Consider the following 142,047-nt stretch of genomic DNA (forward strand, 5'->3'; position numbering starts at 1 on the left):
AATAATATATGAAAAATGCATATCTTTGATAGAAAAATCCATAAACAATGTTGTACAAATGGGAAATCAACATACAACAAAAAATACTATCTAGTTACATTTTGCTTTCTCCTCATCTTAATAACCTTTGAAAAAGTTTAGAAGCTCATAACTAGATTGAAATAAAAATTACAAAATAACATACTTGACATGCTCTTCAAAAGATGAAAATGGTAGAAAAAATAGTGAAGAGAGAAAAATATGTGTAGAAGATGTTGAATAGATGAAGAAGAAGAGCTCCTCAAATGGTCTTACAAGACTCTATTTATAGGCAAAATATGAAGATTAAATTAATCAAATTAAAATAAGTAAATTGATTAATTTAATTGTGTTGAGAAGTGGTAGGATAAATAGAGTAAGTGTATTGGAAAGATGAAATGTTAGGTTGGGTAAAAAATTAGTGAAAAGCTAGGGTAAAAAAATAAATTAAGAATGTTTATTTAGGTAAAAAAAAATAAGAAAGAGTGAATTGATATTTGAGTGAAAGAAAAAAATATTGGGAAGAAAAATGTGACTCTTTGGCCTTTTTGGTGGCTGTTTGGTGCTGAAGGAGTGTTGGGCCGTACTGGGCCGAATTGGGCCATGGCTGAGGTCTTCAGTGACTGGCGTGAGCAGGAGAAGCTGCTGGATGCTTGGGTGTTGAAGGAGCTTTGGACTTGGTTTGCTGAAGAATGCTTCGGTTGGCAGTGGTTTCGGTGGTGCCAGCTGGATGGAGTTGGCATGATACATGCAATTGAAGAGGGAACTTCGGCTTGCACTGGGAAGGAGATGGAAACGTGTTGGGCCTGGGCAGGTGCGGCCCAAACCATGGCTGATGGGCTGAAGTGATGGCATTTCAAAAATGCCAGTTTTTATTTCTTTTTTTCTCAAAAACGCCACTTTTCTTCATTCTTTTCTTCACTTTTTAAAACCCAAAATTGCACTAAGTTCCTTACAAAATAAATATAAATTAAGTCATGATAAAATATTTTCAATTATAAAATAAATCAATTTAATTCTTTGAAAATATTAATTATAACTTAATTTATATTTTACAATTAAGCTCAATAATACAACATTTTTTATCACTAACTTAACAATAATAATTCAAATAATTAACTACAATATTTTACAACAAAATACTTACAAAAACACACAAAATTATATAAAATCATGATAGGACTACTAAATTCAAAATTACTTAAAAACTTAATAAATCAATTAAAAACTCAAGAATTAAGCAACAATTAGCACATAAAAAATGGTAAAATAACTCTATTTTGTAGAGTTATCATATAACAACACAGATTTTAAGCTGAATGATTTTATGTTTGTTCTGAATTGTTAGATTGGTGAATTATTTGCGATTTCAGTTGAGAAAACTTTGACAAAAATCAGGTTTAGAGTTCTATTTGAACTATTTTACAAAACATCGGGCTCAAAAAGTAAATTATCAAAACACATGGTCTAAACAGGTAATGAGACAAAACACTAGGTACAAAAATGTATAAACCCCATAAAACAATCCTCCAAAGTACAAGGAAACCACTTTGAGTGATTACAATATGTATTTCTACAATAATGGCCTTGATGGGATCAAAACATTGGATCATTTTAAGCTTTATTGAAGTAAGGGACTTTTTCATAAATATGACTTTTTAGTCCTTAATATGCAAAAATATGGTAATTAAATTTTACTTAGTTTGTATGGACAAATTTAATTAAAAAAAATCAGATTATGGGAAAAAAAATATGGCATAATAATTATTTTTTACAAAAATATGGCATACTAATGATTTTTTTACAAAAATATGGGAAAAAAATCTCATAGAAGTGAATACAAATTTTAAAAAACCATAAAATAATACTTGTAAAAAAAAAACCATATTTTTGAAAACTTTATTAAAAAACCCATATAAAATATAATTTTCACTTGAAGTAATTACTTACTTAATCATCCAAAATATTAGGCTCACTAGTCTGAGGATTGCTTTAAAAAAAAACTGATTGATTATCTCGAGGGTTTTATTTAGCTTGGTAATTTATTATATTGTACTAAACAAAATTTGGATGTTATTTGTATTTTGTAGTTGGTTGCACATGTTATATTATAAACAAAAATGGAGTAAGTCGGTCTATGAAAAAACCATACATCTTGCATGAAGAGATGTGTTTCTTCTTCTTTCTTTAGTTTTTATTATAGTTTTGGATTAACATCACTACTAGTTCTGATTTTCTTAGTCACAGTAAAATTTGTTACTAAAAAAAAATCTATCTTATTTATGTCATTACTAAAAAGTATATGGCTAAAAATATTAGTAATAAAAATAACACTTTATTATCACTATATGTATTTTTAGTCGTAACTAATCTTTTTACTAAAAGTAATAGATTGTGACTAAAACTATATTAATGACAACTTGTAATTAAATATGACTTAGTCGCACATAATTTTTTACTAGGACTAAATAATTTTACAGCATTTGTTAACATTTTTTTAATAATAAGTTACACGAAAATGAAATTATTAATTTGTATTAATAAAAAAATTGAGACACTACTAATAACTAATAATGATTTGGGAATGACTTTTACTTGAATTATAACCACCATAATAATTCATTAATAATTTTAGGTATTCCATCAAAAAAAAAAAATCTTCAAAAGTGGTCTCAATTATTGTTTGATGGAAATCACCACAATCCCCAGTTAGTCACAAGGCTAGCTCTTTTCCACGTAGCGGCAATCGTTTCCATATATATTATAGGTGTTATATAATAGTAAACATTAATGCATATATATATACACACTATATATTAGTTTTATTTATAGAATTTATTAATAATTTTTAATTAATTTATATCATTTCTTATATAAATTTTAAATAAATAAATAATATTATATATATAAAAAATAATATAAATATATTAAAAAAAATATTTTTTAAAATATATATAATATGTATTATATATTATTATTATTATAATATTTTACAACATTTAAATTTATATTAATATAAGCATTAAATATTCAATCTTGTATTATATATTATTATAATAGTAAGCATTAATGAACACATATATATACCCTTATATTCTAGAAATAATACCAAAACATAAAATAAAGAAAACTTTATTATAAGTTAATTAATTACCACATTATCACCTTACTATTAATAAAAAAAAATATACAACAAACATCCTTATGTTCTAAAGTCAAAGAAACAACATTCACTCTCACATTTTTATTTTATTTGATCAAAAAATGCTAAGTAATTTTTTTTGTTAGTACTCATTAAGCCAATAGTGTTCCCTTAAAGAAAACACTCTTAATTCATCCAACAATTAAAAAAAATCAACTTTTGTTTTTTGGTTTTACATTTTAAATAGTTTTATTAAATATGAAGTAGTGATGTAATTTTTTGCACAAAATAATTAAAGAATCAATCAATGCAAGGTATAAATATAGGTATACAGAGAATCGTCGGTGCCCAACACCACAAGAGGTGACATACTATTATTAGTGCAATCTAATATTGAGTTTCACTTATTTGAATTTAATAAAGTATCGCTAACTAAACATAAAGTGTCACGTGTTGAACACGCTAAGGTGTCAAATAGCAACACTCATGTATATATATATATATATATAGGTATATACAAGGGCGGACTGAATGTGGAACGAGTGGGGTTAACTGACCCCAGTGAATTTTTAAAAATTACATGTACATATGTTAATATTTTAAGTATTTTAATAATTAAATGTATTGACCCAACTAAAATATTTACATTTTTTTTTTTAAGAAAATATATTTACATTTTGGTGCATCACACTGAAAAAGCAAAAAAATTCCGTGCACCACACTCCAACTATCTGCTACATTAATACTTTTCTTTTCATTATTTTTTTGTTTTTAATTTTTTTTTAACCAAGTAAAAATATATTCTAAGTGCGCGACTGAGTATATATATATATCAACCACTTGCTTTAATATGATCTTTTTCTCATATCAATAGTCCCCATTTTCCAAGATGGTAACAACCAGTGCAGATAACAATAATGAAGCCACAACTCAAACGACATCAAACCCCAAATACGACAGACAAATCGAGCTCAAAGCTTTCGACGAAACAAAAGCTGGTGTCAAAGGCCTTGTTGATTCTGGAATCACTGAGATTCCCAGGATTTTCCACCGCCCAAATGATCATCATTACGAAGACAGTAGCCAAGTGAGTAGTACAACTGCTAGTGTTCCTGTGATAGACCTTCAAGGGGTTGTTAATGGAGACAAAGCCAAACGAGAGGAGATCATTAAGAGAGTTGGAGAAGCTTCAGAGTCATGGGGGTTCTTTCAAATCATCAACCATGGAATCCCAGATAGGGTTTTGGAGGAGATCAAAGATGGGGTTCGTGGATTTTACGAGCAAGATGTTGAGGTTAAGAAGGAGTATTATACAAGAGATATATCGAAGCCATTTGTGTATAACAGCAACTTTGATCTGTATGTTAGTCCTTGTGTGAATTGGAGAGATTCGTTTATGAGTTCTGTGGCTCCTGATCCTCCAAGTCCTCAAGATTTGCCCCCAGTCTGCAGGTGTGTAGTTATTTTAATTAATTTTACACAAATGGGTGAAAATGATTTTTTTTAAGTGATTTTGTAGTCCGATCTATTTTAATACTTTTTTATAAAATATTATTTGTCTAAAATTTTTCTAATTGTGTAAATTTTTTGATTAATTATCTAAAATTTTCGATTAGTTGTTTAAATCTTTCGACTACTTATCTAAATTTTTTATTATTTATTTAAATTATAAAATATTATTTTACAAAGAATTATTAAAAATAAATTAGAGTAAAAAAAACTTTAAAAAATATGTCATTTTGCTGAAAATCCTTAATTTTATTGTTTTATTATATATATATATGTTTAAATTAATTTCCCTAAAAAGAATACTTGTTTGAATTAATATATACATGCATCAATAAAAGAAAAACTTCGGACTATATTCTTGATAAGGATATCCATGTTTTTTTAATGTCAAAATATGTAAAGAAAACCTAGCTAGAAATATATATATATATATATATTTTGGATCTAAATATTGTTGGAATTTCAATTGTATTATAATAGTGAATTTGATAATTTTTATTTTGAGTAATGTTATAAGAGCATGCAAATTACATATAAAATATACACATTAATAAATAAGGTGTCATTAAAATTAATTAGTTAATATTTACTGTGGGGTAGTCTTATTATTTTGAATTGTGTAGTTACAAAATAACATATTTTTATATGTATATTTTGTATATATTGATTTGTGAATGTTTGTCTCTATCATTATGTTTTTTTTTTAAATATGATTAATCCAACAACTTAACTAATCAATACATCTATTATAAGAGAAATTTGAGATAATTTCCTCTTATTGAATTGAATCCATTATTTTTCATTTAAATTATTTGTCAAACAAATTGATATTTATATACTTTATACATCCAATTTATTTTTTCTTATTATTGACAAAGTGATCATTTAATACTTAATAAGAAAAATCAAATTTTAGAGTAGATATTACTTTATACCCACTAAATGATGCCATAATAGCATATAAGAATTCTAGTTACCAAAGCAAAAATGTGAGTGGAACAATTTATGATGGCATGTAGGAACTAATTAATGAACTTCTTTAGGCATATATGTGGCATTAGCATAGCCACACATTTGGTGGAGGTCATGTCATTATTATTATTATTATTATTATTATTGGAGGATTCTATGGTAAGGGTTTCAAAAACAGCTTACCGGTGGAGTTTTTTTTGTATTTTTGACCCGTGAACAGTTTTCGCTACGATTTTTTTTGTGATCGTAAATATTGTAGTTATTTAGAGATTTTGTAAATTTTCAGAAAATTCCAAATAATTTACAGTGCCGAAAACTAAGTTCAAACATGTTGTTTTCTACACGCATAAAAAAATTAGTCACGTATGCAATATGTTTTTAAACTAGTTTTCAACACTATAAATTATTTAGAATTTTCTGAAAATTTACAGGATGTTTTAAATAACTACAATATATACGATCATAAAAAAATCACGCTAAAAATTATTTATGGGTCAAGAACACAAAAGAGTCTCATCGATAAGACTCTTTTTTAAAGCCCTACAGTAGACATTATTATTATTATTATTATTATTATTATTATTATTATTATTATTATTATTATCTTTGCATATATCATGTCATTCTAACTATTAATTTGCAAAAGAAATATTATAAAATTAAGAAAAAAATAATATTTAAGCTTCTTTTTTTTTAAATATATATTTAGCTCCCTTATTATTACTAATTCTAGGTCAAGTACATCATTTAGGGTTATTGTACCTGCTTGGAGTCTCCATTATATCCCACCATGGCATGATAACTCTTTTCAAATAAATATATATATATATATATATATGCACACTCTAATAAATATACATACATTAACTAGATCTAGATGAAAGAGAAGAAAACTCATTTTAATTTTGTTAAAGAATTAAAGTGTATTAAGTATATGCACACTCTTATTATATAATTAATAATAATGTGGTAATGAATTGATAAATGTTTCTAAACTTTATTGTGGTATACGTAGAGACATTCTTTTTGAGTACTCAAAGCAAATGATGAAACTTGGGATTGTGCTATTGGAGTTGTTATCAGAGGCTCTAGGGCTTGATCCAAATCACTTGAGCAGCATAGGTTGTGCAGAAGGTCTATACATTTTAGGCCATTACTACCCTCCATGCCCACAACCTGAGCTAACTATGGGCACAACTAAACACTCTGACAATGACTTCATCACACTGCTTCTCCAAGACCACATTGGAGGTCTCCAAATTCTAAACCACAACAAGTGGATTGATGTACCACCTCTTCCTGGGGCTCTAGTCATCAACATTGGTGATATTTTGCAGGTAATAAATTTTTATATAAGTTTATTGGGAACGACTACAACGCATCCTTTTTTTTGCAACACCAGTGCATCATTTTCTATTTTCGGTACCTGGATAGATATAATCCCAAATTTTTTTATATGACAGTGTATATTATTTAGAATATCCTGCAAATTTTTAAGAAATTCTGAATAGTTTACGAAGCCGAAAACAGAGTTCAAACTGTCAAATTTTACACGCGTACACAAAAAAACAGGCACGAGTGCAACAGACAGTTTAGACTCTGTTTCGGTACCTTAATTTATTTAGAATTTCTTGAAAATTTGTAGGATGTTCTAGATAGCTATAATGTACACCATCATATAAAAAAATTTGAGATTATAACTATTCAGGTGCCGAAATAGAAAAAGGATGCACCGGTGTTGCAAAAAAAAAGGATGCGTTGTAGTCGCTCCCTAAGTTTATTAATTTATGGTGGGATATTATATATTCTATGTGATATAATAAAGCATTGTGTTGTAACAAACCCAAGAAAGATTAAATCAAAAATCAACATTCAAGAACACACAGAACTACGTGGTTCACTAACAATGTGTTAGCTACGTCCACATGCAGAAGAGTTGATGTTTTATTTCTGAACGGGGTAGTAAACAGATTCAAGGCATATTCTAACACATTGCTATGGTGTCCAACACCACTACTTTATATTAATTTAGTCAGTAGTAACCACTTTTTAGTCGCAATATATATTTGAGTGACTAAATGTTACTTTTAGTTTGAACAAAAAATTAAATGTGACTAAAAAGTCATATATACTTAATCATAAGTTGTCACTAATGTAGTTTTAATTGTAACTTATTATTTTAGTGATAAAATTTTTTGTGACTAAAAATACATTTAGTGACAACAAATTGTGATTTCTATGACTAATATTTTTAGTCACGCATAGACTTTTTAGTAATGACATAGGGTAAGATGGTTTTTTCTTTAATTAGTCAAAAATTTTATTTGTAGTTACAAATTATATTGTAACTAAAACTAATTTTTTTTAGTGACTATAGAGTTCAACATATTATATTTTAAAGTAAAATATGTAGGATCGATACTAAATTACACCAAGAACTAAATTTGTTCGAAGAGAAAGTGATAAAATGGTATAAAGACTTGTTTGATGTTACACTTAATCTATATTTTCATGCAATAAATAATGTCGATTAATAATTTTGTGGATTTTCAGCTTATATCAAACGACAGATTCAAAAGTGTTGAGCATAGAGTACTGGCAAGTAAGAAAGGTCCAAGAATATCCGTGGCAAGTTTTTTTAGTACTCGTATTTTGCAAACTTCAAAGATCTTTGGACCCATCAAAGAATTGTTATCAGAAAACAATCCTCCAAAATACAGGGAAACCACTTTAACGGAATACAATATGTTTTTCTTCAATAAAGGTCTTGATGGGACCAAAGCATTGGATCATTTTAAGCTTTGAATTGAAGTAGAGGATTATAGTAGTTTGATGAGGATTGCTTTCAAAATTAAATAAATTTCATATCTATTTAGTTATTTATTAAATTGTACTGAACAAAATTCGGATGTTATTTTGTATTTTATACATAATTTGGTGGATTATGTATTGCATAAAGAGATATCTTCCCTGTGTATATATAAAGGAGAATTTTCCTATAGAGGCTTCACTTTAAGCCCTATCGATGGAGCTCTCAGTGGTCTCGACCTTTGAACAGTTTTCGATGCGATTTATTTTTATGACCGTGTATATTATAGCTATTTAGAGCATCAACGGAATTTTCAGAAAATTCCGAATAGTTTATAGTACCTAAAACTTGGTTCAAGCATGTTGTTGCACGCGTGACTAATTTTTTTCATGCGCGTGGAAAGCAATATGTTTGAACCTAGTTTTCGATACTGTAAACTATTCGGAATTTTTTGAAAATTTGTAGTATGTTCTAAATAGCTACAATATACACGATCATAAAAAAAATCGCGCCAAAAACTGTTCACAGGTTGAGAAACACTGAGAGCCCTACCAATAAAGGTTAAAGTGAAACCCTATAAAAAAATTGTCGAATATATATATATGTTGCTTCTTCTTTCTTTAGTTTTAGTTAATTTGGATTGAGATCACTCGTCCTAATTTTCTCTATATCAATATGAAAACACCACATCAGTTATTATAACACAAGGATGTTATGAAAGCTAAACTCTTTTTATAAAGAGTGTTTTACAAAAGTTTTATCTAGTATAGTAATAAATTCAAGGATGCTATTTCTGTAAATAATAATAATAATAATAATAAATATAATCAGAGTACAATTAATGTTATATTCCTCAAATCATGTACCTATTAAATTGTTATATATAGGTAACACGAGTTATTTATTTATTTATTTTAACAAAATAGCAAGAGTTACAATTTTACATATATTTTATCAAAATAAAATATTTTATGACATTAAAATATTATTATATAGGGATATTAACAGTGATAATACTTAAATTTTTTCAAAAGTTGCACTATAATACAAATTTTTTTTTACAATAATAATACATAAATCTATATTTTTGTGCATCCGTTAGTACTCATCATTAACTGTCCGTTAAGTATCCAAAATCTAATTAGCAGCGATAATATCAAAATCTTTTCAAAAGTTACACTTTAATACCCATTTTTTTTTTTGCGATAATACTTAAATCAACAATTTTTGTGCAATCATTACTATTCACTGTTTTCTATAGTCATTCTCAGCTAATTAAGTAACTTATACATAAAAATAGGACTATTATTCTATAAGGGTTTCACTTTAAACCCTACCGGTAGGGCTCTCAATGTTTCTCGACCCGTGAACAGTTTTCGGCGCGATTTTTTTTAATGACCGTATATATTGTAGCTATTTAGAGCATTCTGCCAATTTTCAGAAAATTCCGAATAGTTTACTGTACCGAAAACTAGGTTCAAACATGTTGCTTTCCACGCGCATAAAAAAAATTAGTCACGCGTGCAACAACATATTTGAACTTAATTTTCGGTACTGTAAACTATTCGGAATTTTCTGAAAATTTGCAGAATGCTCTAAATAGCTACAATATACACGGTCATAAAAAAAATCGTACTGAAAACTGTTCACGGGTTGAAAATACTAAGAGTCCCACCGATAGGGCTTAAAGTGAAGCCCCTGTAGAATAATTCTCCTATAAAAATATATATATATATTATTTTTCTATATGCAAAAAAGTCTCAAACTATAAAAATTATTATTTTTTATATTAATTATTAGAAAATTTTTAAATTATGTATTGGATCTTAAACGGACCATGTGATCTAATACTTATTGAGTACTCAAAGTAATGTGTTTTGTTGTTTATTGCTTTATTAGGCTCTAAGTTTGAATCCTAATTACTTAAACGACATAGATTAATTGTACAGAGAGACTAGCTATTGTGTGCTATTATTATCCACCATGTGGACAACTAGACAAATATAATATATATCTAAATTTCTTTAAAATAATAATAATAAAAAAATAACATTTTCCTTACATTCACTCATTATTAGTAAGCCATGGGCCCGCATACGAGTATTGGGGGCCCAATAATTTTTTTGACATTTTTATAATAATTATATATAAAGTGGTATTTTTGCACATTTTTTAACGTTTTCGTATAAAAAAATGATATTTTTCAAAATATTAAGCCTTATTATACATATTTATATGAGGATTTTTCATAAATATGACTTTTATGCCGCTGCAAAAATATAGAGATTATATTTTTTTTAATTAGTATGAGAAATACAATTGCTAACTAACTAAATACGAGAAACTTGATTAAGAGTAAAACTATGACATAAACTAACTTTTATATAAAAATATGGGAAACTAAACTCATAAAAGTGAAAATTCTTAGAAAAGCCATAGAATAACTTTTTTTTTTCTGAAAAAAAAAAATCATTGTTGTCATTTATGATAGTGTACATTGTTGTCATTTAAGACATATCCTGCAAATTTTCAAAAAATTCCGAATAGTTTACAGTGCTGAAAACAAGGTTCAAACAGTTGAATTTTACACGCGTGCAACAACCTTGTTTTCGGCACCGTAAACTATTCAGAATTTTTTGAAAATTTGCAGAATGTCTTAAATGACAACAATGTACACTGTCATAAAAAAATTAGAAAACAAAATTATTTAAGTGTCGAACTGTGCCCTTTACTGCAATCTCCACTCTTAGACCACATTCCAATAATGCTAACCCACACCCCAAAACAAACATCCCATAAAAGTGTCTTTAATAAATCTTTAGTGTTTGTAGCAGAATAATTGTTACACTAACAATGTTGCTCATTTTTATTTTAACCTTGTTAGCTCTTGAAAAATAGTGGATTTGATTAGGCAAAGGCAACTACTGAATTTTGGACACATTTTGCGTATTTAATTTATTTATTTTATTCTTATTGGTTTTGGCTGAGTTTGTTTGCTTGTTAATTACTATTGAGTATTGTTCACTACAAGGTGTAATTTTCCCTACTTTATCAATGAGCTAGATTCTTCAAGCAATATTGATTAATTAGTACATATATTTGAATTCAATAATCCCAATAACTAATCAATCAGTTTCATTAATTCTCGGCGCAAATTAACAATTAATTTAATAGATTCAAAATTAAATATATAAAAAAAGTCAATTAATGATAAATTTATTTAAGTTTTAATCCCAAGTCCAACTAGATTCTGTAAACTATCATTACTTTAAAGTAAAAGTTGCAAAAGCCATCACTATAATTATAATCAAATTGAAGCAGTGATGGTTACAAGAATCGATACCAAAGTGGTTGATCCAAATTTTTTGTCATTTTCTTCCTAACAACTAAGGTTGACCAAAGTGGTCTATATCTAGTATATAATCTGCCAATATAAGAGAACTTGATCAAAATCAAACGAGGCTGCTCCTGCACCAAGCTCATTTCATGGCAAAATATGATAGAGCAGCTGAGCTTAAAGCTTTCGACGAAACTAAAGCTGGTGTCAAAGGACTTGTCGATGCTGGCATCGCTGAGATTCCACGTATTTTTCATCATCCTTGGTCTGATGATCATTACACCAAGAACAGTAGTTCAGTTTCAGGAGAAACTACTGTACCGATCAGTATTCCAGTTATAGACCTTGAAGGTCTTGACAAAGACGATGTTCGACGAAAGAAGATCGTTGAGAAGATAGGAAAAGCTTCAGAGAGTAGTGGCTTCTTCCAAATTATCAACCATGGAATCCCTGAAAGTGTTTTGGAGGAGATGAAAGAAGGTGTTCGACGATTTTTCGACCAAGAAACTGAGGTGAAGAAAGAGCTTTATACTCGAGACTACTCGAATCCAGTGTACTATAACAGCAACTTTGATCTGTATACTGGTATTTCAACCAATTGGAGAGATTCCTTTCTTTGTCATATGGCTCCTAACCCTCCAAAACCAGAAGACTTGCCCATAGTATGCAGGTATTTTAAGAGCACATCTTTCACTTGTTTTTATGTGTCTTTGTTAGAGATAAGCAAATACCATAAACCAAATTTCTTTTTCATAATTTTCGTTAGTGCATTGTTATATTAGGCATCATAAGGTGTACAATAGCATATGACATGGTGTTTTATAAGTGGTTAGCGGTTTTCTATATCACTTATTATTAGAGTATGGTGTCTCACATAGAATAAGAACAACTCCACTAATCACTAATTGATTTTTAGATGAAGTCTCATCATTCTTGTCATGGTATCATGAGCTAATTCCCTAACAAACATTTGATTTACACCAATGCAAAGAGTGAGTCAAACATAGTGCAATAAGACACTTAAGATCCAAATAATGAGCTAAGTCACACGAGATCCACATAAAGACACTTGAGATAAAAATAAAAGCGAACTAACAAAGGGCCACCATCTTACCATCTTGAGGGGATATAGGAAAATATTAAGTGTAAAAATATTGAATCATTAATAAGAATATGAGTAACTTCACTAATCACTAACTGATTTTTAGATGGAGTCTCATAATTCTTGTCACACCATCATGTGGTGTTGGACACCAATGATGTCCTTTAACGATTCTCTTTTCATTAGCCTTATGTTGTGCATTATGCTATCACTACACTTGCAGAGACATACTTTTGGATTACTCAAAACAAGTAGTGAAAGTGGGTACATTATTGATGGAATTATTCTCTGAGGCTCTAGGGTTGAATCCAAATCACTTGTACGACATAGATTGCGCGGAAGGATTAACAGTTTTAGGTCATTACTATCCACCATGTCCGCAACCAGAACTAACTATGGGAGTAACCGAGCATGCTGATGTCGACTTCTTCACTGTGCTTCTTCAAGATGAAGTTGGTGGTCTTCAAATTCTAAACGACAATCAATGGATTGACATTTCACCTCAATCGGGGGCTCTAGTGGTCAATGTTGGAGATCTTATGCAGGCAAGTGTAATAATTGTCTTATTCTAACCACTCTCACAAAGTGTTTGTCTAATGATTTACATCATATTTTTCTATGTCTTCAGCTTATAACAAATGACAGATTCAAAAGTGCTGTGCACAGAGTTGTGTCAAGCCATGAAGGTCCTAGAGTATCTATAGCAAGCTTCTTCTGCACTGGTATGATTCCAACCTCAAAATTGTATGGACCCATCAAAGAGTTACTATCAGAAAACAATCCTCCAATTTACCAGGAAGTCACAACGAGTGATTGTTGTGGTCAGTTACAATTGAAAGGCCTTGGTGGAAAGAATTCGGTCTTGGATTATTTTAAGCTTGACAAAACAGAGAAATGAAATGGTCAAATTCATTATTATATATATGATATGATGTTGAGATCGATCTAGACTAACTAAGTTTAATTAATCTGTTTACTTAATAGTTAATCTTCATAGATTTGGTTAACATGTTTGGTTATCTCTTTATGATAAATCTGTAATTGTTCTTTTAATTTTCCAACTTGTGTTCGTACTTTGTAAGCATGCTTAACCGTTAATGGAATTTTTATTTTTCCTTAAAAAAAAACAAACAAAAATTGAAGACAAAGATGCAAATAATTGTTGCTTGAACCACGTTATATTTTCATATATAATATGTAGTAATTATGAGTGTATATCTCTTCTATATAAAAAATGTGTATATATGGAAAATTCTTGATTTTAATGGTTTTTTTATTTTTTTTTCCGTTAAGAATATTCTTATATTTAATGGTAGATTGTAAACATAATTTAAACTTAAATAAAGTTAAATAAATAAATAATTAAACAAATTAAAATATGATATTTTTTAGATATTTTACAATAATAATTATTTAAAAATAATAAAAACCAATTTTTATTTTTATTTTGGTGTTAAAGTGGTAATTTTGAGTAATTAAAACCGTTAATTTATATATCGGATCGGAAAAAAAAAACTATTAATCTATACATAGTTGATATATATATAAATTAGTCCAGCCAATTTGGACAAGTTGAAGTATATAGCAAATATAATATTGATATCTCTCTCAAATTTTGATCCAAATTTTTTGTCATTTTGTTTCTAACGATGAAGTTGACTAAAGTGACGGTTTGTAAATAGGATTAGTTCCACATTGTTTGTGAGATGTTTTATCTCTCATTCTTAGATTATATAAGCATTCATGGTTTTGTTGTTTAATATAGAAAAAAATGATTGTTTAAGGTATATAATTAAATTAATTATATTTAGTTAAGCATTTTATATTTTTAGTGTGGTAGAGTTCAGGTAATAATTGAGTATAAAAATTAAATATATTGAGAGAAAGAGGAATACAAGTGTTGCAAATGATTAATTAAAAAAAAAAAATATTTTAATACATGAGGTTCATCTCAAAATCAATTGGTGATGATGAGTACAGTAACTCGTGCTCTTATAAATTATTGAATATACACACACTTTCCATGTGTGTGGGTGGGTATGCTCTTATAGCTTTGATCAAAGTTCACTTTGAGTTTGAGATCAAGAAAGAAAAACCATGGCAAATTATAATTAATTTAGAAGTTTGAGCTCAAGAAAAGTTCACTTTGAAATTTAGACAATAATTATTGACCACTGTACCAGTTATAGATTATAGACCTTATTAATGGTCTTTTCAAAGATGATGTTCAGCTAAAGAAGATCGTTGAAAAAATAGGCAAAGCTTGAGAGACTTGGGGCTTCTTCCAAATTATCAACCATGGAATCCCAGAAAGTGTTTTGGAGGAAATGAAAGAAGGTGTTCGACGATTTTTCTTACTATAACAGCAACTTTGATCTTTATAGTGCTGTTTCAACCAATTGGAGAGATACTTTTATATGTCAGATGTTTCCTAACCCATACTATGCAGATATTATTATAAGAACATCTTTCACTTTTTTTTTTCTTTCTTTTTCTGTGTCTTTGCTAGAGAAATATATATAGTCAATCCATATATATATAAACCAGATTTGTAATGCGGAAAAGAAAAAGAGATTTTGTATTGATCGAATAGTCTGATTACAGAGGCTGAGCTATGTATATATAGCTGAAACAGTTACTGAAACAGTTGCAACAAACTCACGCAACTAACGAAAAATAAAAGAAGACAGAAACTATACAACTGAAATACATATATATCTAATACCCCCCTTCAAGATGGACGGTGGATATCATGAACGGTCATCTTGCTGATATGAGAATTGAGAGAGGTTGAAGAGAGAGCTTTAGTAAAAGCATCTGCCAGTTGGAGGGAACTACGAACAGGAATGAGGCGTATGGAACCAGCCTTTATTTTGTCTCGAATGAAGTGGCAGTCAAGCTCAATATGCTTGGTTCGCTCATGGAATGTGGGGTTGTTAGCGATGTGGACAGCAGAGAGGTTATCACAGTAAATAAAAGCGGGTGTGGAGGAATGAATGTGGAGGTCAGCTAGGATGTATTGCAGCCAGGTGAGTTCACTGGCAGTGGCGGCAAGGGCACGATATTCTGCTTCAGCAGAACTTTTGGAAATTGTTGGTTGCTTCTTAGTTCGCCAAGATATCAAACAATCGCCTATAAACACACAAAAACCTGTAGTAGAGCGCCTAGTGAGAGGGCAAGCAGCCCAGTCTGAGTCGGAGAAAGCGCGGAGGTGGAGAGAAGAAGTAGAAGAATAGAGTAAGCCTTGGCCAGGACTGCCTTTCAGAAACCGTAACAAGTGGTGGACTGCTTGTAGATGAGTAGTGCGGGGAGCAGACATGAACTGGCTTAAGGTGTGAACCGAGTAGGTGATATCAGGTCTTGACAGTGTCAAATAAAGCAAACGTCCAATAAGGCGTCTATATTGAGAGGGGTCTGCCAAAGGTTCACCTTGGATGTTGTCAAGTTTCAGCTTTGGATCCATAGGCGTTTTGGCAGGTTTGCTGCCCAGGTATCCTGTATCTTCAAGAAGATTGATTGTGTACTGTCTTTGGGAAATGAAGAGACCACGTTCAGAGCGGGCAATTTCAAAACCAAGGAAGTACTTGAGTGTACCAAGAGCTTTTAGTTTGAAACGAGCATGAAGTGAGTGCTGAAGTTGATGGAGCAGCTTGAGATTTGGGCCGGCGATGATGATGTCGTCAACATAGACAAGGAGAGCAATGAACTGGTCGTCTTGTCCCTTTGTAAAGAGAGTATAATCTACCTGTGACTGTTTAAAACCAGCGGAGAGAAGAGCATCTGAGAGTGTCGTGTACCACTGCCGAGATGATTGTTTGAGGCCATAGATTGACTTGTGTAATTTGCAAACTAGGGGAGGATCTGCACAAGAAGAAAGAGAAACAGTAAGGCCTTTGGGAAGAGACATATATACCTCTTCATTTAAATCGCCGTTAAGGAAGGCGTTGTTAATATCAATTTGTAGAGTATGCCACTGTTTAATCGTAGAGATGGCAAGGAGCAACTTTAGCGTAACCATCTTGGCAACAGGCGAGAAAGTGTCAAAATAGTCGAGGCCTTCTTGTTGAGAGTATCCTTGAGCGACTAGTCTAGCTTTATAACGTTCAATGGAGCCGTCATTATGAAATTTAAGCTTGTACACCCATCTACAACCAATTGCTTGTTTATTGGGCGGAAGAGGCATAATGGTCCATGTGTTATTGCGTTGAAGAGCCTGCAATTCATCATTCATTGCCTGAATCCAAGAGTCATGTTGAATGGCCTGTTTATATGTCTGAGGTTCAATTTGAGATGAAACTGCACAAATAAAAGATTTATGAGTTGGAGAAAACTTAGAAAAAGACATATAATTATGGATGGGATAGAGAGTAGAAGATTTAGTATGTATAGAGGAGTGACACTCAAAGTCACGGAGGTAGGCAGGTGGTCGAGAGGGCCTGCTGGAACGTCTAGGGAAAGGCTGAGATGAAGGTGATGAGGCAGTAGCAGCATCAAGAACAGAATCATTTACAGGAGGAGTAAAATTGTTAGAGGTGGTAGCTGTGGAAGACTGTGGTGAAGGCATATCCTGCGAAAAAATGTCAGTAGTAATAGGAGTAGTTTTATCATGATAAGAATCAATAATAGGAGTATTAGTAACTTCAAGAGAAGGCAAAACTATGTTAGAAAAAGGATCAGTAAAGGAATGTGAAGTATTGAGTTTGTGAAATGGGAAAATATGTTCATGAAAAATCACATTTCTAGAAATAAAGAAAGTTTTGGTATTTAAATCATAAAGCCTATATCCTTTTATGCCATGGGTGTATCCCATAAAAACACAAGTTCTAGCCCGTGAATCGAATTTTGTGCGATGAGCAGTCAGTGTAGATGCAAAAGCCAAACAACCAAAAGATCTAAAAGTAGTATAATCAGGAGGTGTGTTATAGAGGATCTCATAAGGGGTTTTATTTTGAAGATTAGGTGTTGGAATGCGATTAATTATATAAGCTGCTGTAGAAACACATTCAGACCAAAATTTGATGGGAACATTAGCTTGAAAATAGAGTGACCGAGCAACATTCAATAAATGTTGATGCTTACGTTCAGCTACTGCATTTTGCTCAGGTGTTTCGACACAAGTGAATTGATGCAAAATGCCCTTTTTAGCAAAAATATCTGTGAAGGCTAGCTCAGGTGCATTATCAGATCGAAATTTCTTAAGAACACACTTAAATTGAGTTTCAATGAATGAAAGAAATTGTGGTACAATCTGTAAAGCATCAGATTTACGTTTTAAAAAATAGAGCCAAGTAAATCTAGAGCAGTCATCCACAAGAGTTAAGAAATATTTATAACTAGAATGAGAGGGTATGTGGTGAGGTCCCCATATATCACAGTGCACAAGATCAAAAGGATGAGTAGAAAAATGATTATTATTAGAAAATGGCAATTTCTTAAGTTTTGCCTTTGGACAGACATAACAGGGAACATTTTTATGTAAGTCAGAAACATTACAGTGCAAAACAGATCTAAGTAAATGCAATCGTTTATTAGAAAGATGGCCTAGCCTAGAATGCCAAGTTTCTGCAGAAATGGAAAGAACATGACAAGGAGAACATGAATTGGATTTAGAAAAATATTCGTCCAGAATGTATAGTCCATTGCTGGCTTTACCCGTGCCAATCATCCTCCTGGTTGGCATCTCCTGTATATAGAAACAATTAGAATTGAAGCTAAGGGAAAGAAAACCTTGATTGGTCAAGCAACTAACGGATATAATATTATATTTAAAAGAAGGAACATAAAGCACGTCAGTGAGAACTAAATCTTGATTAATGGCAATTGAACCACTGTGATGAACAAATAAAGAATCACTATTAGGCAGTATGAGTTTAGTAGGAATTATAGGATTTAGAAATTGAAAACTATGGACATTAGAACATATATGTCTTGTAGCCCCTGTGTCAACAATCCAAGAATCAAGCACAGGTCTGAAAGAATTGGTAGATAACACAAGTTCTTGATTACCTGAGGAATATTTTGGTTCTGTAGAAGTCATACCAGGAGCTTGAGTAGCAAGAAGGTTGAGTAATTGTTGATATTGGGTGGCTGTGAGTTGAGGCAGGAGGGTCGCAGTGCTGAATTGATTTGCGGCTACATCTTTGGAATTGGACTGTGTTTGCTCGGGTCTTGTAGCATCGATGTCATCCTTAGAGTCATTGAATTGATTTGCCGATGATTCTTTGGAAGATTTCTGCTTATAACCAGGAGGATATCCATGCAACTTGTAACATTTGTCAATGGTGTGACCAAGATTATTACAATGGGTACAAAAGGGCCTATTTCTTCTCGGAGGATATGGTTTGGATGCTGTTGAGTCAGATCTTTGAGTGAATGATCTATTGCTTTGAAGGGAAAAGGCCATTGAAGAAGTTGGGTCAGCAGTGATATCACTTCTTTGATTTTCCTCCTGAGTAATCAAATGAAAAACTCTGCTTAGATCAGGTAAGGGATCCATGAGCAAGATGTTCCCCCTGACTTGGGAATAAGAATCTTTGAGTCCCATTAAAAAGGACATTATGTATTCCATATGATGATGCTCCTGGAACTTCTTAATTCCTCCACAGGTACAGTTGTTGCAGGTACAATTGGGTCTGTAATTGGAGAGCTCTTCCCAAATCGCACGAAGCTTCGTATAGTAGATGCTCACGGATTGGGTGTCTTGTTTAAGGTTCATCAATTCTTTTCGAAGGTTGAAGATGTGCGGTCCATTGCGTCTCTGAAATCGAACCTGGAGATCCTTCCAAATCTCTGCGGCAGAATCATCGTACAAAATACTGGCTGAAATGTCTTTTGAAACTGAGTTGAGGATCCAAGAGATTACGATGTTGTTGTTGCGACACCAAGAATTGTACAAAGAAGTCTCGGTTGGGGAAGGCTTTGAAATCGAACCATCAAGAAAACCTATTTTGTTCTTGACAGAAATGGATAATTTCATTGCCCTACTCCAAGAAGAGTAATTATCCTGACCTGTAAGAACCTATGAAACAAGGATGTTTCCAGGGTTGTCGGAGTGATGAAGGTAGTACGGATCTGATGGATCTTCAAGGTGGGTTCTTGTGTTAGAGGAGATTGGAGGAAGCGGAGAGTCATCAATGGCGGATGTATCACGGTCATCTGGTGGAGATGTGGATTGACCGGTGTTAGACATATTCGAAGACGTGTTGCCGGAGAAGAGTGTACGAACAACAGAGAAAACGGCAGAGAAGATCGGCGGAGAAGGAGAAGGATCGTCGGAGAAGAAGAGGGATCGAAAGGAAGGCTTATCCTTCCGGCTCTGATACCATAATGCGGAAAAGAAAAAGAGATTTTGTATTGATCGAATAGTCTGATTACAGAGGCTGAGCTATGTATATATAGCTGAAACAGTTACTGAAACAGTTGCAACAAACTCACGCAACTAACGAAAAATAAAAGAAGACAGAAACTATACAACTGAAATACATATATATCTAATAATTTGCAAAGTTATTGGTCTTATATTTCATACCATCATGTGTCACATAAATGGGAATTTGTACACAAATACTTTTGGAGTACTCAAAACAAGTAATGAAAGTGGGAATTTTGTTGTTGGAGTTATTCTCTGAGGCTCTGGGGCTGAATCCAAATCACTTGTACGACATGGATTGCGCAGAAGGACTGTCCCTTCTTTGCCATTACCATCCACCATGCTCGCAGCCAGAACTAACTATGGGAGTAACCGAGTACGCTGATGTTAGTTTCCTCACTCTGCTTCTTCAAGATCACATTGGTGGTCTCCAAATTTTAAACAACAATCAATGGACTGATGTATCGCCTCAACCAGGGGCTCTAGTAGTCAACATTGGAGATCTTCTGCAGGCGAGTGTTTCTGTTATTGTAGCCATTAAGGTGATGTTTGGTTGGAGGTAATGGAATGGAAATGAATCAATTTTTATTTCAATAGAATGACTATTGTATTATTTGAAAATGAAAGAAAAGACAATTCCAATGCAATGAAAGATATGACTATTCCTCTATTTTCATTCCCTTCAACTAAACAACACCTAAATTTTCACTAACTGTTGGGCCCAAAATGTTCGGCCCGAAAACACTTGCCTCATTTATCAAATATTCAAAACGGAGCGTTTTGACCAAGAGAGGTTCCGAAGGCAGAAGCTGTGGGTCAGAGGCAATCCGCGCCTCTGACCCCTGAGCAAGACATTTTAAAAGTCGGTATTTTTGGAGGGAAATTCAGTTATTCTCTTTCCCCCTTTCCAGGGTTCGCTTGAACCAACTAACTGCTTTGTATTTTTCATCCTATAAATAATGAGATTTTGAGAGGAGAAAGGATCGAACTTTGAACTGACTTAAGCATCGGAGTGTCTTTCTTGCAGCTGATCCCGATGAGTCAAAGACAGATTTCACCACCGGAGTAGAAGCAAGTTTTTATTCATCGTTGGGTTTTTACTTCCAGATATAGAAAGACAAATTGTTGCCCCAACACTAACTACTCTTACAAAGCCTTCTTTGTCTAATGATTTACATCATATATATGTTTTGCCTCAGCTTATATCAAATGATAGATTCAAAAGTGTTGTGCATAGAGTTGAGTCAAGCATTGCTGGTCCTAGAGTTTCTATAGCAAGTTTCTTCAGCACTGGTATGATTCCAACCTCGAAACTATATGGACCCATCAAAGAGTTACTATCAGAAAACAATCTTCCAATTTACAGGGAAACAACAGTTAGTGAATGTTGTGGTTGTTTAAGTGAGAAAGGCCTTGGTGGAAAGATTTCGACCTTGGATCATTTCAAGCTTGACAAAACAGAAGAGTGAATTCAGTGTTATGATATTGTGATCGATCGAGACTAAATAAGTTTAGAGTATATTATATACTGTAAACAAAAATGTTACATTTTTAATATATACCATAATATATATTATATGTCAGATGTCTCCTAACCCTCCAAAACTAGAGGACTTGCCCATACTATGCAGGTATTATTATAAGAACATCTTTAACTTTTTTTTTTCTTTCTTTTTCTGTCTTTGCTAGAGATAATCAATCCATATATAAACCAGATTTGCAAACCAGGTAAATATGTACTTGTAAGTCTAAATTTTAGTATATTTTATATCACAATTCTGATCTTGATTTAATGAGGCTGCTTTAATATTTGAATTATATATTTTAGTATAACATGTACTGTCTAATATTGCTTATTTTTAATTTTCATAGAAACAAATTTTAAGTGGAATCAGATAATTTTGAATAAGAATTAATTATATTATAATATGTGTAGTTTTTGTTATAACTTTATGTATCTCTAATATTAATCTGATTTAAAAATATTTTCTTACTCTATTTGTCTGTCACTAATTTAGTTATTGGCAATTGTCTTTTACTGTCGTTTTATCGATTAATTTCTTGTAGTATATAAAATTATATATAAATATGTAGGGCAATTTTTCTATAGGGGCTTCACTTTAAGGCCTACTGGTGGGGTTCTCAGTGTTCTCGATCCGTAAACAGTTTTTGACGCGATTTTTTTTATGAACGTGTATATTGTAGCTATTTAGAGCATCCTGCAAATTTCAAAAAATTATGAATAGTTTACAATACCGAACACTAGATTCAAACATGTTGCTTTCCACGTGCATAAAAAAAATTAGTCGCGCGTGCAACAACATATTTGAACTTAGTTTTCGGTACTGTAAACTATTCGAAATTTTTTGAAAATTTGCAAGATGATCTAAATAGCTACAATATACACGGTCATAAAAAAATCGTGTCGAAAACTGTTCACGGGTCGAGAACACTGAGAGCTCCACCAGTAGGGCTTAAAGTGAAGCCCTTATAGCATAATTTCCCTAAATATATATATATATATATATACTAGATATAAGCAACGTGCAATATGCACGTTTGTTTAGTTTTATTTATAGAATTTATTAATTATTTTTATTAAATTTATATTAATGTTATATAAAATTTAAATAAATATCTTATTTTAATTAAATAATTTATTTATTTTTGTTTAAGTTTATATTTGTTCTAGTTTTTGAATTTGGGAGTGACAATAAGAGATTATATATTATATGTTTGATGTAAAATTAAATATTATATATTAATTTTAAATTTAAATTTAAGTTTCTTGCTAGTTTTTAAAAAAAAAAATTATTGATAATTGACAATGTATCGTATTATATGTTTAATATGACATTATTCTAAAAAGTGAGTTTAAGTTTAATTACATTTTATTTAAGTTATAAAACATATGATTTTATTATTTTTAAATAATTATTATTGTAAAATATCTCAAAAATATCATATTTTAATTTATTTTATTGTTTATTATTTTTAAATAATTATTATTGTAAAATATCTAAAAAATATATTATTTTAATTTGTTTAATTATTTATTATTTTTAAATAATTATCATTGTAAAATATCTAAAAAAATATCTTTTTTTAATTTTTTTAATTATTTATTATATTTTATTTAAGTTTAAGTGCTTACAAACAACCGTTAAATATAATAATATTCCGTTAAAGTTAACATTAAAAAATAAAAAACTATTAAAACAAAAAATTTTGTTTAGTTTTATTTATAGAGTTTATTAATTATTTTTATTAAATTTATATTAATGTGATCAATTTCAAATAAATATCCTATTTTAATTAAATAATTTATTGATTTATTTTTGTTTAAGTTTATGTTTTGTTCTAGTTTTTTAATTTGAGAGTGACAATAAGAGATTATATATTTAATGCAATATTAAATATTATATGTGGATTTTAAATTTAAGTTTATTGCTAGTTTTTTAAAAATATCTTATTTTAATTTGTTTAATTATTTATTATTTTTAAATAATTATTATTGTAAATATCTTGAAAATATCCTATTTTAATTTTTTTAATTATTTATTTTATTTTATTTAAACTTAAGTATTTACAAACTACTGTTAAATATAAGAATATTCGGTTAAATATAATAATATTCCGTTAAAGTTAACATTACAAAAATAAAAAACCATTAAAACCAAGAATTTCCGTTATCTACACACCTATTATATAGAAGAAATATGAAGTCAATGCTAAATTGATTAGTTTTCCCAGCTAGCTAGCCTGGTTATGTAAACTATAATTTTAAATCAAGTTAAAAAATAAAATATAGGTATCTCTATCATACTAAAGTAGTGGTTGAGGGATGCAATAATTGATACAATAATATGATGTGAAAGTGATAATTTTGACTAAGAAAAATCATTAATATTATATAAAGTTGATATTTTAGACCAGACAATTTGGACAAGTTAAAGTATATAGCAATATAAAATGCAGATATTGATAGCTTTCTCTCAGATTTTGATCCAAACTTTATCATTTTCTTCCCAGCAAAGTTGACCAAAAGTGCCTGTGTAGTATAACATCTACTTATCATAAGATATCTTTGATCAAAGTTCACTTGAGTTTGAGATCAAGAAAGAAAAACCATGGCAGAATATGATAGAGCAGCTGAGCTTAAAGCTTTTGACGAAACTAAAGCTGGTGTTAAAGGACTTGTTGATGCTGGCATCACTGAGATTCCTCGTATTTTTCATCATCCAAAGTCTGATGATTACACCAAGAACAGTAGTTCAGTTTCAGGAGAAACTCAACTGAGTATTCCAGTTATAGACCTTAAAGGTCTTGACAAAGGCGATATTCAGCGAAAGGAGATTGTTGAAAAGATAGGCCAAGCTTCAGAGAGTAGCGGCTTCTTCCAAATTATCAACCATGGAATCTCGGAAAGTGTTTTGGAGGAGATGAAAGAAGGTGTTCGACGATTTTTCGAGCAAGAAACTGAGGTGAAGAAAGAGCTTTACACTAGAGATCCCATGAGGCCACTGTCCTATAACAGCAACTTTGATTTGTATAGTGGTGTTTCAACCAATTGGAGGGATACTTTTATGTGTTATTTGGCTCCTAACCCTCCAAAACCAGAGGACTTGCCTATAGTATGCAGGTATTTTAGTAGCAACTTTCACTTTTTTCATCATTGTTTTCTTTTGCATAGTTAAATTGAATGAGAATTTGCAGAGAAATACTTTTAGAGTACTCAAAGCAAGTAATGAAGGTGGGAATTTTGTTGTTGGAGTTGTTCTCTGAGGCTCTGGGGCTGAATCCAAATCACTTGTTCGACATAGATTGCGCAGAAGGATTGGCCGTTTTGTGTCATTACTATCCACCATGTCCGCAGCCAGAGCTAACTATGGGAGCAAGCAACCACTGTGACAATGACTTCCTGACTGTGCTTCTTCAAGATCAAATTGGTGGTCTCCAAGTGCTAAACGACGATCAATGGATTGGCGTTTCGCCTCAGCCAGGAGCTCTAGTGATCAATGTTGGAGATCTTCTGCAGGCAAGTGTTTGTGTTATTGTAACCACTGAATTTCTATTAAACAAGGCTTTGAATACATTTTCTGATGATTTAACTCGTATATATATATTATATTTTTTTCAGCTTATATCAAATGATAGATTCAAAAGTGTTGAGCACAGAGTTGTGTCAAGCCATGAAGGTCCTAGAGTATCTATAGCAAGCTTCTTCTGCACTGGTATGATTCCAACCTCAAAACTGTATGGACCCATCAAAGAGTTACTATCAGAAAACAATCCTCCAATTTACAAGGAAACCACAGTGAGAGATTATTGTGCTTATTTCAAAGCCAAAGGCCTTGGTGGAAAGATCTTGGATCATTTCAAGCTTGATAAAACAGAGTAATGAGGAAGGGTGAAACTGAGTGTTATGATAGTATATCTGATGATATACCATGACATCTTATCCTATTGTGGTTTTCTGTTTTTGAATAAAACATGTTACCAATTATGTAATCTTTATAATCATTGAAACCGTTCAAGTTGCATTGCATAACTGACAAAAGTACTAGGAAGTATTTCAATCACTACTCTATCCAAAATGGTTTCTAGATTCTGTCTCTCTTTCTTTTTTTGTGTGTTAGTTAAAAACGTATCTATTTAAGGCATATATAATCACTTTGTCCTATAAAAACTTCATACTCATTGTTAATGGAGGCTATGGAGCTTAACTATGACAGAACAAAAGAGCTCAAGGCTTTTGATGACACTAAAGCTGGTGTTAAAAGGCTTGTTGATTCTGGGGTCACCAAAATCGGAATCAACATACTGATCGAAGGCCAAGAAATTGTGGACAAAGTTGTGTGAATCATGGGATTCCTCAAAGTATTTTGGATGAAATGAAGTGTGGTGTAAGGAGGTTTCATGAGCAAGAACAATCAACTAACTGCTAACACAGTTGTTGGATTTTCCAGCTTAAATCCAATGGCGAATCGCGAAGGTACCCGAGTTTGTGTTGCATTTTCAGGACAGATGACATATGAACCAATCAAGGAGTTGTTAACTGAAGACAATCCTCCAAAGTACAGAGAAACCATAGCCAAAAAGTTCAATAGTCACCACACTTTGCCTTGTCACATTATGCAGATTTTTATCTTTTACTCATAGTTTTCTTGTTATTTTTATCTTATAAACTTTCCACCAAAAGCTAAATATTAAGCTTTTAACAACAATGTTTAATTTTGAATAGATAACTACAGATGTGGATATGTTTTAATGGTCTTGAAAACATTGCTTTGTCTAAAATCCTTAACTTCAAAGAAATAAATATTATTTCTTCACTTATTATTTATGTTATTTAGTATTTATTTTGCTTGCATTCATTTTTTTTTTCTAAAAAAAAGAAGATTTTGTTTCATTGTTTCTATGTAAAAATGAGGGGAAAAAACAAGCTACAAAGTACAAAATAAAGAACCCTTCAATATTTTACCAAAACTTTAACAATTTTAAAATTAATAATAATAATTGGATTGAATTTATACTTTCATTTAAAAAAATAAATTAATAGTCATATAGTACATGTCAAATAAAATAATGGCTAAGACTTGATTAGTGACCTTAATAAATAAGATAAGTTAAAATAAGAAGAGAACAACATAAAAGCCAAATGTCTTTAATAGAGTTTGAAAGGCTTTCTAGCAGAACTTGATCAATGCTAAACTTGATTAGATTAAAAACTTGGTCATGTGACAGAGAGGTTAATTATTCCACAAAGGTGACCTTAATTTAAATACTAAAATGACATTTTGTTGACCATTGACTTATCAAAGTCCCACTTTTTATTCCAGGCAAGGCAACTTTGAAAAGTCACAATGAATGACCATTTTATAGTACAAAATCTGTATGTAAGAGAAGTGGATGATATCAAAGCCTCTTGAATTGAGAACAAAATGGCAGTGACAAGCTCAGATGCAGCCTCTTTCAAGGGTGATTATGATAGAGCAAGTGAAGTTAAAGCTTTTGATGAGTCCAAAATTGGAGTGAAAGGGCTTGTTGATGGTGGGATTACTCAGATTCCTCGTTTCTTCCACAAGTCAGTATGTGATGACAGTCCTGTTCTAAGAGATGCCCAGTTCAGTAGAATTCCAGTTATAGACCTTGGGAGTCTCAGTGGAGACTCATTAAGGCGAAGAGAGATTGTTGATAGAGTGAGAGAAGCTTCTGAAAATGGAGGGTTCTTTCACATTGTCAACCATGGCATTCCAGAAAGTGTCATGGAGGAAATGAAAGATGGTGTTAGAAGATTTTTTGAACAAGACAACGAGGTGAAGAAAGAGTGGTATAGCAGAGATTTCAGTAAGCCAATGGTCTATAACACCAACAATAGTCTGTATACCTCTCCATCTGCTGATTGGAGGGATACGTTTACTTATCGAATGGCTCCTGACCCTGCTAAACCAGAAGACTTACCCCTTGTATGCAGGTATATATATATTTCACTTTAACCCCTATCGGTGTGAATCTCTTCTTGACCTGTGATCGGTTTTCAGAGCGATTTTTTTGTATGACCATGTATATTGTAGCTATTTAGAATATCTTGCAAATTTTAAGAAAATTACGAATAGTTTACAGTACCGAAAACTGGTTCAAATATGTTGTTTTCCACGTAGATAAAAAAAAATTAGTCACGTGTGCAATAATATGTTTGAACTTAGTTTTTGGTACTCTAAACTATTCGGAATTTTCTAAAAATTTGCAGGATGCTCTAAATAGTTACAATATACACGATCATATAAAAAAATCGTGACGAAAACTGTCCACGGGTCGAGAACACTGAAAGCCCCACCAGTAGCGCTTAAAGTGAAGCGAATTCTCCTATATATATGTGTATATATGGCCTTGTGAATCTCGTTTTATTTTTATGAATTTGTAACAAAACTAGTTTTGTTTTTTCTTGGTATTAATAGATATTTGTATGAGTTGATTCGAAAAAAGTTTCACTTCTCTAGTTGTACTGTGTTAAGAATAAAATTAAGTTTGGTTTAGCTAAGAATAACCTTCTTATTGATTGAATAACATTGCTTTTGGTTTCTTTTTGGTTTGTAGAGACATACTTGTGGAGTACTCGAAGCAAGTAATGAAAGTAGGGATTTTTCTATTCGAGTTGATCTCTGAGGCTCTCGGGCTGAATCCAAATCACTTGAACAACATAGATTGCGCAGAAGGTCAACTATTCTTTTGCCATTACTATCCACCATGCCCGCAGCCAGAACTAACTATGGGAGCAACCAAGCATGCTGATATGGACTTCCTTACTGTGCTGCTTCAAGATGACATTGGTGGTCTACAAGTTCTCATTGACAATAAATGGATTGATGTTCCCCATCAACCTGGAGCTCTAGTGGTAAATATTGGAGATCTTCTTCAGGTAACTACCCTTAATTATCTGTTATAGCATAGTAGTTTTGTTGTAAATCCTTAATCAAATACAATTGATCAAATAGCTCAAGATCAATCTGATAGAACTTTAGACAGAGAAAATTAAAGAACAGAGGTGAGAAGAAGAAGAGAATTTTAATGAAATAGCCACTTTCTTTATTGCTGAATATCAATCCACATTACAATCTTGAAAGCCTTCTATATCAGTTTGTCTACAATATTATAGAGGTAATACAATGTACATTGACATTAAAAATAACATGTACAATGTAATGTCTATTTATAGACAACTATACTTAACTAACATTTACTAGGAAGAGTAAAACAGTTGCTGTTAGTAACTGAAATGAACAGGTCAGCATAGCTGACTGAACCAATTCCTACAAGTTTGCATATCAATGAATCAGATATCTATTTAGCACTCTCACAAAAGAGTTTTTAATACAAAAGTTTCTTTCTTTACCAATGTGTTCTCAAATCAGTTTTTTGATTTGTTTTTCATTTTGTTCAGCTTATAACAAATGACAGATTCAAAAGTGTTGAGCATCGAGTTTTGGCGAGCCATTTGGGTCCCAGAATATCTATTGCAAGCTTTTTTTGCACAGGTGTAATTCCAACCTCAAAACTGTATGGACCCATTAAGGAGTTGTTATCAGAAAATAACCCCCCAAAGTACAGAGAAACTACTGTGAAGGACTATATTGCTTATTTTGGTACAAAAGGCCTTGATGGGACTAGGCTCTTGGATCACTTCAAGCTCACCAAAACAGAATGATGAAGGTTGAGACTTAGTGTTACAAATGGCTTCTAGACTAAATAAAATCGAATAATCAATGATATGATTATGTACTGAATTGTGCTGTCTTATTGTTGATGAAATTATTGTGTACTTTGATGATGATATGCCCTGTCATAACCGCTATTACTTTTATAAATAAACATATATATTATTCTCTTTTTGAGCTGGGATGGTCTGTGATACATAGAACCCTTAAAGTTTGGCACTCTAACTCATTTTCCAAATTAGTTTTGGAGTTGGTCATTTGAGGGACTAAATGAATTGAAATGTCATGAAAATGATGTCAGGAGTAGTAGTTATGATACACAATTAAATGGTCCTTTGCTTTGATGTTTCTCTATTCAAAACCTTGGTCCACCAAACCAAATTGTATTATAGAAAATGCATGTCTGAATTAGAAGTAGTATATATCTATTTATTTGTTTTTATATTTGAATGCAACCAATCAGAAAATTCTCCATGTGGCTGCCTTTCTCCATAAAAAAAATGAAGAAAAGGCTAGCTTGGTAGCAATTGTGGCCAAGATTGTATCTGCCCATTACAGATAAACACCAATAACTCAAGGTCCAGAAATAAGTAAAGATAATAGTTGAGGCTACTATCTAAATTGGCAATAATTGTATGCATAATATATATATCCTTCATTTGTAACTTTTATCACTATTAAAAACAGATCAAAGTTGTAGAATTAGATTCCACTAGTCTTTTAAATGCGTGAATGGAAAGATCTAAATCACCATTACATTAGACCATCCTAACTAACATTCACTTGTATATGGTTGTAACAAGTAATAACAGCAATTTTTTCTGCCTACAAACTTTCCCACACTAAAATCCATCTTGCATTGTGCTGAAAACGGTGTTAGCTAGAGTGTTTGCAGCACTGAACAACAAGAAAAGTCCATTTATTATCCTCCAAAACATGGCCAAATGATTAGTTGCAGCTAATATTGTTGAAGTGGAGAAGCTTCATCAAAGCAGCATATCCAAGCTTAAAGCCTAAAGCATTGAAGTGGGCTATCGATGCCATGTGTGGCAAGGTAAGAAACATACTCGAGCACTGTAGTTTCTCTATAGATTGGAGGATTATCTTCAGATGAGGATTATCAATGCCATAAAATCTTGAAGAGGGATGAAAAAGCATGCCACTGATACTCTTGGCCCTTTATGTTTCGCCACCACTCTGTGGTTTTACACTTTTGAACTTATCATTTGTTATAAGCTGCAAAGTTTCAATCCAAATGAGGAATACAAGAATTAAGAAAAGCATGTCAAACAACTCCAACAAGTTCAAAGTAATAAAACTCACTAACAGAAGATCTCCAATATTGACAACTAAGGCTCCAGGAACTGATGGAACCTCAAGCCAATTATTCTCATGCAAGACTTGGAGACCTCCAATGTGGTCTTGTAGAAGTACAGTAAGGAAATCATTATAAGAATAGTTGCCTATTCCCATGGTTAGTTCTGGCTCAGGAGATGGAGGATAGTAACGACTTGCAAATAGCAGTCCCTCATCACTCATCACATTCCATCTTCTTAAGGTGGCTTGAATCAAGCCCCAAAGCCTCGGACAACAATTCAAACAGAAGACAGCCTAGTTTCATTACTTCTTTTGTGTACACTATCATCTCATTCCTAAAAGAATATCAATGCAATGAATCATACAAATGGAACTTGAATTAATGAATAAGATCTATATAACTAAAAATATATAGATAGATATATCTGTGTGTGTACCAGCATCAGCATGCCTCAGGCAAATTGTCTGGCTTTGGAGGATTAGGAGCCATATAGCTGAAAAAGGAGTCCCTCCAGTTAGCAGCTGAAGTATGAAACAGATAAAAATTGCTATTATAAACAAACTTTTTGGTGACATCCCTAGTGTAAAACTCTTTCTTCTTTTCATTATCTTGCTCATAAAAATGAAGAGCCCCACTTCCACTTTTCATCTCCTCAAGAACACTCAGGGATTCCATGCCTCCTCTGAGTTATTGAATCAGCAGTTAGGCTTCCCAGGTCTACAATGTTCTTATTCTAGAACAATGCTTTATGCTATATCAATCAATTAAAACCATTTCAGGTCTGATCAAATTAAGGCAGTAGAAATCTTTAGCAGTTTCTGCATAATCTTAGCAGCATTAGATAGTCTTGGCTTGATGTGCACATATGAAAGTTAAACTCTGTTGGCCTCAAGAGCTGTATTGAGACAACAATTATGGTAAGTTTATTAAATATCTTTATACTCTAAATTTGAACTCTTGCCACCACAAACAAATTTTTCAGATTCTAAAATTAAAATTGGCTTAATTGTATTCGAATGATGTGAGCAGTTGCTGTTGCTGCCCTGTTTTCTTGAAACTTATTTTAAATGATTTATTTTTCTCCAATTCTTCTTGACAGTGTGTTTCTTTTTTTGTTTGACAAAGCTATTCAAGATACACTATTATCACCATTCACAGTCCACCAACCTTCTCTTCTCTATTCAGGAGGAGTTGTTATGGGATTTTCATGGTTGCTAAATATAACTAAATAGTAAAGCATTTCCTAGAGAAGGTAAGCTCAGGATCAAGTTCTTTCTCAGTTGTTGACTATTTGTTTTGTGTTATGATAGGTGAAATTGCACTCTTAGTTTTCATGTGTGTATTTTATAAAAGTTTCTTTCGAAATTTTAGAATCATATCCATAGATCCTTATGTTACATAAATTCTTTCATGCAGTTTTGAGAGTCTATTTTGGCTTGGGTAGTATTATATATCCTCTTGTTTATTAGGGAATGCAAGAGGTGAGGATTATTTTTACTGCTTTAATTATTCTCCGAATGTGCATGTTATGAAAAATCCTCAGCAGTTTTAATTAAACAATTTCAGGTCCAATCAAATTAAGGCAGTGGAATTCCTTAGCAGTTTCTGCAAAATCTCTTAGGAACAGTAAATAGTCTTGGCTTGATGTGCTTTGACCTCGAGAGTTTTATCTGAGACTACAATTATGGTAAGTTGTTTAGAGTATATTCATGCTCTAAGATTTTTTAAGCTTGTTATTTAATTTTGTTTCCTTTGCTTTCTGGTTGATGCAGGACAGACAAACCAATCTATAACTATGTATAATTCTGAGTATTGCTCACCATGTCTTCTCCTTGCATTTTTAAAAAAAAAAAATATATCCTAAACTTTTTTTTACATGAGACATGTTAATTAGACTTGCTGTGACATGCAAGGTTTTTGTGGTGAAATAGATAATGGAAGACATCAAAATTCTTGGGAGTGGATGTTGCAGCAATCGCCTTTAGATGATGGTAAGGATTTTGGCTCTCAATTTCTGATTTTAAGCAAGCTTTGTACGTGTTTTGCCTATGGTCTTTCTGTGTGTCGGCAAGGACATGTGTTTCACTATTATGACAATCAATTTAATTGTGATTTAGGTTTTGGCTTATGAATGTTATGAATTATTCTTTTCTCCATTTATTCTGATCAAAATGAATGCATGGGATTTCTTTTGCTTAACCACTACTACATACCTTTTATGCCCTCAATTTAATTGTTTTTTTAAGATATAATGGTTCTTTTTGTGAATATTTGTGTTCTTGGCTTGCTCTCTTTTCTTAAGATGATATATATATATATATATATATATATTTATGAAAATGATATATATTCATGCTCTTCTGGTATAAGGATGACTTCTTAAGTATGTAATCTATTAATTTGGAGTTTAAAAGAAGTAAATTTGTATGTCTGAACATCTTGAGAAAAGATTGGAAAACTAATATCAATCACTGATTTTCGTTCTTTTTCTTGTTATATATATATATATATATTTATGAAATGAACCTACCTTCTCCAGGTGGGATTTTCTTCTTCTTTTTTTTTATTTTTTTTTCATCTCCTCAAGAACACTCTCAGGGATTCCATGGTTGGCAATTTTGAAGAAGCCCCAAGTCTCAGATGCCTCCTTTACTCTATCAACAATTTCCTTCCTCTGAGTTATTGAATCAATAGTAAGGCTTCCCAGGTCTATAACTGGAATACTCAACTGGGATTCTCCAGAATCTGACTTCCTCACTGTTCTATGTAACTAAAAATACATAGATATATCTGTGTGCGTACCGGCATGCCTCAGGCAAATCTTCTGACTTTGGAGCAACCAAACATGCTGATGATGTTGACTTCCTCACTGTTTTACTTCAAGATGAGATGACATTGGTGGTCTCCAAGTTCTCAATGACAGACAATAAAAGAGTAATTATTCTATGGATTGGATTGGATGGTCTTACATATATATGTCTATAAACACAACAACTTTCTTTAATCGAGAGTGATTTTCTCCTCTCTTTCACTCGTGTCTCTGGTTTTCTCCTCTCTCAAAATGACGAGAACAATTTTATCCCTTAAGCAATTACTTTGTATATATATCCCTCTCGGCTTTCAGCCTCATTCACCCTCCCGTTTTTTGGTTCTCATTAAATTTACCTTGTTTACAATCCTCTTGAATAACATCAACACACCAGAGCTCTGTCTTGTCTCTCCCTACTCAAATTCTCCTTTCAATGTCTAAAACCTCAACCCTTCGCACCGTCACCAAGATGTTGAAAAAAGCTTAGAAAACTGTCGTTCGAAGACTCTCTGCCCCAGCCCGAACCTCCCTCTCCCTACCCCTATTGTAAAAAAACTCCAGAGTCTTTCCAAATAATGCTCCAAATCTGTCCGCAATGACGGCACAATTGCCAGTTGGAAAATGCTCCATCTGTTCCGAACAAGTTGAGCTCGGACAGATGATGGTGAAGTTTATCAGCTGTGAGCATGTTTGTCATGCTGGATGTTTTGCCGAATGGGCAAAACTATGTCCCGGTTGCAGAGGGAGCTCGTGCGAGGAGGGGATAAGAGCTATATAAGTATATATATATAAGTCAGTTCTAAGCATGTATTTTCCTTTTGTGTAGGCATATGTATATATATATAAATGGGTTCTATTTTCCTTTTGTGTAGGTATATGTGTATATATATATAACACAACAGGAAACCGATATATATATATATACACATATACCTACACAAAAGAAAAATAGAACCCATTTATATATATATATACATATATCTACACAAAAGGAAAATACATGCTTAGAACAGACTTATATATATATACCTATATACTTATATAGCTCTTATCCCCTCCTCGCACGAGCTCCCTCTGCAACCGGGAAATAGTTTTGCACATTCGGCAAAACATCCAGCATGACAAACATGCTCACAGCTGATAAACTTCACCATCTGTCCGAGCTCAACTTGTTCGGAACAGATTGAGCATTTTATGACTGGCAATTGTGCCGTCATTGCGGACAGATTTGGAGCATTATTCGGAAAGACTCTCTGGAGTATTTTTACAATAAGGGGAGGGAGGGGTAGGGAGAGGGAGGTTCGGGCTGGGGCAGAGAGTCTTCGAACGACAATTTTCCAAGCTTTTTTCAACATCTCGGTGACGGTGCGAAGGGTTGAGATTTTAGACATTGAAAGGAGGATGGAGAAAAAGAATAGAGAGAGACAAGACAGAGCTCTGGTGTGTTGATGTTATTTAAGAGGACTGTAAACAAGGTAAACCCAATGGGAACCAAAAAACGAGAGGGTGAATGAGGCTGAAAGCCGAGAGGGGTATATATACAAATTAATTACTTAAAGGGCAAGATTCCCCTCGTCATTTTGAGAGAGAGAGAGGAGAAAACCAGAGAGACACGAGTGAGAGAGAGACGAGTGAGAGAGAGGAGAAAAGAAAACGCTGAAGAAATATTTTTATTTAGATTAATGTATGTACACAAAAGAAAAATAGAACCAATTTATATATATATACATATACTTACACAAAAGGAAAATACTTACTCAGAACCGATTTATATATATTTATATATACTTATATACTTATATAGCTCTTATCCCCTCCTCCTCACAAGAGTTCTCTCTGTAACCGGGACATAGTTTTGCTTATTCGACAATACATCCAGCATGACAAACATGCTCACAGCTGATAAACTTCACCATCATCTGTCCGAGCTCAACTTCATCGCAACAGAGGGTGCATTTTCCCACTGACAATTGTGCCGTCATTGCCGACAAATTTGGAGCATTCTACGAAAAAACTCTCTTCTCATAGTCCCCGGAGTTTTTTTACAAAATGATAATAGGGAGGGGGAGGGGTAGGATCGGGCTGGGGTGTAGGCTCAGGGAGTCGTCAAACGGCAGCCTTCCAAGCCTTTTTCAGCAGTTTGGTGACGGTGCGAATGGTTGAGCTTTTGGACATTGAAAAGATTATGGTTTTGAGCAGAAAAAGAGTAGGGAGGAATGATGCTGAAAGCCAAGAGCGGGAAAAAAGAGTAGAATCATCTAGGTACATATACAAATTAATTAGCTTAAGGGGCAAGATTTCCCTAGTCATTTTGAGAGAGGAGAAAACGCAGAAAGAGAGAAGAGAGTAGAATGAGACAAATTGATTAAATCCCAAGCAAAACTTCTCCAATCTCCTTAACCAAATATAAGAACAAATAGATAGATATGTTTTAATACACATGTATATTTATACACATACCTATATACCTATATATTTATATATTTTTAGATTTTGCGTTTTATCTTATTACTTGTTTGAACCTTGCATTTTTTAACAAATTATTTTTTGAACCCTATATTTTGTAAAATAGAATATTAAATTCAACTTTGACGAAAAACAAATTGAATATAACAATATAATTTTTAAGCATAATGATTTTATTTTTATTTTGAATTGTTAATTTAGTAAATTATTTGTGATTTTAGTTGAGAAAATATTAATCAAAATCGGGTTTAGAATTCTATTTTAACTATTTTATAAAATACATGATTCAAAAATTAATTTGTCAAAATACAATCTCCAAACAAGTAATGAGACCAAATATAGAGTCTAAAAATATATATACTCTTAAAAAAATCTACAAATAAAATAACACAATACCCCAATTCATAACTAATTTTTCAAAGACAAATAATACTAAAGTAAATGAATGAAATATCTTAGTTAAATAAACCAATGGATTGACTTTGATCTAATAAAGGTAGTAAGATCAAATACTAGTAATTGTATCACTCATACTTCCACCATATAAATCAAGGGTCACACTTTTACTCACTAACAGAACTACTGAAATTGGAAGCAAAGCTTGTGATATGTTTAAATATACAAATATATTTGTATATGTTTAAATTAAGTCTTTCAGGGGAACACACAAATCATTAGAAATATTTTTATTTAAAAAAAATGGTGTATAAGAGTTTTTTTTAATTTATTCATCTCTTATCTCTTATTTCTTTGAGAAATTTGTGAAAAATATGATAAATTTAAAATTAATCCTTGGAAATTTTTAGTTGTGCATTCAAATCATAGAAGATAAAATCTTTCCCTGGTGCATAATCATGTATAGAACAACAATAGATTACCTATCGATACCAATACCAAGAACTCCCACCCTTGCCTCATCATCCTCCCAAAGAATATCTCTTACCTCCTGCACTAGTCCAGGGAGATGATAAAGACCTGTTTCGGCATTGTTAAACAGATTTGTCTAAATCAGCCCCCCAGAAAATATTGAACATTTGTGAATTTCAAATTAGTTGTTAGATGTTATAGGAAAAAAAATACTACTATCGGGAAATCGTGAGTCAACAAATGCACCATAATCCTCCACAGAACCCACCTTTGCTTCAGAAACATCTCCCACATCAACTTGATCAGAATACTTTGACCAAACAGCTTCCTTTTGATATTTTCTGTTCTCCTCATTGCTTGAATTACCTACAAATATCGAAACCAATAAGAATATATCTCGGTTATTTGATGCTTATTAATGTACTCTTAATGGATGTGTGATGTACTCCATTCTTTAAAATACCTCATCAAAATATATATTTTTTATTTTACTTCTAAATTCATAGTAAGAAAACTTACAGGTCAAACAAATTGGTAAGCTACCAAGCTCAGCTGGAATATGCCCTGAAAGATGGTTATCATTCAATTCCCTGAAAAAAAAAAGAAAACAAAACATGAATCTTTACATTTGCAAGAGTGATCAGGTATATTCAACAAGACAGAATTAGGTGCTATAGAAAACAGAATCAATTGGCTTTCATTTTCTTTTCTCTTCTTTGCTTGAAATGAATTCAAACGTAACAACATCGAATATTATATAATAATAGCCTAGAAAAAACATGGAAGGGAGAAGAGTCTGCATGCAAGTAATGAAGCTTTGTCATGTTCCCAAGCTCTGGAGGATTTGATCCAGTCAACTTATTGCTATGCAAATACCTGTGATGTTTTAATATAATTAAGTCATAATCAATACAAGTGTATATACATAAGTTAATTCATTTCTTTGTTTGTCTACTGTCTAGGACTCAAACAAGTAAATAAATTATAACCAAATAACATGAAGGACAAAGCATAACTAAAATGGCATATTGCACAAGTGTCAAAGCATGACTTATAATTTCTCAGTGTATGTCAAATTTCCCAGAATAGGAGGGATTGGTCCACTTAACGTTGCTGCTCAAATCTCTGGTTGGACCATAAGATAAAAAACCACACAAACATGAGACAATAGAAGAAATATCGAGTGCCAAAGGCAGTAGTGATGGTAATAATTCCACAGCAAGTGCCTGCATCGAGCCGATCACAGAAGGTACATGCCCGGAGAGTTTATTACCTTGCAATGATCTAGCAAGTAAAATTCCAAAAAGACGAGAATAATGTTAAATCAAATAGATAGAAACATTATAAATAACAAGCAATAAAACAGATACTACGAGCACATACAATGTGGCTACTTGCAGAAACCCAATATTGAACGGAATCTCCCCGGTCAGCTGGTTATAAGACAAAGTCCCTGCCAGGCAAAGAATAAAAAATACACAATAAACCACAGTTTCTAAACATTTATAGAAATTTGATCTGTCAAGTCAGGTGAAATACATACAAGACTTGGAAGGCAGTGCAGTTCCCTATATTCTGAGGAATACTACCAGTTAAACTGTTGTTCCTCACATCACTGCAATAAGGAGAAGATGGAATATTAGCCATACAAAATATACCTCGTAAGCTAGAGTCTTTATAGGTGTCACAGGATTTGAGAATTGGATAAGACTTACAAATACCACAACACAGTTAACTGGCAAACATCGGGGGAAAGAGTACCCACCAAGTTGTTCCCTCGTAAACCACTAAGACAGCCGCGAAAACATCATTTAATTACAGAATAAAAATGAAATCACACGGCCACTAAAGAAACTTTAACAACTGATACACTCACAGATATTGCAGAACTTCATTCCAGTATATAAGCCTTGGTATTTCCCCACTGAGATTATTTTGTGCCAAGTCTCTTGAACCATGGAATAAGAAACTTACTGTAAGGACCGTCGGACACTATCTATTTCCCCATTAGTATGATATTGTCCGCTTTAGGCCTAAGCCCTCACGGATTTGTTTTTGGGCACCTTCCCAAAAGGCCTCATTTTTATGTTTAAGCAAAACCAGCCACACTTTTCTAGAGAAATCATCTACTATAGACATGAAATAAGTGTTACCCCCATGTGTAGCAGTTTTTTCTGGACCCCATAAATCAGAATGAATATACTCTAGTATAGCTTTAGTTTTGTGTGTACCTATTTTGAATTTGAGCCTATGATGTTTCCCAAGTACACAATACTCACAGAAATTCACTTTACTAACTTTGTCCTTTCCCAATAGTTGCTGGTCACTCACAATCTGTAGTCCTCTTTCACTAATGTGGCCTAGTCTTCTGTGCCAAAGTATTGCCTTTGAGTCTTCTGGTGGTTCTGTAACTGTATTGTGACTTTTTCCAACTGGTTCACCTATTAAATAGTATAGGCCTTCTTTCTTGACTCCCTTCATAATCACCGTAGATCCTTTGCACAGTTTGATTTGCCCTTCCTTGATTTTGCTTTCCACCTTCCTATCATCAAGCACACTTAGTGAAATAAGATTTCTGAACAGATTTGGAACATACCTCACTCCACTTAGGGTTCTAATAACTCCATCAAACATTCTGAAGTTCACTGAACCCGAGCCTTCTATATTGCAGTATTGGTTGTTTCCTAGGATCACTTTCCCTTTTGTTGAATCCTTGAAATCAGTCAACAAATGTTTATTATTAGTCATATGGAAAGTACAATCATCTTTAAAAGATGATGAGGCTACATAGACTTCCCCACTCTCATATCCATCACTCAAATTAGCATTTTGAAATTCATGTTTATTGTTTGATGAAAATGATAAAGAGTTGTTAGAGTCTCCCTGTCCCTCATGTTTGTTTCTATTATTCTTTTTCAAGAAATAGCAATCTCTCTTGAAATGCCCAGGTTTTCCACAGTTGTAGCAGCCTTTAGGATCACTTGGGCCCTTTGAGTGTGATCTGCTTTTGTCACGGTTGTGGTTATCCTTGTGATGTCCACGGCTGTGACTTCTACCCCTGTTTTGCCAAGGTTTCCTTTGAGATGGTCTTCCACGACTTAAGTTCAGTTCTCCACTTAAGCTCCCAGATTTTTCAGACTTCATTTCTAGGTCCTTTGACTTCAAGGCAGAAATAACTTCTTCAAGAGTTATCTCTGTCCTCCCATATTTTATTGCTGTCTTCACTTCTCTATATGATTCGGGCAATGAGTTGAGGATGATAATAGCTTAATTTTCATCACTCAAAGCCTCATTCTCTCCTGAGTTTGCAAGCTCAATGTGCATTCTCAAGAACTCATCAAGATTCTGGTCAAGAGTCTTGGAATGGTTCATCTTGTACCCAAAGATCCTTTCCTTCAAGAAAATCTTGTTTGTAAGAGATTTTTGTTGGAATTGCTCCTCCAACTTCTTCCAAATCTTGGCTGGTGTTTCTTCTTTGTCAACCAGTCTAATGATTGCATCTGATAAGTTGAAGATGATAATACCAGTGGCTGTTTCCAGCAGCTCTTCCTGTTGGATTTTAGAAGTATTCTCAGGCCATTCGATTGGGTCTTCTAATACCCTCAATAGCTTCTGTTGAGCCAACAGCGATCTAATTTTTCTTCTCCAAATCCTGTAATCACCAGAACCATCGAATTTGTCAATGTCAACCTTAATATACTCGTGTTATTTAAAACTGAATCAAGAAAAATATTAGGGAGTTCAGTAGGTTCAGTCAGTGGTATATCCACAAATTCTTCTTGAACTTCTTCAGGATCTTGAATGGGTTCTGCTATGCTATCTCCTTCCAGATTTGATTTTGGTGTTCTTCTCCCTGATGTGAATTTTTGTTGCTCCTTCTAGCCAGAACCTGGCTCTGATACCACTGTAGGAATTTTACTGTAATAACCCTACACCAAACAAATATTCAATCAGTAGTTTCAAGGTCAAAAGAGACTTTTAACACCTCTGCCTTTTTGACCAAGAGTCAAAGGCAAAACGACACAGTTTCTTATGTATCAGATATAAACCAAAACAAATCAATCTGAAATTAAAGAACCCCCTTTTCTATTGTAACCCGAACCCTAGCAGACCAATATCCCTAAGATCCCCAAACTGAAACTCAGTCCCAAAAACCAGAGATGAAACCCACGAAAAGTAATCAACCCAGAGAAATATTCAGTAAGCTTAGTTCAATCAAAACCCAACAAACAGAAATGAGAAATAGAGAAGAAAACACCCAGAATTTTTCGAGGTTCGCCCATAAACTGGGTTACATCCTCGTTGAGCTGCTCCTCAGATGGAAAGCTCGGATCTTCACTATGAAGTTGGTGTTACAAGGTTTTGGCAATGGATTCCAAGTCACAGAAGAATCGACAAGGTAATCCCTTCTCATTGAGCCCTTTGAGTATTATTATTATTCTCTATATCTCATTTCTGTTTGTTGGGTTTTGATTGAACTAAGCTTACTGAATATTTCTCTGGGTTGATTAATTTTCGTAGGTTTCATCTCTGGTTTTTGGGACTGAGTTTCAGTTTGGGGATCTTAGGGATATTGGTCTGCTAGGGTTCGGGTTACAATAGAAAATGGGTTCTTTAATTTCTGATTGATTTGTTTTGGTTTATATCTGATACATAAGAAACTGTGTCGTTTTGCCTTTGACACTTGGTCAAAAAGGCAGAGGTGTTAAAGGTCTCTTTTGACTTTGAAACTACCGATTGAATATTTGTTTGGTGTAGGGTTATTACAGTAAAATTCCTACACTTACAAAACTTTCAAGTTGGGAATCTGAGACAAGGTTGAAGGAATAGGTCCAATTAACTTAACCGGTTGTTTTTCAAAACACTGAACAGTCATACAAAACATTATCCACATCCCTAAACGATTTCTTAATCTCCAGAAGTGTTGCTCCATTATTAAAAAAGAACCGTAAATTTGAGTATCACAACCAGACAAGACAAGCCTAGCTACTGATGATGAGCCTGCTTCTGGTTTGTTATTTGAAACAAGTGAAGAAGACAGGTTTTCAAAGGTGGGTGAGTTCAAAACAGAGCAAAAGTTAAAGAAAACAAATTTGAGAGCTACATTTCACAATGTGCTTAGTTTCAAAACACATAAAGACACCATCTTTCTTGGGTTCAATCTTCTTCTCATGCATTTTCCCGAGAAACAATCAGAGCAAAATCCTCAGGAAACATACGAAAACAACAACAACTCACCGTCATCAGAATCCACTGTACTACCTAGGGCCACACAAGCGAGAAAAGCCAAAAGAACAAACCCAACACGAAATGCCATAACTTTCCACCAATCAAAGCTCATTCAAAGCCAACTTCTCCAAAACCTCATTAAACGACCCTTTCACCACTTCGAAACAGAGAAGAAAACCAGCTCAAAGAAGAAAAGTTCAGAACCCAGTTCGAAACACATCCAGCTCGCACAAACCCAGAACAGAAAACAGAAGAGAAAACGTTCTTCTTCTTCCTTCTACTACACTGCCCGACCTTACAACTGTAAACCGGTGACGAAGAACTCCTCTACTCTGTCTCACACCCTCATGATGTTTGATCACATACCACCAATAAAGATATCACCTTTTTTTTGTTCAATCACATCGTCCTTCTTCTGGCACATATAGACCTCTAAATACAACAGTAACAACTAGAGAGAGAGAAACGTAAAAAGAGTGAGAAAGAGTGAGAATTATTTTCATGAATAAAGTTAAAAAACAATCTGCCACAGCTCTGCAAGAAGACCTGCAACATTGCAGCTCTTTCTACTCTCTATCTCTCCTTCACTTCTCTCTCTCTCTCATATGTGTACGTGGGTTGGGGAGTTGGGGTTGGAAGAGCGTTCAGAGATTGTTACTGTGTGTGAAAGCCATGCCATTGCCATTTGCGAATAATGAATAATGAAAAATGGGTCGCTTTCTATTTGGTTTTTCCCGAGAAAGAGTTAGTATATGTCTAAATTATTATTACTATAATAAATAAGGTGAAAATGAAATAACAATAATTATAATAATTAATTCTTTAGTCTTTTTTTTAATTAACATAATAATTTAGTAATTTAATGCCCCACAAATATACATTGAGTACAATATCTTCTTCCTTATGTTTTTTTTTTTTTTAAATTTGTGTGGCAGTGTACTGTTTTTATCTGTAAATAATTTTGTTATGAGTGCGTATATTATAGTTATTTAGAATATATTATTTAAAATTTTTAAATAATTTACAATGCTAAAGACTAGGTAATATTTTCAAAGCGTATAAAAAAAATTAATGGAGTGTACAATAATATATTTTTAAATTATTTTTTGACAGTATAAATTATTTAGAATTTTCTAAAAACTTACAGTATATTCTAAATAATTAAAATACACACAATCATAAAAAAATTATACAAAAAATTATTCACGTGTTGAGGATACAAAAGAGCTTCACTGATAGGCTCTTTTTAAAGCATTTTTCATATATATTTAGTAAATATTTGGAATAAATAAAAAAGTTTTTTTCTTTTAAAAAAAAGTTTACGTAAAAAACATTTAAAAACGTTAAAAAAGTAATTTTGGAAAATCTCTTAATATTTTTTTATAATTTACTCTTAGTTATAGTTTGTCCATTTAGAAAATAAAATACAGAATTTATTTTATTTTAATTTTACAAAATAATACTATTGTCAAAACACTTGATTGACATATATATATATTTAAAATTCTCATGGAGTCAAATCTAATAAAAAAATTGGTGTATTAAATTGATATATGATTGTAATTTATCTTGTTATTTTCATTATTTTTAAACTTTTTTTCTTCAAATTGTAGTGTTTTTATGGAAGACCATTTTGAGTTTCTACTAATTTTGTTTAGCTCAATATATTATAATGACAGGAAAACATTTACACAAATGATTAAATCATTTTGGTTTTAATTTATTAAAATATATAGTTTGTTGTATTTTAGAGCAATTATTATACAAATGGTATAATTTATTAATATGTTTTTATCACTACTTATAAACCACCAAACTTTTAAACTCTGAGGAATTAAATTAAATAGAAAAACACTAAATGATAAATACATTATATTATTAAAATCAAGAATAAAGTTTATGACATTAATTAATTGATTTTTATTTATAATTGGTTGACAAAGCATATTTAATAAACAAGAAAATGTCTTGGAGTTAAGGCCAAATAATCTAATATTAAGGTACTTTAAGTTGAATTGTTTATTTATTGGGTCTTGTACAAATTAGGAATGTCAAATTTTAATATATTCTTTATTTTTATTTTATTCTTAATTTAAATACAATATTATCAGTGGTTAATGATACTTATTCTAGTACCAATAACACATGCATAATTCTTTTGGAATATTTTATTATTTTGCCATAAAGTAAGAGTTTTATTAGAAGCCTTGGGATAAATAATTATATATATATTTTTAAGAAAAATCCTCTAAAATTTGAGGAAAAGTTAAAAATAAAATGTTTAAATAAATTTTGAATAATTTATATTGCTGAAGATAGAATTTAAACAATTAGTTGGGTGGATGTTTGTTTTTTTATATGGGTGTAATTAATTATTTTGAATAATATTTTTAGAACTATAAATTATTTAATTTTTTATGAAAAAAATAATGAAATATCTAATATAATTATAATATAACATCATTATATATGTAAAAAATGAATTATAATTCTCCTTAAATAATAATAATAATAATAATATAAGAGACTCATTTGTTTATTAATAAAATTGGTCACTTGATTAAGATAAAAAAATATATAATAGAGAATAAAAGTTTAAATTATAACAAAATATATTATTAACATTTAATTCACATTGAAAATAGAAAAAAATAAATGTTTTCTCAAAAAATAATAATAATATTAGATTAAAAAATATTTTTTAACAAAATAAATAATTTTCCCATTTTTTCTTAATTAACCATTCATCGCATTTGTATAGATGATAAATCACATCAAAACTTATTCTTTTTTTTCTTTTCTAAGGCCATCTCCAATCCCACTCCATTACGGCAATATATGCCGTGGAGAGTAAAAATCTCTCTCCAACCCAACTCCAAATGTACATGCATTTACCAGTTGATGAACAGTGACACGGCATATATGCCGTGCACTGTTCACACGGTATATATATATATATATATTTTTTTATTAAAATAAACATATTTATATCATATATATATATTTATATATATAAACATGTGAGTATTATTTGGGTTTATATTTTATGTTGGGTTTTTTAAATTATAAATACACATATAATTTAATTTTTTAAATAAAATTTCAAATATTTCATAATTAATTTTTTATATAATTTATTTTAATTTGTGTGAAAATTCTTACTCTACACTATAAGAAAATAAAATTAACATTGAAATTGATTAAATATACAAAAGATAATTAAAATATTTCAAACTTACATTCTAATATTAAAATCAAATACACCAAACATAAAATGGAAAACAATATAAATATATATATATAGAACACAAGACAAACTAAGACATACTTCTAATAATTTTAAAAATTATTCCCAGTTCCGCCAAGATAGTCATAATATTGACTATAATCTTGTGAAGGATTTTGAGATCGTTGATGTTCATCTTCAGCTCCTTCTCTGTGTTCTTCTTCATATTGAGATCTTTGGAACTGAGATGCTCGATATTGAGATCCCTGATATTGAGATCCTTCTCCTTGTTCTCCATGTTCGGATGTTTGTGCTCTTGATCTATAAATTTTTCTCCTTTCGCTTTGAATAAATTGGCGAAACTCTGGATCGGATATAGAATTCATATCCATAAATAAAATTTTATTCTCTTCTCTCATTCTAGCCACATCAACCTTTTGTCTCAGAAGTTCATTTCTTTCAAAGTTACCCTTTTCTATAACGTTAACAAGTTTTTGACTTTGTTCCATTAATTTCTTAAATTGTTCATCACTTTTTTGTTTTCCTTTTGCTTTTTTCACACCGATAGGTCTTTTAGATAAATTAATAGGAACTTCCTCCTCATTCATATTAAGATCAAATGAACTCATACCGGTGGGTGCTGATGTCGGTGATTCGAAGCCAGAAGAACAAGATTGGGGGGAATTGAAACTACGACGTTGTTGTTGGAATCTAGCTGGTGAATTGGTGTTGTCATTTGTAAATTTCTCACAATCTTTAAGAATAGACCACACATGAGCAAATTTGAACCCTCTTATGTACTTTGGATCTTGTGCTAATAGCATCTTCGCTTGATTTAACTATTGAATAATAAATAAATATTGTCAATAAAATTAAAAATAAGTTACTAACTAAAAATAAACTATAACAATATATACTCACAATATCTTCTTGAGAAGCACCACTTGGATTTTTATTTTCAATTTGGTTGACGCATCCCCTCAATTTTGAAATTGCCGCAAGAATGGTCGTCATTCGAGTTTGCAAAGATCTTCTCGGTCGAGGTTGACTACTAAACTGCCCAGAGTGATATGCTAATTCAACTCTTGCCCACATCTGATCTCTGGATTGGTTAATTCCTATGATTGGATTTTGAGAAATGTCAAGATACACATGACACAAGTGCACATCTTCTTCAATTGAGTATGAAGAAGTTCGAATTGAAGTCATTTTGAAAGAGAAAGAAGTTGGTTTAGAACTATGTTGAAGAGGTGTGGTCATCTTATGTGAAAAATATGTCATTATATAGGGATGTTGAAGGTAGATTTCTTAAGACAAAATAATTTGAAATCTGAAGACAAAATACGATGTGACAATACAATGCTACGGGTATCTTTTCTGAAGACAAAATATGATGTGACAATACAATGCTACGGGTATCTTTTCTTAAGACAAAATAATTTGAAATCTGAAGACAAAATATGATGTGACAATACAATGCTACGGGTATCTTTTCTTAAGACAAAATAATTTGAAATCTGAAGACAAAATATGATGTGACAATACAATGCTACGGGTATCTTTTCTTAAGACAAAATAATTTGAAATCTGAAGACAAAATACGATGTGACAATACAATGCTACGGATATCTTTTCTGAAGACAAAATATGATGTGACAATACAATGCTACGGGTATCTTTTCTGAAGACAAAATATGATGTGACAATACAATGCTACGGGTATCTTTTCTTAAGACAAAATAATTTGAAATCTGAAGACAAAATACGATGTGACAATACAATGCTACGGGTATCTTTTCTGAAGACAAAATATGATGTGACAATACAATGCTACGGGTATCTTTTCTTAAGACAAAATAATTTGAAATCTGAAGACAAAATATGATGTGACAATACAATGCTACGGGTATCTTTTCTTAAGACAAAATAATTTGAAATCTGAAGACAAAATACGATGTGACAATACAATGTTATGAGTATCTTTTCTTAAGACAAAATAATTTGAAATCTGAAGATAGTGAATATCTACACTATAAAACATTGGCTTAATGTAGACCAACTACACATACGACTAAAGATGAATTCTCATTATGGTAGTTCATCTTATTTGGCATCGTCTTCTTCTTCTTCAGATGATGATGATTATTATGATGATCTAGAAAAACAAGTGGTATGTCAAATTACTGCTAACAACAATTTTTGCATCGCTCAACATCAAAATAACGAAGGGTCACACAGGGGCTCAATTCCTGGTCATATAGTAGTCAACCGTGACCGAGAAAATGCTGATCGCAATCTCTTCAACGACTATTTTGCAGAGAACCCTCGATTTTCTGCCTCGATGTTTCGCCGAAGATTCCGAATGGGTCGTGCTTTATTCCTTCATATTTATGATGTTGTACAAAGGCATGACAATTACTTCGTCCAACGAAGAGATGGACTCGGTAAGCTTGGGTTATCGGGTCTACAAAAAGTAACAGCCGTATTTCGAATGTTGGCATATGGTGTACCGGCAGATGCTACCGACGAGTACATCAAAATAGGAGAATCTACTGCTTTGGAAAGTTTGAAACGATTTTGTCGTGCTGTTGTCGAGGTCTTTGGAGCCCGCTATCTCCGATCACCTAACGCTGATGATGTTGCAAGGCTACTACACATTGGTGAAAGTCGAGGTTTTCCAGGAATGTTGGGTAGTTTAGATTGTATGCATTGGAAATGGAAAAATTGTCCTACGGCTTGGGGAGGACAATACGCTGGTCGTAGTGGATCTCCGACTATTATTCTTGAAGCTGTAGCTGACTATGATCTTTGGATATGGCATGCATATTTTGGTCTACCTGGATCTAACAATGATATTAACGTGTTGGAGGCGTCCCATCTTTTTGCTGATCTTGCTGCGGGTGTTTCTCCACCCGCTAATTATGTCATTAAAGGGAAAGAGTATAATATGGGTTATTATTTAGCTGACGGTATATATCCAAAATGGTCTACTATCGTTCAAACCATTCGTGAGCCACGTGACCCGAAGAAACAATTTTTTGCTCGAAAACAAGAAGCATGTAGAAAAGATGTAGAACGTGCGTTTGGAGTATTACAATCAAGATTTGCCATTGTGGCAGGACCATCGCGTCTATGGAATAAGAGGATATTACATGATATAATGACTTCATGTATTATTATGCATAATATGATAATAGAAGATGAACGTGACTTTAATGCACCCATTGAAGAACGGTTCGAAGTGCCAGATCCAGAAGTTGAGATGGTGGGTAATGACGATGCTCGATTTCAAGAATTTCTAGCTCGACATAGAAAAATCAAAGATAAGGATGCTCACATTGCACTTCGAAATGCATTAATTGAACACTTGTGGGACGAATATAGTATCGGAAAATTAGTTTAATTTAATTAATATTTCAAGAGTGTGTTATGTTTTAGGGTTAATTGAATATATTTTATTTTAGTAGTGTAATATTTAAATAGGAAAATGTAATGTGTTATTATAATTTTCAAGTTTTAATATTTATGAAATAAGTTTCATGTAATTAATAATGACATTTTTACTTAATTGATTAATTAAATAAATAAATGATAAAATAATAAAATAATAAAAAGAATATTATATTTTTATTAAAAAATAATATAATAATAAATAATATATTTTTTGGTGTAATTTTTGGTGTTGTGATTGGAATAGAAAAAAAATATGGTGTTAAGATTCTTTAGTTTTGGTGTTGGTGCAACACCATAATAGGGTAATGGGTTGGAGATGGCCTAATGACACTTTTAAAGAGGTCAAAGAACAAAAAAGTCAGACCAATCAAAAAAAATAATAAAAAATTGAATAGGTAGTCTTATCAAAATCAATTATAGTATAAGTTGCAGAGTAAAAAGTAAAAAGTAAATAAATAAATAAAGTGAAAGAGGACATTTTTAGAAAATAGATTTGGGTCCACACAACTCCCTTTCGTACCCTGTCTCATTTATTAACTATCATAAAATCGAGGTATGTTTATTCGGTGATTTGATGGCCATATTGAAATACGCAATGTCAGAATGTTTGCATTAATATCCACGTAATATTATTAAAAAAATTATTTATATATTTTTGGACGGTCTTTTATCTCGTTACTTTGGATATTGTGTTTCAAATTATTTTCTAAATGTTATGTTTTATAAAATAATTAAAATAGAATATTAAATTTAATTTTGATGAAATAAATAAATAAATATAACAATACAACATTAAAACATAATGATTTTATTTTTATTTTAAATTATTAATTTAGTAAATTATTTATGATTTTAGTTAAGAAAATATTAATCAAAATCGAATTTAGGGTTCTATTTTATATAATTTTATAAAATGTATAGTTCAAAAAATAATTTATCAAAATACAGTCTCCAAACAAGTAATGAGACCAAATATAATCTAAAAATTTATAAACTCTTAAAAAAAATCTACAAATAAAATAACACAATGCCCCAATTCATAACTAATTTTCCGAAGACAAATAATACATTTTGTAAGTGAATAATATAAAATGAAAAATCTTAGTTAAATAAACCAATGGATTGACTTTAATCTACTAATAGTAGTAAGATCAAATACTAGTAATTGTTTCACTCATACTAGTAATAGTAGAAATTGGAAGCGATGCTTGTGTTATGTTTAAATATACAAATCTATTTGTATATTATATCTATTTGTATATGTTTAAATTAAGTCTTTCATGGGAACACACAAATCATTAGAAATATTTTTATTTAAAAAAAATGGTGCATAAGAGTTTTTTTTAATTTATTCATCTCTTATCTCTTATTTCTTTAAGAAATTTGTGAAAAATATGATAAATTTTAAATTAATCCTTAGAAATTTTAAGTTGTGCATTTAAACCATAGAAAATAAAATCTTTCACTGGTGCATAATTATGTACAGAACAACAATAGATTACCTATCGATACAGCCCCCCAGAAATGTTGAACAATCAGAAAGTTTGTGAATTTCAAATTAGTTGTTAGAGCACTCCCATCCGATGCTATACTTCAACTTTTAAAATACCTCCCAAAAACACATATTTTTCTATTTTATCTATAAGTTTTATATTTTACTATACATCAGATTCTCTATTTTTTTCTCTATATCATTTAAATATTATATTTTCAAACATTTTTTATTCATTTCAAATATTTTTTATAACTATCAATAATATCCTAATATATTTTAATATTATAATATTCGGTTAAAGGATGAATAGTATATATTAAATATAGCTTGGTACTGTAGCTTTATGTAAAAATATTTGTAAAATACATCATCCAATGTATACCCATTTTTGTTAGTTTTAGCTATTTTTTATATATTTTGGTAATATAACTCACCCAATGTGAGTGCTCTTAGATGTTATAAGAAAAAGAATTCTACCATCAACTTGATCAGAAAAGTATGACCAAATAGCTTCCTTTTGATATTTTCTGTTCTCCTCGTATGCTTGAATTGCCTGCAAATATCAAAACCAATGGGTGTTGTACTCTATTTTTTAAAATACATCATCAAAAAAATTTTATTTTACTTCTAAATTTTACATTATGCTATGCATCATCTTCTCTATATATTTTTCTATAAATATTATATTTTTAAATATATTTTATTATTTGAAAAAATAAATAATTAATATATACTAAATAAATAAAAAAAGCTTATAAAAAAATAATAATATTAAAATATTATATAAAAGATATATAAATATTATATAAATGTAAATATATATTATTTAAAATTTGTGTATAACTATTATAAATATATGTATAAAAAAACTGATATAAAATATTTTTATGAATTTTAGTTAAATATTATAAAAAGTGTATTCCAAAATATATCACCAAAACATATATTTTTATAATTTACCTCAAACTTTTACACTATACCATATATCTTTATTTTTTTTTTACATCATTTATATATTATATTTTTTAAATATTTTTTTCATTTAAAGAAATAAAATAATACATATATATATATACAAAAATTTATAAAAAATAATAACATATTTATATCTTCAAACATATAAAAAAAATACTATTATTTAAATAAAAATATATAATTTTAGTCATCCATTAGAAGATTATGTATTATAAAGAATAATTTATTTGAGCTCCTCATCCACTCTTACTAGTTTATTAATTGAATAAAATACCATGGAAATAAATCCAATATCACTATTACAAGTGAACCGGTTAAACTTCTAGCCACCTCTTGGGGACTTTTGCGCGGTTCTTGTACATGTGATAGCATGACGGATGAAACAAGTTCTACATAACCAAGCATCGAAAAAACTAATCAGTACACGAATGTGATACAATTCAAAGTATTTTGGATAAAAAGTTTACTGATATTCATAATGGTGATGGATTATTTATTCTAATAAAATTGCCAATAACATTTTTAGTGACAATGGTATGGCAGAAACTAAAGAACCCAGCAGAAGCTCTAAATTTTAACAAGGTTTGTAAGGATAAATAAGGAAAAAAAAATACCATAAACATAAGATATAAATGGACCATTTGGGATACCTTTTGCTTATATATTATTTATTATTATATTATTTTTTAATAAAATAGAATATTCTTTTATTTTATTTTATTATTTAACTAATCAATTAAGTAAAAATATCATTTTTAATTACATGAAACTTATTTCATAAATATTAAAACTTGACAATTATAATAACACATTACATTTTCCTATTTAAATATTACACTACTACAATAAAATATATTTAATTAACCCTAAAACATAACACACTCTTAAAATATTAATTAAATAAAACTAATTTTCCAATACTATGTGTATTTATAAACCCACATAAAATATTTGAAATTTTATTTAAAAAATTAAATTATATGTGTATTTATAATTAAAAAATCCAACATAAAATATAAACCCACATAATAATCATATGTTTATATATATATAAATATATATGTATATAAGATATATTTATCTTAATAAAAAAAAAATTTTAAAATGCTGTGTGAACAGTGCACGGGATATATGCCGTGGCACTGTTCATCAATGGGTAAATGGAAGAATTTTTGGAGTGGTTGGAGATGAATTTGTGCTCTTCACAGCATATATTGCCGTAATCCCGTCTGATTGCATATGGCCTAATAAAAGAGTGTTTTTAATTGGTCAAAAACTGAGTTCTAATAATACTGACCAGGCTCAAAGCACCAAACGCAGTTAGATAATTCATTATCATTATTATTACTTTAATTTCTTTTCAAATGTTTGTCTTCTAGTAATGTTTGTATTCCAAAACCAATTTTGGTTTAGTCTCATCAGATGTGATCGTAAGTCAGTTTTTATTTACTAATAAAGTACACTTTAAAGCTTTTTACACACAACTGCACTCACACAAGAATTGACTTTTAAGTTAAACACATCCATGTGTTTTGTTGTTTGTATCCAAGAACAATAATAATAATAATAATAAATTTTATTAAAATATACTGGTTTGCCATGAGACCCACTTATTAAAATATACTTGTTGCCACGGTTCCCTATATATAACCATTACTTGTGCTAGTAGGGGCCAATGTCAGAGTGTTTGCATTAATTAGAAACGGGTGAGAACGAATCATTCATTTATAATAAAAATAATTGCAGAAGTTAATTAGTATCCACGTAATATTATTAAAAAAATCCACAGAGATAAAATATAAGAGAGAGAAGAGCCCCAACGTGAAAGTGTGTAAGAATAGAGTAGTCATCAATTGCATTATATTAGGGCAGCTTCAGTTGGTCTTGTACTGCAAAATAATAAATATTGTGCTAAAAATGCATAAAATTAAATCCAACCCAACCCAGCTTTATTTATCTTATTATTATATTATCAAGTTAGAATACCTCACCAAATACCGAATATAGTGGGATATTATAGCAATGGTAAAAACAAAAGGCAAGATGGCCTTGGGGCTTCTCCAACGTGTCCCTAAAATTGCATATATGCAGTTGTAGGCACTCCAATGAAGCAGCATACATATATCAAATTTAATGTCTTGGCTACAGTACACAGCATATATGCCGTGTACTGTAGCACACGGCATACTTTTTTTTTTTTTTTTCTTTCTTTCATTAGTTTATTATGTAGAAATTAAATTGTATATACTACAAATTATATTTTTTAATTATAATTTAAATAAAACATTATTAAATATTTGTATTTTTTTAATATTACACAATAGAAACATTACAAATTTAAAAATACATTAAAAAAATTAAAATTGAACACATTAAATATCACATTATCATTATAATTAATAGTACACATTCTCAACATTCACAATCACATTACAATTTTTTTTAATATTAATCATAGTAATGCATACGAAACATACTCAAAATTATACAATAAAACATTATAAACTTAAATCATAATCAATATTACACAATAAAAACGTTACAAACTTAAACATACATTGGAAAATTAAAATTAAACACGCCAAAATCAAACGGAAAGCAATAACATAGAAATGAACCTTATGAGATACAAAGACAACAATTCAATAATGTGGAAAATTATTCCCTGTTCCGCCAAGATAGTCAAAATATTGACTATAATCTTGTGAGTTATTTTTAGATCTTTCACCTTGATCTTGAGATCGTTGCCCTTCATCTTGAGCACTTTGTCCTTGATATTGAGATGCTCGATATTGTGATCTCTGATATTGAGATCCTTCTCCTTGTTCTCCAACTTCGGATGTTCGTGCTCTTTCTCTGTAAATTCTTCTTCTTTCGCTTTGAATGTACTGGCGAAACTCTGGATCGGATATAGAATCCAAATCCGTGAATAAAATTTTATCTTCAATTTTTCTTTTATAACGTTCATTTCTATCTGTGTTACTCTTTTCAATAACTTGAACGAGTTTTTTACTTTGTTCCATTAGTTTGTTAAATTGATCATCACCTAATTGTTTTGCCTTTGCTTTTTTCACACCAATAGGTCTTTCAGTTGAATTAGTAATGATTTCCTCATTATTTATATTAAGATCAAATGAACTCATACCGGTGGATGCTGACGTCGGAGAATCAAAATTGTGAGATGATGATTTTGACGAAGTAAAATTAGGACCATCTTGTTGGAATCTACTTGGTCCATTGATGTTGTCATCACTTGTAAATTTCTGAATGTGTTTGAGGATGGGCCACACATGATCAAATTTGAAGCCTCTGCTATATTTTTTTTCTTGGGCTAATAACATCTTCGTTTAATTTAACTATTAAAACATAAATAAAATAATAGTGTCAATAAAATTTAAAAACAATTTAGTAACAATAAGTAAATTATAACAAACACTTACAATATCTTCTTGTGAAGCACCACTTGGATTTTTATTTTGGATTTGGTTGATGAATCCCCTTAATTTTGCAACTGCACCAATAATGGTAGTCATTCGAGTTTGCAAAGATCTTCTTGGTCGAGGTTGATTACTAAATTTCTCATTCTTGTGGTACTCTGATTCAACTCTTGCCCAAAAACTATTACCTGATTGGTTTCTTCCTATGATTGGATCTTGAAAAATGTCAATATATACATGACACAAGTGCATATCTTCTTCAAGTGAGTATGAAGCAGTGCGACTGGAAGACATTTTGGAAGAAAATGTAGTTGTTTTGAAAATATGTTGAAGAGATGTGATCAGTTTGAATGAGTAGTGTGGAAGAGGTAATCCGTTTGAATGAGTAGTGTGGGATTATATAGGGATGAAAAAGCTACATAAGATTTGATTTCTTATCTTCTTATTTTGGATTCAGAAGATAAGATGTGATTTGACAACACAATGCAGCGGTTGAGATTGTGGTCAAATTATTCCAGCGGCCAAGATTAACCCGTGAGATTTCTTATCTTCTGATTTTGGACTCAGAAGATAAGATGTGATTTGACAACACAATGCAGCGGTTGAGATTGTGGTCAAATTATTTCAGCGGCCAAGATTAATCCGTGAGTTTTCTTATCTTCTGATTTTGGACTCAGAAGATAAGATGTGATTTGACAACACAATGCAGCGGTTGAGATTGTGGTCAAATTATTTCAGCGGCCAAGATTAATCCGTGAGATTTCTTATCTTCTGATTTTGGACTCAGAAGATAAGGAGATTTACACTATAAAACATGAATATCACACATGATATAGGGTACATCGAAAAATATATATACAGTTTAACTTTGATAAAATATGAATTCTTATCCTGGTAGTTCATCTTATTTATCATCATCTTCTTCAGATGATGACTATTATGATGATATAGAAATGCAAGTAGTAGGTCAAATTACTGCTAACAATAATTTTTGCGTTGCTCAACACCAAAAAAACAAAGGCTCACGTCGAGGCTCGATTCCTGGTCATATAGTTATCAACCGTGACCGGGAAAGTGCTGATCGCAATCTCTTCAACGACTATTTTGCAGAGAATCCTCGATTTACCGATTTGATGTTTCGGCGAAGATTTCGAATGGGTCGTCCTTTATTCCTTCATATTTTGGATGCTATACAAAGACATGACAATTACTTCATCCAGTGAAGGGATGGAATGGGTAAACTCGGGTTATCAGGTTTGCAAAAAGTAACAGCTGTATTTCGAATGTTGGCGTATGGTGTACCAGCAGATGCTACCGATGAATACATCAAAATAGGAGAATCTACAACTATAGAAAGCTTGAAGCGATTTTGTCGTGCTGTTATCGAGGTGTTTGGAGCCCGCTATCTCCGATCACCTAACGCTAATGATGTTGCAAGACTACTCCAGATTGGTGAACGTCGAGGTTTTCCAGGAATGTTGGGAAGTTTAGATTGTATGCATTGGAAATGGAAAAATTGCCCAATTGCTTGGGGAGGACAATATGCCGGTCGTAGTGGGTCCCCAACTATTATTTTTGAAGCTGTAGCTGACTATGATCTCTGGATATGGCATGCATATTTTGGTTTACCGGGATCTAATAATGACATTAATGTGCTGGAGGCATCCCATCTTTTTGCTAATCTTGCTGAAGGTATTGCTCCACCTGCTAATTATGTTATTAAAGGAAAAGAGTATAATATGGGTTATTATGTAGCTGATGGTATATATCCAAAATGGTCTACTCTTGTTCAAAGTATTCATGATCCACGTCATCCAAAAAAGAAATTATTTGCAATGAAACAAGAAGCATGTAGAAAAGATGTGGAACGTGCATTTGGAGTACTGCAGTCTAGATTTGCAATTATTGCTGGACCGGCACGTCTTTGGAATAAAAAAGTATTACATGATATAATGACTTCATGTATTATTATGCATAATATGATAATTGAAGATGAACGTGATATTAATGCATCAATTGAAGAGCGAGTCGAAGTGCCAAGTCCAGAAGTTCAGATAGAAGAAGATGATAATGCTCGGTTTCAAGAATTTCTTACTGGACATAGAAAAATCAAGGATAAGAAAGCTCACATTGAGCTTCGAAATGCATTAATTGAGCACTTGTGGGACGAATATGGTAACTCACAAAATTAAAATATATATTTTCAAGTGGGTCTTTTAGGTTTAATTTAATCTAATGTATTGTAATATTTTTTTTTTCTATGAATGTAATATTTTTTCTCTAGTGATGCAATCTTTATGTTACAACATGCAATATGATTTTTTAATTTATCGAGTTTTAATTATTTATATAGTATTATTGTCATGTGATTAATGAGTAGTTTTATTTAAAATATTAATTAGATATAATAATTGTGATGCTTTTGATAAATTAATATAATAATAAAAATAATATTCAATTTATTTAAAAAAATAATATAATAATAAAGAATATTTTTTTTTTTGTAGTTTTTAGTGTTGTGATTGGAGTGAAAATAGTTTTTGACACCAAATTTGATGTTGGTGTGACACCAAATAAGGTGTCAAGGTTGGAGATGCTCTTAGTCGCCCAATTTTGACTGCAAAAACCTAACCTAATCATATCATTTGGCTTGGCACCCTTTACAATGTGTCTTCAACTCCCACACCAAAGCAAACAATATTTAATTAATGAGTAATAATATGTGCATATAAAATATGTACCTAAATATTATACCAATGACATATTACCTAAATTGGCATATTAGCATGTGAGTACCTAAATTGGCATATTATTATGTGAGTGTATATTTTAAGTGCCCGGATCATTCCTTATTTGATATATTCAACTCTATTTTTAGTTTAAAGACTTAATGTACTAATCCTATCAAAGCTAGCTTCTAGACTCACTTTTTTTCAAACCAAATCAGTAGTAAATGACAAACAGCTTCTTCAACAAAACTCCCTCTCTCATGCAGAAATCTGACACTGTAATATATCTTTAATGTGTGACCTAATCTATCAATAATTTTGTAAAAATAATTTTTTTTAAAAAAAGTGAAAAAGATTATTGTGGTAAAAAATATTGTATTATTAAACTTAAATGTTAAATATAAATTAAGTTATAATTAATAATTTTAAAAAATTAACTTGATTTATTTTATAGTGAAAATATTTTATTATGATTTATTTTATATTTATTTTGTTAGGAAATTTGTTGTATGTTTGTGTTTAAAAAAAAAATAAAAAACAAGAAAAGAAAAGAAAATATGGTAATACTGTAAACACCACCTCTTCAGCAACCAAGGCCCACCACGGGCCTACCCCCCACATTCAACACTTTCCCAAGCTAGCGTCTGCTGCATTCTGTGCCTCCAATCTAGCCAGGCCCGAAGCTCCCCAGGCCCACGAAGCTCCTCTCAACTAGCCTCCTAAGCCCACGCCCAAATGCCTCCTGAAGCCCTTCAGCCAACGCGCCAAGGCCCAACGACCCAAGCCTCCAACACAGCCCCTTCTTAAGCTCATAAATTGCACATTATCCCCTTGTCCCCTTTGTCCAAAAATATCAATTTTTTACCTAAACTTTTCTATATATTTTACCATAAAATTATCATTACACCCTATAGTTTACCATTATTTGCCATATTATTATTAATTTAATTAATTTAATCAATTTAAATTGATTATTTTAATACTCTCATTTTGACTATAAATAGGGAATTTTCAAGACCATTTGAGCGTGATTATTTTAGGAGAGGTTACACTACACAAATTCTACACTTTCAAGACCACTCTATTCTCTTCATCTTTTTATTGTTTTTGGTCATTGTTTATATGAGTTTTTAGAGGAAAAATTTGGGGGTTCCTCCTCCGAATTTTCCAATTTATGTTTGTAATTTTTAGTTTGTATTTGCTATTCTAGTTATGAGTTTCTAATCATTTTAAGATTATTAAGGTGATGATGAAACAATATGTAACTAAATAGTATTTATTTTGTATTTTGATTTCCCATTTGTGCAACAAAGTTTATGGATTTTTCTTTTTCAAATATCTTCTTTCATCTTAAATATCATGTATTTTTTATTGTTAGTACATATATTTACACTTTGTTCTTCATTAGTGCAAAATCATAATATTCTTTGATTAAGGTGTGCCATTAAATTGTGCACATCAAATGCTTAGAACAAAAATATTATATTTTGCCTTATAAATAATATTAATTGATTTATTTGTTATTTCATTAGATTGATTTACATTAAATATTTTGAAATTATAATTTTAAAAGTGAAGATAAATCCTACCATTCCATGATAACTTGTGCTTAAATAGAATATATAATTTGAATAAGTGATGGTTTGATTAATTTCTACTATTACTAGAACTTGAGAATCAATGTACTTTTAAATATTATTGAACTTATATTTTGTGGATTCTATTATCTTAATAATCTTTCTTTTACTATCTTGATTTCTACTATTAATTTATTTTTATTTATTGTTGTTTACCGAGTTTTTCGGCAACTAGAATCATGAAAGATAAGAGGGCTTAAGAAGAAAGAATTTAGGAGTTGCAAGCAAGGTTTTTACGTGGTTGGGGCATTAATGAGCCTTAGTCTACGAGTCAGTTGTATTAGAGCTTAGAGAGCTTTTGACAATGGTGTTTTCTACAAGTTTGAGCAGAGTAATTGCTTACAAGAGAAAATTTCGATCCCCTTTCCCCAGTGCACCATTGTTCATATTTATAGGCAAATGAGTGCACTGGGCTTGGGCCGAACTAATGGGCCCAATAAGGATATAAATAGTATTTGCTCTCTAATGGAGGCTTAATACAAAGGATTATAATATATAAGGTACATTAACCAAGGCCCATTGAGCCAGCCCAAGCGTAACCACACTTTAAAACACTCCCAACAGAATGCTCCTCCAATCTGGGTGTCATGGGCCTCGAGGGAGATTCGGGGGACAGGATCTGTTAGAGCAGTGGCAGCACTATTTCCTAGGAACAGTGTACGTTCCATGCGTAACTTCTTGTTCATAGTTGAGGAGACCAACTTCCGTGTTTCTCGGGGACCTGTCAGTGTCAGGGAAGATCAAACTCTCCCTATCTGGATGTCTGGTCTAGGTTTATTTACTAATGTCCCGATTCATTCTCGACAAGGTTTATTCCCAGACTAGTGAGCTTACCACCTTTATTTGGCATCCCAGAGGATATGGGTAGGTCAGGACAGGGATGTTTGGTCCGGGTTCATTTACTAATGTCTCGGTTCATTGACGATTGGACTATCAAGACTTTCTTCTTCCCTGTTCATTGGGCTCAAGATGGGCCTGGATCTCTTTGAGGGAGCCCATGTACCCATTGTGTCATGCCACGTGTCCCGGGGAAAAACAGGGATAACAATTGTCTTAAAAAAATTTATAATTGTCTCTTATTTGATTTTATTGTCACAAATTTTCATCAATCTTTATTAATGGTTTTCTTTTTTATTTTAAACAACTCCTTTGAGTTCGATCTCGTGCTTACATGATCACTATATTTCATATACGATTCGTGCGCTTGCGATATAAATATTTAAAACATACCCGTTTTGGGTCCATCAATAATTATATATTTTGATAAATCATTAAAAATATAAATTATGTTAGTAAGTATTTAAATAAAGTACAAAAGAATAAAGTGGAAATTTTGTTTTAATATATGACATAATAAGAACAAATTTTATTCATTAAATTATATAAAAAAAAATAGAAAAGAGTACCAAGCACATATTCTGTAAGTTTTATTATTAAAATGATAAAATAAGCTCAATAACATGTGAATATGATAACATCAAAAATTAAATGATAAATATCATTTTTTTCAATCTACAAGCTAAATAAAAGCAAAATACACTAAAGACAAAACAAAAGAAGATAAAATGAAGGAAGAATGGAATGAATACTTTAAGTACATCTATATTTGTTCACATCTCTACGAAAGATTATCCAATGAAATTAATCTATTTGACACGTATATAGTATTAAGTAGTAGAAAAAATAGGCTGAATGTTTTACTTTTCATCTTTATTATGTAATATATATATATATATATATAAAGTAGTATTATATATAGAAAGAATGAGAAAGCATATGCTCACAGCTCAGAGTAGACAACAAAGTTATGCCAATGCCAAAAGGCTGGTCATCGAGTTCGAGATGGGAGACAAAGTCTTCTTAAAAGCCTCGCCAACAAAAGGTGTTAAGAGGTTTGGTGAAAAAGGGAAGTTAAGTCCCAGATATGTAGGTCCTTTTGAGATTCTCGTGAGGATGGGACCAGTTGCTTACCGCTTCGCCCTACCTCCCGCGTTGGCTAGTACCCACAATGTGTTTCATATCTCTATGCTCAGAAAGTATGTGTCCAATTAGTCCCATGTGCTTAGTTACGAACCACTAGAGCTACAACCGGACTTAAGTTATGAAGTTAAACCAGTTAAGATACTGGAACGGGGAATCAAAGAGTTGAGAACTAAAATAATACCCCTAGTTAAAGTCCTGTGGAGCAATAGCGCAGTTGAAGAAGCTACTTAGGAGCGGGAGGATGACATGCGCGAGAAGTATCCCGAGATATTTGTTGATATATGTTTATGTTGTAAGTATGATATGTTTTTAGTTGTTGGATTGTTTAGATAACAATCGCATAATTTGTTTATATAACAAATAAATAACTTGTTTAGATAACAAGTCCCAGTAGTAGATTCTTTGGGCATATGATTGTTTGGATAACGAGCCCCATGAATTTATGTGACATGTTTAGATAACTAGCCCCGTAAATTTATGGGCATATGATTGCTTAGCTAGCAAGTCCCAAGAAGTATGATGGCCATTGTAATAGATGTTTTATTTTATATAGTCATATGATTATAGTTTACAGTTTATAGTTTATGTGTATGTATATGTTTCTTGCTTGTAGTAGATTTTCCTTGTTGGGCATCAGACTCATTCCTTTATGTTTTATATGTGCAGGAAAATAGTTATGGCGGCGGGAAGGTTCTTGGCGGCTTGGGAATGTGTATTGAGGAAGAATGGATTCGGTGGATTGTGTAAACAATTCGAGGATGAAGTTGTTTTCTAGTCTTTTAAAAATATCCTTTACATGTATTTTCCGCACTTAATTTTGTAACCAATTTATTCAAGTTATGTTTTGTTTTATTTTCAAAACATATCCTACATGAATTTTTATGTATTTAACCTTTACTTTATAATTTTTAAATAAAGTTATGGTTATTTCATATGTACGTTTTCTTAAGATTAGTATAGTAGTTATTAATGGTCCAAAGTCTATAATAGTTGGGTCGTTACAAAAAACTGCACCCTGTGTATATGTGACATGCATGGTTATTCTTGATGCATGTTGGATGTCTAAATGTGATGCATGTGATGCACGAGAAACATGTGATTAGGGCATGCCATGAATATTGAATATGAGATTGTTCAGAGCTTGAGCCTCTGTGTTTATGCATGATCTTGATTGTGCTAATAATTGTTAAGTAAGCATGTTGAATGCCCTGTATTTGGATATTAGACATATGATATATGTTGGTAGCATTGCTTACTTGTGCATGGCCCTGATCATTCAGATTTGGCATTGGTCATGTGTTACCGACCTGGGAGCCAGTAACGGCATAAGCGTTATGAACACAGAGTCGATAAAAGATTAGATCTAATTGACATCTGCATTAGATGACTCAACAAGAGCATTAATGCCGGACCGACCTCAAGTTCGATGAAAACTAAAAGCGCTTGTGTGACTTACCCATCAGTCACTCATCTGTTTAAGCCACTCATCTGTTTAAGCTAGTGAGACTTACCCATCAACCTTTCATCTATTAAGCTAGTGACTACCCATCAGTCACTCATCTGATTAGAGCCATTGCAGGAAAGCCCAGGTAACGGTTTCGTTACACGGCTATGGGCACCGAGCCCCATAGTGACTTGCTTGTCAGTCACTCAGTATGGTTAACAGAACCTCAAAGTGATATTCACTCATCTGTTCAGAGCTATAAGCTATGTATGATTATTTTGATCATCATTTGCATGGCTTTGGGTATTGAGCCCCGTAGTGACTTGCTTGACAGCCACTCGGTATGGTTTACCAGAACCTCAAGTGTTAAATCACTCATATGATTAGAATTGACTTGATAGTCATCCAATCAGGAGGACATGATTTCTTATCCTTGATCCCCCAGCATTATCTGAGTTCATTTGCATGCTTGAATAGAACTATGTCTGCTAGGCATGCCAAATATGATTTGATATCATGATATGACTGTCCATGAGCATATTGAGTTTTATTGCTGGGCTTCGGCTTACGGGTGCTATGTGGTGCAGGTAAAGGCAAAAGAAAGCTGAACCATCCTTGAGTTGGAGAGCTTAGGTGACGATGTGTACATATGCGGCTGCTCGACCGCTACGGCCGAGGGTTGAAAGAGGAACTAGGGTTAAACCCTGTTTTGCCGCTTAGATCGGTCGGTTGTAAATATTTTCTTGTAATAAACTCTTAAATTATATTTTTGGGATCCCAATGTATACAGTAAACGTTCTAATGAAGCGTTATATCTTAACCAAAATTTTTAATCCCTAAACTGCTAATCATACTTAGTTACACGATTTTGGCCAAATGACTCGATTAGCGAGTTTAGCACTATTTGCAAGGCACACCGTAACGGTCTCTAGAGTTTAAGGCGTTATATAAACCTTCTTAGCTTCATTATTCTTACTGAAGACAGATATATTTTCTTCTGAGTTTCTTCCGAGTGAGGGAGAGAGAGAGATAGAAATAGAGATAGAGATCGAGAAAGAGAGAGAGGAGGGTTATATAGGATATTGATTTTTGAGAGGCAAGAATATCATTCCTTCCAAAAGTTCACACGAGAAAAGGAGAGAGAGAGCGTGTGGCGGGAGAATGAGAGAGAGTGGGAGGGAGTGAGGGAGTGAGCAGAAGAACGATGAAGGGGGAAGAGGAAGAAAACTTATTATTATTATTATTATAAACACCACTACAAATATAGGGTTTGTCTGTGTTTTTTTTTTCAATCTAAAATAAAAAGTGCAGAGAAAATGATTGAAGGACTCTTAGGAACTATTTTCTTTGAATAGATATCAAAAAAATATCAAAGTTAAAAACAAACACTCAAAACGGACAATCGAGCACAAAGTTATGCTTGTTAAAAGTTTTGAAAAATTACAATACTTTTCTCTGCAGTTTTTTCAATAAAACCGCGGAGAAAAGTAGTGCAACTTTTTTCTGCGTTTTTTTTAAGAAAACGACAGAGAAAAAGTTTCAACTTCCCACATTTCTTACTTTATATTGCACTTTTTTTTAAATAACACAGTAACATAGTTCCTCAGAGTCCATCAATCATTTTCTTTGTGCTTTTTATTTTAGATTAAAAAAAAAAACGTAGAGAAACCTATATTTGTAGTTGTGTTTATAATAATAATAATAATAATAATAATAAGTTTTCTTCCCCTTCTCCCTTCACCATTCTTCTGCTCACCCCCTCAGTCCGCCACACTCTCTCTCTTACTCTCCCGCCACACTCTCTCTCTCTCCTTTTCTCATGTGAACTTTTGGAGGGAATGATATTCTTGCCCCTCAAGAATCAATATCCTATATAACCCTCCTCTCTCTCTCTCGGTCTCTATCTCTATTTCTATCTCTCTCTCCCTCACTTGGAAGAAACTCGGAAGAAAATATGTATTTGTCTTCAGTAAGAATAATAAAGCTAAGAAGGTTTATGAGAGATGTCTAGAACCACATTCCTCTGCCAACACCTCCTAATCCTCAGCTGGAGCCAGAGCCGGTGCCGGAGCTGCCTCAGCCGCCTCACCCTCTCCGTCTATTTCATTATCTTCATCAATTAGGTGCATTCCCAAAGCTGCTTTTGCCTTTCAATATCTCAGCCGCTCGAGCACCAAATTGTATTCTTTGCCAGGATCAAATTGAAGTGGGGCAGAGGATGATCAATTTTATTCAATGTGAGCATGTTTTTCATGATCACTGTTTTGCGGAATGGGCAAAAAAATGCCCCAATTGCCGACACTAAGCTTGAGGAACACCAACATAGCAACAGATATATATAGGTATATATATATATATTGTAATGAAATGGAGTGTTTGTCACTCCCTACTCATATAAACATAGGTATAGATAGGTATATATATATATATAGTGTTTGAATTACAGTAGTGTATAATGAAATGGAGTGTTTGTCACTCCTTACTTATATATATATATGTAGGTATATATATAACTACTCTAATGAAATTGAATAGATCAATGTAATGAAATTGAATAGTCTTATTGTTAATGAAATTATTGTGTACTTTGCATTTTATTTTAATTGTTATATTACAATCTTGTTTATACAATTTGATTGTATCTTCCCATTACAGATAGGCACCAATAACTCAAGGTCCAGAAATAAGTAAAGATAATAGTTGAGGCTGCTATCTAAATTGGCTATAATTGTATGCATAAATATATATATCCTTCGTTTGTGCCTTTTATCACTATTAAAAACAGATCAAAGTTGTAGAATTAGATTCCACTAGTCTTTTAAATGCGTGAATGGAAAGATCTAAATCACCATTACATTAGACCATCCTAACTAACATTCACTTGTATATGGTTGTAACAAGTAATAACAGCAATTTGTTCAGTCTACAAACTTTCCCACACTAAAATCCATCTTGCATAGTGCTGAAAATGGTGTTAGCTAGAGTGTTTGCAGCACTTAACAACAAGAAAAGACCATTTATTATCCTCCAAAACATGGCCAAACTCTTACTTCTTTTCATTATCTTGCTCATAAAAATGAAGAGCCCCACTTTTCATCTCCTCAAGAACACTCTCAGGGATTCCATGCCTCCTTTACTCTATCAACAATCTCCTTCCTCTGAGTTATTGAATCAGCAGTAAGGCTTCCCAGGTCTATAACTGGAATACTCAACTGGGATTCTCCAGAATCTGACTTGCTCTTACCCAAATCATTTGATGGATCATAGAAGCAACGAGGGACCCCAGCATCAATGAGCCCTTTAACACCAGCTTTTGTGTCCTCAAAAGCTTGTACTTCACTTAATCTGTCATAGTTGGGATTGCATGCTGATAATGGATATGGAGGAGATTCATCTATGCTTGTGATCACCATTTTTGTTTCTTTACTGATTAGATAAAGCTTGTTTTATTATTTAGATCTTATAATAGAAATTTAGGCTAAGAAACAAATAAAAAGTGCCTATTATACATAAAAACAGAGGACTTTTCAGCCTTCACATGGCAAATTTGATTACCACTTTAACACTTAAATCAATTATTGTATCCCTTAAATACTATAATATGACAGAGATAACTATTTTATTAAGCATTACACATTGTTTTCACTATATTACACTCATATAGCTTAAACTTCCAACAATACTTGTAAAAGGACGTTCGGATCTACATGCATATTATTATATCATCAATTGTTATGTTTTGTAAAATTTGATAACCATTATTATTATTATTATTATTAACCATGCTGTCATTTTCTGCACTACCAAGATGGCCTTTTCTGTTTTCCAAAGGATATTTGTATATAAATATAGGTGAATTTTTCTATAGCGGCTTTACTTTAAGCTCTACCGGTAGGACTCTCAGTATTTTTGACCCGTGAACAGTTTTCAGTGCGATTTTTTTTTATGACTGTGTATATTGTAGCTATTTAGAGCATCTGCAAATTTTTAGAAAATTCCGAATAGTTTATAGTACTGAAAACTAAGTTCAAACATGTTGCACGCGTGACTAATTTTTTTTATGTGGGTGGAAAACAACATGTTTGAACCTAGTTTTCGGTACTGTAAACTGTTCAGAATTTTCTGAAAATTTACAAGATGCTCTAAATAGCTACAATATACACGATCATAAAAAAAAATCGCGCCGAAAACTGTTCACGGGTCGAGAAATACTCAGAGCCCCACCGAATAAAGCCCCCCATAGAAGAATTGTCTTATAAATATCTATGGGGTAATATTTTCCACAACAATATATTAATTTAAATAATAAAGAGAAATCCCACTTCAAAAGCTGAAAAAAAAAGATGAAAGTGAGTGTAGACATCTAATATGGAGAGACACATGTGATTTGAGTTCTTATAATATGATACAATAAAACCTGCTCCATATAAAATTTAACCTTATCAACTTTTAACAAGTTAAAATATACCAACTTTAAATTCCAACATTGCCACGTTTTCCAAATTTATTTGATCAACTTTTTTCAGTATAAATTCTTGTTTATATGATATCAAGCCTCAATTGAGAACAAAAAAGAAAATGGTGGCAACAAGCTCTGAATATTATGATAGAGTAAGTGAGGTTAAAGCTTTTGATGAGTCCAAAGTTGGAGTGAAAGGCCTTGTTGATGCTGGGATAACACAGATTCCTCGTTTCTTTCACAAGTCAATATGTGATGATCACAACTCTGTTCTAGAAGATGCCCAGTTCAGTATACCAGTTATAGACCTTGGAGGCCTTAATGGAGATTCATTTGGGCAAAGAGAGAGGGTTGATAGAGTGAAAGAAGCCTCTGAGAATGGAGGGTTCTTCCAAATTGTTAACCATGGCATTCCAGAGAGTGTTATGGAGGAAATGAAGAATGGTGTTCGAAGATTTTTTGAGCAAGAAACTGAGGTGAAGAAAGAGTTTTATTCTAGAGATTTTACTAAGCCGCTGTTCTACAACACCAACAACAGTTTGTATACCTCTCCATCTGCTGATTGGAGGGATACACTTACTTATCGAATGGCTCCTGATACTCCAAATCCAGAAGACTTGCCCCTTGTATGCAGGTATATATCTTTTACTTAGTTTTTTTTCTTCATGAATCTGTACTAGTTTGTATGAGTTTGAGTCTAAAATAAAATGAACTGTCATTACTAAAGCTCGAAAACAACAACATCAACACACAATAAGAGTTTTGTGGAATATAATCCTTAGAAATCAGCTCCCAACAACTTGACAGTTAAAGTTGTTAAATCAGTTAAAATCTCTGTCATGACACTTAGTGCACCAAGGCTAGTTTAGTCTTTGCTTTTAAATTATGTACCTATAAAGGACTTGTATTTTCACTTGTAAAAGTACGGTGTGAAAAGAAAAATCAATTCAGATTGAATTGAGAGAGCAAAAGTGAGTACTGAGAGAATTGTAAAGTGAGAGAGAGATTGGGAAAACTGAAACCAAGATCAGTGTTCTTGGACTAAACTCAAGCTGAGATTTTGGGGTGTTTTTCTTTCTGTAATGGTCTAGGAGGTGCACTATGCCTGTTCATGTACTGTAATCTTTTGATTTGTGAGAATAACAACTCAGGGGAGTAGCTGGAAGTAGGTCAATTTATTGGGCCGAACCAGGATAAATTGGTGTGTTTGTTCCTTAATTTTTTCTGCATTTTTATTCTTGTTTTTCATCTGATAGTTCCCAAACCGTTTGAAGTTGTGTTTCAGTTTTATTGATCAGTTGTTAATCTGAACTTACACAATTATAAATTGTTAGTTTTAGTTTCTGCTGTGGATTTACAACAAGTTTGGTTTAGCATATTCCTACATACATTGAAAGAACTCAGCTCAAAAATCCACTACTGAAGTTTTTCTATATTCATAAACTAAATAACTAGTCTTACCACTGATCATGCTCATTAACATTGCTTTCTTTCTTTTCTTTTTCCCTACTGCTTGAAGAGACATACTTGTGGAGTACTCAAAGCAAGTAATGAAAGTAGGGATTTTTCTGTTTCGGTTGATCTCTGAAGCTCTCGGGCAGAATCCAAATCACTTGCTCGACATGGATTGTGCAGAGGGTCAACTACTTTTTTGCCATTACTATCCACCATGCCCGCAGCCAGAGCTAACTATGGGGGCAACCAAACATGCTGATGTTGACTTCCTCACTGTTCTACTTCAAGATGACATTGGTGGTCTCCAAGTTCTTAACGACAATAAATGGATTGATGTTCCTCCTCAACCAGGAGCTCTAGTGGTCAATATTGGAGATCTTCTTCAGGTAACTACTCTTGCCAATTACAGCTGAGAAAACTTTACTTATGCAAGAACCAGATCCCTATTTAGTACTCTCATAAAAGAGTTTATATGGTCTTACCTATGTCTATAAACACAACAAGTTTCTTTAATCGTCAATGATTTTTGGATAATGTGTTTTTCTGTTTTGCTCTTCATTTTGTTCAGCTCATAACAAATGATAGATTCAAAAGTGTTGAACACAGAGTTCTGGCGAGCCATGCAGGTCCTAGAATATCTATTGCCAGCTTCTTTTGCACAGGTGTAGTTCCAACCTCAAAATTATATGGACCTATTAAAGAGTTGTTATCAGAAAATAATCCTCCTAAGTACAGAGAAACCACAGTGAAGGACTATATTGATTATTCTGGTAAGAAAGGCCTTGATGGGACTAAGGCCTTGGATCATTTCAAGCTCACCGAAACAGAATGATATGTACTTATATGATGGTGTTCCCTGTCATAACTTTCTTCTACAAATAAACATGTGATACATGGAACATCCTAAGATGAAAGGATGATATAAACTAGACTAGAAGAAGCTTTTCAGCTGTATTAACTATGAAAAAGAAAAGAAAAGAAAAGGAAGATTTGAACTTGGCTTTTGAATGTTCTCAGTGTCAAGTCTAAGGGCACAAAGATTTTCAAGTGAAAAGAATGATCTAAATGAGTTTGGTTCAATAATGATCTAAATGAATAAACTGTTCTAGTTGGTGTGCTTCGTTATAGCAGAATCAGACCTTAAACTTCCAAGAATGTGGAAAATTGGTTATGACAAAAATGACTAGAACTAAGGGAACAAGCAAGCACTAGTAGTGACTCCCTCAATCTAATAGACCATATAATTGGTGCTTCTAGATCACAACTCTGGCCATTTATTTTAGGAAGAAGTATCAATTTGATTGAAGTACCTGCAGTGACTATTTCCCCTTTCTGTATTTTCTTCCATTTTAGCTATACTAACCCTGGTTTATTACAATTTGTTACTTTAAGGAATAGGAAAAAAAGGCAAAATATTACATAAAATCCAAACTAGACTGACACAAATATTATTCTCAAATATTAAACTCACAATGATGGGAGATACCTAGCTACTAACTAAATTTGGAGTGAAGCCATCTGTCAAAGCGGTTGAGCAGCTGTCCAAACTAGTCCACTTGTCCAAGTAATATACTTGCCACATCAATAGGAGAATGAACTGATTTTTCAACATACATGCAAAGAGGTAAGCACCGAGCTAATCTCAAAATTTGATAGACTCTTGTTGGTATACTTTTTTGTGTATAAGAGAAGTTGATATATCAAGCCTCAATTTAGATCAAGAAAGAAAGTGATGATGAAAAGCTCATCAGATGCAGCAGAATATGATAGAGCAAGTGAGGTTAAAGCTTTTGATGAGACCAAAGCTGGAGTTAAAGGACTTGTTGATGCTGGGATTACTCACATTCCTCGTTTCTTCTACAAATCAATATGTGATGACAGTCCTGTTCTAAGGGATTCCCAGTTCAGTATTCCAGTCATAGACCTTGGAGGTCTCGATGGAGATTCACTTGAACGAAGAGAGATTGTTGATAGAGTAAGAGAAGCTTCTGAGAATGGAGGGTTCTTCCATATTGTCAACCATAGCATTCCAGAGAGTGTTATGGAAAAGATGAAAGATGGTGTTGGAAGATTTTTTGAGCAAGAGACTGAGGTGAAAAAAGGGTTCTATTCCAGAGATTTCACTAAGCCACTGTTCTACAACACCAACAATAGTCTGTATACCTCTAAATCTGCAGATTGGAGGGATACACTTACTTATCGAATGGCTCCTGATCCTCCAAACTTAGAAGACTTGCCCCTTGTATGCAGGTATATAAGCCCTTGTAAATCTCATCTTATTTTTATGAATCTGAATTTGTGACACAAAACTAGTCTTGTTTTTCATGAGTTAGACTCAAAAACGTATAGTTTCACTTTTATAATTCTATATTTTCTCTTTTCTGTTTCTACAAAAACCAGCTATATTTTACACTCTAAATCTCACGTGTGTACCAATAAGCACAACAGAATAATAACTAGTTTGGCCAACTTGAACATTCTCACTAACATTGCCTTCTTTCTTTCCTCATTTTTCTAAGAGACATACTTGTGGAGTACTCAAAACAAGTAATGAAAGTAGGCATTTTTCTATTCGAGTTGATCTCAGAGGCTCTCGGATTGAATCCAAATCACCTGTATGATATGGATTGTGCGGAGGGTCAACTACTTTTATGCAATTACTATCCACCGTGTCCGCAGCCAGAACTAACTATGGGGGCAACCAAGCATGCTGATGCTGACTTCTTTACTGTGCTGTTTCAAGATGACATTGGTGGTCTTCAAGTTCTCAATGACAATAAGTGGATAGATGTTTCTGCTCAACCAGGAGCTCTAGTGGTAAACATTGGAGATCTTCTTCAGGTAACAACTCGTACCAGCAAAATACTAGTTTGGCCCTTGTATTTTTTCCAAATACGCGATCGGCTCTTATATTTTGTTAAATGACAATTCGGACTTTTTGTTTTACAAAATGGATCAAAAATAGTATCTTTTATTCAATTTTGGTAAGAAAAAAAGTAGTTCCTCGACCATTTTCTACGCTTCTCTGAATCCATCGCATCACTAACGACCCGATAATTAATCTTATAATTGAAAATATTTTGACCAAAATCGTGTTTAGGGTACTATTTTGATCAATTTTGTAAAACACAGAGTCCGAATTGTTACTTAACAAAACATAGGGACTGATCGCATATTCGGAAAAAACACAGGGTCAAAATAGTATTTTCCCTTATAAAAATGTACTACTTTACCTAAGTAAGAATCAGATTCCTATTTAACACTCTCACAAAAGAGATTATTTTGTTCAGCTTATAACGAATGACAGATTCAAAAGTGTTGATCACAGAGTTCTAGCAAGCCATGCAGGTCTTAGAATATCTATCGCAAGCTTCTTTTGCAATGTAATTCCAACCTCAAAACTGTATGGACCCATCAAGGAGTTGTTATCAAAAAACAACCCCTCAAAGTATAGAGAAACCACAGTGAAGAACTATATTTCTCATTTCAGGACAAAAGGCCTTGATGGGACTAAGCCATTGGATCATTTCAAGCTCACCCAATAGATGAATGATATGATTGTGTACTATGGTAAATATACATTGAACTTGGCTTTTGGATGTACTTCATATTAAGTCAAGGCCACAATAATATTAATCACCAAAAATCAAAATATGATGACTTCAAAGTTATCATTAAATAACTAGTGTGTTCTTTTTTATAACAAAAAAAAGTGTATTGTTTTCATTATCATCACTAACTACTATATCACTAACTACTATATGGACCCTGTTTGTACAAAATAAACTATAGTATTTCTTGGTATCAAATATATAGTTATACTTAAGAAAAATAAGTAAGTGCTACAGTCTTAAATTATGTGTTTTTTTCTTTTTGAAGAGACATACTTGTAGAGTAAAGCAAATAATGAAAATGGGGATCTTTTGGAACATCCAAACACTTATTAGCTATTAAAATAACACCTTCACTAGCTATAAGACATGTTATAGCATATGAAAATTAAATCAAGAATATTGATTATGATGATATTTTAAGAATTATAAATCAGTAACTAGATTTGTAACTTTCCTTTGTATGTTATAACTTGACAAATAATATTTTTTCACACTCCAAGGTTAAGAGTGGAGTGCAGCGGAAGTCGAACCTGCTCTTCATACTATATTACAATTTGAGGGGAGAAAGGTCACTAGGACTAGAATTGATGTTTCATCTTAAAATCAATTGGTGCTAAGTGGAGTAACCATTTCCTTTATAAGAATATTGTTATTCTTATATATCACAAAATAATTTCTTTTACTATTTAGTGAACACCTTTAATTAAAGTATTATTAGATGTATTTCTAAATTACTGTTTTTAAAATTCATTTTATTTTGTAATCATAGCTTAAATCATAAATAACAATAAAATATGTAAAGTCATGACACTAATCATACTTCTAAAAAAAATTAGAAATTCACAAGATTTTAAAAAAAAGGCAGGCTAAGACATAGTGACTCAATCAATCTATACACATAAACCTAAACAATAGTGGTAGATATAGTTATATAGTCATATATGGTAGACTGTAAAAATAAAAATTATTAATAATAATAATTGTTGACTCTGATTTTGGTCAACGACCCGGAGTCTAGAAAACGACAGAACAATAATATAGAGCTTAAGAAAATGATCTAATGGAAAGATAAAGAACACAGATTTATAGTGGTTCGGCCCCAGTGATTGGTAATGACCTACGTCCACTTGATACTATTATTAGTATTAAGCTCCAAATGTGTGATCAAAGAACTAGGGTTCTTGAGTTTCACAAACCTTGAAAGAAGAAAATAATACAATGATGGATAATAGTAATATAATTTTGAAAGAAAAAGATCGATCTCCTTCCCTGAGCTATCTCTTCTATATTTATAGGCTCAGGAAAAGTTACATAAATTAGGAAATAATATATATCCTTAATGATCGGATCTGCAGATCATAATGAGGAGATATTCTCGGATATCATTACAACTGTACAGATCTTTACATAAATGAACGAAATATACGACCAGTCTGATCGTATATAAAACGTGACATTTCCATGTGGAAATAATTCTGGTCGATAGGTGAGCTGTATCTCTGCTACGTGTCGAAAATCCTTGTCACGTCATCAGTAGCTGATTTATGGATAAACAAAAATAATAATAGTACCCCAAAACATGCATCATACTTAAGAGTAAAGCATAACTTTAGTTTAAAATAATGATATCAAAATGTGTAATTATCAAATTATCTTTACAATATCATCTAATTCATTGAATGGATGGTTGAACCTATGAGATTAAACTAATAGAAACAATTGAAATGGTAACCAATAGAAACAATTGGATATCCACTTACTTCAGAATGGTCTCCACAGATTTTGATGGATCACTGTGCACTAACTTAACATAAATAGAAAATCTAACTGTTTTTAATATAGCTGTGGTTTATATTAGTACATATGAGAGTCGGTTGCATACATCAATATTTTGTGTTTTTAAAAAAAAAAAATAAATAAAAAGGGAAAAGTCAAAAAAAGATTAAAAATCTATGATACTAGTCTTCAAAAGGACACGTAATACATTTAAATAATTTTATTTTTATGTTAAGCAAATAGTTGAATTCTCTAATTTTTCTTCAATCCGGTATGAGAAAAGAAAGAAAAGGCAAAAAAAATAGAATGAAAAAAAGAAAGAAGAAAAGACAAAAAAAATAGAATGAAAAAAAGAAGAAAAGACAAAACTTTGAATGAACAGATGGGAGATACCCAAAACTTTATGCACACTTCTAATACTATTATAGATATATAAAAACACAATTGTTAAGGAAGACTTACATATATCAACTTGTGAATTATGTGAAAGTTTATTTTGCTAAATATTAACTTTAATTAAATATATATATATTAATTAATTAAAGAGATATTTGCGACGAAAGTCGATAAATTATTATGTTTGTAGCACTTAAGTATTTAAGTTATTTTTTTGGCGGCGTATTTTGGTGTAGTTTAGTGCAATTATCTGTTTCATCATTAAGTCCACCTATATAGTGTGAAATTTGTTTATAACTTGGGTACTTTCACTGCAATCATTTCTTAAATTGGATATTTTCGCTGCAACTATATTTTAAATTGGGTACTTTGGCTGTAAATATTTCTTTATTAATTTGGTACTTCTGCTTACGTATTACAAATGAACTTAACGATGAGAATTGATGGTTGTACCAAACTGGACCAAAAAATGCACAGAATATACTTTTGCCACCAAAAAAATAATTTTGATACTTAAGTACTACAAACGTAATAATCTAAGTAATTTCGCCGCAAATAACTCATAATTAAAACACATATTTTTTTGGTCAATGTATGGGTCCGCCAATCCATAACCACATAAAAGTGATAAAGTCTACTGTGTGGTAAGCAACGAGCTAATCTCAAAGAACAATTTAGTCCAAGCACGCAACTTTGACAAGTTAAAATATATATATATATACTCACTTTATTAAATTCCAATTTTGAATATGATTCATTTTTTAACAAATACAATTCCTACCTATAAAAGAAGGTGATATCAAGCTGTGTCTAAGATCAAGTCGAAAATGGTGGAGACAAACTCAATTGCAGCCCCTCTAAAGGTTGAATATGATAGAGCAAGTGAAGTTAAAGCTTTCGATGAGAGCAAAGTGGGAGTGAAAGGCCTTGTTGATTATGGGATCACTCAGATTCCTCCCTTTTTCTACAAATCAATATGTGATGATAACCCTGTTGTAAATGATGCCCAGTTTAGTATTCCAATTATAGACCTTGGAGGTCTCAATGGAGATCCATTTGGGAGAAAGGAGATCGTTGATAGAGTGAGAGAAGCCTCTGAGAATGGAGGGTTCTTCCAAATTGTCAACCATAGCATACCAGAAAGTGTTATGGAAGAAATGAAAGAAGGAGTTCGTCGATTTTACGAGCAAGATACCGAGGTGAAGAAAGCTCTTTATACAAGAGACTTTACTAAGCCATTGGTCTATAACACCAACAATAATCTCTATTCCTCCCCATCTGCAGATTGGAGGGATACCTTTTTAGTTCGAATGGCTCCTGACCCTCCTAATCTAGAGGATTTGCCTCTTGTATGTAGGTATGCACTTTTCTAATCTATAGTACTATTTGTGAAACAAACAAGTTGTTCTTGGTGTATGTAACAATCTAAATAAACTAAGTATTTTTTTTTTCAACTTGAAGAGACATTCTCGTTGAGTACTCGAAGCAAGTAATGAAAGTAGGAATTTTGATGTTCGAGTTGATCTCAGAGGCTCTAGGGCTAAATCCGAATCACTTGCATGACATAGATTGCACGGAGGTGTTAGTGCTTTTATGCCACTACTATCCACCATGCCCGCAACCAGAACTAACTATGGGGGTAACTAAGCACGTTGATATTGACTTCCTCACTATATTGCTTCAAGATGACATTGGTGGTCTACAAGTTTTGAATAACAATGAGTGGGTTGATGTTTCTCCTCATCCTGGAGCTCTAGTGGTAAACATTGGAGATCTTCTTCAGGTAATAATACTATATACTCTTTAATGGATATGAGTTTCAAATACTAAAATTTGAGGAGGCCAGTGCTAACAACCACCTCCAATTTCAATCTCTTAGTTAACCTCTGTCTCCAAAAACACATGCTGGAGTTTTTTTAATTTTTTTTTGTAGTGTTCGTTGTAGTTACAATATATTTCTTGAATTTTTTTGAAAAAATTCGAATATTTTACAGTGTCGAAAACATGTTTGTATTTTTTCAAACACGCGTGGTAAATAAGTGAAATATCAAGAAATATTAGGAACTATGTTTTCGGTACTGTAATTTATTCGGAATTTTTCAAAAATTTGCAAAACGGATGTTGTAACTACAACGAATACTGCTATAAAAAAAATACCCCGACATGTTTTTTTGGAGACAGATGTTGACTAAGAGGTTGAAATAGGTAGTTGACCATAGCACTCTTCAAATTTGAATGCTCACCACCCAAGCTACCCAAAATATAAAAAGAGTACTTTAACTACATAAGATTATCATAAGCCTATTTAACACTCTATAAAACAGTTTATTCATTATAGTTATGGTCTTAAATAAGTCTTAATAAACAAGTTTTTTTTCTTTTTCTTCTTCATATAATTTTTTTTGTTCTTCATTTCTTCAGCTTATAACAAATGATAGATTCAAAAGTGTTGAGCACAGAGTTTTGGCCAGTCAAAAGGGCCCTAGAGTATCTATTGCAGGCTTTTTCAACTCAGGTGTATTGTCAACTTCGAAACTGTACGGACCTATCAATGAGTTGTTATCAGAAAATAACCCCCCAAAGTATAGAGAGACCACTGTAAAGGACTATATAGCTTATTCCAGCAGGAAAGGCCTTAATGGAATAAAACCCTCAGAACATTTCAAGCTTGCCAAAACAGAATAATGATGAAGATTGTGACTTAGTATTACAAATGCTTGTAAACTAACTAAAGTGCAATGGATCTTTAAATTTTTATTGTGAGTTGAGTTGGTATGTGATGCATGAAAAATCTGAGAAAAAGAGTTCTATAAAGAGACCACAAGAGAAGCTTTCAGTTAAATTTGTACCAAATATACAGATTTTAAAGAATATTTATGTTTTAATTATGGTATATGGTTTTATCTAAATTAAAAAATGGTGGAAAGCTTCAACAGTATAGAAAAACTGAGAAATTAAACCATTTTAAAAAAAAAAGGATTCAGACAAATAGTTATTGAAATAGTGACATATGGTTACTAGTTTGTAAAGTTTGAGTTTTATATAGTTTTAACGAGTTATCAAACTAGTAACTAAATAGTAATATTGAGTTACTAATGGTTCCATCAAATTATTGGATTAGGGACCAAACAATTTGACAAATATGTGTGTTGGGCCCAAAATGTTCGGCCCAAAAACACTTGCCTCATTTATCAAATATTCAAAACGGAGCGTTTAGATAAAGGGATGTTCCAAAGGCAGAAGCTGTAGGTCAGAGGCAATCCGCGCTTCTGACCTCTGAGCGAGACATCTTAAAAGTTGGTATTTTTGGAGGGAAATTTAGTTATTCTCCTTCCTCATTTTCAGGGTCCACTTGAACCAACTAACTGTTTTGTATTTTTCATCCTATAAATATGAGATTTTGAGAAGGAAAAAGGGATCGAACTTTGAACTGACTTAAGCATCGGAGCGTCTTTCTTGCAGGAAATCCCGACGAGTCAAAGGCAGATTTCATCACCGGAGAAGAAGCAAGTCGCCAAACATTGTCGGATCTTTACCTCCATAAATAGAAAGACAAATTGTTGCCCCAACAATTGGCGCCGTCTGTGGGAATGATAAACGTTTCGGCCTTAGCCACGTCGTCGAACCAAGAAATCAAGATCCGCTGCAAACTCATAAGTCATGCCACCCAAAGGCAACGGAGTTTCGGGCCCAGTTGCACAAAACGTCCCTCCGGCGGACATGAGCGACCAGATCGAAAGAATGTGTCGTCTACTGGAAGCAAGCCAGCAGCGGTCCGACGAGGCAATCAAGACATTAACCGAAGCCCAAGCCAGGCTCGAAGCAGAGATTGCTGAGCTCCGCAGGTCCGCTGACACAACTCGCAACACCCAAGCCCACGAGAATCTTGATTCAGACAGATCTGACGTTCTAGTCGACCGTGTCAATTCCCCACCTCACAACATGAACCCAGGTAACGAGCAATCCCAAGCCATCCCCCCATCCTCTGGGACCGACGGGCGACAAGCCCCAACCTCTGGCGCGCATGGGCGGGCCGAAGCAGAACCCACTGGACCCGCTCAGCCAACAACCGACGTCCGACCTCAACGCACCATACCTCAAGTCGCACACGATTCTCCCTCTGAAGGTTGTGTTCCCTCGATCTGTTTCTTGGACAGTTGGAAACAAGACATGATGAGGGAAATGATGCAGAAGTTCTCAGATGGGCGATCCGCCTACGCCACCGAACATTTGGATCTTGTATCAAGAACCACTGAAAAATCGCCTTTCTCGGAATGGATTCTGAATGAGCCAAAACCTCGGGACTTCGTCATCCCTTCCCTGCCTGCATTCAACGGAAAGGGAGACCCATTAAACCACCTATTTCAATTTCAAGAGAAGATGGCGTTAGAAGCTAATAACGAAGCCATACAATGCAAAGTCTTTTCCACAACTTTCTCCGGGCCGGCTCTATTATGGTTCCGACAATTAAAGGCCGGATCACTCAACAGCTTTAGTGATCTCCGACGATCCTTTTTACAGCAGTACAGCGCGAACCGAGAGGCTCCCAGAACAATGGCCGATCTCTATCGAATTGAACAAGGGGAGAATGAACATCCAAAGGCATACTTACAGCGTTTCATTGACCTCGTGCATCAAATCCACGACGTCGACCCACTCACCGCAGCAAATCTCTTCGTCAAAAGCTTGCAGGTGGGGTCACTCTTGCATGAGAATCTCACTATGACACCACCATATGACATGGCAGACGTGCAGACCCGAGCCGAGGGCGTCTTCAGGGTATTAGAATTTCGAGAGCGCGCACAGAAGAAGACTGCACTCATCTCTGCTCCCCCAGCGAATAATCCTCCACCACCTGCCAGGGATGACAAGAGGAAGCGGAACCAAACAGATCATACGAAGGAAGGCAAAAGGCCTAGACAAGATCGTCAGCCATCACGGTACCCATCCTTCGAATACACCGTCCCGCAAGAAGTCATTTATGAAGAGAATAAAGATAGGCCTATCTGGCGAGAGCCCTACAAAATTAACACTCCATCTGACAGAAGGGATAAAAGCAGATACTGTCTCTTCCACAAAGATCACGGTCATACGATCGCTGAATGCCACAATCTGAACAATCAGATCCAAGCCCTCATGAGGAGTGGGCGGCTTACCCAATACATCAAGGAGACAGACAGACCAGGCGCCTCGCGGCAGAACACAGCTTCTGCCCCCACTCCGCAGGCGTCAGACCCCGTACACACAGCCTCTGACAGCACCCTGGAACCTCTTAAACAAGTCCCTATAATCCACGGGATCGTAGAACCCACCGATAATCAAGACCATGCAATTAAAATCCATAAGAGGATGGAATAACGAGTGAAGCGGTACAAATCGTTAGGCCACGTAGTCAATCTCGTCACTTCAGAAGAAAGAAGCTACACAGCCTCTGCTATCACCTTCACTAACGAAGACCTGAAGGGCGTCCACCTGCCTCATGACGATCCACTCGTCATTTCCTTACAAGTTGACCACTGCCAGCTGGGCAGAGTTCTGATCGATGGGGGCAGTGGGGTCGACATCCTCTTCTGGGAAGCCTTCCAGAAAATGGGACTGGAGGAGAGTCAGATCCGACCCTCCACCATGCCCGTTTTGGGTTTCAATAGCCAGAGAGTCTATCCAAAGGGCGTCGTTCGGTTAACTGTGGTAGCTGCAGAACGCACCTTGCCAGTAGACTTCCTTATTATAGACTCCGCCACGAGCTACAACGCCATCATGAGGAGAGGTTGGATCCACCGGATGCGGGGGGTAGTCTCCACTCTGCATCAGGTGATGCGGTGCCAATCGCTCAATGGCCGATACACCGTCGATATCAAAGGCTGCCAGAAGCAGGCCAAAAAGTGCTTCCTTACCTTAAAAGAAATAAGTAGCTCTGCCTTCGCCTCCCATGAGGACTCTCCTGACAAATAGCAATTACAGCAGTACCTACCAGTGTGCCTAAAAGGAATCAATCTAGCAGAAGACCAAGAAAAACCCCAAGTTACACTAGATACCTTAGAACAAGTGGTTCTGGATGACGCTGACCCTTCAAAAACGGTCCTGGTCAGTACCAAGCTCTCACAAGATGAGAGGCAGACCCTCGTACGATTTCTCCAAACCAGAATGAGAACTTTTGCCTGGACGCCACACGACATACCCAGAATAGACCCTTCTGTTATGAGCCACAACTTGAATATCTCCAACTACTTCCCACCCGTCAAGCAGAAGCAGAGGAGATTCGCTCCAGAGGTCAATCAAGTCATACAAGAGGAAGTCCAACGGCTCCTAAGCACGGGGGCAATCGAAGAATGTTTATACCCCAGTTGGCTTGCCAACCCCGTCGTGGTCCCAAAGAAGAATGGGAAAAAGAGAGTATGCATAGACTACACAAATCTAAACAAAGCCTGTCCCAAAGATAGCTACCCTCTACCAAAGATCGATCAGATGATAGACGCCACGGCAGGATATGAAAGGATGAGCTTCCTCGACGCCTACTCTGGCTACAATCAGATCCCCATGAAATCAGAGGATAGGATTCATACAGCATTCGTAACAGAAGATGGTTTATACTGCTACAAAGTTATGCCCTTCGGTCTAAAGAATGCAGGCGCGACATATCAAAGGTTGATGCACAAGCTATTTTCCTCATTACTCGGGAGAAGTATGGAGGTTTATATTGACGATATGGTCATCAAGTCCAAACAAAGCTCTTCACATATAGACGACTTGACGGAATGTTTCGACATCCTTGATGCTTATAAAATGAAGTTAAACCCCACAAAATGTGTCTTTGGGGTATCCTCCGGACAGTTCTTGGGATACATCGTCAGTCAGAGGGGCATCGAGGCGAACCCAACTCAGATTGCGTCCCTCTCAGAAATTAAGGAACCCCGAACCATCCGAGACATACAGGCTCTAACCAGCAAAATAGTAGCATTGAGTCGATTCATATCACGAATGTCAGACCGCTGCCAACCCTTCTTGCAGTGCATAAAGAAGTCTACCAACACCACCTGGGGACCAGAACAGCAAAAAGCATTGGACGAGTTGAAGACTTATTTGAGCTCTCCTCCTATATTGAGCTCTCCTATTGCTAATGAAGATTTATTCTTATATTTGTCTGTCTCACAATTCGCTGTAAGTTCCGTTCTTTTTCGAGAAGAAGCCAATCATCAGAGGCCAGTGTTCTACTGCAGCAAGATGTTGTTAGATGCTGAAACCCGATACAGTATGATGGAAAAATTGGCACTCGCACTCCTCACGGCCAAAAAGAAGTTACGACAATACTTCGAAAGCCACACAATCATCGTATATACGGACTATCCATTAAAGCAGGTACTGAGTAAGCCCGACCTTTCTGGAAGATTATCTAAATGGGCCATTGAGCTTGGGACATACGATATTCAGTTTTTGCCGCGAAAAGCTAAAAAGGGGCAGGTACTCGCTGACTTCCTGGTTGAAATTCAGTCGTTCACTCCTGACGCCCTGCCAGAATTACTAGAATCAGAAGATCAATGGTTGTGGACAATGCACACTGACGGAGCATCCAATTCCCAAGGGGCTGGTATTGGCGTCATATTAGAAGCTCCCTCGGGCCTCAAAATCGAAGAAGCCATTCGTTTAGAGCAACCCACGACGAATAATGAAGCAGAATATGAGGCACTAATCTATGGTTTGGAACTCGCACGTGAAATGGGAATCCAGCGTCTAAATGTCAGAGGCGACTCGCAGCTTATGATAGAGCAAGTGGCTGGAAATTTCGATACCAAAGCACCCCATCTGGCTAGCCTCCTACAGAAGGCAACCGTTTTACGGTCGCATTTTCGCCAGTTCGACCTCACACAAGTACCTCGGGAGCAAAATCAGAAGGCCGATGCCCTTGCCAAACTAGCTTCTGTGGGAGGGTGCACACGCCAATCCTCCATATCTATAAGCCGATCAAGCAAAGATATGGAAGTCTATTCCACCTCATCCGAACCTGAATGCTGGATAGATCCGATCATCAAGTACTTGACCACCTCCGAGCTCCCACCTAATCTGAAAGATGCACAACTTCTGCGCCTTCGGGCACAACGCTATTCCATGATCCATGGCACGTTGTACCGAAAATCCTTCAATGGCCCATATCTGCGATGTTTACGTCCATCAGAAGCTAAAAAATTGTTAGAAGAAATACATGAGGGGGCATGCGGAAATCACACAGGGGGACGAAGCTTGGCACACAAAGCGCTTACAGCAGGATATTACTGGCCGTACATGATGACAGAAGCACGAGATTATGCTAAAAAATGTGACAAATGCCAACGATTTGCACCCACCATCCATCAACCTGCTCAAACCCTACACTCCATTGTTGCACCTTGGCCTTTTGCAAAATGGGGAATGGATGTAGTAGGTGAACTTCCTAAGGCCGTTGGTGGAAAACGATATGCTCTTGTAGCCACTGATTACTTCACAAAATGGGTTGTGGCAGAGGCGTACGTCACGGTCAGCAAAACAGACACTATGTCCTTCATCTGGAAGCATATTATATGTCAATTTGGAATACCCTGGGAGATAGTCGTCGACAACGGCACTCCGTTCCAAAATGCAAAGGTACAAGAACTATGCGACACGTACAAGATCAAGCTAAGCTTCGCCTCTGTTACTTACCCACAGGGCAATGGTCAAGCAGAGGCTTCCAACAAAGTCATCTTTGCCAACATTAAGAAGAATTTGGAAGACAAAAAAGGAGCATGGGTAGAAGAATTACCGAAAGTGTTATGGGCTTATAGAACAACAAAAAGATCCTCCACGGGGGAGTCTCCCTACGCCATGGTTTATGGAACAGAAGCTATCATCCCAACAGAAGTCGGTCTGCCTACACTTCGGACAGAGATTGCATCTGACCCAACAACGAACACCATTCAATTACTGCACAACCTAGACCTTCTAGAAGAAACACGTACAATGGCCCAAATGAGAATGGAAAATTATCAGAAGGTAGCAGAACGCTACTACAACAAAAGGGTCCACTTACGCACATTTCAAGAAGGAGATTGGGTTCTGCGTAAGGTCACTGGCAACAAAAAGAAGCTAGAGCCTAACTGGGAAGGGCCTTTCCAAATCATCAAAGTATTAGGCAGAGGGTCTTACACTCTAAAGAATGTATGTAGTGGGAAAATCGTACCCCGTACTTGGAATTCAATGTCTTTAAAGCAATACTATTGCTAATAACTGTACTGTGCAATTCAAAAGTAATACAACAACTTTCCATTTTTTCACATGCTTTTAAATTTTTCTTATGTATTCAATTCCTTGACGTTATTTTCAACCACATTACACCAAGTCTGACACGTGGTAATTCACTTTTTACTCAAGGGGGTTCCTCAATTATATCCTCACCTAACTTTGTAACGTTAATCACGTGTACTCAAAAACCACCTACCACAATGACTATAAATAAACAATCATCTAATGCATAAAGTTGCCACCACATACACCGCATGACTTACATCTCAAAACACATGCCTACGCTTCAATAAACAAAAAGCGATGATAAAAAATAGCAAGGTTCGCACCCTGCACGTTGGAACCAGACTGAATCTCAACAGTTCATGGCAACAAGGCCACTACACACAACATATGTACAAGATCCTACCGCTTCTGCGTGCACGCTTCACTGGATTTTGTACCGCATTCTAATCTGACTTGACTAAGCTCACAGGGAGCTACGGCCAGCCATTTTGCAGTCTAATCTGCCCTGACTATGCTGATCTGGTCGACCAACGGAGGTGCATTGCAAACCCTACCCTCTTACCCGCATAAGAGGAGCGCCTCCAGCCGTCTAATCTGCCCTGACTATCACAGCAGAACCACCTGCTGTCATGCTTCGGATTCTTCTCCAATGTACACCAACTGGTTTGGCAATCCAAGGCCGGGAGGAAATTTTCCCGCAGTCGCACCCATATTCTGCACAATGAGTGCCTCTGACAGGATGCACGGAAGCCCAAGCTCCCCCCACCACACTACACGGTATGAGTGCACTGGAAAGATACCCGCCCCACAATCTTGACCTTTTTGCATCTGCTTTGGTGCCCTGCTCTACGCTAAGACCTCCGCACTCGGTCCGGATCATGTCAACCCCTCTGATCTAATGGGAAAGTTTCCATCCCCAGGGGCATGACCAGACCCGAACAAGACCACTACAACTACTACACATGCGTAAGGAAGTGCACCACCCAGCAATATTGCTCACATCGTGGGAGTAAGACACAGTTATCACAGCAACTTAAATTAGCAGATGCTAAGTGCGGGCACACACACATTTACTCAATTCCTCTCTCAATATTTGTACAGTAACTTCCATTGACAAATGCTAAGCATGGAATCAAAAGTCGATATACACTCAAAAAATAGCAATAAATCAGAAGTTGTTATTTATAAGTTATATTACATTAATGGCAATATCCACCCCTGACTTCATAATTGCTCTGTTCTCTTGTCCATAATTAATCTCATTCGATACGACGTATGTACTCTGCCATCGCACTCTCTAGCATCGGATAGCCTAACCCGTAGCGTTCACAAGATATATAGTACGGGATGCCACTTCTGATAAGCTCTTCCAGAGCCCACGTTGAGTAAAGCCACCGTGGGTTGTCAAAGATTCTCCTTAAAAAGGGAACCTTCGTCCACTCACGGTGCTCACCTGCAACGACAATGTTGTCAGCCCCAACCCATCACCAAAACACAAAGATGGAACAATCATACAACACTTAACTGGGCATCCTCTCCCACCATCTGTATAATCTTTCGCTGTATTTCGCACGCAAAGGCCTAAAGGATCTATGAAGCTCCTGATCCAAGTACGTCATACGACATACTCCTGTCAACACGCATTCAATTAAGCCCTAAACGACAACAAACCCATACAGTACACACACCAAGGCAACTAACAGGAAACAAAGTTCTACTTGTATTAACAATATGTTCTATTATAATCAATTACAAACTAACGGCCTGGAGAGCCCAAATAATTTATTTACAGAAGTTAATGACAAAAGTTAACAAAACAAAAGTGAGTCGTTTATTCTACGACACCTCTTTCACCCTCTGACTTGCCCTCAGCTACAGAGGCAGAACCTGATGCTTTTTTATCAGAAGCCACGTTGGCAACACTATCTTCAGCAGCTTCCCCGTTGGCATTATACATCGATCCCAGCGTATCGCCCCTCAGCTTCAATTTCTCCAGATGACACGGCGGATAAGAAATCTGCAAATCCCCAAGCTCATTCAAATACTTGTCGACATCATACTCTCCTATCTTTACATCAACGTTCTTACAATACATCTCCAGTTTTGCCCATTTCTCCTCTGGGGTCTGCTTCTTATTACGTAATGCCAAATCCAGATACTTGGCAGTGTCCACCTCTGCCACTCTCGCAAGCTTGCGTTCGGTGATCTCTCGATCTCGAATACGCTGCCTAGTGGCTTCAACAGCTGCCTCTGCTGCCCTCTGCAAAAACAAAAAACATCACGGAATCAACACACGTGTTTTATGGGCCCATTAATTTTCTAATGCATCAATAACAAAAGATGAGTCACGTACCTCTTCTGCTTCCTTCAACTTCTTCCCAAACAGAAGTTCAGTTTCTAACTTTTGCTTCTTGGCTTCTGCTGCGCTGGCCTCAAGACTGTTCGCCCTTTGCTCCAGCTCTTTTTTCTCTTTCTCTAAGGTCTCCTTATCAAACTGCAATGACACAATATCTTCTTCAAGGTCGCTCATCATACTGCTAAGCTTCTCCATGCGGGCTTCATGCTGAACGCAGAATTGGCTTTTTTCCATCCATTTATTGGTCATATCCACCAAGTCAGCTTTCAGTTTGTCTCGCTCTACTTCAAGCCCGACAGTGCTTACCAGCTTCTCCTCCGTGGCGGCCACCCTCTTTTTCGCCTCTGCCAACTCTGTTTCTAGCCTCTTGATGGCCTCCACCAGCACATCTCGATTCGCCTCAGCCATCTTTCTCCCTGACCGCTCCTCTTCTAATTTCGCCATCTGCTCTGCCAATTTGGCTCCATTCTGCATAGCCGCCGCATACTCTCGCCTTGCAGCCGAAACACATACATAGCTCTGTGACAAATCGATTATGCCCATTACAAATAACATTACACACATATAACAAAATGCGAAAAGAGCCTAATTTTTTAATTAACTAACCATCCAGATATGGTCTGATACTTGCTGCAACAAATCGCCTTGTCCACTTAAAGATCCAATTTCTTCTGTAGGTAGATGGGGTCTGCTTATGCGTAGCATTTCTTCCATGACTTCGTTAGATGCAGAGGGGCCATATTCCGACATTACTCCTGTTCTGTCACTTGCTTCTCCCCTTGCAGATGCAGCTGCAGAAGCAACGGGGGCAACTGGCTTCTCACCTTCTGCTAACGTCGATACTGCAATGCTATCAGACGCCAACGCAACTGTCCCCGCGCCAGAAGAATGTGTCTTCAAAGGACGTACAAACAAGCTATCATCCTCACTCAAATCACTAGGGAGGTACACTGGCGTCTGCACGGCAGAAGACGTGAGCTGCTCCAAGAAAGCGCTAGGAGATTCAAAAGTGTTAGTACCCTTCGGGGACACAGCAGTGACATCTCCTGGATGAAACTCAGAAGTGGTAGGCAGCAATGAAGAAACGTCAACACAGAGACTATCAACACTTGTTACTTTGACAGCCCCTGATTCCTGGCCCCCAGGGATAGTTTCGGGCTCAACGACCTTACTTGCCTCAACTGGCAGAGAAATGATATCCGCAGATTCAAAACCCTCCCCGAAAGCATCCTCTAGAAGCTTATTTTTACGAGAGGCAGAGGAAGGGCGCCTGCCCTCTGAGCCACGTTTATGGCCAACGGCAGACCCTACAGCTAAATCAGAAGCAAAGGTCAATGCCTCTGACAGCTTCGCGCAGACAGCAGGCGACTTCACCTCCATCGGTAAGCCATCTTGCACTCCGTCTCCAGTCGCCTCTCCTGGTAATTTGGAAGGAGAAGAGGAAGCGCCCTCTACATGAGCCACCCCTTCTGAGCCCGCTACCAAGAAAGATCCAGTTGCAGAAGTAACAAAAGGTGCCCCAAGTAAATGCCCAGCAGGGGTAAATCCCCGTGGCTTTTTGCACAACGAGAGGGCCTGACCTGTTGGCAATTTACCGGGGGAAAGTTTGGGGATTGCTAGAGCAGATCCTTGAGGAGTGGGGACAGAGCCTTTCGGGATCCAAAGCTTCGACGAAATGCACTTCCCGTCGTCCGAATCTTTGGAAGAGGACTCCTCATGCTCCTTTCTTTTTCCCAAGGCGTCTGTAGGCAAAGGCACTTGCTGAAGAGGCTTGATTTGCAGAGCGTCAGAAGGCGTGGACGACCGCCCTTGGATGCGAGAAGACCTGCGCGATAGGCCGGACTTGTCAGGGGAAGACTCTGTAGCCAGGCCAGAACCCTCCTTCTTTTTACCCTCTGGGACCCCTTGACGCTTGGCACACGCGTTGAAGGTTTCAGTGCACGCCCTTTCGAACTCAGCTTTCGTCAGTGACAGAGTTGAAGGAGTAGGAGGAGATTTCTTCAGGAAAGCTCCCAGCTGCTTCGCGCATGCCGCAGTAATCTTACCTAGGGCCATGTCACCCTTCTGCGATCTAACCCGCACAGCTCCAGGGTCGACTCGATCCACGAAGCAGAACCGAGTCATAATCTGCATACAGTAGGAGTTCAGTACACCCCTGATACTAATGGCATTCTCCTTAGATTCGTGAAGAAGCCCCTTCTCTGTCAGCTTGCTCTGTCGCTCAGAACTCATGCTGACCTGAGGCCAAGAAAAATCTGGTACGAAAAACCGAAGCAGTAGTACAGAGAGTTAAAATACTCGACAATCATCCAAATACGATTAATGCACATTAAAATTAATGAAAAACATGACTCACCTTTTATAAACACCCTGGCCAGAGGAAAAATTTCCTGAGGCACGTACTCAGGGTACCATGCTCCTCCAACAGCAAAGAAGTATTTATCCCAATTTCGATGGGAGCTATCGAAATCGGTGAACATTGTCCGATCCTTTTTGGGAGAGAGGTAGAAAGTTTTCCAAGGCTTTCCCTCTATCACCTTGTTCGTAGACTTGGTGAAGCACGCGTAAATGTCGTCCGATTGAATATTGACATTCCTGAGGCTCCCTATCATCTGGGCCCCGACTATAGATTGAATGGAATTTAGAAGAAATTGCGAAATGTGAGCCCCGGAGTTTGAAATTACTTGAACAAGCAGCGCCGGGAGAGGGAAGCGGAGCCATTCGATATGTCTCAAGCTCATGACTATCTCAGTAGGCTTCACTACGTCCTTAAATCGCCATTCTCGAAGCTCGGCCTCCGAGAGCATCCTCACCGTCACATTGTCTGGGATGTCGAACGATTTGCGCATGCGTTCGAACGCATTTTTGTATCCATCACGATCCGTAGGGTCGGGAGATGAACGAGAAGACATTATCACACCGAATGGGATGATTGACGAAGGTTTGAGCTGGAGAAAATCTCTAGGGTTTTCTTTGAAGCTTCTCTCTGGAAGATGGAACAAAGCTTGGAAATCTGAATGAGAATTATTTTGAAACAAAAACTACTTAAATGAGAGGTGAAATTTTGAACCAAACGTTTTACTCGGTAACTGTGTGCACATTAAGTATAACCTGTCAGGTAATCAAATGATCATGTACCTACGGATTGCCTCGGTTTACGGAGAACGACGGCTTTAGGCGAACCTTTTGGTGTTGAAGAGTCGGCCCAAGATTCTAACAGATTAACATACCACATCTGTCCAAAGCTTGGGCCAGGGGGCATCTGTTGGGCCCAAAATGTTCGACCCAAAAACACTTGCCTCATTTATCAGATATTCAAAACGGAGCGTTTAGATAAAGGGATGTTCCAAAGGCAGAAGCTGTAGGTCAGAGGCAATCCGCGCTTCTGACCTCTGAGCGAGACATCTTAAAAGTTGGTATTTTTTGAGGGAAATTTAGTTATTCTCCTTCCTCATTTTCAGGGTCCACTTGAACCAACTAACTGTTTTGTATATTTCATCCTATAAATATGAGATTTTGAGAAGGAAAAAGGGATCGAACTTTGAACTGACTTAAGCATCGGAGCGTCTTTCTTGCAGGAAATCCCGACGAGTCAAAGGCAGATTTCATCACCGGAGAAGAAGCAAGTCGCCAAACATTGTCGGGTCTTTACCTCCATAAATAGAAAGACAAATTGTTGCCCCAACAATGTGTAACCAATAATTTCAAAGAGTTACCCAAAGATTGTTATTTTTGGTAGCTTATGTAATGTGACAACTTTTTACAAAGTACCAACTTTTAATAATATTTTTTTATATTGGCAACAAAACTTGTTATTCTTATTTGAAAGTTGGACTTAAATGCTTAATTTTTTGAACAACTAAACTTTATTTCATTAGAGCATCTTTAATAGAGTGTTATAAATGTGGTCTATAACCATTTTTAGCCCATCTTCATAAAATAGGCCTCCAATGGCCGTCTAAAATGTGTGCCAAATTTAGCACATATTAAAAGTTGTACCAAATTTGATATAAAATATAGCATGTGTCAAATTTGGCCCACAATAAATATTATTACTCATTTGTCACTCATTAATATGATTTATTAATAGATTTTTATTTCTATTTTTAATTTATCTTTTAATAAAAAAAATTAATTATTTTGTATATTCTCAATAAACATTAGTAGATGTATTGACTTTTTTTTAGATAGTTTGCATCTTGTGCATTGAAGTACAAATACAAAAAATTTGTCAATTATAGCACACACACATGTTTTGGACCAAATTTAGCAGAAAATATACTCCATCTATTAGAGATGGTCTTAATATTTGATTGTTGATTTATGACTCTAAGTGCCACTTGAGATCACCACTGTGTCTAACACATTATTAGGTCAAATCTTATAAATGAATTAAATTATTATAAAATATATTTAATTAAAATAATTTTTTTTTCAAAGGCAAAACCGTATAAGCGACAAAGTCTACCATGTGGTAACCCTTGAGCTAATCTCAAAGAATAATTTAGTTAAAATATACTCATTTCATTTGTCACGTTTCCCAAAATTAGATCAACTTTTTTAATATATATTTATATATATATATACAAATTCTATCTATACGAGGGGTTGACATCAAGCCTGGTCTGTAACTGGGATCAAATCGAAAATGGAGGAGAGAAACTCAGATGCTGCCAATCTAAAGTCTGAATATGATCGAGCAAGTGAGGTTAAAGCTTTTGATGAGACTAAAGCTGGAGTGAAAGGCCTTGTTGATGCTGGGATTACTCATATTCCTCGTTTCTTCCACAAGTCAATATTATGTGATGATAGTATTAGTACTCATGATCTAAGAGAATCCCACTTCAGTGTTCCAGTTATAGACCTTGGAGGTCTCAATGGAGATCCATTCGAGCGAAGAGAGATTGTTGATAGAGTGAGAGAAGCTTCTGAAAATGGAGGGTTCTTTCAGATTGTCAACCATGGCATTCCAGAGAGTGTTATGGAAGAAATGAAAGAAGGTGTTCGAAGATTTTTTGAGCAAGAAACTGAGGTGAAGAAAGCTTTTTATACCAGAGACTTCACTAAGCCACTGGTCTACAACACCAACAATAGTCTGTATTCCTCTCCATCTGCAGATTGGAGAGACACTTTTCTTGTTCGAATGGCTCCTCACCCTCCTAAACCAGAAGATTTGCCCCATGTATGCAGGTACATGCACTGCTTTAAAATCTGTACTGATTAGTATTGCAGAAAGAAGAAAAAAAAAATGAATTGTGATATGAACTTTTTTTTCTACTTGAAGAGACATACTTATGGAGTACTCGAAGCAAGCAATGAGAGTTGGGGTTTTTCTATTCGAGTTGATCTCTGAGGCTCTCGGATTGAATTCAAATCACTTGAATGAAATGGATTGTGCTGAGGGGTTATCACTTTCATGCCATTATTGTCCACCATGTCCTCAACCAGAATTAACTATGAGCGTAGCCAAACACGCTGATATTGACTTTCTCACTGTGTTGCTTCATGATGACATTGGTGGTCTTCAAGTTCTAAACGACAGTAAGTGGATTGACGTGTCCCCTCGATCTGGAGCTCTAGTGGTAAACATTGGAGATATTCTTCAGGTATCAACTTCCTCAATATTATGATTTTGTTCTTTGCTTTTGGTAAGAAAATTAGAAGATTTTGTTAGAGAATAGAATGTCACATAGAAAGTATGTGGGATCATCATAACATTTATAAGAGCATGGGTTACTCCACTCATCACCAATTGGTTTTGTTATACCCAAAAATTGGAGAATGCATCCTAGGAGAGCTAAGAAGAGTGCATCCTAGGAGAGCTAAGGAGTGTGCATCCTAGGAGGCTCAGGAGAATGCATCCTAGGAGGCGAAGGAGAAGGAGTCCCTTGCAAGCCAAGAATTGGGACTTAGATTTTGACAAGGAGAGCCTACACAATGTCCGATTGGACATAGTTGGGAGATGCTAAAGGAGAGTGCCTCAGACTTGTCCAAGGTGAGATGCCAAGGAGGATGCCTCGGACCACCTTGGTCCGAGGAGAAGGCAAGAGGAGGATGCCTCGGACCACCTTGGTCCGAGGAGAAGGCAAAAGGAGGATGCCTCGGACCACCTTGGTCCGAGGAGAAGGCCACAAGGTTCGCTCGGACCTTGATTGGAGGAAGTAAGCTCGGACCACCTTGGTCCGAGGAGAGCCAAGCACGCATTACTTTGGTCCAAGGAGAGCCATGCATACATCACTTTGAACCAAGGAAAGCTTGAAGGAGTAACCAACATGCATGTGAGACTACGTCAAAATCCCCGGAACGACTTCAGCAAGAATTAGTCTAGGCACCCGGGAATCTCTCATTCCTCACTCAAATTGAGGAATCTGTTGTATTTTATATATTTTTTGTAATTTAAATATAAGATGAATAATAAAATATCCCTATCTAAAGGGGATATCAGTTGAGTATCCCAGGCCTATAAATAGAGGGCTTATGGGATGAGAGAGGGGCTTCTTCTGCTTCTTCTTTCTAGAGAGAGAAATTTGGGTCTGAGTATTCTAGAGAGAGAAAGTGCTGAAATAAGAGAGAATTCTTGTATTTTTGCAATCTGTACTGAAGAAACTCAGTTGGCTCAGTCCATCTGATCTTGAGTATGGATCTATAAATCACAACTCTAAGTGGATTAGGCTATTACCGACAATCGGGGCTGAACCACTATAAAATCTCTTGTGTTATTTACTTTTCCTGTTTAAACTGTCTGTGTCGTTTTTATTTCTCTTGAAGGCTTGTCGTATTTGACGTTCTCACGTCGTTGGCTAAAAACGCAGTCAACAGGTTTTAAGATGGAACCTCATGCTTCTTACTATGCACTCTATTCTACTTACAGACCACTTTCCACATTCTATTAGATTTTACTTGAATTAAAAAAATCAGATTTCTTTGTATAAGGACTTTAATGAAAGAGAGTTCGACATCACAAGGAGATGACATATGGTTATTAGTGTAATATAATATCGGTCTCACATGTTTGAATTTAATAAGTATTACGATGTATCACTAACCAATCATAGAGTGTCAGCTTATGTGGTATCAGACAATACTGATCAAATTTCTTTGTTTGTTAAAGGTTTTTAAATGACATGTAGTATAATAATTCTTACTAATCTAACCATGCCACTTAACTTACTAAACTTCCACCTGTCATCAAGATAGTTATGTTTGTCACAATGCTTCAACTGCTACAACTTCTACTTCTATTTAAAGGGGGGTCTCGGTTCATTTAAAAAAATAAATAGATAGAGAATTTTCGAAGAAAGAGAGAGAGATCGGGAAACACATTGAGTGAATTGTAAGGGAGCAAGAGAGAGTTGAGAGTCTTGTGAGAGAAAGTCCAAGAACGTGTATTGTAAAAGGTGTCTCGGTTCTTGCTGGAAGTTATTCACTTGTATAGGTGTTGAGACAAGCTTTTGGCTTGTTGGAACAGTAGATTGTAACAGATATTCAAATCACAGTAGGACCTCATTTGAAGAAAAATGGATGTAGGCTAACATATTGTTGTCCGAACCAGTATAATTCTGGTTGTCTTCTTTTCGTTTCAAGTTGGTTTTGATTGCTTATTTTTTCTATTTCTTTAATAGTTCGGTTTTTGTTATCATTTCTATTTTTATTTTGTTAGTGTATACTTTGAGTTGTGTTGTGTGTTTACAACATGACGTTCTTCTTCTTTTTTGCGCTTCAGCTCATAACAAACGATAGATTCAAAAGTGTCGAGCACAGAGTTTTGGCGAGCCATGATGGTCCTAGAATATCTATTGCAGGTTTCTTCTTCACAGGTGTATTGCCAACTTCGAAATTGTATGGACCGATCAAGGAATTGTTATCAGAAAATAATCCACCAAAGTACAAAGAAATCACAGTGAAAGATTATACTATTCAATTCAGTAAAAAAGGCCTTGATGGGATCAAAGCCTTAGATCATTTTAAGCTCAGGCTTGATAAGATAGAATGATAAAGATTGAGAATTATCATAGTAAACATGAATATGGAAACTATCGTACTCTATCATAATAAGCCCTGTTACTTTTAATTTTAATTTTTGTATAATAAGCTTTCAGTTGTATTTGTGCAACTAAACTGTAATATCCAACATTTTCATAATACATTTCTTTATTATAAATCAGAGTTTCAATACATAAAATGTACAAGTTTACAAATTTAAGAAATAGTAATGGAAAAATAGTGTTTAAAATATGATTTTATGTTTTTAATGAGATTAAAGAGAGAGAAACTTGAGTAGTCAAGTATTGGATCCAAATGTCATATAATTTTAATAGGAGATTTTTATAAAATTAAGAAAGTTTTGCTAAATGGCTTATTTGAAAAGAATTTTAGTATTTTGGGTCCAAGTGTAATTTAAAAAAAAAAAGAGAAGGCTTCAGCCTTTTAACCGAGCCCCTCTCTCTCTCCTTAGAATTTTTTTCTTCTCTCTCTCTCTCTCTCTCTTGTGTGCATGCGTCTGCCCGACCACCGAACATCCATCGGCGATCACCACTTATAGCCATGCGCCAGACCGTTGGATTTAGAGGCCTCCGAACTATCGACCACGAGGGAATCTAGAGCTCACTCGCCGATTAAACACCTCAACTGGTCGATTTAAGTTCGGCCACCCCGCGACTTCAAAGTTGCGATTCGGCCACCTCGGGCATTCGTTTGCCGATCTGTCACCACCATCGTGTTCCTCGTGTTGTGGGCTTCAAAACCCAATAACTTGTTCCTACATCTACCATAGTTGGGTGGTGGGCCCACCACGAGCCACCGCGATCCACCGTAGATCGATGGTCGAAACTTAGTGTTCGAGGTTCCGAAGTACGTTTTGAGTCTCAGAAAATCATCGTTTGACTTGTTGTGGAACCCGATCATTGTGGTATAAATTCTTTGACCTATATTGTTATTGATTAGAGTAATTGTTATTATGTGTATTTATAGTATATAATTATATATTCTTGATATATTGCATATTTTTCTGTAATTATACTGGTTGTCTGGGAATATATATATATTTCTGATACATGTTTTGATTTTGGGTTTGTCCATTTTATAGCCGTTGTGCTGTCCAATTTTCTAGAAAATATTAGATATTAAATAAATTATAAAAAAAAAATACATATTTAATTGATTTTCTATTAATATGGAAATTATTATGATTAAGTAATTTTAATTATTATTGTTATTATTTTTTTAAGTAAATCAAGAATATAGTTTCATATATATATATATATATTTATGAAAAGTGTGATTTATGGTAAACCTATTATTTAACAATTATTCTTATATATTAATATTTTGTTAATATTTGAATATTAAAATAATATCAAATATTAGTTTCTTACAGTTATTAATATTTGTAAGATCAATGAATTTTGGAGAAAGTATATTTATTATGTCACTGAAATTGATGTTATGACTAATTAATAATAATATAAATATTATATTATTATCACAATATCAATTATTACAATTTTATGTTAAAAAATATAATTTCTTTTATAAAATAACTATTTGAATATATACATTCATATACGTATTGCTATTGAAGTATTTTGTTATTAATATTGAAATAAGTTTATTTATAGACGATACTTATTATTGTTGTTGTGATTATTATTATTATTATTATTATTGTTGTTGTTGTTATTATTATCATAAGAGTACATTATCTTATGAGCAAGGTTTAAAGCATGGTTTTATATGAAGAGTTATTTGCATTATGATGATAATAATTATTATTATCATTTATATAGTTTCTGGTATTGTTAATATACACTATCAATAGTGTATATTTACGATTTTGATAGAATTTAATATATGATGTGCCTTGAATATGATTTGTATGGATTTGATTGATTGACTCTTGGTGAGCAGTTTTAAAATAAGCTAAGGACCTAAGGTAAGCAAATCTCACCTTTTTGTGCTTAAGTGTAAGATGCATGACATTGATTGTGTATATCTGATGAGTTAAGTATGGAATGATGATGATGCATATGATAAGTATGTGAAGAATGGTTATATGAATACCATAATGATGTTGCGTGATATGTAATTGAGGAATTTTGTGATATGTGAAAGCTGTCTTACTTGGTTAAGATTGATATGAATTATGTGCAAGCATGTGTTCTTATGTTGATGAATATGTGGATTACTTTTATGTTCGTGATTTTGTTATATGTTATGATATATGAAGCGTTTAAGTTTTTAGGCTGGAAACCTTAGACCTGAGCCATAGCTCTACGTTAAGGTATAACAACGCCACCAACCCAAAGCTTCATGTATTATGACTAAAGATGTTTTGAGTTATATGAGATGTGATACAATGCCTTGATTGAATACCATCAAACATGAATCATGAACATGAACATTGGCATTTCAGCATCAGCATGTATGCATGGCATGTCCAGTTATGTGATACATTATTATGTGATATAAGACCATGCATATGAATATGAGGAAAATTGTGAAATGCCTTGAAATGTCTTGTGTGAAGTGAACATTTTAATGACACAAGGCTTAAGCAAAGTGAAAATAAGATGTTTAAAAAGGGTGCCACTGTTTTGATGAAGCAATTAAGTAAGTGCAATGAAGAAGGCGGAGGTCTATAAGACTTATAGTGGCTTCCCACTAGTGTGGGCTAGGTCAGAGTTGACCATTTAGATATGCTTGCCATGTTTCCGTCTTTCTCCTCCATATGTGTAATAAGTATGGCAGCTATGACAACGATGAAATGAGTGTTATGATGAGCCTAGCTGCGATGATGGCTAGCCGGAGGAGAACCCGTGGGATTCTATATGATATGTGTTATAAGCCCTACAGGCATTTGCCGAATCAAACAGTGTGCACAAGTGAAATCGGGCCCATAAAAATGTGAAAGTAAAAGAAAGAGCATAAAAGTAAAGTTTGAAAGTGCATGAGCAATAAATGAAATGCATAAGTATATAAGTCAGCATATTAGTATATGTGCACTACAAACTCACAACATTTATGTGTATGTGTATGCATGAGATTTGCTTATTGAGCGTTAGCTCATTATGTTATTTTCCAACATTTTTCCAGGTGTGACTTTAGATGTTGAGCAACTTGTGGAACACGGACTCAGTAGCAATGCAATAGTGGTTTAGAGTTTTTCATATGGATACATTAAATTTATATTATTCACACGTGTAATAATTTCTATTAATAAGTTTATATAAAAGTTTTAAATTTTTTCTGTATTTCTTAGTATCTTTTTATTTAATTCATTTGGTCAATTGCCTAACATACTCGTAAACCCTAGAATTACGAGTATGTGGCGGACGTACCCTACCTTAGGGACGTTACAAATATAAAGGAAGATTTGGACTTGGCTTTTGAATATTCTTCCTCCTCATAAATTAAAAAACAGATCGAGAAGAAGAAGATGATGAATATATATATGGGACAATTTTTCTATAAGGCTTCACTTGAAGTCCTACCGGTAGGGCTCTTCACTGTTCTCAACTCGTGAACAGTTTTCGGTGCGATTTTTTTATGACGATGTATATTGTAGTTGTTTAGAGCATCATGCAAATTTTCAAAAAATTTCGAATAGTTTACAGTACCGAAAACTAGGTTCAAACATATTGTTTTCCACGCACATAAAAAATTAGTCACGCGTGCAACAACATGTTTGAACCTAGTTTTCGGTACTATAAACTATTTAGAATTTTCTAAAAATCGCGATGATGCTCTAAATAGCTACAATATACATAGTCATAAAAAAAATCACGCTGAAAACTGTTCAAAGGTCGAGAACACTGAGAGGCCCACCGATATGACTTAAAGTAAAGCCTCTATAGGAGAATTGTCCTATATATATATAGCATACCAAATTAAAAATATTAATAAATAAATGATGAAAAACCAAAAAATTGATAAATAATAATAAATTTTATAAGTCTCTACATAGCAAGTGGTCTTTTTTTATTATTATCAGTACAAAATATTAGTGTAAGCAATAAGAAGTTGGTGATATCAAGTGTACACAGAGAACGAGAAAGAAAATGGTGGAGACAAGCTCATCAGATGCAGCCGAATATGATAGAGCAAGTGAGATTAAGGCTTTTGATGAGACCAAAGCTGGAGTGAAAGGCCTTGTTGATGCTGAGATTACTCAAATTCCTCTTTTCTTCCATAAATCAATATGTGATGATAGTCTTGTTCTAAGAGATTCCCAGTTTAGTATTCCTGTTATAGATCTTGGAGGACTCAATGTAGATCCATTTGAGAGAAGAGAAATTGTAGAGAAAGTGAAAGAAGCTTCTGAAAATAGGGGGTTCTTCCAAATTGTCAACCATAGCATTCAAGAGAGTGTTATGGAAGAAATGAAAGGAGGAGTTCGTCGATTTTATGAGAAAGAAACTGAGGTAAAGAAAGCGTTTTACACCAGAGACCTTACTAGGCCAGTGGTCTATAACAGCAATCGAGCAGTACTCAAAGCAAGTAATGAAAGTATGGATTTTTTTGCTCGAGTTGTTCTCTGAGGCTCTCGGGCTAATACCAAATTGTAACGCCCTACTCCCTTAGAGTCGTTACTAAGTGAGTTTAAAACGTGCATTTAACTCGCTAATCGAGGTTTTAAGGCAAAAGTGTGAATAAACCATAAACAGAGTCATAAACTTTGAAAATAATTCTATTTACTGAAAATCATACAACGTTTAACATTCGGGATCCCAAAATACTGTTTAGAAATATTTACAACCCAAAAATATAATCAGAGTCGGCTAAACGAAAAAATCTAGGTTCAGTACAATCATCTCCCAAAATACCCCTGGTTGTGGCAGCCAGGCAGGCCAAACATGTATGCGCCGCTTCATGCTCTCCGTACTCATGGTTGGTCGACTTTCCCCTTGCCCTTACCTGCACCACAGAGCACCCGTGAGCCAAAGCCCAGCAAGAAAACCCTCACAAGCAGATAACATATGCATATCAAACACTTAGCATATAAACAGGCCATCAATAGGTTATACAAATATGGCCATGCCGTCCCAGGCGCTTTACCAGGCCCTGGGTTCGCGGTCTGCACCGTAAGGATATCCCAGGTATCTTTTAGGGTCTTGCCCTGGCAACTCGCACTCCGCGTGCTAAATGCTTCTCCCAGCCCCTTGTCGCACTCAGCCTTGCACTCCGCATGCTTAACGCCGTTCTCGGCCCCTTGCCATTTGCGGCCTTGCCGACCTCGGCCTGCGCCGTTCCCGGGTCTTGCCGAACATTCACACAAATGCATACATAGCATAATAACGCAAACACTGAACATGAATAAAATCAATCAAAGGGCTACGCCCTGCAACACAATCATATAGGGCCCTGCCCTGCATACAAGCACTGTGGGAACAACAGTTTTCTTACCTGTGTCCCGAGCTTCCCAAGCACCGCGATCGCGAGGACAGTCCTCTAAACCAAGCCTTGAAGAAATCCTAGTCACAACACATGAACAATAATCAACCATCACGTTCTAATCCATTAGATAGTTTCGAGTCATAATTCTAACCTTCGGGACCTTGGATTCTACCAAACCGGGTAGTAGGAATCTTCCCGAGCCTTAACATTCAAGTTCCCGAGCTAAAAATCCTCATTTTGCCAAAAATCCACATTTGGGCTGCGGCTCAGCCTCCCTTAAGCGTCGCGGTGTGCCCCTAGACAGAGACAAAATTTCCTCACATTTTCCAGCTTAGGGCCGCGACGCCCAAACCATGCGCCGCGGCGCCTGGGAAATTCCCTCGAAGGCCACTAGCCTAAAAACACAAGCTGGCCGCGGCGCTGAAGAACAGGGCCGCGACGCGAGCCTGAAACCCAGAAATCCCATATAAACTTTTCGAGCTAACTCCCCTGAAATCATTCAAAACACACCCCAACAACAGAATTGAATCCCATAATCACCCTAATATACTTTAGGCAGCACATAAACTCAAAGAAACCAGTCAAAATCCTACTCTAACTCAAGCCCAATTATCTAAGCTTTAACCCCTCAAACTTCAGCAAAACAGAGGAAAATTAAACAGAATTCAAGCTTAGATCCTTACCTCGAGAATAATTCGAATCTCAGCTATCTTTAACCTTGCTCCTTGCTTTGACTTCCCCAATTTGCAGCCTCAAATCCAAAGCTTTCCCCTCAAAATTCCCTTGGCAAGTTTGAGTGACAACAAGAAAAAGAGAAGAGAAAGAGTTTGGGTCGGTTCCTCTAAAAACTCTGAACATATCCTTAGTTTATTTTATTTAACTTAGTCTCTAAGGTTACCTCAAAGGCTCGGGGTACCGAAAACGTCCCCGAGGGCAAAATGGTAATTTTCCCCAATATTCCCTCTTAAACATTCTGAGATCAAATATATCTCCAAATATTTATTCCCATAACCTGATAACCCCATAAAACATCTAATACCTAAATTACCCATCGACTCGTCACGAGTCGGATTTTCGACCCCGTTGTGACATTCTGGCTGATAGCTCCCAAAGACTGTCTCGGACCGTGCTACACAGATATATCACAAGTATATCGCATTACCACATTTATCACATTTATGCCCTCACCGGGCTAAAATTACAAACATGCCCCTAATAACCAGACGGGGCCCACATGCATATCTAATTCACCTAAAACATGCATTTCTAATCACATACTCATCAAATTTGAATATAATAATAATAAATCACTTATTGCCCTCCAGGCACACTAATCAAGGCCCTAAGTCTTATTAGAAAATTTGGGACGCTACACAAATCACTTGTACAACATGGACTGTGCAGAGGGGTTAGTGATTTTATGCAATTACTATCCTCCATGCCCGCAGCTAGAACTAACTATGGGCATAACTGAGCATGCTGAGATTGATTTTTTCACTGTGCTACTTCAAGATGATAGTCCTCGTTTCTTCTACAAATCAATATGTGATGACAATCCTGTTCTAAGAGATTCCCAGTTTAGTATTCCAGTCATAGACCTTGGAGGTCTCAATGGAGATTCACTTGAACGAAGAGAGATTGTTGATAGAGTAAGAGAAGCTTCAGAGAATGGGGGGTTCTTCCATATTGTCAACCATAGCATTCCAAAGAGTGTTATGGAAAAGTTGAAAGATGGTGTTTGAAGATTTTTTGAGCAAGAGACTGAGGTGAAAAAAGCCTTCTATTCCAGAGATTTCACTAAGCCACTGTTCTACAACACCAACAATAGTCTGTATACCTCTAAATCTGCAGATTGAAGGGATACACTTACTTATCGAATGGCTCCTGATCCTCCAAACTTAGAAGACTTGCCCCTTGTATGCAGGTATATAAGCCCTTGTAAATCTCATCTCATTTTTATGAATCTGAATTTGTGACACAAAACTAGTCTTGTTTTCTATGAGTTAGACTAAAAAACGTGTAGTTTCACTTTTCTAATTGTACAACTTAAGGAATAAAACTTAGTCTGAATAATAAAGCTCGAAAATTGAGAACAAGGGAAAAGCTGCAGAAACACAATGTCATTGCTGAGTCTCACTGTTTGTTCTGCAGAATTCAAACAGAAACAGAGGAGCACTTATTCTTTGATTGCTCCTTTTACCTGATATGTCTTCAGCAAGTGAAAAGCTGGCTTCAATGGGGAGCTGAATCAAGATCATTGGGCAGGCTTCTTAGGTGGATTGAAAGAGCTAAAATCAGCAGGTTCAAAAAGCAAATTTTCTCAGCTGCAATTGCAACTTTGGTTTATCAAATCTGGCATGCCAGAAATGATATTCTATGGAATTCGAATGTGGTAAAGGAAGACTTGATTGTGCGAAAGGTTAAGGAAGATGTCAAATGTAGAGTCAGCTGTGTTTGGCCTAAAAATGTCAGCTCAGTAGACGTAGAGTGGTTTTCGAAATTGTAAAGATGTAAAGCCGGGAAATATTTTAACAGTAAATATACTTGTATAGAAGTTGATATTATTAGATCTTCCATTGAAGATGCTATTAGGTTGTAAAGATGTTATTTGGAGTAATGAAAACCTCGCTGATTCATCAAAAAAAAAAAAAAAAAGCTCGAAAACAATACGATAAACACACAAGAGTTTGGTTCATCATATGCCTAAACACTATGTATATTAGAACTCAACTCAGCTCACAATACAAAGCTCTGTATCACTCTATATTTTCTCTTTTTTGTTTCTACAAAAACCAGCTATATTTTACACTCCATTGCACACTCTAAATCTCATGTGTGTACCAATAAGCACAACAGAATAATAACTAGTTTGGCCAACTGAACATTCTCACTAACATTGCCTTCTTTCTTTCCTCATTTTTCTAAGAGACATACTTGTGGAGTACTTAAAACAAGCAATGAAAGTAGGCATTTTTCTATTCGAGTTGATCTCAGAGGCTCTAGGATTGAATTCAAATCACCTGTATGATATGGATTGTGCGGAGGGTCAACTACTTTTATGCAATTACTATCCACCGTGTCCGCATCCAGAACTAACTATGGGGGCAACCAAGCATGCTGATGCTGACTTCTTTACTGTGCTGTTTCAAGATGACATTGGTGGTCTTCAAGTTCTCAATGACAATAAGTGGATAGATGTTTCTCCTCAACCAGGAGCTCTAGTGGTAAACAATGGAGATCTTCTTCATGTAACTACTCGTACTAGTAAAATACCAGTTTGGCCCTTGTATTTTTTCAAAATACGCGATCGGCCTTTGTGTTTTACAAAATAGATCAAAATAGGACCTTATATCCAATTTTGGTAAAAAAAAATTCAAATATAATATTTCATTATCAGTTTCTCGACCACTTTCTCCGCTTCTCTGAACCCATCACATCACTAACGACCCGAGAATTGATCTTATAATTGAAAATATTTTGACCAAAATCGGGTCTATGGTACTATTTTGATCCATTTTGTAAAAGACAAAGTTTGAATTGTTATTTAACAAAACACAGGGACTGATCGCGTATTCGGAAAAAGCACAGGATCAAAATAATATTTTCCCTTATAACAATGTACTAATTTACCTAAGTAAGAATCAGATTCCTATTTAGCACTCTCACAAAAGAGATTATTTTGTTCAGCTTATAACGAATGACAGATTCAAAAGTGTTGATCACAGAGTTCTGGCAAGCCATGCAGGTCCTAGAATACCTATAGCAAGCTTCTTCTGTAATGCAATTCTAACCTCAAAACTGTATGGACCCATCAAGGAGTTGTTATCAAAAAATAACCCCCCTCAAAGTATAGAGAAACCACAGTGAAGAACTATATTTCTCATTTCAGGACAAAAGACCTTGATGGGACTAAGCCATTGGATCATTTCAAGCTCACCTAATAAATGAATGATATGATTGTGTACTATGGTAAATACATTGAACTTGGCTTTTGGATGTACTTCATATTAAGTCAAGGCCACAATAATATTATAGGGGCTACATGGTTATTTGTTCTAAATAATATTATTTTTTAATTACAAATAATTTTTTGTCATAATTAAAAGTAACACATTTAATCACCAAAAAAACAAAATATGATGACTTCAAAGTCATCATTAAATAATAGTGTGTTCTTTTTTATAACAAAAAAAAGTGTATTGTTTTCATTGTCATCACTAACTACTATATGGACCCTGTATGTACAAAATAAACTATAGTATTTCTTGGTATCAAATATATAGTTATACCTAAGAAAAATAAGTAAGTGCTACAGTTTTAAATTATGTGTTTTTTCTTTTTGAAGAGACATACTTGTAGAAAACTCTAGGCAAATAATGAAAGTAGGGATCTTTTGGAACATCCAAACCCTTATGAAAATCAAATCAAGAATATGTAACTCCATTTACAAATTGATTATGATGATATTTTAAGAGTTATAAATCAGTAACTAAATTTGTAACTTTCCTTTGTATGTTATAACTTGACAAATAATATTTTTTCACACTCATTTAATCAACATTATATTATTTTGTAAAATAAATAATATAACAATGCCAAACGTTAAGCTAAAATGAGTGCCTCACATGTGTGTTGAGTATTGACCACAAATGAGCACTCAACATGTATGATGGGAATTAAGCCTAGATGAGCACTCAGTGTGTATATGCTAAGCATTATGTCATTTCCCAAGCTGGGACACTCTCGAGCGCTTGACATATGTGTTGAGCTTCAGTGTGAGTGTCTCTAGTTGGGACGTTCATGATCATTCGACACACACTGTCGGAAATTCATTAGTGCTCATCTGACACAAGAACACTAAAAATTATTGAGTTGGTAACTAAAAATTTAATAATTATTAGTTGTTGTCTTGTTGATGGTTGCAACAAATTATCAAATTAGTGACTAACAATTCAGAATTTTTGAGTTATTAATAGCCTTAAAAGAGTTTTGGCTTATTGTATATGTGGTAATTTATTGTGTAGTGTGACTATTTCCTTTCTTTGTAAAATACCAACTTTTTAATATTTTATAAAAAATATCACAATTTTTAGTAGTTCTCAAAAATACTATGTGTCATTCGTATATAGTTTTTAATTTATTAATAATATTTTTGCGAATTTTTCCATTATGTTATAGGCTATCTAATAGAGTTATATAAGTGATCTTATTACAATTTGAGGGGGGAAAGACCATTAGAATTAGGGTTGAGGTTTCATCTTAAAATCAATTGGTGTTAATTGAAGTAACATTTTCCTTTATAAGGATATTGTTGTTCCTATATATTTTTCATATGGGACTTTTTTCACATGTAGTACGCCCCCTCACATTTGGGCCTGAAAATGTGGGCCTTATGAACGACCTTATATACAACAGGACCAAACGTGAATATTTAATAGAATGTCACAAGATTTGTGGGAATATATGACATCACAAGGCGGGTTGGGAAATTTGTGGGTATGCACGTCGTCCGAAACAGGTCATAGAATCCAACATAAATCAACATACATTAGAAAGGTCTCAACCAAGGTCAAGAGTGGAGAGCAGCGGAAGTCGAACCTGCTCTTGATACCATATTACAATTTGAGGGGAGAAAGGCCACTAGAACTAGAATTAATGTTTTATCTTAAAATCAATTGGTGTTAAGTGGGGTAATCATTTCCTTTATAAGGATATTGTTGTTCTTATATATTTTACATGTGAAACTTTTTTCACATTTAATAAATCTAATAAATTGAACTCTAGAAAGTAATATTGAGCAATATATTTCTTCATGTAGAGACCCAAATATTAATCAAATTAAAGTTGGTGAGAACTCATCGAGAGCTATAGTGATATTGTTGTAGAAGAGACCTAGCCTCTGTTGAACATCACAACATATGAAAACGTAATTACTTTATTATTACAAAAGTAATTACACCAAGACTTGAATATAATATTTTATCATAACACACTCTAAACACTTACACACTTTGTTTTGAAGCACTCAATAATTTCTCTCACATTCTTTTTAGACACACTTATATAATACTTACTTAGACTCACACTTTTGGGACACTCACTTTGCTACTAACTTGGACACACATTACATTTGTATTTATAGGCTACAAAGGAAACATCCAAATCTTTTTAGAATTTTCTAATTTATTTAACTACTTTCTATCTTTTTCTAAATGATTCTAGAACTCTTTATATATTGTCTAATTAGTTCTAAGTTTCTTCAAGAACTTTTTAGAATGTTCTATGTTCTTTCTAGTATATTCTAGAACATTCTAAAACTCTAGAGCATTCTAAATATGGTAATCACTTTTAACAGCCTCATGCCTTTAATCATCATATATTAATTCAAGTATATATAATTAATCTATTGTATATTCTTTTGTTGTATTTTTGTGTTATTTTCATCACTATATTATGTATATATATTAGATTGTATTTTGAGACATTGTTGTCTTCACTATAATATTGATTGAATATTGACTGTTTTGGAATCCACTTGCTATATATTGAATAACTAATATAGAGAATAATTAATTTTGTGTTAACATCATTGGGATAACATATTGTCATTTTCAGCCATGCCCTTTGGGTTATCCATAGACATGTAATTCATTTCCCACGTGGTTGATTTCGTATAATAATAATTATAAAACACAAACCTACTCCATAACCATAACTAGTGGCATATATAATTAAAATAAAAACTATATATATAAAGGAAAAACACTATTGCCCAGGAAGACTTACATATATCAACTTGTAAATTAAAAATATTACATGAATTAATTAAATAGATATTTGCGGTGAAAGTAGATAAGTTATTGTGTTTGTAACACTTAAGTTATTTTTTTTTGTGGCGAAAGTACATTCTTTCCATGTTTTGGTAAAGTTTAGTGGAGTTGTCTTTTTCACATCGTTAAGTACACCTACATAGTGTGAAATTTGTTTATAATTTGAGTACTTTTACCGCATTCATCTCTTTAATTGGACACTTTCGCTGCAAGCATATTTTAAATTGGATACTTTAGCTGCAAATATCTCTTTAATTTAGTACTTATGCCTACGTGTTACAGACGAACTTAACGGTGAGAATTGACAGTTGTACTAAACTACACTAAAACATGGACGAAATGTACCGTCAATAAAATAATTTTGGTATTTAAATTCTACAAACATAATAACTTAATTTCTTTCCCCGCAAACAACCCTTAATTAAATCACATATATCTTTTTCGTCTATGTGTGGTCCGCCAGTCCATAACCACATATAAGTGATAAAGTCTAGTGTGTGGTAAGCAATGAGCTAATCCCAAAGAATAATTTAGTCCAAGCACGCTACTTTGACAAGTTAAAATATATATATATATATATATATATATACTCATTTTTATTAAATTCCAATTTTGTCACGTTTCCCAGAATATATTCATTTTTTAACAAATACAAATCCTACCTATAAAAGAGGGTGATATCAAGCTGTATCTAAGATCAAGTCGAAAATGGTGGAGACAAACTCACCTGCAGCCCCTCTAAAGGTTGAATATGATAGAGCAAGTGAAGTTAAAGCTTTCGATGAGAGCAAAGTGGGAGTGAAAGGTCTTGTTGATGCTGGGATCACTCAGATTCCTCCCTTTTTCTACAAATCAATATGTGATGACAACCCTGTTGTAAATGATGCCCAATTTAGTATTCCAATTATAGACCTTGGTGGTCTCAATGGAGATCCATTTGGGAGAAAGGAGATTGTTGATAGAGTGAGAGCAGCCTCTGAGAATGGAGGGTTCTTCCAAATTGTCAACCATAGCATACCAAAAAGTGTTATGGAAGAAATGAAAGAAGGAGTTCGTCAATTTTACGAGCAAGATACTGAGGTGAAGAAAGCTCTTTATACAAGAGACTTTACTAAGCCATTGGTCTATAACACCAACAATAATCTCTATTCCTCCCCATCTGCAGATTGGAGGGTTACCTTTTTAGTTCGAATGGCTCCTGACCCTCCTAATCTAGAGGATTTGCCTCTTGTATGTAGGTATGCACTTTTCTAATCTGTTGTACTATTTGTGAAACAAATAAGTTGTTCTTGTTGTATGTAACAATCTAAATAAACTAACAAGTGTTTTTTTTTCAACTTGAAGAGACATACTCGTTGAGTACTCGAAGCAAGTAATGAAAGTAGGGATTTTGGTGTTCGAGTTGATCTCAGAGGCTCTAGGACTGAATCCGAATCACTTGCATGACATAGATTGCACGGAGGGGTTAGTTCTTTTATGCCATTACTATCCACCATGCCCGCAACCAGAACTAACTATGGGGGTAACTAAGCACGCTGATATTGACTTCCTCACTGTTTTGCTTCAAGATGACATTGGTGGTCTGCAAGTTTTGAATAACAATGAGTGGGTTGATGTTTCTCCTCATCCTGGAGCTCTAGTGGTAAACATTGGAGATCTTCTTCAGGTAATAGTACTATATACTCTTTAATGGATATGAGTTTCAAATACTAAAATTTGAGGAGGCCAGTGCTAACAACAATCTCTTGTTTCAACCTCTTAGTTAACTCCCGTCTCCAAAAACACATGCCGGAGTATTTTTTTTCTATTTTTTTACGGTAGTGTTCATTGTAGTTACAATATATATTCTGATTTTTTTTTTGAAAAATTCTAAATAGTTTATAGTATTGAAAGCAGGTTTGTATTTTTTCAAACACGTGTAGTAAGTAACCAGAATATCAAGAAATATTTGGAACTATGTTTTTGGTACAGTAATGGCATGTTTTTTTTGGAGACAGAGGTTGAAATAGTTGGTTGACCATAGCACTCCTCAAATCAAATTCGAGTTCTCACAAAATAGTTTACTTAGCTACATAAGAATATCATAAGCCCATTTAGCACTCTCATAAAAGAGTTGATTCATTATAGTTATGGTCTTAAGTATGTCTTAATAAACAATAAGTTTTTTTTCTTTTTCTTCTTCATATAATTTTTTTGTGCTTCATTTTCTTCAGCTTATAACAAACGATAGATTCAAAAGTGTTGAGCACAGAGTTTTGGCCAGTCATGTGGGTCCTAGAGTATCTATTGCAGGCTTTTTCTGCACAGGTGTATTGTCAACTTCGAAACTGTACGGACCTATCAGTGAGTTGTTATCAAAAAATAATCCCCCAAAGTATAGAGAGACCACAGTAAAGGACTATATAGCTCATTCCGGCAAGAAAGGCCTTGATGGAACTAAACCATCAGATCATTTCAAGCTTGCCAAAGCAGAATAATGATGAAGATGGTGACTTAGTATTACAAATGCTTGTAAACTAAATAAATTTCAATGGATCTTTAAATTTTTATTGTGAGTTGAGTTGGTATGTGATGCATGAAAAATCTGAGAAAAAGAGCTCTATAAAGTGACTAGAAGAGAAGCTTTCAGTTGAATTTGTACCAAATATACAGATTTTAAAGAATATTTGTGTTTTAATTATGGTATATGGTTTTATTTAAATTAAAAAATGGTGGAAAACTTCAACAGTTTAGAAAAAATGAGATTAAACCATTTAAAAAAATGATTCAGACAAATAGTATTGAAATAGTAACATATAGTTACTAGTTTGTGAAGTTTGAGTTTTATATAGTTTTAAGGAGTTATCAAACTAGTAACTAACAATTAGTAATCATGAGTTACTAATGGTTCCATCAAATTATTGGATTAGGGACAAAACAATTTGACAAATATGTGTAACCAATAATTTCAAAGAGTTACCCAAAGATTGTTATTTTTGGTAGCTTATGTAATGTGACAACTTTTTACAAAGTACCAACTTTTAATAATATTTTTTGATATTGGCAACAAAACTTTCTATTCTTATTCGAAAGTTGGACTTAAATGCTTAATTTTTTTAACAACTAAACTTCATTTCGTTAGAGCATCTCTAATAGAGTGTTATAAAAGTGATGTATAACCATTTTTAGCCCATCTTGTATATATACTAAATACAAGCAACGTTTTTGCTTAGTTTTATTTATAGAATTTATTAATTATTTTTATTATATTAATTATTATTGTCATATAAATTTCAAATAAATATTCTCTTTTAATTAAATAATTTATTTATTTATTTTTGTTTAAGTTTATGTTTGTTCTAGTCTTTTAATTTGGGAGTGACAACAAGAGATTATATATTATATGTTTAATGTAATATTAAATATTATATGTAGATTTTAAATTTAAATTTCTTACTAGGTTTTTTAAAAAAAATAATTTGTTGTTAATTGACACTAGATTATATTATATGTTTAATATTATTTTATTCTAATAAGTGAATTTAAGTTTAATTAAATTTTATTTAAGTTATAAAACGTATGATTTTATTATTTTTAAATAATTATCATTGTAAAATATCTTAAAAATATCATATTTTAATTTGAATAATTATTATTTATTATTTTTAAATAATTATCATTGTAAACTATCTCAAAAATATCCTATTTTAATCTGTTTAATTATTTATTATTTTTAAATAATTATCATTGTAAAACATCTCAAAACTATTATATTTTAATTTTTTTAATTATTTATTTAAGTTTAAGTGTTTACAAACTACCGTTAAATATAAGAATATTCGGTTAAAGTTAACATTAAAAAAATAAAAAACCGTTAAAACCAATAATTTTTATTATCTACACACTTATTATATAGAAGAAATATGTATTCATCATGTTCTTCTCAATTTGTTTTTTAATGTACAAGGAGGAAGAATATTCAAAAGCCAAGTCCAAATCTTCCAATATATTGTTTACTTGCACAAATACAACTGAATGCTTATTATAAAAAATTAAAATAAAAAGTAACAGGGCTTATTATGATAGAGTACAATAGTTTCCATATTCATGTTTACTATGATAATTCTCAATCTTTATCATTCTGTCTCATCGAGCTTGAGTTTAAAATGATCCAAGGCTTTGGTCCCATCAAGGCCTTTTTTACTGAATTGAATAGTGTAATCTTTCACTGTGATTTCTTTGTACTTTGGTGGGTTATTTTCTGATAACAATTCTTTGATCGGTCCATACAATTTCGAAGTTGGCAATACACCTGTGAAGAAGAAGCCTGCAATAGATATTCTAGGACCGTCATGGCTCGCCATAACTCTGTGCTCGACACTTTTGAATCTATCGTTTGTTATGAGCTGAAGCACAAAAAAGAAGAAGAATGTCATGTTGTAAACACACAACACAACTCAAAGTATACACTAACAAAATAAAAATAGAAATGACAACAAAAATCGAACTATTAAAGAAATGGAAAAACAAGCAATCAAAACCAACCAGAATTATACTAGTTCGAACAACAATATGTTGGCCTACATCTAGTTTCCTCCAAATGAGGTCCCACTATGATTTGAATCTCTGTCATAATCTACTGTTCCAACAAGCCAAAAGCTTGTTTCAACACCTATACAAGTGAATAACTTCCAGCAAGAACCGAGACACCTTTTAGTTAAGTGGCATGGTTAGATTAGTAAGAATTATTATTCTACGTGTCATTTAAAAGCCTTTAACAAACAAAGAAATTTGATCAGGGTTGTCCGATACCACATGAGCTGACACTCTATGATCGGTTAGTGATACATCATAATACTTATTAAATTCAAATATATTAGCCTAATATTAGATTAGACCAATAACGATATGACAATCCTCATACAAAGAAATCTGGTTTTTTTAATTCAAGTAGAATCTACTGATTTTCTTGCAGTTTTTGTTGTGAAACCAAAAGCAAAGAACATAATCATAACATGGAGGAAGTTGATACCTGAAGAATATCTCCAATGTTTACCACTAGAGCTCCAGATCGAGGAGACACGTCAATCCACTTACTGTCGTTTAGAACTTGAAGACCACCAATGTCATCTTGAAGCAACACAGTGAGAAAGTCAATATCGGCGTGTTTGGCTACGCTCATAGTTAGTTCTGGTTGAGGACATGGTGGACAGTAATGGCATGAAAGTGATAAGCCCTCTGCACAATCCATTTCATTCAAGTGATTTGGATTCAGCCCAAGAGCCTCAGAGATCAACTCGAATAGAAAAACCCCAACTTTCATCACTTGCTTCGAGTACTCCACGAGTATGTCTCTTCAAGTAAAAAAAAAAAAGTTCATATCATGACAATTCATTTTCTTCTTCTTCTTTCTGTAATACTAATCAGATCAGATTTTAATGTACCTGCATACATGGGGCAAATCTTCTGGTTTGGGAGGATGAGGAGCCATTCGAACAAGAAAAGTGTCTCTCCAATCTGCAGATGGAGAGGAATACAGACTATTGTTGGTGTTGTAGACCAGTGGCTTAGTGAAATCTCTGGTATAAAACTCTTTCTTTACCTCAGTTTCTTGCTCAAAAAATCTTCGAACACCATCTTTCATTTCTTCCATAACACTCACTGGAATGCCATGGTTGACAATCTGAAAGAACCCTCCATTTTCAGAAGCTTCTCTCACTCTATCAACAATCTCTCTTCGCTCGAATGGATCTCCATTGAGACCTCCAAGGTCTATAACTGGAACACTGAAGTGGGATTCTCTTGGATCATGAGTACTAATACTATCATCACATAATATTGTCTTGTGGAAGAAACGAGGAATCTGAGTAATCCCAGCATCAACAAGGCCTTTCACTCCAGCTTTAGTCTCATCAAAAGCTTTAACCTCACTTGCTCGATCATATTCAGACTTTAGATTGGCAGCATCTGAGTTTCTCTCCTCCATTTTCGATTTGATCCCAGTTACAGACCAGGCTTGATGTCAACCCCTCGTATAGATAGAATTTGTATATATATATATATATATATATATTAAAAAAGTTGATCTAATTTTGGGAAACGTGACAAAATAGGAATGAAATGAAATGAGTATATTTTAACTAAATTATTCTTTGAGATTAGCTCAAGGGTTACCACATGTTAGACTTTGTCGCTTATATGGTTTAGTCTTTGAATTTTTTTTTTTAATTAAATATATTTTATAATAATTAATTCATTTATAAGATTTTGCCAAATAATGTGTTGACACATTGGTGATCTCAAGTGGCACTTAAAGTCATAAATCAACAATCAAATATTAACGAAATGGAGTTTAGCTGTTAAAAAAATTAAGCATTTTAAGTCCAACTTTCGAATAAGAATAAAAAGTTTTGTTACCAATATAAAAAAATATTATTAAAAGTTGGTACTTTGTAAAAAGTTGTCACATTACATAAGCTACCAAAAATAACAATCTTTGGGTAACTCTTTGAAATTATTGGTTACACATATTTGTCAAATTGTTTGGTCCTTAATCCAATAATTTGATGGAACCATTAGTAACTCATGATTACTAATTGTTAGTTACTAGTTTGATATCTCGTTAAAACTATATAAAACTCATACTTCACAAACTAGTAACCATATGTTACTATTTCAATAACTATTTGTCTGAATCATTTTTTTAAATGGTTTAATTTCTCAGTTTTTCTAAACTGTTGAAGTTTTCCCCCATTTTTTAATTTAGATAAAACCAAATACCATAATTAAAACATAAATATTCTTTAAAATCTGTATATTTGGTACAAATTCAACTGAAATCTTCTCTTCTAGTCACTTTATAGAGCTCATTTTCTCAGATTTTTCATGCATCACATACCAAGTCAACTCACAATAAAAATTTAAAGATCCATTGGTCTTTATTTATCTTACAAGCATTAGTAATACTAAGTCACAATCTTCATCATTATTCTGTTTTGGCAAGCTTGAAATGTTCTGAGGGCTTAGTTCCATTAAGGCCTTTCTTTCTGGAATGAGCTATATAGTTCGTTACTGTAGTCTCTCTATACTTTGGGGGATTATTTTCTGATAACAACTCATTGATAGGTCCGTACAATTTGGAAGTTGACAATAAACCTGTGTGGAAAAAGCCTGCAATAGATACTCTAGGACCCACATGACTGGCCAAAACTCTGTGCTCAACACATTTGAATCTGTCGTTTGTTATAAGCTGAAGAAAATGAAGAACAAAAAATATTATATGAAGAAGAAAGAAAAAAAAACTTGTTGTTTATTAAGACATACTTAAGACCATAACTATAGTGAGTCAACTCTTTTATGAGAGTGCTAAATAGGCTTATGATATTCTTATGTAGCTAAATAAACGGTTTTGTGAGCACTCAAATTTGATTTGAGCAGTGCTATGGTTAACCACCTATTTCAACCTCTTAGTCAGCCTCTGTCTCCAAAAAAAACATGTCATTACTGTACCAAAGACATAGTTTCTAATATTTCTTGATATTCTGGTTATTTACCATGCGTGTTCGAAAAAAAAAAAACTTATTTTCAACACTATAAACTATTCAGAATTTTTCAAACTACAATGAACACTACATAGTAAAAAAAATGGAAGAAAAAAAATACTCCAACATGTGTTTTTGGAAACGGAAGTTAACTAAGAGGTTGAAATAGAAGGTTGTTGTTAGCATTAACCTCCTCAAATTTTAGTATTTGAAACTCATATCCATTAAAGAGTATATAGTATTACCTGAAGAAGATCTCCAATGTTTACCACTAGAGCTCCAGGATGAGGAGAAACGTCAACCCACTCATTGTTATTCAAAACTTGTAGACCACCAATGTCATCTTGAAGCAATACAGTGAGAAAGTCAATATCAACGTGCTTAGTTACCCCCATAGTTAGTTCTGGTTGCGGGCATGGTGGATAGTAATGGCATAAAAGCACCAACCCTTCGGGGCAATCTATGTCATTCAAGTGATTCGGATTCAGCCCTAGAGCCTCTGAGATCAACTCGAACAACAAAATCCCTACTTTCATTACTTGCTTCGAGTACTCAACAAGTATGTCTCTTCAAGTTGAAAAAAAAATACTTAGTTTATTTAGATTGTTACATACACCAAGAACAACTTGTTTGTTTCACAAATAGTACTATAGATAAGAAAAGTGCATACCTACATACAAGAGGCAAATCCTCTAGATTAGGAGGGTCAGGAGCCATTCGAACAAAAAAGCTATCCCTCCAATCTACAGATGGGGAGGAATAGAGATTATTGTTGGTGTTATAGACCAATGGCTTAGTAAAGTCTCTTGTATAAAAGGCTTTCTTCACCTCAGTATCTTGCTCGTAAAATCGACGAACTCCTTCTTTCATTTCTTCCATAACACTTTTTGGTATGCTATGGTTGACAATTTGGAAGAACCCTCCATTCTCAGAGGCTTCTCTCACTCTATCGACGATCTCCTTTCTCCCAAATGGATCTCCATTGAGACCACCAAGGTCTATAATTGGAATACTAAATTGGGCATCATTTACAATAGGGTTATCATCACATATTGATTTGTAGAAAAAGGGAGGAATCTGAGTGATCCCAGCATCAACAAGGCCTTTCACTCCCACTTTGCTCTCATCGAAAGCTTTAAGTTCACTTGCTCTATCATATTCAGCCTTTACAGAGGCTGCATGTGAGTTTGTCTCCATCATTTTCGATTTGAGCTTAGACACAGCTTGAGATCACCTTCTTTTATAGGTAGGAATTGTATTTGTTAAAAAATGAATCATATTCTGGGAAACGTGACAAAATTGGAATTTAATAAAGTGAGTATATATATATATATATATTTTAACTTATCAAAGTTGCCTGCTTGGATAAAATTATTCTTTGAGCTTAGCTCATTGCTTACCACACAGTAGACTTTATCACTTTTATGTGGTTATGAACCGGCGGACCCACACATAGACAAAAAAAAATATGTGTTTTAATTAAGGGTTATTTGCAGTGAAATTACTTAAATTATTATGTCTGTAGCACTTAAGTATCAAAGTTATTTTTTTGGTGACAAAAGTACATTCTGTGCATGTTTTTGTGCAGTTTGGCACAACCATCAATTCTCACTGTTAAGTTCGTATGTAACACGTAGGCAGAAGTACCAAATTAATAAAGAGATATTTGCAGCTAAAGTACCCAATTTAAAAAATGATTGCAGCGAAAATATTCAATTTAAGAGATGATTGCAGTGAAAGTACCCAAGTTATAAACAAATTTCATACTATGTAGGTGGACTTAATGACGAAACAGACAACTGCACTAAACTGCATCAAAACATGGACGAGAGGTACTTTTGCCGCCAAAAAAATAACTTAAGTACTTAAGTACTACAAACACAATAATTTATCTAGTTTCCTAATATCTCTTTAATTAATTAATATATATATATATATTTATTGAAAACTAATATTTAGCAAAATAGACTTTGACATAATTGACAAGTTGATATATATATATATATATGTAAGTCTTCCGGAGAAATATTGTTTTTCCTTTATATATACATATAGTTTATTATTTTAATTATGCCACTAGTTATGGTTATGGAGTAGGTTTGTGTTTTATAATTATTATTATACGAAATCAACCACGTGGGGAATGAATTACATGCCTATGGATAACCCAAATGGCATGGCTGAAAATGACAATATGTTATCCCAATAATGTTAACACAAAATTAATTATTCTCTATATTAGTTATTCAATATATAGCAAGTGGATTCTAAAACAGTCAATATTCAATCAATATATATACATAATATAGTGATGAAAATAAAAAAAAATACAACAAAAGAATACAATAGATTAATTATATACACTTGAATTAATATATGATGATTAAAGGCACGAGGCTAGGTCTCTTCTACAACCATATCACTATAGCTCTCGATGAGTTCTCGCCAACTTTAATTTGATTAATATTTGGGTCTCTGCTTGATGAAATATATTGAGTTCAATTTATTAGATCTATTAAATGTGAAAAAGTTTCACATCGAAAATATATAAGAACAACAATATTTTTAGAGCTCTCTCAATAGATAATCTAAAATAATTAAATATGTAAAATTATACTAAAATGTATTAAAATGAGTCTCCAATAAATATTTTATCCTTCAAAAAAATTTACATTCATCTATTGTACATATCTATATTTATAACACACTATTTATCTATGTAAACATATAATATTAATTTTTTATATTCTCTCTTACATTATCTAATGAACCAACTACTCTAGATTTTGGACCATTAATGACTACTATACATAGATACTAATCTTTAATAAACTTACAAGTAAAATAATCATAACTTCATGAAAAACTTGTAAAACAAATGTTAAACTACATAATGATTTAAAGTAGGATATGGGATCCCATTGTTTTTAAAATAAGAACATAACATAATTTTAAATAAATGGATTACATAATAAAGTGCGGAAAATACATATAAAATTTAAAGAGACTTCATCCTCGAATCGAACGCTCGGTCCATCGATTCCATCCCGCCTCAATACACATCCCCAAGCTTCCAAGAACCTTTCCCGCCACCAAAGCTATTTTCCCACACATATAAACATAAAGGAGTGAGCCTAATGCCCAGCAAGGAAAACCTAACACGTAAACCATATACATAAAATTCATAACACAACATATAATAAAGCATATCATAAACATATGTCACATATACTATAATTGCCATTATTACTTGGGGCTCATAAACTAAACAAGTCATATGCCCATTAGATTTGTGGGGCTTGCTAGCTAAGCAAGTCATATGCCCATAAACTTATTGGGGCTTGTTAGTTATACAAGTCATATGCCCAAGTCTACAACCTACATAACATAACACATAAATCATAAGTTAACATAACACATAAATCATAAGATAACATATAGCATAACATATAATATCATATCCTATTTTCCTTACCAAATATACCGGAATATGTGAACAGGTTTGGGACCTTGGGACACTCCTAAAAACCATTAAAGGAAGGTGAGTATACTTAAAGAAAAGGGATGAAAATAATAAAATAACTATTCCATCGAAAGATACCTACCAAGAACCTTATGTTCAAGATCTTAGATTTCCTAACCAAGAATAAAGAATAAAGTTAGGATGTTGAGTAGAAAACTATAAAAACTTAAGGAAAACAATACCAAAATGAACTAGAGTTTTGGAATACCTTGAATGCTTCTATGACCGATCTAAACCTTGAACCGAAATGTGCTATAAACCTTACTTCCCAAGTGGTTGGTAAGCTTATAATCCCCAACCCAAGTGTTTAAGAACTCAAAAATAACCTAGCAGCTTGCAGCCTCTGAACTTAGCTTGATGAATGAATAAATGGTTGGGTACTAGGTCCTATTTATAGAGTTCAAGAATGAAAAGATCTTCATTTAACTTGAATAAAATAATGGCTTTTTAAGTGAAAAATATTTGAATTATCGTTCAGCAGAGGCTGAAGACTCGGTCAGAAAGATGCTGGACTTATCAAGATGTTAAAGATTAAAATGAGAACGTTTTCAAAAACATTCAAAAATCCATCAAAGGAGCCGATATATTGCCCCTAGTAGGAGATATATCGCCTGGGCCAGTATGCCCGAGGCTTGTCGAGGTGATCGTGCGAAGTTACGTGTTTTTCGTATCCCCGTATTGCGATATATCACCCCCTATAGCTGCGATATATCGGCATACGCTGAATATTTAAACACGAAATTACACATTTTCAGCCTAATTTGAATTGAGTAAACAGCCTTGACTAAGTCCTCTAACGATTTCAAACCTGCTGATAGACCCTAGGATATTCAAATATTGATCTTAATAAACTTATTCCTCAAAAATACTTAATTATCATTAAACATACACATGACAAGTGCTACTATCTTATTGGGTCTATCCAAACCTTATAATATAATAAATATCACCATCAATATCAGTCATATTAATCAAACCTTAGGTTAAAATTAATATTCTTAAACTATAAGTTAAACTTAGAAAATCTACAAGTGTTACTACGAGTGTCCAATTAAATCCCGGTCTGAACCAAAATCCACAGTCATAAAAATACTATAATTACTACTATTACTACTACTATCTAACTAGCTAAGTAAAGTTCTTGGACTCTACATCGACGGTGTAGTGATGTATTCTGGTTGGAAATTTGCCAAGGTTAAGGAACGCCTTAAGAGTAGGAGTTTCCTTAGGCGGGCATAGTGGTACATGTATTTCAGGTTGAGTCCTACGTCTTTTTACAGGTCAGAATCAGTTTGTGAGTTGCTATGACACCTTAGTGATAGGAAAAAAGTGATTATCTATGCATGATGTTGGTTAAAGGATTCGACTAGAACTAGAGTGGAGTTTCTAGTGGGCTAGGTAGCCAGTTTGATATTTGGAATTATTATCTCATAAAGGATCAAAGAAAGACAGATAAGTAAACCCCAAAAGGAAAGAATTGAAGGCAAAGTCTTAGCTGGATTTTATAGTGTCAGGTATAAGTTTATTAAAATACAAGGATCAGATCTGGAATCTGATGGATATCGGAATTACATGGAAATTTTGGATGAATCTTATACTACTCTCTTGGACTTTTCATCCAGGCATCAGGAAAAGGTACCAGAGTTTGAAGGTTTTATATTAGTGGCCTGGGATGGAAAGGAACATAATGGAATATATGACAAAGCTCATAACCTGTTAGCAGATCAGGATGAGGTATCATAAACCAGTAAGGCTATTGCAGCCTTTGAGTTATAATGGGAATAAGGAAACATCGCGATGGATATCGCAGTGGGCTGCCAAGACGGTTGGTCAGTGTGGAATGGTTGGGTCATTATGGACCAGCATTTGGGGTGAATTCACTTTTATCAGTAAGGACAAGTTACATAGCTAATCAGTATTCAGAACTCTATGTAAGATAGATAGTATGCCTTCATGGAATTCAAGGTTGATTTCATCGAATGAGGACTTTGTTTTACTCTCAAGTCTTGGGAGGGTTAAGGAAGACGACGAATAGATAATTCGAATCTGGTACACTTGATTATTTTCAGACAGATGGTAAATCAGAGAGAAAGGGAGTTATCCAATTATTGAGAGAACACTTGCTGAGATGGAGTACAATAGGAAATGTATATCACCCATTCGTTGGAATGAGATAAGTGAGATGTTATATTTGGATCCTAAGGTAGCTCAAGGGATCGTTGAGATAATAAAAGGTTAGAGCTTGGAGGCTCACTTTTCAAAATAAATGGAAAAGTTTTACTGAATTGGAAAACAGGAATATGGAGTTCCAAGTAGAAGATTGTATCTTCCTTAGGATATCACCAAGGATAAAGGGGTGAGGAGATATGAGCAAGTTGGACCCTAGAGTATTAAGGTTGTTTGGATCCGGGAAAGGATCAGTGAGGTTGCTTTTAAGTTGATAACAGTTTTGGCACTGTCGATTGTATACGGTATATTTTGTACTCCATGTTGAGGACATGGGTTGAAGAAGCTCATGTGTTGATTTATGGGAATTTGCAGCTGAAGATAGAGCTATTCTATGTGGAGTGGTCAGTTCAGTTATGTGATAGAAAGAATAAGGTTTTGAGGTCAAGATTGTACCTTGAGTTAAGGTAATGTTTTAGAAACAGTGAGATCAAGGAATGACTTGGGAAAACTGGAATCAATAGTGCAGAATTTATATTCCGGGCAGCTTAGATAAAATTTCGAGGACGAAATTTCTGTAAGGAGGGGATAGTTGTAATGACCCAAATTTCCTAATAAGGTTTAGGACCTTGATTAGGAGGCCGGGAGGGCCATAATTGATTTATTGTGCTATTATATGATTATATGCATGTTTATGTGGATCATATTATTATATGATGATAAATGCATGCATATGGGTATATATTTTGTTATGAGGGCATTTTGGTAATTTGGCCCGTTGAGGGCGTAATTGTATAAAAGTGTATGTATATTGGTAGCTATTGTTGAGGCCAAATTATAATGTGGATTTGTTCGAGCTTTTAGACATGAGACGATCGTTGAGTATTAGTTAGCGGTTTGGTCATAGCGGGGTTAAGTTCGGGGCTCGGGGTAAGTCTTGGGGTAATTTGGTGATTAGAGTGTTTCCGGGAGTTAAGTGGTAATGGGATATGAGTTATTGGTATTTGAGAATATTGAGAATAACGAGAATTGGAGGGTGTTAATTATGGTTAACGAGATAGGTGTGAAATGACGATTTTGCCATTGGTGGCTGTTAAGGACTTTAATTAAACTTGAGGGCATTTAGGTCTTTTTACCTTTAAGGATATATACCAACACTTAGGCTGGAAAATAGTAGAAGCTGAAGGAAAAACAGAGCATCACCTCTTGCCTCCACCGTTCATCACTTTCTTTCTTTTTCTTCTTCAATTTTGAAGCTTCTTTTGAGGAATTAAGCTGGGGAATCAAGTGTTGAGGATCTAGGGTATTGTTCCATCATTGAAGAGGAGTTCATACCAAGCTTGAGGTAAGATTCTAACCACTAGAACTCTGGATTTCTGCTCTGTTTTCTTATTTTGTTCAATTGAGATTTTGGGTTTGAAAGTAGAGAATTCAATGGGGTTTTTGGCAAAGTTTGGTTAGGTTATGATGTCTAGGACTAGTATATATGGTATTTTGGTTCAATTGGGGGTTTAAATGGTGTTTGGAAGCTTTTGAATCAAGTTGGAAATGGAAAATTCGAAGGAAGAAGAACCAGGGCCATGTCTGCCTGGTCCTAGCGCTATAGCGCCCAGAGGGTAGCGCTACAGCACTAGCCAGGGAAAAATGCCCCTAGTTGTAGAGCTGGGGCGCTAGGGGGGTAGCGCTACCCTGTTTTCTCAGATGCATATTTTTGGTGTTTTTAAGAGTTTTTGGCTCGGAGTTTCAATCCGTAAGGCTCGGGATCGAATCTACTCACCGTTTGGGTACAATTCGGGGTCCCGGGAGTGAGGTTTAGGTTAAGACTCATTTATTGGTATTTTCATTAATTGGATTCCATATTTGGTTATGACTAGGTGACCGCTAAGGGACCAAAAGATCGATCGTTCTCAAGGGTCATTCGTAAAGTGTTTCTCGCTCGAACAAGAGGTAAGAAAACTGCACCTGATTATGTAGTTAGGTTGGGACTAAGTGTTCCCTGTATTTGTATGCATTATTATGTGATTGTGATGGGACTAAGGGCTCCCTATATTTGTATGATGTCATAGATGGTATTATGCCATGGGACATAAGATAAACGGCCTAAAAGTGTCGAAATCAATATTTGCGCACAGGGCGCGACTCGGACACTGGTAGCCGAGGACAGCTTATTAATCACTGAGCTCAGTTAAGCTAGCCGGAGTCAGTGGGTATAACACTGGGGGCGGCCTAAGTGAGCTGAAGACAGTGGGCTAAATAGAGAGAGCAGCCTAAGGGTGCCGACCCTAAATATTGTGTAATGATTAAAATAAACTATTGATTATGAATGTGATTGTTGTTGTTAATCTGATAAATATGATATGTTGATTATCTGGATGAAAAATTGTTAATTTGTCGATTGTTATCACTGAATAGGTGAATGTTATGAATTGCTGAATTCTTGGTTATGCGTTGTGAGATATTTGGTTATTGATATTGATCCCGCTATGTTATTATGTTTTCTTGCTGGGCCTCGGCTCACGGGTGCTACGTGGTGCAGGTAAAGGCAATGGTATGTAAATTCAACCATGAGTTGGAGAGCTCTGGGGGCGAGGTGTACATTGTCAGCTACTCGGCCGCCACGGTCGAGGGATTGTACAGGGACAAAAACCTAAAATGTGTATTTTGCCATTAGAGTGGCATGAGTTGTTTATAACTTCTGGAATTTTTGTAAATATGTCATCTAAACCCTGTTTTGAGATTCCGTGTGCTAAACTGTCGTTTTTAATAAAATAACCTGTTTATGACCAAAATCTTTTAGTCCTAATCTAAGTTGATGACGTTAGATTCACATTTTGTTTAAATGACTTGATTAGCAAGTCTTGCACTATTTTAAACACACAGTGTAACGGTCTTGGTTACCCAGGGCGTTACATAACTACACCTCGATATCAGAATGCACGCTATTATCCTTACTTCCCAAGTGTTTAATAAGCTTAGAATGATAAAGCTTATAACCCCAACCCAAGTGTTTAACACTCTAAAGTAAACCTAGTTGCTTGAAGGCTCTGAACTCAGCTTGAAGAATGAAAGAAATGGTTGGGTACTAGGTCCTATTTATAGAGTTCAACAATGAAAAGATCTTCATTTAGCTTGAATAAAAATAATGACTTTGTAATTGAAAAACATTTGAATAATCGTTCAGCAGAGGCTTAAGACTCGGTCAAAAAGATTTTGGACTTATCAAGTGGTTATGGAATAAAATGAGCTCGGTTTCAAAATTATTCAAAATGCATCCCCTAGAGTCGATATATCGCCCATGCTAGGCGATATATCGCCTGGGCTCATATTCCCGAGGCTCGTCGAAGTGTTCGTGCGAAGTTCACGTGTTTTCGTATTCCCTGAGTGGCGATATATCGCCCCTTACTGCTGTGATATATCGGCATACGTTGAAATATTATACACGTAATTGCATTTTTTCAGCCTAATTTGAATTGAGTAAACAACTTTTACTGAGTCTTATAACGATTTCAAAGCTGCTAGCAGACTCAGTGGTTTTCAAATATTACTCTTAATAAACTATTCCTCAAAAATACTTAATTTCTTAATAAACATGCATACGACAAGTGTCATCATCTTATTGGGTCTATCTAAACCTTATTGTATAATAAATATCATCTTCATAATCAGCTATATTAATCAAACCTTATGTTATAATTAATATTCTTAAACTATAGGTTAAACTTATAAAATCTACAAGTGTTGTTACGAGTATCCAACTAAGTCCCGGCTTGAACCAAAATCCACAGAAATAAACATACTATAACTACTACTAGCTATTACTATTAATACTACTATCTAACTAGCTAAGTAAAGTTCTTGGACTCTACAGTAAATATCAGGCTGTATGATATATGTTTGAATTTTGTTATTCAAATTGTCAACCATAGCATTCCAAAGAGTGTTATGAAAGAAATGAAAGAAGGAGTTCGTCGATTTTATGAGCAAGAAACTGAGGTGAAGAAAGCGTTTTACACCAGAGCCCTTACTAGGCTAGTGGTCTATAACAGCAACAATGCATTGCATACCATTCCCTCAGCGGATTGGAGGGATTCTTTTCGTGTTCGAATGGCCCCTGACTCTCCTAAGCCAGAGGGCTTGCCCATTGTATGCAGGTATGCATTTTTTGAACATGTATTTGCAAAACAAACTATAGCTTTGATTGAGGAAAACAACAATGCAATCTAAAATGTGTACTACTTTTTCTATATGAAGAGTCATAATCGAGCAGTACTCGAAGCAAGTAATGAAAGTAGGGATTTTTCTGCTCGAGTTGATATCTGAGGCTCTCGGGCTCTCGAGCAGTACAACATGGACTACGCAGAGGGGTTAGTGATTTTATGCAATTACTATCCTCCATGCCCGCAGCCAGAACTAACTATGGGCATAGCCGAGCATGCTGACATTGATTTTTTCACTGTACTACTTCAAGATGATATTGGTGGTCTCCAAGTACTGAAAGACAATAAATGGACTAATGTTTCCCCTCAACATGGAGCTCTAGTGGTAAACATTGGAGATCTACTTCAGGTATTTGAGTGAAACATTTCAAGCATAAGACTTAATTTATAGCTGTTATGTGGTCTTAACTATGTCGTAGTGTTAGAATGTGGAAAATAGTTTAGAAAGTAGGAAATAGTGCATGATAAGAAATATGGGGTTCCATCTCAAAATTAATTGATCTTGGATACTCGTTAGAGTTTTTTTTTGTTGGTTATGATACTATGCTAGAATGTAGAAAGTAGTTTAGAAATTAGGTAATGGTGCATGATAAGAAACAGTAGTTCCATTTCAAAACCAATTGATGATGAATGAAGTAACTCATGCTCTTATAAATGGTATGATGATCCCACGTACTTTCCATGTGGGATTCTATTCTCTAACACATAGTACACAGTAAGTTTTCTTCCTTGGTCAAGACTTTTTCGATAATTTATTTGTTATTGTTTTGTTCTTTTTCTTTTTCTTCGGCTCATAACAAATGACAAATTCAAAAGTGCAAAGCATAGAGTTCTGGCAAGCCATGTAGGCCCTAGAATATCTATTGCAGGCTTCTTCTCCACCAGTGTATTGCCAACCTTCAAATTATATGGACCCATCAAGGAGTTGTTATCAGAGAATAGTCCCCCAAAGTACAGAGAAACCACAGTGGGGGAATACACTATTCATTTCAGTAAAAATTGCTTTGATGGGACTGTGGCCTTGGATCATTTCAAGCTTGCCAAAACAGAATTGTGAAAGATTATGGCTTGGTGTTGCAAAAGGTTGAAGACCAAAAGTGAAGTGTAGTAGATCGATGATGTAGTTGCTATTAATGCCTCTGTCTTTTTCTTTCTTATTGGTGTCTATTTTTGTTTCGAGTTGAACTGATCTGAGATCCTGGAAACATGAAAAAAAAAAAGGTTATTAAAGAAGACAAGAAGAGAAACTTTCAGTTCAATTTTTCAGACTTCATATGTATTAAGAAATGATCAAATGAAGATTAGGACTAGTGTGTGTTTCATGTAATGATGCGTTTGGTTCTCAAAATTAATTAGTAATGAGTGGAATAACTCGTACTCTTATAAATTATTGAATATACCCACACACTTTACATGTGGGATACTTTAACACCCCATCGAGATGGTGGCTATTTTTGCTTACTAATTTTGGACGGTTCGATCGCAAGTGGTTGGTTGGCTTTTTTGACGGCTCAATCGCAAGTGGTTAGTTGGCTCTCTTTTTGGATACACATACTTGTTAGAGTGGTTCGTTGACTCTTTTGGCTCTCTTTTTGGATACATACTTGAATATAGAAAGTGGTCTAGAAATAAAATAGAGTGCATGGTAAGACGCATGAGGTTCCATCTAAAAATCAATTAGTGATGAGTGGAGTAACTCATATTCTTATAAATTACTGAATATACCCACACACTTTCCATATGAGATATTTTCTCTAACAATTACATCAGTGATTATGAAAAATAAAATAAAATACATAACATCTACTTATTCAGCAATAATGGTCACTTAGAATTTGTTAATTTGATAATCTTTTGTACTTTTCTGTTGTCATTTTCTGCACTACAAAGCTAACCATTTCGGTATCCACATAATTACACTAATTTAAACACTAAAAATCACAACTTTTGAGACATTTTCAACTAACATATACATTTTTTTTACTGTGATATATTTATCATTGGCAAATAATATAGCAAAAGTCCAAAACCAAGTGGGTAAAGCCTGCATTAATCAAAGGAAATATATTAATGTATTGTTTACTTCTAATTTGGACATAAACATATGATAAAATATTAAATCTTGCTCCATAGGAATAACTGGTAAAGTCTACCTTCTCAATGGATGTTTTACTTTATATTACAAAATACATCATTAAAATATAATTTTTATAATTTACATCAAACCTTTATATTATACAATACATTAGTTTTTCTATTTTTTATCTACATTATTTAAATATTATATTTTTTAAAAATATTTTATTCATTTTAAGAAATAAAATAATTAAATATAATAGTATCACACTCATATATACACAAAAATTTAAAAAAAATAAAATAAAATATTTATAACTTGATGAATAGTGTTTCACTACATATAGAAAAATACTATTCATTTAGGTAAAAAATATATAAATTTGTATCACACATTAAAAGACTATTTAAATATTTTTTTCTCTATATTATAAAGAAGTATATATTTTATCTCCTCCATTAAAAACAATCTAATAGAATTAGTTACAGAGTTAGTAGTCTTTCACAATTCATTCTCAATCATTCATATCATTGTCCTTGACCAAAATGCAAGACAACCATAATTATATTAGCTAAGAGCAGTCCCAATGGGTGCTTTAAAGTAGTCAAAATGTAAAAAACTTTAGCTAAATGACTTAATATCTACTCTATCAGCTTCGGTAAATATATATGTATAATAGCTTAACACTAAATCCAATGAATTCTACTCTAAATGTAGCTAAACTTAAATTAACTATGTAAATATTTTTTTGTCCTTTCTCTTTCCTATTAGCAAATTTTTTCTTATTATTTTTTCTTTTTTAATATGTTTTTTTTACTTTAAATATTAAATAATATTTATAAATATAATATTTAAATAATGTAAAAAAAATATAAAGTAATTAATGTATGATGTAATATAAAAATGTTTTGTAAAATAAAAAAAAAATGAAATTTTGATGATGTATTTTGATAATCCATTGAGAGTTCTCTAACCTGTGCTTTTGTGTCATTAATTTCGATCTAGTTATTACTATTATTCATACAAAATAAGACTGAAGTACTATGCGAATTTCAAAGATCAATTAGTTAAGATTACTCAAATATATTCTAGCCACATAAAAATAAAAAATAAATAAAAATACCATGTTGAGGGGACGACCAAATTTTTTTAGTATTCAATTTTACTTCTTAGCTATTATTTACATTTATTAACGAAACAATGTTATTTAGTCTGAAGACAAAATCTTTACTAATTAACTTATGTGTCAAAATAGTGACTAGACCAACTTATTTCGAACCAAATTATTTTTTCCTATTAAATTATGTTTCCGACAAGTAATTACATCCAGCTTTTTCCTTTGATAACATTTTACACTATCTCATATTACTATTATAGTAAAATCTTTATATAAAAATACTTTATATAAGAATAATCTCTATTTTATTATAAAAATTTTTGGTCTCAATCACCTAATTATAAATAAAAATAACATATGAAATATAATTAGTTATAAAACCTAGCATTAATAAAGTATACATCTATATAGAAATAATTATGTATAACAGTCAAATAAATATATATTATATTATTTATTTTTACTCAAAAGAAAATTTGAATTACTTGAATTGTTTTCATTATATTTTTGGTAATGGAAAATCTTTTTGTACCAATAATTCTATTTAGTTATAATATTATAATATAATTAGTTTGGTCAAAATTATTAGGTTTATACATTTTTAGATCATGTGTTTTGTTTTGAAAACAAACAGAAAAGAAGGAGAAAAATAGAAGCTGTTTTGTATTCCTTGAATATTCAATAACAGAGTACAGGAATATATACAGTCCAATAAGGAGGGGACCAATGCATAGAAAATGGACATCTGTCCTTTACATATAACCACTATAACCATTGTAACTAATCAGAGAAATACAATAATAAAATGAGATTAATTTATGGTTTAACATCCCCCCGCAAACTCAACGGGCAAGGAAGGACGTTGAGTTTGGTGCGTAAGTCATGGAACCGAGAAGCCACAAGCGGTTTGATTAGACAATCTGCAAGTTGATCCGACGAAGGAGTGAAGACAAGACGAAGACTGCCGCGATTGACCCGTTCACGCACAAAGTGACAATCGATTTCCACGTGCTTGGTACGAGCATGCAGAACTGGATTGGAGGCTAAATGAAGGGTGCTAATATTATCACAATGAAGCACAGACGGGTTGGAGACTGGAAATCCAAGTTCAGCCAGCAATGTTTCAAGCCAAGAGACTTCGGAGGCCCCATTGGCAAGGGCTCGATATTCAGATTCTGTACTGGAGCGTGAGACCACTTTCTGCTTGGAAGAGGACCACAAGAGAAGGTTAAGGCCAAGGAAAACATAATATGCACTAGTGCTACGCCGATCATCAGGACAAGAAGCCCAATCTGCATCGGTAAAGCAGCGGAGTTGTGAAATAGAATCGGGCTGAATGAAAAGTCCCAAGTGAGGAGTCCCTTTAAGATATCGCAGTACCCGCTTCGCAGCCTGTAGATGGACCGTAGTAGGGGAATGCATAAACTGGCATAACTTGTTAACTGAGTAGGAGATGTCAGGCCTAGTGAATGTGCAATATTGAAGAGCACCGATAATGCTGCGATATGAAGTGGCATCTGAGAGCAAGTCGCCATCATGAATGAAAGAGAGCCCAAAGCTATTGGAGTAGGGACTGGTTTGGAGTCCAAGAGACATGTTTTTGTAAGAAGATCTCTGATGTACTTGGTCTGGGAAAGATGCATTCCATGAGCAGTCCGAGACACTTGCAAGCCCAAAAAATAGTGTAGCGAACCCAGATTTTTCACTGCAAATTTGGTGCGAAGATAACCAATCAAATCAGAAATAACAGTAGAGGTAGATCCTGTGATGATAATATCATCTACATAGATAAGAACAATCAACATAATAGCTCCAGATCTGTACATAAACATAGAACAGTCAGCTTTTGATGCTTGAAAACCCCAATCCAGTAAGGCAGTAGTCAACTTAAGAAACCAAGCACGAGGGGACTGCTTCAAGCCGTATAGGGACTTAGCATGTTTGCAACACATGCGTGGGGGCAGCGGGATTCACAAAACTAGGCGGCTGGGTCATATAGACAGTTTCAGTTAAGTCCCCATGTAAGAAAGCGTTCTGGATGTCAATCTGTTGGACAGGCCAGTGAAAAGAGACAGCGATGGAGAGAACCAACCGAATAGTGGCTGGTTTGATGACGGGACTGAATGTCTCATGAAAGTCAAGACCAGCAGTTTGATGATAACCCTTGGCAACTAAGCGTGCCTTGAAACGATCAACCGAACCATCAGCATTAAGTTTAAGCCCATAGACCCACTTGCAGCCAATAATAGTACACTGTGGAGGCGGCGGGACAAGAGTCCAAGTACCTTGAGACTGAAGAGCATCAAACTCTTGGCGCATAGCCAACTGCCATTCCAGCTGAGAATTAGCCTCCTTGAAAGTGGACGGCTCAATAGGTGTACCTGCAACCACACTATAAAATAAACGAGGTTTGTGAATCCCAGATTTAGCTCGAGTTACCATAGGGTGCAAATTATGAGGGGTAATGGTAGGCACACATGGACTGTTATATTATTTTATAATATAATGTAATATTATATTATTTTATAATATAATGTTTTAGATTAAATAAATGTGACATAGAGTGTCACATATTGTAACATATAGTAGAGAGTTACATTATTTGGATATATGTGAAATATCCAAACATGTAACATATTTGGTGTTACAAATTCATCACAAATTTGTAACTCCTAAATATCACCCATTATTGTGTAGATTTGTTGTTACACAATATTGAGATGAATTTCTTAAAGCCATATGAGAAATGGCTGATAGAGATGTGATTTTAACTCCCATATTGTGTATGGAAGTTACAAAATCAAGTGGGAATAAATTGGAACGTTTTGGAAAAACTGAAAAAATGTGTTGCTGAAATTAACTGAGGGCCGCGGCGCCTGGAACTAGTGCCGCAGCCCTAATGGCTGACAGGTTCTATAATTTCAGTTTTTTATCCAACTTTGAACGATTCCAACAGCTTAGTAACTCCCAATTCTCTATTTTAATTCCATAAAACACCCAATTAATCATTGGTAACAGCCATGGGGGTTGGTGGAATTTGAAATTCAAATGATGTCTCTAAACTCTATAAATAGGAGCCTAATGCTCACTTGTAAGACACACCATTTCTATCCACTAGAGCACTTGGCTAGAAACACCTTGAGGCTTGATTATTCCAGAAAGCATTTCCAAAATCTGTGAGAGATCCCTTAGTGCTTGAGTTAGGGGGAAATAAGATTTTGGACAAAGGTTTTAAACCTTGTTCAAGTTGGTGATCCCCAATCCTCTTCACTTAGGTTGTGTAAGTGAGAGTTTGTTTGTGATTTATGTTCTTCCTTTTACTCTATTGTTCTTCTTCTTATTCTCTTGTTTTATTTACTTGTATATTTTGTTTAAGAGTTGTAATCTCTTCATTTCGTCCAAACACTTTATTTTATTTGTAACTTTTGTTTTGAGTTGTATTTTACTATTCTCTTCTTCTTCATCATCTTCTTCATTTCCTTTGTTTTATTTGTATTTTCAGTTATAGAGTTGTAACACTTTATTTAATCAATCTTGTCCATTGTAATATTTTGCATAGAGTTGTAACATTATCTTACCATTTCCATTGAGGCAATATTATTTTTTCCTAACATGGACCATGCAAACTTACGGCGGGAGAGGTGGAGGGAGGAGACACAAGGGGAGTGATGGGACAGGGGGAAGTCTCGGGTGGGGGAGTGGAAGAAGAAGCTTCGGGTGAGGAAGGGGAAGGGGAAGCCTCGGGTTGGGGAGGGGAAGGGGAAGGAGAAGTCGCGGGTGAGGAAGGAAAAGGTAGAGTATGAATGACGGTATGAGATGGCACAGGAGGGGTAGAAAGTGAAGAGATAGAGTGAGCATAAGGAAAACGGAGTTCATTAAAAACAACATGGCGAGTAACATAAAGACGACCAGTGGAAGCATTAAGACAGAGATAACCTTTGTGATGGCTACTATACCCAAGAAATACACATGATGAAGACCGAAATTCTAACTTATGAGAGTTGTATGGCCGAAGAAAGGGAAAACATTCACACCCAAAGACACGAAAATGAGAGTAAGAGGGATATTTGTCATAAAGAACACAAAAAGGAGTTTGATAAAGTAAAACACGAGTAGGGAGACGATTGATAATGTAAACTGCAGTAGAAAAAGCATAGGGCCAAAAATGAAGTGGCATATGGGCGTGAGCTAATAGGGCAAGACCGGTCTCAACTACATGGCGATTCTTACGTTCGACACGACCGTTTTGTTGAGGAGTGTATGGGCAGGCCAGTTCATGGTGAATGCCATGATGAGAGAAAAAAGTGGACAGGGAACGGAATTCACCGCCCCAATTCGAGCGAACACGCTTAATGGAACCAGTGAATTGAGTAGAGACCATGGATTTAAAGGTAAGAAAAGCTTGATAGGCCTCATCTTTTGTTTTAAGTAAGTAACACCAAGTAAAACGACTATAATCATCAATGAATAAAATAAAATAATGAACACCAGTGACAGAAGAAACAGGGGAAGGTCCCCAAAGATCCGTATGTATTAATTCAAAAGGCATTGAAGCCCTAGATACAAAATTTGGGAATGGAAGTCGGTGAGACTTAGCCATTTGACAAGAGGAACAAAAACGAAAATGATCTTTCTTAGAAACTGAAATATTACACTTAGAAATAACACGAGTGACAACATCAGGTGAGGAATGCCCTAGACGAGAATGCCACAAACTGAGGTCGGTCTTGGAGGAAAGGAACAGCCGTGGGGATGATGACGGAATGGAAGGAGGAGTAGAGACACGGTAGAGACCATTTTCAAGAAGACCCTTGAGGAGAATGCGATTGTTTGCCTGAGATTTAACAAGAAAGAGGTGAGGATGAAATTCCACATAAGCTGCATTATCTTGGCATAATTTGGAAACACTTAACAGATTTTTAGTGAGAGAGGGAGAGTAATACACCTGACTGAGTTGAAGGGAAGTATGATAAGCAGGTAAGGATGCATGGCCAATATGAGAGATAGAGACTTGCTTACCATTACCCACCGTAATTGTGTCACCACCATGGAAAGGTTGAGCCGATTCCAACAGATTCATGTCGGGAGTGAAATGATGAGACGCCCCTGAGTCCATGTACCAGTTCGGGTCCATCACAGTTTGGGGAGTAGCTGATGGAGTGGGGAGTAATGGTGGCTGAGAGGGATGCTGGGAAAAATAGGCAGTATACTCTTTAGGAGGTGGGGAGGGACTATACTGATGGCTATGGCGATGATAGCAATAAGCGGCGGTATGGCCCAAACGAAAACAGATTTGGCACTTAGGGCGGTAAGGGAGACGGGTATTGGGAACATGAGGAGAAGAAGAAGTAAAAGAGGAAGGCAGCGGAGGACGGGAGGGACGAGTGGGGGCCTGAGCAGGATGATAGGAGGAGGAGGGAAACTGTTTTGGTTTGGGTTTGGAGAAGGGAAGCTGGGTAAAATTGGCTTGAAGGGAGCTAATGGTAGCGGCAGAAGTTTGACGGTCCAAACGAGCCTCAAAACTGAGAAGAAGAGAGTGAACTTCTTCAATGGAAGGACGATCCGGCCGAGCCTGAATAGAGCTCACAAAGGAGTTGTACTCCGGTCCCAACCCATTGAGTAGATAAATCAACTGATCTTTGTAAGAGACGGGGTCACCAACAGAAGCAAGAATGTTACATAATGATTTCAATTTCTGCAAATAAACAAGAGCAGTGAGGCCATCCTTCTTCAATGTCTGCAAAGAGGTTCGGACCTCAGAAATTTTGGCAAAAGAGGCAACAGTGAAGAGTTGTTCCAGAGAGTGCCAAATAGCAGAAGCAGTAGAGAAACCCACAATCTGACCAAGAAAGGAATCAGAAATAGAAGCATATAACCAGCTCATTATCAACCGATTATACCTGTGCCAGGATGAGAAAGCTGGGTTAGGGACCGTGGAGGCAGCATCAAGGAACTGGGAGGGGCACACCACCGAACCATCAAGATAGCCCTCAAGGCCATTAGCAATCACAATATTCAGTAGCTGCATCTTCCAAACCAAATAGTTGGAATCATCAAGTTTGATGGTAATTGTTTGGGTCACCGAAGGAAATGCTGAAGAGGGGATCGGACCAGAAGAGGAAGAAGGGCCGATCGGGGAAGACGCGGCTGGAGAACTGGGCGGAGCCGGCACCGGTGACGGCGGAGAACCAGTGGAGCCCGTACTTAGGTCAGAGGCCATGGATGCGTATCACTGGATCTCTGATACCATGAAAACAAACAGAAAAGAAGGAGAAAAATAGAAGGAATAATAGAAGCTGTTTTGTATTCCTTGAATATTCAATAACAAAGTACAGGAATATATACAGTCCAATAAGGAGGGGACCAATGCATAGAAAATGGACATCTATCCTTTACATATAACCACTATAACCATTGTAACTAATCAGAGAAATACAATAATAAAATGAGATTAATTTATGGTTTAACATGTTTTATTACTTGTTTGGACCCTGTATTTTAAAAAATTATTTTTTTGATCCTGTATTTTCTAAAATAGTTCAAATAAACACATACACCCGATTTTAATCAAAGTTTTTTGAACTAAAATTACAAATAATTCATCAAACTAATAACTCAGAACAAAAATATAGTCATTATGCCTAAGAACTGTGTTATTATATTCAATATTTTGTTCATCAAAATCAAGTTTAGGGACCTATTTGAACTATTTTACAAAATACAGAGTCCAAAAAATAATTTGTCAAAACACAGAGTCCAAACAAATAATGAGAGAAAACACATTATGTAGACCCTATACCAACCTTTAACTTAACCTACAATAACTAGGGGTGAGCATCGGTCGGTTTGGGCGATTTTTTCATAACATAAAATCCAGAATTCGATTTTCGGTCCGGATTGGTGCAATCCAAAAACCGACCGTTTTACCGACCAAACCAAATTTATTATTTTTTTTTAAAAAAAATTTAATTTTTTTTTTAAGTTTTAGTTAAAAAACTAAAAATTTTGGATTGTTGGAATCCATTTTTGTGCATTTTTAAAACATAAATAGATATAACATAATTTCATATTTTTTATTTTTATTTAATAATTTTAATAATTAATAATTATATAATATTATATTATTATATATTATATTGTTCGGTCGGTTTCGGTTCCGCCGGTCGGTCCACACAAAATTTTCAAAGCGACCGAACAAGGGCAGTTTGCACCGTTAGCGATTTTTTCGGTGTTTGATTTAATTGGTTTCGGTTTTTTTGATGTTCGAAAGATCGGTGCACACAATTTTTTCGGTTTATCGAATTTGATGCTCAGCCCTAACAATAACCAAACAAATATTAAATTTAATAAATATAATAAAATATGTGTATTTTAAAATAATAAAAATAATGGTTTGTCACCCCAACAAAAAAGAATATAAGAATTTATTTATGCAATGCTCATATGAGAACAAACCCCCGACCCACTAAAGATATACATTAACAGAAATAATGGTATTGACCACCACCGCCGGAGACGTTACAACGGAGGCGGATTCCGCCGTTTACGACAGAAAAACCGAACTCAAAGCTTTAGACGACACCCAAACCGGCGTCAAGGGACTCGTCGACGCCGGCTTAGCTAAGATTCCCCGAATATTCCTTCACCCCAACACCAAAGATTCTTCTTTTTCTACTCCTCGTCATCATCGTCTCCATGAACCCAGCTCCGCCGCCTCCGACCACGAGAGCATCCCCGTGATTGACCTCGAAGCCGGCCAACGATCCGACGTGGTTGACCAAGTGCGCTTTGCTTGTGAGAACTGGGGATTCTTTCAGGTGGTCAACCATGGGATCCCGGTCGACGTTCTGGAGAAGATGATCGGTGGGGTGCGTGATTTTCACGAGCTGGATCCTCAGGTGAAGAAGCAATGGTACTCGCGTGATTACACGCGCAAGATCTTGTACAATACCAATTTTGACCTTTACTCCGGTACGGTTACTAACTGGAGAGATACAGTGACTTTTGCTTTGGATCCGAATGCTTCTGATGATGATCTTATTGAGTTTCCACCGGTTTGCAGGTATTTTTTTTTTAATAAATTAAAGTTTTTCTTTTATATATAGATAATTAATTTGCTTATTTATATAGATATATAATTGAGTATAGAGGATTTTTATTATTTTTTAAATAAGTATAGATGAGTGATGTAAGCTATAAATTATATATTTTCTATATAATACGTAAGTAGATAGAGTAATCATATGTGCACCCAAAATATGTACCAAAATATTACACACAGTGACGTGTCATTGCTTTTTAAAATAGTGGGTCTCAGTTTTAATAAATGTGATTGATTAGACGAAACTGTCACATCACTGTGTAATATTTGAGTGTATATTTTGGGTGCATATATCATTACTCAAGTAGATAATATAATTTTTTGTTTGTTTTAACGATTTTCTATTTTTTTAATATTAATTTTAACGAAATATTTTTATATTTAACAAAATATGTTTATATTTAATAGTAGTTTGTAAGCACTTAAATAAAATAAAATAAATTAATTAAAATAAGATATTTTTTTAAATATTTTATAATAATAATTATTCAAAAATAATAAATAATTAAATAAATTAAAATGTGATATTGTTTTAGATATTTTACAAAAATAAATATTTAAAAATAATAGAATTACATGTTTTATAACTTAAATCAAATTTAATTAAAATTAAATTCATTTATTAGAATAATATTATATTAAACATATAATATGATATACTCTCAATTAGCAACAAATTGTTTTTTAAAAAAACTAGCAAGAAATTTAAATTTAAAATCTATGTATAATATTTAATATTACATTAAACATATAATATATAATATCTTGTTGTCACCCCTAAATTTAAAAACTAGAACAAGCATAAACTTAACAAAAATAAATAAATTATTTAATTAAAATAAGATATTTATTTAAAATTTATGACATTAATATAAATTTAATAAAAATAATTAATAAATTCTATAAATAATATTAAGCAAATGTGCAATAGATTTGTACGTTGTTTGTATTTAGTATAGACATATATATATATGATATTGAAAGTTTCCTATATATCCTTAATGAAAATTTGAATTTGTAAATAAATGACATTGTAAGTGAATAAGAAGACATTATTATTATTATTATTAATGAATATTTGTATGGGTAAATAATCTGTTGGTACTTTATGTTTTATCGAAATACAAAATTGGTACCCTATATTTTTAATAATATTCATCTAGTACCTTGTAATTTGTAATCGTACATACTTTGTAATTCTAAACTCAAATTTGATCAATAAAATTTTCTAAATATGACTAAACTGCCATTAATTAAATATAATTAAGTAATTAACCTATATTTTATCGAAATACAGAATTGATACCCTATATTTTTAATAATGTTCATCAAGTACCCTATAATTTGTAATCGTACAAATTTGGTACCCTAGACTCAAATTTAATCAATAAAATTTTCTAAATATGACTAAACTGTCATTAATTAAATGTAATTAAGTAATTAAATTTGAATTTGAAACTCATATAATTGAGGGGAGTTTGGTCTTTCCAGATCAAATTTGAGTCCAGGGTACCAAATATGTACGATTTCAAATTACAAGGTATCAGATGACCATTATTGAAAACATAGGGTACCAAGTCTGTATTTCGATAAAACACAAAGTACCAAATTATTATTTACCCTATTTTTATACTAATTTTTATGTTGTGATAAGTGTGGTTAAATTAAATTTATCTTGAAACTAGATCAATTTGTCATAAATGGTACTTATATATATGAAGTAAAAAATCAGTGTAAAATTATGTATCCTTGAACTTGTTATTTCATTATTTGGGTTTTATTATGTGTACTCATTAGCATAGAATAATAATATGTGCATCAAAGCATTACACTAACTTACGTAGCACTATTTTTTAAAATAGTGGATCTCACCTGACTATCACGTGAGTTAGTGTAATGTTTTGGTGCATAATTTTAGTGCACATCATTATGAATCTTAATATGTGCCTACATTAGATTAGGAATATAATAAGGGAATATCTATGCAATTTCAAATGCATTATTTTATTACTTTCAATTATTATTGAAATTATTTATAATACAGAAATACATATGTCATTGAAATTACTTACAATATACACAAGTACATATACATATTTCTTTTGAATATCAATGCTACATATGGATTAGGGACATAATGATAGAATACTCAAACAAAGTAAGGAGATTAGGCTCGACACTATTCCAACTCATATCAGAAGCCCTTGGACTAAGCACAAAACACCTCATAGACATGGGTTGTGCGGATGGACTCTTATCATTCGGCCATTACTACCCACCATGCCCCCAACCAGAGCTGGTAATAGGCACAAGTGACCACACTGATAGCAGCTTCTTCACTGTGCTCCTCCAAGACCAACTTGGTGGTCTCCAAGTTCTTCATCAAAATCATTGGTTCAATGTCACTCCTATTCATGGAGCCCTAGTCATCAATCTTGGAGACTTGATGCAGGTAAACAATTATCCATCTTTGAATTTTATAATCATTTATGATCAAAATTATACATGTTTTATTGAGAGTACAAATATGCTTCTCAAGGTTCTTCGGTATCTAAGAGTGTCGTTGGATGTAGGTCAAATTGTTCGAACCAGTTTTATTTTTAGTGATGATCGGAACACACTCAAATTGCACACACTATTTACGCACACAATGACATGTATTTAATCTTAACCACAAAATTAAAAGTGATGCGATTCTACTTAAGAATATCTATGGCTAAAGTTAAACACGCATAGCATTACTCTATAATATATTTGCTAGCTCCACCCCTATTCATTCTTGGTGCTTCACTTTGTTGATTGCTTCATATAGCATAGTAGTTCACATTATTGCCTCAAATTGTACATACTATTTACGCATATAATGATGTGTATTTAATCTTAACCACACAATTAAAAGTGATGTGACCCGACTTAATAAAATCTATGGCTAAAATTAAACACATGTGTGTAAAAATTATGTACAAATTGAGTGTGCATCTAGCATTACTCTATAATATATTTGCTAGCTCCACCCTATTCATTCTTGGTGATTTGATTGCTTAATAATATTTGTTCATTTCCATTTTTTTTTTTTTTTTGTAAAGGATTATTTACAAGAGTATATATATAATCAGACCCTTATTTTTTTTTCCTTCAAATTCTAACCCTAGCTATTATTTATACTTGTGTGGTGGTTTATTGGTAAGCTGCTTTCAAATGACAAGTTCATAAGCGTCACTCACAGAGTGCTGGCCAAAAATGAAGTTCCAAGAATATCAATAGCAAGTTTTTTCAGAGCATTTGGTGAACTTGAAATTAGCTCAAGAGTATATGGGCCTCTTAAAGAGTTGATATCAGAAGAAAATCCTCCACGTTATAGGGAAACAACCGTGAAAGACTTCGTTGCACATTACTATAAGAAAGGTCTCAATGGAATCTCTGCACTAGAGCATTTGAAGCTATGAAGATCTGATTTATCATATTCGTAAATGTGCATTGGTGGCTTATGCTTCACAACATTCTTCTTTTGGATGAATTTTTTTAGGTATATTGTAGTGTGGTAGTCACTTTTATGTATATTTTCTTGTATTCCTAATGTTTATACACGTGCGCTTGTATGACAAAAGATAAACCTATTATGATTCTCGTGTTATAAGGATGAAATATTATATTTAAGTTGACTCTCCATTCTCGGAGTTGGGCCATGACTAAAGCAGGTGAAGCCTAGGCCTAGAACCTCCTTAGTCCAATAGCCTCCAATTTATAAAAAAATTGTTAAAATATATATTAAAATATTATAGGCTCTAAAATTTAGATTTTACTAAGGCTTCAATAATGTTATGATGTCATGGTCTTACATCTCATTTGTAATATTAGGAGATCCTGAATTAGTGCTGAATTGGGGACGTGAGGACATTGTCAATTTTCTTAAGGCAAAATTACACCTAGTATTGTAAATTTTAAAAAAAATTGAAAAATATAGAATTTTACAAAAATTATAAAAATATGGATAATAGTTTGTTACCGTTTTGTAATTATCTGTTACAATTTTCTATTTAATCTGTAAATGTTGTTTACAAAATTATAACATATGGTTAGAAACTTATAAATTTTAATTATAAATTTGTAAACTTTGTTTAAAAAAAAAACTCTGTACTTACGAATATGCTACTTCTTATTTTTGTACATGTGTTTAATTGCAACATTGATATGATGCAATCTTTTCTCTCCAAAAAAAAAACATCACATGCTTTCCATATATAGAAGACTTATATAATAATAATAATAAAAAATAGTTGCACCTTATTTTTTTATTAATTAATAATAAAAATTTGTTTTCCACGTGTATTAAAAAAACATGTGTGCAATAAATTATTTGAATTTTGAGTTTGACACCATAAATTATTCAGAATTTCTAAAAAATTTGCAGGAATTCTACTATGACTTTAATGACACCATCATAAAAAAATAAATTATAATTGATTTACGTATCTAAAACATGATCTTGCTCTACTAATAAAGTAAAAATGCACATCTTATTATAGATTTTTCATAATCAATTAATAAGTAAATATATTTTACTTTTATAACACACCAGATCCCATATGATTTAATAAAAGGATTTTATATAGCTGAAATACCTCATGAGTTTTTCACTATTTAGCAATTTAGTCCTTGAACAAAAAAAATTAGCATTTAATTCTTTGAGTTCTATAAACAATAGTATATAATTCTTTATTTTTATTTTTTTTACAAAATTCTTAGTTTTTGATTTTTTTTTTATATTTCTATACAGAATATGATGATGTATAATAATATTTGGACGTGTATAATATTTAGAAAAATATCAAAATTATTCATAAAAAAATTAGAATTTTGTTTAATAAAAAACTAACTAAAGGGATTTAATTGATACTGTAACGCCCTGGATAACCAAGACCGTTACTGTGACGCCCCACGTCACTATGGCTGCTTTCTGGAATGACGATTGGCCCTACAAACCAAGACAAGTCTTTCTATCATGCTTTGTCCTCACTCGCACACTTCCTGGGAAAACTTCCCAGGAGGTCACCCATCCCTAGATTACTCCGGCCAAGCACGCTTAACCATGGAGTTCTCAAGTGATGGGCTACCGAAAAGAAGATGCACCTTCCTGATACAGGTAGTACCCATCAATCCATTTAAGCCTTCTTCAACTGTGTAGTCCCATACCTACACAGTCTTAGAATCATTACACTTGACCTTCCCCAGGCGGTGTGGGATTGCACAGCTTACCCGGTCTTTCCCCTTACGGATCACGGGATTTTGACTGTCACAATCACCCCCCCTTACGGGCCCGACGTCCCTGTCGGCCACACTTCCGGCTGGGTCAAGGCTCTGATACCATTATGTGACGCCCCACGTTACTATGGCTGCTTTCTGGAATGACGACTGACCCTACAAACCAAGACAAATCTTTCCAGCGTGCTTTGTCCTCACTCGCACACCTCCTAGGAAAACTTCCCAGGAGGTCACCCATCCCTAGATTACTCCAGGTCAAGCACGCTTAACCATGGAGTTCTCAAGTGATGGGCTACCAAAAAGAAGATGCACCTTCCTGATATAGGTAGTACCCATCAATCCATTTAAGCCATCTTCAACTGTGTAGTCCCATACCTACACAGTCTTAGAATCATTACACTTGACCTTCCCCAGGCGATGTGGGATTGCACAGCTTACCCGGTCTTTCCCCTTACGGATCAAGGGATTCTGACTGTCACAATCACCCTCCCTTACGGGCCCGACGTCCCCGTCGGCCACACTTCCGGCTGGGTCAAGGCTCTGATACCAAGTTGTAACGCCCTGGATAGCCAGGACCACTACACTGTGTGTTTATAAAGTGCTAGACTTGCTAACCAAGTCGTTCAATGAAAAACGTGTTAGTGGAACTGTAAGGGAACTAGGGTTAAAATGCTTTGGTCTCAAAAGCCACATTTTCATTAAGAAACATTTCCTGTTTACACGGGATCCCAAAAATATTAAGTTTGAAGACCGTTTACAAAAGTCATAAGGTTTAGATACAATAACAAGCCATATTAAGGCAAAACAGACAGTTAGGCAATCCCTATCCTGATCCACTTCTCGATCATGGCGATCAAACAGCTGGCTATGTACATTCAACCTCGCAGCTCTCCATCTCAGGATTGGTCCAACTTGCCTTTGCCTTTACCTACACCACGTAGCACCCGTGAACCAAGGCCCAGCAAGAAAACACAACAACATAGCATAAGCAATCAACAGACAAATGAATATCTCATATTGCATCACATGTTCTCAACCATATAGTCATGCAGTATAATCAAGTGTTCAACATACTAAACATATCAACTCATATCATATATCAGTTCACAAATGATAACTAGGGCTAGCACCCTCAGGCCGCTCCCTCCGTTATCCCACTGACTCCGGCCCGTTTAAACCGAGCTTAGTGAATATTAGGCTGTCCTCGGCTACAAGTGGCTAAGCGGCGCCCTGTGCGCAAATATTGTGTACGACACTCTTAGGCCACTATCACGTGTCCCATGGCATGATACCATCATTGATATAATACAAATATCGGGAGCACTTAGTCCCATCACAGACATATTACCGGGTGCAGCTTTCTTACCTTTCAGTTCGCTAGCTTTGATCACTTGACTCCTTGAGCACGATCCCTCTCGAGCCCTAGCGCTCACCTAAACACAACCATAGGTCAAAGTCATCATAAAACCTCAAGCCCAGGACCTAGCCTCGGGACAACTCCCGAGCCCCTGGGAAGTCCTAGTTCCACCAAACAAGGTGGTGGAACCAAACCCCAAACCCTTGGTCAAAAACCCTTGCAAATAACCCTAAAATCCCTTTCTGAAGACAGAGTAGCGCTACAGCGCTCTTGGGAGGGCGCTACAAGCAGAAGCAAAAACCCCCAAGAGGCAGGGCCTAGCGCTATAGCGCCCAAAGGCTAGCGTTGTAGCGCTAGTTAGGGGTGCACATTTAACCCGCAAAACCCGAAAACCCGCAAAACCCGCCCGACCCGAACCCGAAGAATCCGTTTTTTCGAAAAAACCAACAAAATCGGGTTTAACCCGACCCGAACCCGAAAAAATCGGGTCAAGTTCGGGTTTGCAATATATGTGCTGTCGGGTTCGGATGTAACCCGAAACCCGACTGAATTTTTTTAAAAAATAAATATAATCAAAATCTGAAAGTGAAAGTTTACCCTAAACTTTACCCGACCCCCTTTTTTTTT

The 142,047-nt window shown here is 34.2% G+C and overlaps 17 protein-coding genes and 3 pseudogenes across 19 annotated transcripts; 16 read left to right on the forward strand and 4 right to left on the reverse strand.

Moving 5' to 3' along the window:
- Positions 1-4,007: 4,007 nt before the first annotated feature.
- On the forward strand, positions 4,008-9,073 carry LOC133819923 (1-aminocyclopropane-1-carboxylate oxidase homolog 1-like). 2 transcript variants are annotated; one of them, XM_062253308.1, is made up of 3 exons: positions 4,008-4,612; positions 6,657-6,978; positions 8,212-8,275. In XM_062253308.1, exons 1-3 carry the CDS (start codon positions 4,050-4,052, stop codon positions 8,224-8,226), a joined length of 900 nt encoding a protein of 299 aa, XP_062109292.1. In that variant the 5' UTR covers positions 4,008-4,049; the 3' UTR covers positions 8,227-8,275. The 2 variants fall into 2 exon arrangements, with proteins under 2 accessions (XP_062109292.1, XP_062109291.1); XM_062253307.1 differs by having other exon boundaries at positions 4,009-4,612; positions 8,195-9,073.
- A 2,713-nt stretch (positions 9,074-11,786) lies between these two features.
- LOC133819934 (1-aminocyclopropane-1-carboxylate oxidase homolog 1-like) lies at positions 11,787-13,984 on the forward strand. The gene is made up of 3 exons (XM_062253320.1): positions 11,787-12,457; positions 13,113-13,434; positions 13,518-13,984. Exons 1-3 carry the CDS (start codon positions 11,937-11,939, stop codon positions 13,785-13,787), a joined length of 1,113 nt encoding a protein of 370 aa, XP_062109304.1. The 5' UTR covers positions 11,787-11,936; the 3' UTR covers positions 13,788-13,984.
- A 554-nt stretch (positions 13,985-14,538) lies between these two features.
- On the forward strand, positions 14,539-21,727 carry LOC133815727 (1-aminocyclopropane-1-carboxylate oxidase homolog 1-like; annotated as a pseudogene).
- A 2,484-nt stretch (positions 21,728-24,211) lies between these two features.
- Positions 24,212-25,866, forward strand: LOC133819932 (1-aminocyclopropane-1-carboxylate oxidase homolog 1-like). Its single transcript, XM_062253318.1, has 3 exons — positions 24,212-24,900; positions 24,975-25,296; positions 25,399-25,866. Exons 1-3 carry the CDS (start codon positions 24,389-24,391, stop codon positions 25,657-25,659), a joined length of 1,095 nt encoding a protein of 364 aa, XP_062109302.1. The 5' UTR covers positions 24,212-24,388; the 3' UTR covers positions 25,660-25,866.
- Positions 25,867-27,126: 1,260 nt separating this feature from the next.
- LOC133819927 (1-aminocyclopropane-1-carboxylate oxidase homolog 3-like) lies at positions 27,127-29,650 on the forward strand. Its single transcript, XM_062253313.1, has 3 exons — positions 27,127-27,735; positions 28,359-28,680; positions 29,203-29,650. The coding sequence occupies exons 1-3, from the start codon at positions 27,203-27,205 to the stop codon at positions 29,464-29,466; spliced, it is 1,119 nt and encodes a 372-aa protein (XP_062109297.1). The 5' UTR covers positions 27,127-27,202; the 3' UTR covers positions 29,467-29,650.
- Positions 29,651-45,504: 15,854 nt separating this feature from the next.
- LOC133819935 (uncharacterized) lies at positions 45,505-46,810 on the reverse strand. The gene is made up of 2 exons (XM_062253321.1): positions 46,313-46,810; positions 45,505-46,230 (listed from the first exon to the last, which is right to left on the reverse strand). The coding sequence occupies exons 1-2, from the start codon at positions 46,670-46,672 to the stop codon at positions 45,505-45,507; spliced, it is 1,086 nt and encodes a 361-aa protein (XP_062109305.1). The 5' UTR covers positions 46,673-46,810.
- On the forward strand, positions 46,707-48,794 carry LOC133815728 (protein ALP1-like). Its single transcript, XM_062248536.1, has one exon. It carries the CDS (start codon positions 47,469-47,471, stop codon positions 48,792-48,794), a length of 1,326 nt encoding a protein of 441 aa, XP_062104520.1. The 5' UTR covers positions 46,707-47,468.
- A 5,162-nt stretch (positions 48,795-53,956) lies between these two features.
- On the reverse strand, positions 53,957-55,045 carry LOC133815729 (uncharacterized). The gene is made up of 2 exons (XM_062248537.1): positions 54,755-55,045; positions 53,957-54,577 (listed from the first exon to the last, which is right to left on the reverse strand). The coding sequence occupies exons 1-2, from the start codon at positions 55,043-55,045 to the stop codon at positions 53,957-53,959; spliced, it is 912 nt and encodes a 303-aa protein (XP_062104521.1).
- A 578-nt stretch (positions 55,046-55,623) lies between these two features.
- LOC133815730 (uncharacterized) lies at positions 55,624-56,943 on the forward strand (annotated as a pseudogene).
- Positions 56,944-67,122: 10,179 nt separating this feature from the next.
- LOC133816807 (1-aminocyclopropane-1-carboxylate oxidase homolog 3-like) lies at positions 67,123-69,459 on the forward strand. Its single transcript, XM_062249113.1, has 3 exons — positions 67,123-67,637; positions 68,523-68,844; positions 69,027-69,459. The coding sequence occupies exons 1-3, from the start codon at positions 67,123-67,125 to the stop codon at positions 69,288-69,290; spliced, it is 1,101 nt and encodes a 366-aa protein (XP_062105097.1). The 3' UTR covers positions 69,291-69,459.
- Positions 69,460-70,190: 731 nt separating this feature from the next.
- On the forward strand, positions 70,191-72,003 carry LOC133815731 (1-aminocyclopropane-1-carboxylate oxidase homolog 1-like). The gene is made up of 3 exons (XM_062248538.1): positions 70,191-70,708; positions 70,978-71,299; positions 71,749-72,003. The coding sequence occupies exons 1-3, from the start codon at positions 70,191-70,193 to the stop codon at positions 72,001-72,003; spliced, it is 1,095 nt and encodes a 364-aa protein (XP_062104522.1).
- A 3,003-nt stretch (positions 72,004-75,006) lies between these two features.
- Positions 75,007-77,086, forward strand: LOC133819929 (1-aminocyclopropane-1-carboxylate oxidase homolog 1-like). Its single transcript, XM_062253315.1, has 3 exons — positions 75,007-75,601; positions 75,706-76,027; positions 76,666-77,086. Exons 1-3 carry the CDS (start codon positions 75,072-75,074, stop codon positions 76,927-76,929), a joined length of 1,116 nt encoding a protein of 371 aa, XP_062109299.1. The 5' UTR covers positions 75,007-75,071; the 3' UTR covers positions 76,930-77,086.
- Positions 77,087-77,904: 818 nt separating this feature from the next.
- Positions 77,905-80,196, forward strand: LOC133815732 (uncharacterized). The gene is made up of 2 exons (XM_062248539.1): positions 77,905-79,524; positions 79,612-80,196. The coding sequence occupies exons 1-2, from the start codon at positions 77,905-77,907 to the stop codon at positions 80,194-80,196; spliced, it is 2,205 nt and encodes a 734-aa protein (XP_062104523.1).
- Positions 80,197-80,388: 192 nt separating this feature from the next.
- LOC133815734 (uncharacterized) lies at positions 80,389-83,478 on the forward strand. The gene has a single exon (XM_062248540.1). The coding sequence runs from the start codon at positions 80,389-80,391 to the stop codon at positions 83,476-83,478; it is 3,090 nt and encodes a 1,029-aa protein (XP_062104524.1).
- A 6,949-nt stretch (positions 83,479-90,427) lies between these two features.
- Positions 90,428-97,079, forward strand: LOC133819926 (1-aminocyclopropane-1-carboxylate oxidase homolog 3-like). Of its 2 annotated transcripts, none has more exons than XM_062253311.1 (3): positions 90,428-91,048; positions 91,143-91,464; positions 96,950-97,079. In XM_062253311.1, exons 1-3 carry the CDS (start codon positions 90,507-90,509, stop codon positions 96,953-96,955), a joined length of 870 nt encoding a protein of 289 aa, XP_062109295.1. In that variant the 5' UTR covers positions 90,428-90,506; the 3' UTR covers positions 96,956-97,079. The 2 variants fall into 2 exon arrangements, with proteins under 2 accessions (XP_062109295.1, XP_062109294.1); XM_062253310.1 differs by lacking the exon at positions 96,950-97,079 and adding an exon at positions 93,582-94,045.
- Positions 97,080-97,784: 705 nt separating this feature from the next.
- On the forward strand, positions 97,785-103,191 carry LOC133815735 (1-aminocyclopropane-1-carboxylate oxidase homolog 1-like; annotated as a pseudogene).
- Positions 103,192-106,737: 3,546 nt separating this feature from the next.
- On the forward strand, positions 106,738-108,760 carry LOC133819930 (1-aminocyclopropane-1-carboxylate oxidase homolog 1-like). Its single transcript, XM_062253316.1, has 3 exons — positions 106,738-107,318; positions 107,425-107,746; positions 108,294-108,760. Exons 1-3 carry the CDS (start codon positions 106,789-106,791, stop codon positions 108,555-108,557), a joined length of 1,116 nt encoding a protein of 371 aa, XP_062109300.1. The 5' UTR covers positions 106,738-106,788; the 3' UTR covers positions 108,558-108,760.
- A 1,277-nt stretch (positions 108,761-110,037) lies between these two features.
- On the reverse strand, positions 110,038-112,108 carry LOC133819925 (1-aminocyclopropane-1-carboxylate oxidase homolog 3-like). The gene is made up of 3 exons (XM_062253309.1): positions 111,504-112,108; positions 111,092-111,413; positions 110,038-110,465 (listed from the first exon to the last, which is right to left on the reverse strand). The coding sequence occupies exons 1-3, from the start codon at positions 112,043-112,045 to the stop codon at positions 110,196-110,198; spliced, it is 1,134 nt and encodes a 377-aa protein (XP_062109293.1). The 5' UTR covers positions 112,046-112,108; the 3' UTR covers positions 110,038-110,195.
- Positions 112,109-112,858: 750 nt separating this feature from the next.
- LOC133819931 (1-aminocyclopropane-1-carboxylate oxidase homolog 1-like) lies at positions 112,859-114,858 on the reverse strand. The gene is made up of 3 exons (XM_062253317.1): positions 114,271-114,858; positions 113,846-114,167; positions 112,859-113,308 (listed from the first exon to the last, which is right to left on the reverse strand). Exons 1-3 carry the CDS (start codon positions 114,798-114,800, stop codon positions 113,045-113,047), a joined length of 1,116 nt encoding a protein of 371 aa, XP_062109301.1. The 5' UTR covers positions 114,801-114,858; the 3' UTR covers positions 112,859-113,044.
- Positions 114,859-134,120: 19,262 nt separating this feature from the next.
- Positions 134,121-138,470, forward strand: LOC133819936 (1-aminocyclopropane-1-carboxylate oxidase homolog 1-like). The gene is made up of 3 exons (XM_062253322.1): positions 134,121-134,762; positions 136,932-137,253; positions 137,990-138,470. Exons 1-3 carry the CDS (start codon positions 134,191-134,193, stop codon positions 138,245-138,247), a joined length of 1,152 nt encoding a protein of 383 aa, XP_062109306.1. The 5' UTR covers positions 134,121-134,190; the 3' UTR covers positions 138,248-138,470.
- Positions 138,471-142,047: the final 3,577 nt, after the last annotated feature.

This window comes from Humulus lupulus, chromosome 2 (assembly GCF_963169125.1).
Source record: "Humulus lupulus chromosome 2, drHumLupu1.1, whole genome shotgun sequence".
Lineage (NCBI taxonomy): Eukaryota > Viridiplantae > Streptophyta > Magnoliopsida > Rosales > Cannabaceae > Humulus > Humulus lupulus.

What these genes read in the sequence shown, in the direction of transcription:
- LOC133819931 (XM_062253317.1), bottom strand. Translation starts at nt 114,800, where the DNA reads ATGATGGAGACAAACTCACATGCAGCCTCTGTAAAGGCTGAATATGAT. An exon ending in GATTTGCCTCTTGTATGTAG is followed by an intron (nt 114,168 to 114,270) that starts GTATGCACTTTT and finishes TTCAACTTGAAG; the next exon opens with AGACATACTTGTTGAGTACT. An exon ending in ACATTGGAGATCTTCTTCAG is followed by an intron (nt 113,309 to 113,845) that starts GTAATACTATAT and finishes CATTTTCTTCAG; the next exon opens with CTTATAACAAACGACAGATT.
- LOC133819936 (XM_062253322.1), top strand. Translation starts at nt 134,191, where the DNA reads ATGGTATTGACCACCACCGCCGGAGACGTTACAACGGAGGCGGATTCC. An exon ending in GAGTTTCCACCGGTTTGCAG is followed by an intron (nt 134,763 to 136,931) that starts GTATTTTTTTTT and finishes CATATGGATTAG; the next exon opens with GGACATAATGATAGAATACT. An exon ending in ATCTTGGAGACTTGATGCAG is followed by an intron (nt 137,254 to 137,989) that starts GTAAACAATTAT and finishes TTTATTGGTAAG; the next exon opens with CTGCTTTCAAATGACAAGTT.
- LOC133815728 (XM_062248536.1), top strand. Translation starts at nt 47,469, where the DNA reads ATGAATTCTCATTATGGTAGTTCATCTTATTTGGCATCGTCTTCTTCT.
- LOC133819932 (XM_062253318.1), top strand. Translation starts at nt 24,389, where the DNA reads ATGGCAGAATATGATAGAGCAGCTGAGCTTAAAGCTTTTGACGAAACT. An exon ending in GACTTGCCTATAGTATGCAG is followed by an intron (nt 24,901 to 24,974) that starts GTATTTTAGTAG and finishes GAGAATTTGCAG; the next exon opens with AGAAATACTTTTAGAGTACT. An exon ending in ATGTTGGAGATCTTCTGCAG is followed by an intron (nt 25,297 to 25,398) that starts GCAAGTGTTTGT and finishes TATTTTTTTCAG; the next exon opens with CTTATATCAAATGATAGATT.
- LOC133819925 (XM_062253309.1), bottom strand. Translation starts at nt 112,045, where the DNA reads ATGGAGGAGAGAAACTCAGATGCTGCCAATCTAAAGTCTGAATATGAT. An exon ending in GATTTGCCCCATGTATGCAG is followed by an intron (nt 111,414 to 111,503) that starts GTACATTAAAAT and finishes TTTTACTTGAAG; the next exon opens with AGACATACTCGTGGAGTACT. An exon ending in ACATTGGAGATATTCTTCAG is followed by an intron (nt 110,466 to 111,091) that starts GTATCAACTTCC and finishes TTTGTGCTTCAG; the next exon opens with CTCATAACAAACGATAGATT.
- LOC133815734 (XM_062248540.1), top strand. Translation starts at nt 80,389, where the DNA reads ATGAGAACTTTTGCCTGGACGCCACACGACATACCCAGAATAGACCCT.
- LOC133819927 (XM_062253313.1), top strand. Translation starts at nt 27,203, where the DNA reads ATGGCAGTGACAAGCTCAGATGCAGCCTCTTTCAAGGGTGATTATGAT. An exon ending in GACTTACCCCTTGTATGCAG is followed by an intron (nt 27,736 to 28,358) that starts GTATATATATAT and finishes TTTGGTTTGTAG; the next exon opens with AGACATACTTGTGGAGTACT. An exon ending in ATATTGGAGATCTTCTTCAG is followed by an intron (nt 28,681 to 29,202) that starts GTAACTACCCTT and finishes CATTTTGTTCAG; the next exon opens with CTTATAACAAATGACAGATT.
- LOC133819926 (XM_062253310.1), top strand. Translation starts at nt 90,507, where the DNA reads ATGGAGGAGAGAAACTCAGATGCTGCCAATCTAAAGTCTGAATATGAT. An exon ending in GATTTGCCCCATGTATGCAG is followed by an intron (nt 91,049 to 91,142) that starts GTACATGCACTG and finishes TTCTACTTGAAG; the next exon opens with AGACATACTTATGGAGTACT. An exon ending in ACATTGGAGATATTCTTCAG is followed by an intron (nt 91,465 to 93,581) that starts GTATCAACTTCC and finishes TTTGCGCTTCAG; the next exon opens with CTCATAACAAACGATAGATT.
- LOC133815732 (XM_062248539.1), top strand. Translation starts at nt 77,905, where the DNA reads ATGCCACCCAAAGGCAACGGAGTTTCGGGCCCAGTTGCACAAAACGTC. An exon ending in CCCTGGAACCTCTTAAACAA is followed by an intron (nt 79,525 to 79,611) that starts GTCCCTATAATC and finishes TAACGAGTGAAG; the next exon opens with CGGTACAAATCGTTAGGCCA.
- LOC133815729 (XM_062248537.1), bottom strand. Translation starts at nt 55,045, where the DNA reads ATGTCTTCCAGTCGCACTGCTTCATACTCACTTGAAGAAGATATGCAC. An exon ending in GTGCTTCACAAGAAGATATT is followed by an intron (nt 54,578 to 54,754) that starts GTAAGTGTTTGT and finishes AAACACATTCAG; the next exon opens with AAATTTACAAGTGATGACAA.
- LOC133819930 (XM_062253316.1), top strand. Translation starts at nt 106,789, where the DNA reads ATGGTGGAGACAAACTCACCTGCAGCCCCTCTAAAGGTTGAATATGAT. An exon ending in GATTTGCCTCTTGTATGTAG is followed by an intron (nt 107,319 to 107,424) that starts GTATGCACTTTT and finishes TTCAACTTGAAG; the next exon opens with AGACATACTCGTTGAGTACT. An exon ending in ACATTGGAGATCTTCTTCAG is followed by an intron (nt 107,747 to 108,293) that starts GTAATAGTACTA and finishes CATTTTCTTCAG; the next exon opens with CTTATAACAAACGATAGATT.
- LOC133819934 (XM_062253320.1), top strand. Translation starts at nt 11,937, where the DNA reads ATGGCAAAATATGATAGAGCAGCTGAGCTTAAAGCTTTCGACGAAACT. An exon ending in GACTTGCCCATAGTATGCAG is followed by an intron (nt 12,458 to 13,112) that starts GTATTTTAAGAG and finishes CTACACTTGCAG; the next exon opens with AGACATACTTTTGGATTACT. An exon ending in ATGTTGGAGATCTTATGCAG is followed by an intron (nt 13,435 to 13,517) that starts GCAAGTGTAATA and finishes CTATGTCTTCAG; the next exon opens with CTTATAACAAATGACAGATT.
- LOC133816807 (XM_062249113.1), top strand. Translation starts at nt 67,123, where the DNA reads ATGGTGGCAACAAGCTCTGAATATTATGATAGAGTAAGTGAGGTTAAA. An exon ending in GACTTGCCCCTTGTATGCAG is followed by an intron (nt 67,638 to 68,522) that starts GTATATATCTTT and finishes TACTGCTTGAAG; the next exon opens with AGACATACTTGTGGAGTACT. An exon ending in ATATTGGAGATCTTCTTCAG is followed by an intron (nt 68,845 to 69,026) that starts GTAACTACTCTT and finishes CATTTTGTTCAG; the next exon opens with CTCATAACAAATGATAGATT.
- LOC133819923 (XM_062253307.1), top strand. Translation starts at nt 4,050, where the DNA reads ATGGTAACAACCAGTGCAGATAACAATAATGAAGCCACAACTCAAACG. An exon ending in GATTTGCCCCCAGTCTGCAG is followed by an intron (nt 4,613 to 6,656) that starts GTGTGTAGTTAT and finishes TGGTATACGTAG; the next exon opens with AGACATTCTTTTTGAGTACT. An exon ending in ACATTGGTGATATTTTGCAG is followed by an intron (nt 6,979 to 8,194) that starts GTAATAAATTTT and finishes GTGGATTTTCAG; the next exon opens with CTTATATCAAACGACAGATT.
- LOC133819935 (XM_062253321.1), bottom strand. Translation starts at nt 46,672, where the DNA reads ATGACATATTTTTCACATAAGATGACCACACCTCTTCAACATAGTTCT. An exon ending in GTGCTTCTCAAGAAGATATT is followed by an intron (nt 46,231 to 46,312) that starts GTGAGTATATAT and finishes ATTATTCAATAG; the next exon opens with TTAAATCAAGCGAAGATGCT.
- LOC133815731 (XM_062248538.1), top strand. Translation starts at nt 70,191, where the DNA reads ATGATGAAAAGCTCATCAGATGCAGCAGAATATGATAGAGCAAGTGAG. An exon ending in GACTTGCCCCTTGTATGCAG is followed by an intron (nt 70,709 to 70,977) that starts GTATATAAGCCC and finishes CATTTTTCTAAG; the next exon opens with AGACATACTTGTGGAGTACT. An exon ending in ACATTGGAGATCTTCTTCAG is followed by an intron (nt 71,300 to 71,748) that starts GTAACAACTCGT and finishes TATTTTGTTCAG; the next exon opens with CTTATAACGAATGACAGATT.
- LOC133819929 (XM_062253315.1), top strand. Translation starts at nt 75,072, where the DNA reads ATGGTGGAGACAAACTCAATTGCAGCCCCTCTAAAGGTTGAATATGAT. An exon ending in GATTTGCCTCTTGTATGTAG is followed by an intron (nt 75,602 to 75,705) that starts GTATGCACTTTT and finishes TTCAACTTGAAG; the next exon opens with AGACATTCTCGTTGAGTACT. An exon ending in ACATTGGAGATCTTCTTCAG is followed by an intron (nt 76,028 to 76,665) that starts GTAATAATACTA and finishes TCATTTCTTCAG; the next exon opens with CTTATAACAAATGATAGATT.